Raw genomic sequence first — 102,238 nt, 5'->3', positions numbered from 1 at the left:
AATGATTCTTCTAGGAATAGAATAGTAAAATAGTATATGTTATTTTCTTTGGTTCATAAGAATGAAATCAACAACAACAACAACAACAAATCGTAATAATTTTATTTTCCTGTTGTCAAAAAAGTTCTTGTAATATTGACCTAGTGGTTATTTGTTTTCGTGTTGTCAATAAACTTAGTGGCTAAATGGGAAGGGTGGGTGAATAGCTGTAAACTAAAATTAAGAGCCTTTATTGCGTTAATTGCATGATAAAATATAAAAGTAATAATAATAAACAAAGATAATTACTACTTCTTACAAAAAATGAAGATATTAAATAACAAGTATTGAACTGAAGTACGAAGTTTAAACTTTAAAGATAAAGACCTTCAATTTGAATATAAAATTAAAGAATAAAAAAAACAAGATAAGATAGATTTAGATGCTGAGATAGAGCACTTTTTGTCCCCAATTTTTTAGCATCCAAATTGGCTTCACTTAAACCTAAAAAAACTTCTTTGCATTATCCCAATCAATTCCTACTTTTTTTTAGTCAATTGAATCTGTCATTGCATTAGTCTTCTACTTGTCAATGGATACTTCAATTGACTCACTTAGATACCAATCGACTGAGCTACTGTATCATGTAAGTCGACTTCATCTTTCTTCTATCGGATCAATGATCTTCTATTTTCCTATTAGAGATTCAAAAGATTGTACAGTCAATTAAATTCACCCTAATCAACTGCTCATTTGATTCCACTTTGAATTAAATATTTTGTTTACAAGTAGTTCATCCTTAGTTGAATTCCCTAGTCGACTTAACACATTAGTGGACTGAAATCAACTGATTGATTGAATCATTGACTACAAACTAAATAAGATCATGTCATCACCTAAGTCAAGTTCGACCTAAATCTCAAAATACAAGTTCATTAAACTCTCACAACTCACTAGGAGTAACTACTAAAAGTTTCTACCTTTGAGATTTGTCATTTACCAAAAAACCTTACTTCTAGCAATTATATTCATTAAGTATCTGATCACTCTTAACCACCACTCAACCTACTTGGACTTTTTTGGTTGTCAAGTATTTGATCATTCTTGACTTATTTGGACTTCTTCCGTTGCACCTACAATAACAAGTGAATACCTTGCACTTACATTATAATCTTTATTAGAAAACAAAATATAGGTCTAACTTAAGCTCGGCCTAAACATCAAAAGCACTTAGTCAAACTTGATTACTTGAGATATTGAGTGCAGTATTTGCAATCTCTAACATTACTTGACCAATTGGAGCATGATTACAATAATAATCTCTCTTTCTAGTGTGTGTCAATCTATTTAAATTAGGGCGGTTAAAAGTTATAAAAATTGCATCTCTTCATTTTCTCACCTTTTTGATCATTTATAAATCTCTTCCTTTCTAGGTCATGTTTAGTAAAATGAATGGTTTCTAACCTAAACCCTCATATTTCTCCTCCTTTGGCACAACCAACAAAGGAAAATACCACTTGTACACATGGATATCAAAATTCAAAACTTGAATTTTCTTGATATCAAATGTAATGAATTAGGTTAATGTTCCACTTGTACACTTATGCATAATTATACCACTTGTATGATTGCTTATGCTACTGACAATAAAATCATTCATAAAACCAATTAGATCAAGTTACGGTATAGATCAAGTGGTGAAATACAAACAAAATTCAAACTTCAACTTTCCTCCTAAATCTTTAACCATATTGGAATCTTTATACCATGTGTAAAATGAAAGACCAAATATTGATGAAAGTCATCCCTTAAGATACCAAATGATTTTTAATCAGACTGAATTCAAAATTTGAATTTTCTTGATACCAACTATTGATGAAGATAAAAAAAAATTGAGATCTTGAGACCAAATGTTTTCGCCAAGTGTAATTCATCCATCAGGGTGAGTTATCTGATTCATACTTCTTAAAATAATTGTCTCCCTCTAAGGAAGTATTTCTCTTCCTTAAGGAAGTATTTCCCCCTTTCAAGATGGTTGCCCCCCTTTCAATGTGATTTTCTTCCTTGATAGATAATTCTAGCTCTCCCTTAGAAGTAGTTTTCCTCTTTAAAAAAGTTCTGAAATTTATAAATAATGAAGTTTAGTATTTTTGGAATCTTGTCCAAGTGTTAATTAGGGAAGTGAAACTATTAAAAAAATATTGAATCATATTGATTCAGTATTGCTAAATAATTTCAATTTGACTCAATCGATGGACTTTGTTGATACGTTTGTGCCTCAAGTGGTCGGACTCTATCTTAATTTTAATATTTGAGCAAAGAATTTAAATTATGACTTTCCTTGTGTTTTGATATGTTTAAGCGTGTATGAATTTATAGAAACACATATGGAGCTTAGAGAGCGTATGACTTAACAAAGTCGAGTGATGACGATTATGATGTGGCTAAGGCAACACGCTCAATGGCTTGGAGGTCCATGGAGATGTTCCCAGGGCGTAGCGCAAACGGTGGGCGCATGACATCTCTGACGTAATGGTCAAAGGTCGATTCTCAGGAATTGACGACTGGAGTTTATCCTACCATACGCCTATGGCCTGTGTACTTACATGTACCTTCCTCTATATCCGTGAGGCCGACACTAGGGGGTCAGTAAGATAACGGATCTATCTTTTTTGAAGGTCCATGGAGATTGGAGAAGATTACACCATGTAACAGAGGGACTGGAGGATGGAAACACTAAAGTGATGTTGGAGTATCTCTAGAGCATGACTTGGGTGTGACCATGTGGGCAGCTCAATGGATAAAGGTTCATAGGATATTTTAGGGACTGCAAGACAAGTAACATCAAGGGCAATGTTTATGACAACTTGTAGAAGCATACTCTATAGGTGAAACGTGAAGGATGACATATGGAACGAGCGGTAAACTCAATGCATTAAAGGGATGAGCAACCTGATGGGAGATCGACATATAGGGTTAAGTCAAGTTGAGAAGATAAGCTCCATTGAACTATGGGACTTGAGAGAACTACACACATAAGCAAGGGTAGAATCTTAACTTAGTTGCAAGACTCAATCATTAGGATAATCAAAATCGAATTCCAATCAACTAGAACTGAGTCTAGTCCACTAGAGTACTTAGTCATGAATTAAGGAGACAACTTAGGGTGAGTAGTTAACAAATAAAATATTTTCATTTGTGAATGAGTTGACCAAGCAATTAATTGGCATGTAGTCAGTCAATTGATACTAAGATCTAGTTGATTGATACTACACTATGACTATGAAAGGAGGAAGGAGCAATTGATCTGACAGAACTGCACTATAATAGTCAATGACCCATTTTTGTGTGGTGTGCAACCGAAGCATCATTGTTTTTTGTATGATGCTAAATCGATCAAAATGAAAGGAATAAATGAAACAATTTCAATCATACATTCGTAGAAGTAGCACAAAATTTGTCCAACATCTACTTTGCAATACAACTTTGAGATGTATCTCATCTTTACACGCATCTAATGAGAAAGATAACGAAAAGAAACACCAATGCTAACATAAGAGAGAGGACTAATGGTCAATCTAGTTGGGAGAGCAGAAATAAAAATTAAAGAAAAATTTTCATCATTTACTTAATTAAAATTTTCAGATGGAAGAAAAATATAATCCATCAACGGATAGTTTTGAAGTCAATATACCATATACCAAAAAAATGACGCATGTATCCTTTTTAACTCATAAAATTATACCATGTATCTAAAAAATGACGCATGTATTTTTTTTTATTTACAAAATTACGTTGCATGTATCCACCTTCTTCTATCAAGATAAGCAAATAGGAAGAGATTTCTTCACTCTTTCTCTTCTCTTCCTTCGAGAATAATTTTTCATCATAAATTCCTTTTCCTTCCTCATCCACACTTGAGAGTAAACAGAGCATAAGGATTGTCATATTAAATTTTAGGCAGTTCTTTGTCTCTAGACTTGAATTGATAATTCTTAACCAACTTGCCATATAAATGTTTGGTTTATATTTAACTTATAAATAGAGGTTAAATAAATTTAGGAAGTAATCCCTAATTTATTTCAACAAATAATTAATTATAAAATTAATTAATTTTTAAAATTATTCAAATTTTATAACTCTTTGAAATAATTTTCAAATTGAAATTAAAGTCTTAATTAAGTTGAACTTTTAATTAGACTCATAAATTAGTACCCTAGACTCATAAATTAGACTTAATAAGAATATGTCAGACTCATACAATAGTATAATGCAGAGACGACTCCAGCAGCAAGCTACTATAACGAACTCTCCCTTATAAAAAATTAATTTAATTTTTTATATCAAATATTAAAATGATGAAAATAACTATTACACTTGATCTAAAGGATCCATATTTGTAATTAAATTGAATGATGGTTAATTTTATAATTAATATTTTAAATTTAATAAAATAAATTAACCTTAATTTTTTTAATTAAATTCTATATTAGTTAATCAAAATAATTATATATATATATATAATTATTTTGATTAACTAATATAGAATGTACCCAAGTCACCAAAGTCACTCACTCACCTTCAAAAAGCTAGCAATATATACAACCTTTTAAGGGATATATATATATAGTTCCCGTCATGTGCATATGACTTTGTAGGCTCATTTAGCTAATGACAATGTACCCAAGTCACCAAGGTCACTCACCTTCAAAAAAGCTAGCAATATATGCAACCTTTTAATTAAGGGTACAATCAGCAAATCAATCATCTTATAAGATTATAATATTAATGTTAAGTTCAATGATCAATTATGCCCCTCTATATATCTATCTCATATAAACTAATTCTTCCGTATTGACGTAATTAGTATTTGTATAGATACTTGATCTAATAGATAATTTTAGGATCAATTTTTAACTTGTGTGAAAATATTTAGATGGATGTTTGAGCTTCTCTATACAAAGGATAAATATCCTCCGTGATTTATCATCTTTCAAAGTGTGTGGAGCTACCCTAAAAAGGACACTAAAATGACGGGTTCATCTTTTGATGCTATAAATAATATATTAATGCTCTCGGAGCTATAATGCAACGGTTAAATTCTCCAAGTGGTTAAATAAACATTTAAGATTTGAATTCTAACTATAGCACATTGTAGGGATTTCCTCTCGTGGGATAATAAATCTAAGAACGCTGATTGTTTGGATGAGAATCTATGATTACTTTTTGATTTATCTTGGTAGTCAAAAATTTCTATGAGTCGAGCCAGTTATGTCCATAATTAACAAATTTGAAAAGCGAATAATAAAAATAAATAAATAAATAACATATCAAATATGGACAAATTTGAAAAGCGAATAATAAAAATAAATAAATAAATAACATATCAAATAATTATGACAAAGGAGTCGTATCTCATAGATTATTCTTGAACTTTTTCATATCTCAGTGTGTGTTGATATTGTATTATTGACGATAGAATTCATACATATTATTAATGATAGCATATGGTATATATAAATATCATTACAAGTGAAAATAGGAAAATACATAAATTAGGAAAACAATAAGTATTTCCTAATAATAATTATTCTCTAATAACTAAGAAATAAATAACTATTTTCTAATAATAATTATTCTCTAATAACTAGGAAATAAATAACTATTTATTTATAATAATTATTTCCTAATACACCCTCTCAAGATGGTGTGACATCAATCTTGTTACAAATAGCAAATAGTCGAGGTCTAGAAAGCGACTTGGTAAGTGCATCAGCCAACTAATCCTCAGTAAAAATATGAGTAACTTGCAGTTTGGAGGGCCAAATTATCAGTGAAAAACACAGCATGCGTGGTAACTGGAAGAAACAGATCTGTCAAAAGTAACTTAATCCATTATATCTCAGATGCCGCAGAGGCAATAGCGCAATATTCAGTCTCAGTCGAAGAGCACGCAACCGTGCGTTATTTGGAAGATGAATCAAGAGTATTTGTGAGAGATAGCCGGCGAGTGATGTCGTTAGTGGCAACCATTGTAGAAGACGACCGATGGGTATTCTTTTAGAGCAAAATCTACCAATGCGATCAACGAAACGATGATTTGTTGAACTTTGCCTTTGATGAAAGAAGACAACAATTAGAAGGAGACGAGGTGTTGTTGTTTGAAGGCTGGAATCTGACTTGTCATTGGAATAAGAGCAGCAGAGAGAGAATGCTGCATTTTGGTGGTTGCATATGCTGGAGCAGATGTAGAAAATATGCTATTGAACAAAACTTGGAAGAAAAAAAATTTGCTATTTGGCCTATCAAAAGATGGCTAAAACAATACTCATGAAGGAAAAACCACTATAATGCGGTTGTTGCTTAAAAAAAACAAACAAACAAAGGAGAGGAGGAAGAGAATGATGAAATTTGATGTCTTTAGACTTAAGAAAAAAGATAATAATATTGCTCTTGCTATGAGAAAAAATAAGAAGAGAAAGAGAAAAGAGGATGAATTGAATCTCGCTATTAATGCACCTTTTGAAAGAAGAAAATAAAATTATTATAGAGATCACAGAAGTGGTCGGACAGAAAGAACTTTTTTTTTTTACGGCGATAAGGCCGATGGTGGGTTGCCTTTGGATGACGACACCTCCTTTGGCCACAGCAATAGTGGCAGAGAAAGGAGAATAAAACTAAGGTTTTGCTCTGATACCATAATGATGATAGAATTTACACATATTATTAATGATAGCATATGGTATATATAAATATCATTACAAGTCAAAATAGGAAAACACATAAATTAGAAAAATAATAAGTATTTTCTAAAAATAATTATTCTCTAATAATTAAAAAACAAATAACTATTTTTTAATAATAATTATTTTCTAATAATTAAAAAATAAATAACTATTTACTTATAATAATTATTTCTTAAAACATATAATAGAAATATAGCATATAGTGATGGGACAAAAAGTCAATTTTATATTTTAAAATCACTATAATTAAAAATATTTTGTAGTATCACCTCTCGTTTGGAATTATCTGACATCATAATTTATTTCACTAAAGTAATCGTATCATTATCACTTTTTATTATAATATATTAATTACATAAAAATAAAAAGATCTTAGATAAGAAAATATTTTTATTAATTAAACATGTAATTATAATAATAATTTTAGAATCTAATAATGATTATTATACATTTATAATTTTTATAGATTATTATTAATATAAATAATTAAATATATACATTTATAAATAGATTATAAATAAATGATTATAATTTACTTCTCATCATAAAGTAAACTAAACATTGTTCTCACGTATACCATTTAATTAGAGGATGAGGATGATAAATTTATTATAATATAATAGGGATCAATTAAAGGAGGATAAATTTATTATATTTACTATAATATAATAAGGATCAATGATTTACTTCCCTTAATAAGTATAATCATCTTGCTACCATAAATAAATTAACTATTAACCCCTAAACATAAAAATTGATAATCCCAATTAATCTCATTAACTATTTCTGAGGTGATCGGTCCGGTCCCATGAAAATTTCCCACCGGTCATCAGGTAAATTGGGAAGCACACACGGCGGTCAGTCCAGAAGCCCAATATCCTTTAACTACGTTCCTTATTTGGAAAAAAAAATTCTACAAATATATCATAACTGGAGTTTAAATCACGAGTACCTGAGTGACAATTTGAATATCACACCATGACCCAAAGATTTAACCCCTAAACACAAAGTAACGATAGGAGATGATTTCTCCAATTAACTGATGTTGGACCAAAGGCCAAATACCTTCTGAACAATCCTAAAATGGAGACTTGCCCAGTTAAAACATCAACGTGTTTCTTCTTTTGATCTATTGAAAGATAAAATAATTACGAAAAGATGTTTTTTTTTCCAAATTGAGTAAATATTAATTTATTTATTCAATTATTATCTTTGATGTAATTATATTTCTTAATTTACATTACTTAAAAATAATTACAACAGGCATGTATTGTTATTTTTTGGCATTAGAGGAATTACAAGAATGAGGCAACTATAAAAAAAATAATTCAAAACTAACCAGAACTTAGAAAAGTATAGGAAGAAAAACAACATAGAACTTTATAATAGACATTTATATCTGAACTAACATACCCTATATATGGGGAAACTATACATAGAACATGTAAAGGACTTATAACCAGGTTCAGGTTGCATGATTCTGACCTTTAAAGACAGGACCACAAAAACCAAGCTACTGCATTTGAAAGACAAAAAGACATGTACATGACAGCAACAAATGGATTGAATCATGCAGAATGGCCAAGAACTTGGAAGTTGGTGGCTCAGCGAAGCTTATTCTGGGCTACCGCCTGACAGAGCTCATCTTCATAAAACAGAACCCTTGTAGAAGATACAGGCTTGAGAACGGGCTTTGGCAAGCCTGGTGGCAACATGTTTGGTTGAGGTAATGCAGAATCTGGGAATAGAACAGCTGCAATCTGCTTTATGTCAAGCAAGTGAAGGCGAGAGCGAGGACCACCATGCTTTGGAGCCTTTGGTGTATGTGGGATAGATCCCCAAATACGTTTTCCTTCTGCCTTGCTGAAAATGTACAGGGTTGAAAATTATTGCAAGCAAGTCAAAGTATATCGCAAGATATGTGATCAAGAATATGCACTTTGCAAAAGGCCAATGTTCAGTTGGCACTGGAGTCTTGGTGTTAAGCATTTCCTGCCGTGATCTGTCTGGAGTTGTGTAATTGAAATGATAATGTCTGGCCGCGATAACCTGTTATATGGAGCAAAATAAAGGTGAAAGAGAATAATGAATAGAAATAGAATATTTTGGTTGATGACCTTGGATCCAATTTTGAGATCAGAACAATAAGACAATGAAGGTAAATCTTTAGATATTGAGAATTTTGATGTTGAACAAAGGCGGGTAACTCATTACTAGATTCTTTTTCTAAGACACATGCTAATATTGGTCAATTTAAGGGAATTTTCTACTCAGAGCACAATATAGATGTGCATCTAAAGTACATATTCAAAAAAGACAAGTTATATGCATAAACACAAAAGTCAAGACACAAAGGAAAATAATAACCAGGTTATGTGTTAGTAAGAGAACCTTTATTACTAGATAATTGTTTTTATTAGATAATAATTTATAGCTATTTTTACTTCTATATGCATGAGAATTATTACATAATTGTTTTTTAAAATGTAAAATAAAAACTGAAGTAATGATTAACCCATGTGCATTGAAGATCAAAATGTTATTGCTAATTTGGGATCACTAAAGACATGTGAACATGGCAAGTGCCTACTTCCAAAGTTAGAAGCATGCTTATTTATTAATATGACACAACTATATTGTGGTGAAATCAGTAATCACCTAGAAATCAGGGCTTGTGGTTCAGAATTGAATTCTCCAAAAAAAAAAAAAAAAGTCATGAGGTCCTTGCCAACTTCAGATCAAAAATAGATAAATAAATGTCATATATTACTTGTAACAAGGGTCAAGGATATGCAACTTCACAAAACATGAGTGAACCATTATTACCAAAATTAAAACAGCTCCTACGTCAAAATGAGACATTTAAATCTTGCCATGCCATTAAACTCGTTGAAAAAAATGAATTCTTAACATCAATTGTTATTGCAACAGCATATTTAAACAGTTATACAAAAAACAATAATACACTTACAGCTGCTCGAATTCGCTGGGAAACATGGAAAACAGCTCTTAGCTGATCATGATGCAAGTGGCAGAGAATTTTGATCTTTATACAGAAAATAAGAAAAATGTGATTATTTATGAAATAAAAACCATAAACCTTTGGACCAAAGTATAGCAGGTGATAGGAAAAACTCCCACACTGGTGACATACCAGGATATCCATGGGAAGAGATTCAAGTCTTGATTGGCTGTCAAATTCAACACTTAGTGGTGTTTTAGGTGTTGCTGGAAGTTTCTGCCGTTTAACCTCATCTACAATTGGCTGAGGTGGAACTCTGTTAGGAGAGATCATTGATGTATCACCTTGTGTAACATCAGCCTGATTCAGCAGACTAATTTTTGCCATCTCAGTCTCCAATATTATCCTTTTCTTTCCTATAACAGTGCACAATTTGTTTGACATCCTTCTGTGACGCATTTGTGCAAGTGCGCCGGGTTTTAGGTACTTGTTTTTCTTCACTTTCTGCTTTTGCTTGAAAGTCATAGGTTCCAAACTCATAGACCTAACTTAAAAATGTAAATGCTTCACCTGCTACTAACTTCTGTGATTCCTAAAGATCTGAAAGGGGATAGTATTCAAACACAAACACAAAACACATAGTAGCAGATAGAATGGTCAAAGAATGATAAGCAAAGAGTTCTATAATGAATTTATGATATAGTAGAACATCATAAGAATTTGGAATATGTAGGAAAGTAACATAAAACCAATGGATGATATCATGTTTCTTCATAGCAGCAAACCAAATCTACAGTGGCTAAAACTAAAATCAAGCAGCATAACTGAACAAAATAATAATAATAATAATAATAATAATTAAAAAAAAAAAAACTACATCACCAAAATGAAGACAAGGCAGTGGGCTTGAGTTTCCTACATAACCAATTGTTCAACACTGGTTGCTTCCTTACAATCAACAGGTGCATTTATTTAAAATACAGTTCAATACTAGTCCCTTTATCAAAAGATTAATCTAATTATTAAAATCATTGTTTCTAAAAGATTTCTGTGAAACTGCATTTGCATCCTCGTACTTATACGATGTGAATCACCACATCACAGATAACCTATTGAATTAATCTACAATTAACTTACAAATAAAGCAAGTTACTAATACAACTCAACTTAATGTAGTCTAAGTATAGAGTAGACGAAAAAAACACTGCCAAATCCGGTTCATCTTTATTGAATCCATATATCACTAACGAACATATTTTTTGACTTAACTATACAATAAATAAAAAAGAAATAACTATTTCATACTAGAACAAATATTGGCAAAAGTATCACGCATGCCGTTTTTATTGGTATGCATTAGAAATTGTATACAACTCTTTCAATCATTATCTTTGCATGAATATTAGTTAATACTGACTATTTTGTAAATAATAACACCGTATGCAACTACGCATCTGGGATCTGAATATTATGATCAAACCAATACGCATGAAACTGCGTCGAAAATTTTCATGCAGAAAATATAATAGATTTAAATAAAACCAATAACCATTCCCCTATTTGGAAACAAGTATTCCATATTAAAATCCCTCCTGTATCTGGATCTACCAAATAAACTTTCTAAACCACGAAACGTTTGAATCAAAAAATAAAAAACAAGACAGGTAATACCAGAACGACTGCTTAAGATGCGATCTTGAACAGAGAAATCAACGAAATGGCTTACAATAAGAAATAGCTTTAGCACAAATCCAGCATCCTTCACCTGAAACCAAAAAAAAAAAAAATCAAGAGCTGGCGACTCCTGTTAAAGCTGACAAATATCAACATCAATATCAACAAAGAAATCGAAAGAAAAAATTGGGAGAAAGAGAAGCAACACAGCCGAAATGCCACACAACCTTACTCTCAGAGAAATCAAATCCCGAGATCCTAAAATCCAAACCAACACGGCAAGGCAGGAGCAAGCCAAAGGCAGTCGGCTGCCACGGAGGAGGCAAAACAAAGATCCGAGAGCGATAACTTTTTATCCTTCCTTTTTCGAATTCGTCGAGGATACGCGCCAATATTTTGGTGTACAGCGAGCCGCGCGGATTGAATGGCGAGATTGGGAACGACGCGATATCAGAAACAGAACCCTAACGGACTCGACGCCCCCGATGGTGGAATTGGACGTGGCAAGAGCCCATTGACGGGGACCAGCTTAGTCGATGTCGTGGAAGTTACGCCGTTAAGCACCGCGCCAGGTCGGACGCCCGGAACCCAAAACGTTGCTTTTTTTGGCATTTTATAGAGCGGGAAAAAAAATGGAGGGTGGGCTGGTTAAAACTAAGTTGTGGAGGGAGAATCCGGTATTAGGATATTATCAACATGGATTTTAAAACTGAAAAGTAAGGGCCAGATGAGGCTAGGATGGGATGGGATGGGATGGAGATGAGGATGGGAGCGGGAGAAGGATATTGGTGGCGAAGCGGTGGAAATGTTCTTGCAGCAGATCCGTAACTCCACGCGGCTAGGGACTTGAGAAATGTAATCTTCATTTTTTATTTCAAATTGTAATTTTACTGCTAAGCAACTAAATAACATATTGATTGATTAGTAGCATACTTATTATCTAAAACAATAAAAATTATAAACAATGTAGAATATGGTACCCTGAAGAGTGATCGATCGAGAAATCAAATGTCCTTGAATACCTCAATCGGCCAAGCTCAATTCTTGATCATTAAGGTTTGGCATCCCCGAGTACTAAGGTTTGACGTCTCGAGCACTAAGGTTTGGCATCTTTGAGAGCTAAGATCGATCACCCCCAAGCACTAAGGTTTGACATCTCCAAACACTAAGTCAAGGAGATTTCATTGGTTAGATCGGGTTCTCTAATCGCCTTCTAATGAATATGTGGCATCTTATGAGAGGAGAAACTTATAGTAGCCGCTAGATTTGGTCCTTGAGATTTCCTACAAATATGTGACATTTGATATTTGAAGAAACAACTAACGATTGTCGGATTTGATTTCCATACCAACCTTTACTAGTTGGGTAGAGAAACACGCAACATTTAACGTGATAATACTTTTCTGTCAGTTATATAAGTATCACCAAGGGTAAGACAAAAATATAATTTTCTTCTCATGCACAGAGACATCTCTTCTCCACAAAGTTTTTTTTTTCTTCTTCTCTCCTTTTAGCAAGCTTTCGATTTATTTTATTTGATAGCGTTAAATTGATTGTACCGATAAAGCAAGCCAAACCTAACATTGTTTGCCTCTCAGATCGCCGAATCTTAGATCATGGACAGACGAATCTAGCTTTTGAAGAGGAGGAGCCCAAACAAGAAACAAACACCATCAATAATTAATAATCAAATACATGGTAAACTATTAAAGTTGATAGATTTAAGAACATCAGATAGGATTTTTTAATAGTTCACTTGGTTCCCAAGCTTCTAGCAAAGTTAAACATTGTCCTCAGGGTGTAGTGCAGACGGTGGGCGCATAACATTTCTGACATAATGGTTAGGGGTCGATTCTCAGGAACTGACAATCTCGGGTTTACCCCACCATGCACCTATGACATGTGTACCTGCATGTACTTCCTTCCATATTCGTAGGACCGACACTAGGAGGCCGCTAAGATAGCGGATTTAACTTTCTAGCAAACTTAAACATTGAAAAATTTGGATATTAAAATAGCCCACATTAATCACAAACTTCAATTAAGTATCACCTTTGCTCCAATCCATTTTCTTGTACAAATTTAAGCTTGCCACCATCGCTCTAGAGGTGAGGGAACTACAAAATGAATCAAGTATATGACCCCCAATATTCAACATTGAGTTAATGTAAAAGTGAAAGTAGACAAAATAAACATCTTTAGTTATCGTTGAGAGAACTATAGATCTTCTGCCAATTGTGTATTAAAGGTTCTTCTTTAAAAATCTTTCTATTTCAAATTCTCCCTCATACCTTTTGTGTCATTTTTTTTTTACATTTTGTATGTTTAATAATTGTCCACTATCTTCTAAAAACAAATGCTTTGTCTTTTCTTTTATATTTGATTATTGTCCACTATTTCGAGAATAAGTGTCATTAAAACTAGAGATAACATTGTTAGTGTAATTGTGCTTTAAGTGTTTTTGTTTGACTAATGTGCTTGACATAAAGTGAAAATTAGGTTTGAATATATTATGACTGTATGCATAAATTTTACAAGGACTCAGAAGAATACATATGAAGCTTGTCGAACTTGACTTAGCGCAATCAAGAGAATTTCGGCTTGATAGCTCAAAAGCCCTCTCAAAATGAGAGTTTTGTAATCAAGTTGAAACTAGCGTTGACAAACCAAGATTTGTGTTAGGTTTCTTAACCAATACTTGACAACAGATGAAATCCAAATGGGTAGCGGTCAATAAAATATTTGATATTAAAAAGTCTAATAGGGAGTTGACATTAGAGAAGTCTAATAAGGTATTGGCAAGTTGAAGTTCAGACAAGTCAAAGAGGATTAAATGCCTAGTAGTGAATGAATTTTCAGTAGGTCAAGGGACTAGATGTCAAGCAAGGTTGAATCTTAGAAGAGTGAACTCTAGGAATATGGTAGTCCAAGGTAGATCAAGGTAGACTAAATACTTGACAAGTAACAAAGTTTCAGATGAGTGAATTCTAAGTAGAAGTTCATATAAGTCTAACTCAATTAGATGCTTAGTAAGTGATGAAGTCCCGTAGGAGTGAACTTTAAGCATTGAAAATCTTAGCAAGTCAAAGTTGACATGAGAATGGACAAGTGAAACTCTTGATAGGTCAAAGTCAATTAAACACTAGGTAATGGATGAAGCCTCAAAGGAAAGGAGTTTCTAGACAAGAGAAGTCCTTATATGTTGAGGTTAATTAGATGTTAGGTAAAGAAAAAGTCTTGATAAGTTGAGGTTAACTTGTACTAGATAGATTAGGAAGTTCCATAGACATGAGGTCTCTTGGCACCACATAGATTCAACCTTAAGAGTGACAGAAATCAAAGTTCTACTCAAGTGAAAAAGTAGAGTAATTGACTCATAAACTTGAAACTAAGAAATTATGATTTGGTCATATTTAAGGATTGGAGAAGTCAACTAACGAGGATAGCAATCGGCTTAGGTTGAAATGTCAACAAATAGAATATTTCCATTTAGAATTAGTTGACTAGTGCATTGGCAGTTAACCAGTAATGGTAAGAAGTTAACTAATGGTACAAGTGGAAGTCTAGAAAGAGTCGTTATTATTGTCAAGACTCTAATTCTCAATTGTTATAGTGGTCCAATCGACCAATGGTTTAGGGTTTAGGGTTTAGGATACCAATGGTGCACAATAGTTGACTACTTAGTGAAATACAACATTAATAGGAAACTTATAAATGGAGGAAGGCTTGGGGATTTTTGGCTAATGTTTGTGTTTTTTGGAGTACTACTGCATTCTTGAGCCTCCTTGAGTAATTCAAAGCAAAAGAAAGTAAGCAAAGCAAATATTTCATTGTTGCAACTTCCATTTCTTGTATTATTTTTGTTATTACTTATATTTTTGTATTCCCTCTTGTATTGGAGCAATAGAGGTTGTATTTGGTTTCTCTGTCTCTAAAAGATATGTGAAAAGGAGAAAGTATGGAGGGTTTGTGGGAGTAATCCATCCTAAGGATCATAGTCATGGAGTAGGGGTCCAAGGGAAGATGACCAAAGCACATTATAATAGTTTGTGTTGTATTTGTGTTTTGAGTTGGTTTTGTAGTTGTTGTTCTGCTGCGCACTAAATCTTACATGAATGAAAGTGAGCATCTATTCAATCCCTCTAGCAAAATCATCAATCCTAACATCTTCTCCATGAAATGAAGTCTTCATCATATGATGGAGCTTTGCACACCGCTCTATCCATCACCTTGATGCTCTCGTGGTGGTTAGTTTGTAGAAGAGTGAACCCACTTTAATATCAGTTGTAAGGATTGTGAGGTGATGAATATGCTAGATGTGGGGGGGTGAATAGCATATGGAACCTATAATTGCGATTTACAACAACTCTTGCTATTGATCTAGCGCAATGTTACAAACATTACCATAACAAAAGCAAACTTAAACAATTACTAAAATATTTCTTAATATAGATAGTTCTCCAAACTCCTACTTCACGGTCCATGGTTTGTCCGTAAATCACTCTCAAAAAGTGCTGCTAATTGTCTCCTTCTTAGTCAATTACCAAAGGTGGAAAACCCTCTTACAAGAACAAGATTACAAGATGAGAAAGCACAAAGGCTTGTAATATGGTTTTTTCAACTATATATCACCAACCTTGAAGCATCCCTGAAGCCTTTGTTGTCGATCAATCAGCTAGTTTATACCATTACTTGATTACTTTGCTTGATCCTACTATTGTTGAGCTCGAACGACTCTTTTCTATTTTCCATCCTTGGCATCGGTTGATTGGAACCTTGCCATCAGTTGGCTAATGTGCCGCTAATCAATTGTTAACTCAACTAGTCACCCGAATAGAATATTTTGTTTATGGCCTCCTTATCCATAGTTGATTGTGAAATTGATTGTTACACTAGTTGACAGGTCCTAAACCTTGAACCTTTGGAATTTTGGATTTTTCAGTTCAACTACTGTTGGCCATTACCAATCACAACTCACCTTGAAATCTTACCATTCATGACTTTTTTCCCCTTAGCTACCTTTGAGCTAATTACTTGGTCCCTTGGATGTACATGAGCCCTTAGTTCCTCCACATGTCATTCTTCATGTCTTTTCCTATATAATCCGCCTTCATTGGTTGTCTTCATGACTTTTCTTTGATATCTTTGAACCTTGAACCACTGAGCTCCAATTTGGTTGTGCCAAGTTATTGCTCTAGAGTTGATTCAATCACCACCTTAGTGCCTTTCATTATGTGATCCTTCGAATGTTCTACACCATCCTTTAATCTTTATGGACCTCTAAGACACTCTAAGTCATGAGTTCTCCAAGCTCTATGTGTGTTCTTGCAAATCCCTACACAATCAAACACATATATCAACTCATAAGATAAAGAACTAATTTAAACCATTTACCTAAGCATTAAAACCAAAGGTTGCACCAAATTGTTTGAGGCACAATTACGGCAACAATCGTAAGCTTATCCATCAATGACTTTTAGCTTTAGTTGACTCAACCATGTTTACTCGTTCGGTACCTATAATAGTTAACTCAACTAGCTGATACAATAAGCTTATCTTGCCCAAAGGTTACATGAGTTGACTCAATTGACATTACAATCAAATTAGATAGAGATCAAGTCTAAGCTTGAGCAAAGGATTCTAGTTAACCATGAAATTGACTACGCATTCTAGTTCAATCTTTGATTTTTTTTTTTATTTACACCTTCTAATCCCTCACCACCATCCAAAATCAAGCTCATGCTTAGACTAATATACCAAAACTCATGTTCTCTTGTTGAAAGCTCTCGATCAAGCATATCTAACTTGAAATCATGAACCCAACAATTATAAGTCACACAACTCACTATCTTCCGATTGTTGCAACTTTCCATCATCTAGGTCCTCAATTCCTTAAGTGCACCAATTGTATGCTTGCTCCACATGTCATTTGTTAATTTCACTTATAAAGTCCATCTCTTACAATTCTTGTCAAAGCTATAAAATTACTAGCTCCAATCTCCCCATATTGCAATCTCTCATCTGAAAGTTGCATTTTTTGTCTTTTTTTTGCGACTTTCATTCAATCATCAAATAATTCTTGTGCTTTCAAAGAGTAAGGCGGCAAAGTAGATTGCCTTTTATCTAATATATTACCTCTAAAACTAAACGTCTATTCTACAACAACGATTGACAATAGACAAGCTAGAATTTCTTTAGCTATGATGGAGAGGATGAGAAAATTTTGAATCTTCTATGTCCAATACCGTAAAATATCAAAATCTAACTTGTTATTTGTTTCACTAAAATCAAAATAAGTTATAAAATAATTTTGAGGATCCTCATGGATGTTTCGTCTGCTTTCTTAATAAAAGTTGTACTTTTATAAATTTGAATTACCGCTACTAATATATTTTGGATATATTAGCTTCTAATCTATATTATAAACTATAATATTTATAAGTATTAAATAAATTATTTTTAGTATTTTTTATAATATTAGCATGATACTGAAGAGAAGAATCTTTAAATAGAATTAACGTATCATAATACATAATTAACATTTTATGTAAAGCATCTAATATAACTCAGGGTCTAAAGTAAATGCAACTAAATAAATATTAGAAATATAATAAAAATATTTTTTCTATTTTACTTTCATTGCTAATACGCAAAGATATAGAAATCCATTCAAAACATATTCGTTTAAAATTAAAATTATATTGCAAAAATTTATCAAAACTAAATGAGAAGTAGAATAATAAATATTGAAAAAATATTTAATTACATCATTAAATATTTTTAAAATTTCACAAATATTACTACATATATTTCATTGGTGTAAAAATAATTATGCATTAATATTGTTAGTATTTTATGTAAAAAATAAACATAATAATTTTTTATATTGAAATAAATTTTATAATAATTGATATGTTAAATTTAATGTGCTAGTACATCACATAGGAAATTTTTATATCTCATTCTATTAATTTTACAAAATATATCCTATTATTTCATTATACTAGGTTGGAACCATAAATAAAAAATAATAATTTTAATTGACTTAGTTGATTTTATAAAAAATTAAATCCAGCTTGAACACATGTAGAAAGATAAATTTGTGTTAACATATAAATTTAGGTTTCTGGCAGGTATTAGAATTAACATTATTAAATGATATTAAAAATATTTAGAAGTAATATGTATTTTTCTAAAATTAAGTATAATAATTGAGAAATATTATGAGCAATTTGTGCTTTTTCAAAAACTAGATATTCTAATAAATATTTTTGAATTGTCTAGAACTTATCGATCCAATAACGAGTTACGTCCATCCAAAATCAAAATATAAAAAATTTTATTATTTAATTTATTAAATTTTTTTCCTTACCTTTTCTATTTTTTTTTATTGTATGAATAAGTATAGTTCGGGAAATACGTTTAACAGATGTGTTAACTGATTCTTGATAAAAAAAAACTTAAAATATACATTTAGACCCAAATATAAAAGAAAGATATTCTATATAAATAAATTTAACTAATGATTATTTTACTTTATTATCATAATATTTAAATAAATTTGAATTGGTACTTTTAAACAATTACATTTAAGAATGTTTGATTCCAAATTCCATAACGTGCTTCATTTCGACATATCACTTTAATGACCTATAACCATTGAAATTTACGGGAGACTTTACAATACTTATATTTTGCACATAATTCTCTTAATGAAAAAATGATTTTCTCAAAATACTTAGTATAAATAGATGATTTTAAAGATTGAGATCCAAATTTGAATTGATTATTTTCTTACCCTTTCGAGATTGAGATGAAGCTCCTACAATTATAATTGGAAAATTAAAGTTGAAAGTGATAGAAATTTAAGAATTAAGAAACTAGAGTAGAGAATTTGGTGTAAAAATAATGAAATGAGTTGCCTATTTATAGAGTTTGGAGAATAATAGACATTAAATCATGATCACTTTGACCTGCTTCGGGTCTCCCTACGAGCATTCGATCATCCTGACATACTCGCCTCCCCACAAGTATTTAGTTATCTTGACTTGCTTCAGACCTCCCCATGAATATCCGATGATCCTGACCTGCTTCGGGGTCTTTCCCACAAGCATCCAGTAAACCTGACTTACCCCAGGCCCACCCTGAAACCATTTGTTGTGCCCAAAGGATGCCCACATATTTCTACAATGACATCATATTGTCCACTTTGAGCCTAAACCCTCATGACTTTTCTCTTGGACTCTCCCCAAAAGGGTTTATGTCAATGGAGATCTCATGTATCCTTTTAAACCCATGATTTTCCTTAAATCTTTCCAATATGAGATTTTGATTGAATCCCAACATATGATTAAAAAATAGTTAAATAATCTCAAATATTTAAAAGAAATAATTTCCAATGATTGACGGTCAAAACTATCAAGTAAAGTTTAAAAAAAAATCAACTATTAGAACTGTCAATTTGAATTGGCGGTTCAAACCACAAGTTCATGATTAATTTTGGCTTAGAATTGTAATCGGTCAACTCCCAAATGAGCTCGTTTTGATTTTGCGTGTAATAGGGGTTAACTGGTAATCATCCTTTTAACCTAGTTACAGAGTAGATAGAGCTCCTAACCTTTGCGCCTAGGTGGGTCTGTTACTTGCATGCTAACATCAATCATCGAGGGCCCAATATGGTTAGATTAACCCGTCCGATGACCAAGTTATTGCAAAGATGAAAGAGAATATGTTGCCTTCTTAAGAGAGAAGGGCTTAAAGAATGAAGAGTTCAACTGCTGCTTAGTAACCGAGAACCTCCTTTTATAGCTGTGGAGTAGGTTGTCCACACAAGTTGCCATGTACACTTGCGAGTTGTTGGAGGCATGGGCTAGTGTGAGGTTGCCACCACCATCTATTAGAAGTATGAAATAGCATGGGGGGTGTTGCTGATAGAGTTGACTTCACACACTTGCCACTGTATAACGTCAGGTTTCCTAACATTGACCTCCTCCTTGATGATAATACTATCAAGGATAATTAGATTTAGAAATTGGAAGGGTCTCGCCCTAGAGGGATATTCCTACATGAGGATGTTCTCGTGACCTGAGCCAATAGATAGAAGATATTCATGGTCGGAGATGCTCCTGTGCACTAATTGGTAGTGAGGTTGCAAGATAGTAAGTTTGCAATGTCTTTTTGGGAATGTTTTTGAGTGAGAATGTCCTCAAGCCGTAATGTCTTTCCGGGGATGTTCCCAATCTATAATGTCTTTTCAGGGATGTTCTCAATTAGCATGTTCCCAAACTGCAATGTCTTTTTGGGGATGCTCCTTAGTAGAGATATTCCCAAAACACAATGACTTTCTAAGGATATTTCTAAGAAAGGATGTTCTTAAGCCACAGTGCCTTTCCGCCAGCCCCGGTCCTAACAATCAGGAGGCCTGGGACGAAACAATCAAAATAGACCCTTAATTTTTTTTTCATAAAGTAAAAATTATTTATAATGACTTCTTCTAACTTTTCTAGATGCAAAATCATCTGTATAATATTATTAATTTCAAGATTTTCTAAAATCTCTTTTTCAATAGATAAAATTGCAAAGATGAGTAGATGACAATCCGCAACCACCGCAACTCGCAAACCTCCGCACCGTAAGTTCAAAAACTTCAGGTGCAGCGTGCCGGAGGTGCTGGTGCAGCCGTGTAGAGAAGTGGCAAAGGCGCAACCTCGCTCACTCGCTGTGATGCCGTCGCGGTCTCGCGGAGTCTCCGGTAGAAAGGAGAGCAAACAAAAAATCCAAGAGAAAACTGAGAAGTAGAGAGAATACGAAAGAGGAGATCGTCGGTAGAAATTGAAAGAGCTTGAGCTTTGTGCGGCGACAGAAGAACAGATGCAACATAGAACATACAACAATGCAAGGTTTATAAAACCTAATTCTTAAAACAATTTATATATATATATCATTTAAAAGATATGGGCCCCTCCAAAAACTTGAGCCTTGAGCTTGTGTGGCGCGGAAGAGCAGGTGCAACAATAAAGATTTATAAAACTTAATTCTTAAAATAATTTATATATATATATATTATATAAATATTTAACAGTTGTGGGCCCCTCCAAACTTGGGGCCCTAGGCAATCGCCCAGGACGGCCCGACCTCTGGGTCGGGGTTGTTTTCCGGGGATATTCTTGAGCAGGAATGTTCATGAGTCGCAACATCTTTCCGGGGATGTTCTTGAGCAAGGATGTTCCCAAACAACAACACCTTTTTCCAAGGATGTTCATGAGCTGCAACATCTTTCCGGAGATGTTCCCGAGTAGGGATGTTCCCAAGCAACAAAACCTTTTCCAAGGATGTGCTTTGTCATCTGTCTCCTTGCTCACCTACGCTTGATTAGATTGTGTGGTCTCCACACTTCACCAATGTCCAGGGGGGCACTAACTTTGGCTTTGACTTAAGTAAAATAGCCTACATACACAATCTTGCTTGGTCACTTCTATGGTTGGCATGCATGAACCCGTTAGGTAAATATACAGGGAGGGGATTGCAAAACCCACAGGTAGATTGATAGATGATGGAACAATACATCAACTTTTTTTTTTTAATAATCTAGGTATCCAGTTTTTCGAAACAACTAATCTTGGAAGTGATCGGTCCGACCCCATGAAAGTTTTCCACTAAACATCAAGGTGAATCGGGAAGCGCTCATAGAGGCCCATCCAACAACCAACATTTTAGGGTTATCGTCCCACTGGAAGAATCTCATATTCGACCCTTAGATGCTTGGTTAACCACTTGGAGAACTTAATTGTTGCAACATTACCTCAGGATCAGAGAAACAACACATCCACTTTTTTATAGCTTTGAAAGTATTATCTTACATGGTTATCACTAACCTAAATCTTTCATACATATATGATACAGTGCATATTTCGTGTGGGGTCGATTAGATGATATGGCTTGAAGTCAAGCCAACGTGGCTGGTCAATAATCCGGCTGACAAAGAAGTCAAAAAGGTCAGAAGTCAAGACAGCGTGGCCGGTCAACAGTCCAGCTGACGTGGGTGTCCAGGGTAGGTCGGATAGCAGACCCAGCGTGCAGGTCAGGACATTCATGCCTTGGAGAGCCAACAGATGCGGGTCGGGAAGCAGACCCAGCGTGCAGGTCAGGACATTCATGCCTTGGAGAGCCAACAGATGCGGGTCGGGAAGCTAACCCAGCTTGCAGGTCAGGACATTCATGCCTTGGAGAGTCAACATATGCGGGCCGGGAAGCAGACCCAGCGTGTAGGTCGAGACATTCATGCCTTGAATAAAGAGCCAACAGATGCGGGTCGGGAAGCAGACCCAGCGTGTAGGTCAGGACATTTATGCCATGGAGAGCCAACAGATGCGGGTCGGGAAGCAGACCCAGCGTGCAGGTCAGGACATTCATGTCTTGGATAAGAGCGAATAAATGTGGGTCGGAAAGCAGACCCAGCGTGCAGGTCAGCACATTCATGCCTTGGTTAAGAACGAATAAATACAGGTCGGAAAGCAGACCCAGCGTGCAGGCTTTGAGTAATACAGACAAAGGTGGGTCAGAGGGTTGGACACTACATGACAAATGGACCTGCAAGGAATCGTAACCGCTTGTTAGAGAAGAATCATCACATGTCAGGGAATATGCCAACAGGGGGAAAGCTCATACTCTTCTTGATTCCTCCGCCCGCCTATAAGGGAAAGACACGTATTAATCGCTGCCATACAAAGCCCGCCGTCTGACATTTCCTGACATTTACTAGGTTCCAGAGGCCTCAACTACAGTATAAAAGGGAAGCTTTGTCCCTTACGCAGGTACGCTCACTCGTCATTTCTGACTAATCTCTTACTTTTCTTTCCGTCCTTTCTCTGTGTTTTCTGGGGGAAAAGTACCTGACTTGAGCGTCGGAGGGCCTGACCTAGGGACTTTTTCCCTGGTTTTTGGGTCTCTAATGACCGGTGGACTTGTCTGAGTGTGCGCAGAGCAATAGCGTCGTCATCCTGATCACTTCTCTGCGTAGACCCGCCCGCACAAATCTTTTCAGGGGGATACCTCGCTGACTCAGCCTCTCAACGACTCTCCTGCAACTTCTAGCACAACAAGGCCCGCCTTCATCTGACTCAGCTTCCGGACGGGATCAAATTTGGCGTCGTCTATGGGAAACACAACAACCTGATCCGGAACGTGACGATGGAGGAGTCTGGTCGAATTCACGTCACCATGACCGCTGGGGAGTATGAGCTCTTCAAGGAGGCCAAAAGATTGGCGACCTCTGAGAGACAAGTGACTGTCTCACGACCCAAACAAATTCCGGCTGAGGCTTCCAAGGAGCCCCTATCTTTTTCAGATCGGGGTTCCAAAAGAAAACAACCTGAAGTATTTCCTCAACACCCTTATCGTGAGCCTGGTATAGGATATTACCAGCCAGAGCCCCAAGCACATAGCCTCAAGAAGGAGCAGCCTCAAGCATCTGTAGCTGAGAGCTTACAGCCGCGGGATTCAAAAAAGGGAAAAGCCCTTGTCTTACCTGAGGTGTTCCCTGAAGATCCAGACGAGAAAGTGCCCTTCTCAGCTAGGATTCTAAACGAAAGGCTACCTAAGGGTTATAGAGCTCCATCGATTGGAGAATATGATGGGAGCAAGGATCCGGAGGATCATCTGTGAAATTCAAAAACGCAGCCCTACTGCACCAATATAGCGATGCTATTAAATGCAGAGCTTTCCTAAATACTTTATTTGGTTCAGCCCTAAAATGGTTTTATGGGTTGCCTCAAGGGTCCCTCACATGTTTCCTGGATTTCAAAGCGGCTTTTCTGCGCCGATTTACCAGCAGTAAGAAGTATCAAAAGACAGATCATTGCCTTTTCGCTCTAAAGCAGGGGCCGACTGAGCCCCTAAGAAAATATATCAACCGCTTCAATCAAGTGACTCAAGATGTTCCCACTGCCACTTCAGAGATTCTGATGAGCGCCTTTTCCCATGATTGGGGGAAGGTGAGTTCTTCAGAGATCTCATCAAGAATCCCGCTCGGAATTTTGATGAGATGGTGGAAAAAGCTGCTTCTTAAATCAAGGTAGAAGAAGCACAAGCCGCTCGCAGGACGGCCGAAAAACCACTTCCTCCCACCAACTGGCAGGAAAGAAGAGCGCCTCAACCACCCCCTAAACCTCTGCCGCGAGCCCGGGAAGTCCGACCTGCCTTTCCTTCCGGGCCCGAAATTCGACCTGCTCCTCGAGTAGCTGCTGTGCATATTCCCCGACCTGGGCCAAGGAGTACTCGGTATTGCACCTATCACAGATCTCGTACACATGCTACTAACCATTGTTTTCAGTTTGCTAGAGACTCCAAGCGAGCTGCTGAGATGAGTTTGCCCCCACCTGAGCTAGCTCCTCAGTTGATCAAAATGATGGAAGAACAAAGGGCGGCGGGACCAGCAGGACCATCTCGCTCTGATCTCGCAGGACCTAGCAGTCATCAACCTAGCGGGGGAAAAGAGCCAGAAGGATCACGAGAAGTCGAGAACAGAGGCAATACGGCCGTCAGAAAGATCGGCATGATCTCTGGGGAGCCGACCGACGGGGACTCAGGGAGAGCGCGCAAGTCTCATGTGCGGCGATTGGAGGTTCATGCTGTCGGATGTAGTCAAGAGCAGGCTGCTGACCCTGTCATTAGCTTTGGACCAGCAGACTTGGAGGGTTTGGAATTGCCTCATGACGATGCGCTCATCATCAAGGCTATCATTGCTAACAACCGAGTAGCTAGAGTTTTTGTTGACACCGGGAGTTCGGTCAACATTCTATTCAGGACCGCATTTGAAGAAATGCAGATTGACGCCGTTGAGCTTCAACCAGTAGCTACCTCTTTATATGGATTCACGGGCAACGAAGTGAAGCCCATGGGTCAGATTAAGCTGGCCATATCTCTAGGCACTGAGCCACTGGTACGCACAAGGAGGAGCACGTTTATAGTGGTGGACTCCCCTTCTTCCTATAATGTCATCCTAGGGAGGCCCGCCCTGCATGAATTTAAAGCCGCTGTTTCCACCTTTCACTAAAAAATCGAGTTTCCAGTGGGCGAGCAGGTCAGGGAAGTTAGGGGAGAACAAAAGGTCTCTCAGCGATGTTATATCGATATGGTCCGAGTTGAGGCTCGGAAACATCAAAGGACGCAGGACGGAGGTGTTTATGTCGTTCAAGAGGAGCTTCTTCCCATCTCTGAGGAGCCCATCCCCTGGGAAGAAGTGCAGTTGCATGCTGGGCGACCTGCGAGTCTGACCAGGGTTGCAAGCGATTTACCTTCTTCCCTCAAAGAAGAATTGATTCAGTGCTTAATCCGCAATAGGGATGTCTTTGCCTGGTCTACGGAGGAACTTCCTGGGGTTAAGCCAGAGGTGGCTGAGCACAAGTTGCATTTGCTACCTGAGTCCCGGCCTGTGAAGCAGAAGAAAAGGAATTTTTCAGCTGACCAGAATAAAATAATAAGAGCAGAGGTGGACCAGCTCAAGAAGACAGGACATGTTCGAGAAGTGCAATTTCCTTCATGGCTTTCCAATGTGGACTTGGTAAAAAAGTCTAACAACAAGTGGAGAGTATGTATAGATTTCCGAGACCTCAACCGGGCCAGCCCTAAAGATTGCTACCCTTTGCCCCGGATTGATCAAATGGTGGACTCCACAGCTGGATGCGAGAGAATTTGTATGCTGGACGCTTATCAGGGATATCATCAGATACCTCTAGCCCGGGAAGATAAAGAGAATGTTAGTTTTATTACGGCTGATGGTACTTTCTGTTATACTGTCATGCCCTTTGGCCTCAAGAACGCTGGAGCTACATACCAGCGAATGATGGATAAAATCTTCCGGGAGCAGATCGGGCGAAATGTGGAAGTCTATGTTGACGACATACTTATGAAGTCCCCACTGGCCGAAAACTTGGTCAAAGATGTGGAGGAAACGTGCAGAACTCTCCGACAGTATGGGTTGAAACTCAATCCTTTGAAATGTCTATTCGGGGCTAAAGGGGGGAAATTCTTGGGTTACTTAGTGACCGAGCGAGGAATAGAGGTCAATCCTGAAAAAGTACAGGTGCTCAAAGATATGCAACCGCCTCAAAATTTGAAGGAGACCCAGAAGCTGGTCGGAAGAATAACAACCCTGTCTAGATTCATTTCCAGATCTGCAGATCGAGCTGCTCCTTTCTTCAAAGTGCTAAGAAAAGCGTCCAAGTTCCAGTGGGACGAAGAATGCACTAAAGCTTTTGAGGAATTGAAGAAATATCTGGAGACTCTGCCTTCTCTTTTTAAGCCAATTGTAGGGGAACCCTTATGGGTTTATTTGTCAGCCACCCCTGAGGCTGTAGGGGCAGTGCTAGTCAAAGAACATGATCATGTACAACGACCCGTGTATTTCTTCAGCCATTTATTGAAGGGAGCCGAGGCCAGATACACGGCACTCGAGAAGTTGGTTTACGGATTGGTTCTTATGGTTCTGCGGCTACGACCTTACTTTTTATCGCATCCAATCACAGTATTGACCAATAGCACCATGGGAAGAGCATTGACCAATGTTGAAGTTGCGGGCCGACTTATTAAATGGGTCACTGAGTTGGGAGAATATGATATACAATATCAGCCCCGCACCACTATTAAAGCACAAGCCCTGACAGATTTCTTAACAGAGGTACATCAAAACAGCTCTGAAGAAACATGGAAGATCTATGTAGATGGGTCTGTCAATCATCAAGGAAGCGGAGTCGGGGTCCTAGTAATATCTCCGCAAGGAGATATACTCCAGGTGGCAGTACGGCTGAATTTTTGGGCCACTAATAATGAAGCAGAGTACGAGGCTTTGTTGGCTGGGTTGCAAGCAGCCCGACATGTCGGGGCAGCCCGGGTAATCATCTATTCAGATTCTCAGTTAGTGACTCAACAGATTACTGGCAACTTCGTTATAAATTGTGATAAATTACAAATATATCGAGAAGCTTACGAAAAGATGAAAGTAGAATTTGCAGAAGTCACTGTAACAAAGATACCCAGGTCGGAGAATGAGCGGGCGGATGAGCTAGCAAAGATGGCCAGTTCCTTAACTACTTGGGTATTAGATCGATCAATAGCACAAACCTTCCTGATAGCCCAGATAGATTTGCAAAACAACGCGGGGGTAACTATTGACTGGCGGACACCCGTGATAAGTTATCTCAGGCAAGGGGTCTTACCTACAGATCCAGAAGAGTCTCGATTAATAAGAAGGCAGGCTCATGCTTATGTCATGATTGGGGACCAGCTCTACAAAAGATCCTTCTCTCAACCTTTACTTAAATGCTTGGGCATGGAGGAAGCCGACCAAGCCTTGCAGGAAATACACTTGGGATGTTGTAGAAACCATGTAGGAGGTCGGACGTTATCTCGCAAGGTGCTCTTGGCCGGATATTTTTGGCCTACTTTACAAAGGGATGCGCAGAGGTTGGTGAACACCTGCTTGTCCTGCCAGAAACATCAGAACTTGACACATCAACCTACAGCTCTGTTGAGAACGTCCATCGTATCCTGTCCTTTCGATCAGTGGGGTATGGATATTGTAGGACCATTTCTGATGGCACCAGGTCAAAGGCGTTTCTTATTGGTGGTCGTGGATTATTTTTCTAAGTGGATAGAAGCAGAGGCCTTGGCCCGGATTACAGAGGGTGCGGTTATTCAATTCTTGTGGAAGAACATCCTCTGCCGATTTGGTATCCCTCATAAGCTGGTGTCTGACAATGGAAGGCAGTTTCAAGGGCAGAGAATACAGGCCTGGTGAAAGGGATTTGATATAACACAAGTTTTCACTTCAGTAGCCTATCCTCAAAGCAATGACCAGACTGAAGTAGTTAACAGAGAAATAGTCCGGGGTTTGAAGGTTAAGCTAGATCATGTAGGAGACAATTGGGTGGAAGAGCTACCAAGCATTTTATGGGCTTATCGTACAACACCTTGGGAAAGCACAGGTCTGACGTCATTTCACCTGGTTTATGGTAATGAGGCAGTGGTACCCATAGAAATTGGTATACCGTCAGTTAGAAGGATACTCTATGATGAAGGAAATACGGAGCGACGGCTAGCGGAGCTAGATCTTATTAGCGAAACTCGAGATCGAACGATGGCTCGGCTAGAAGCTTATCGGCAAAGAATGAGACAAAATTACAACCGAAGAGTAGTTCCCCGATTCTTTCGGGAGGGAGATCTGGTCTGGAAGCAAATCAAGCCAGTAGGGGATGTGACTAAGTTGGCACCACAATGGGATGGACCGTATAAGGTCATTAAGAAGTTGGTCTCTGGAGCTTATTATTTGCAAGATGAACGAGGCAAGAAGCTGGATCGGCCCTGGAGCGCTAATTATCTGCGACCTTATAGAGTCTGAAAAGACAGGCTGGAAAGCGCAGACCAAAGGATGAGCCTAACAGAGACTCATCTCATAAGTCAGGTTAGTATACCTGAAAGGGCGGATCGGGAAAAGCGGGAAATGTAAAAACAGATTGTATGAAAAACTTTATCACAAAGTAAGCGAAGAAACAGTCAAGAAGTTTACAAGCCATTTTCAGGTCATTGTATATCAAAAGGATCGAATATATCGTCGGGTATCTCTTTAAGGATTCGGTCATGGTCCAGAAATTCGGGAGGAGGAAGGGATTTTAAATAGTATTGCTCGTGAAGTTGTCGCAAAGCTCCGCCTGCCCCATAAATAACAGACGTGGAAAAACGATGTCCCATTTGAGCGCAAAACTCTGGAGAGCGCAGATACGCAGCACGGCTCTGCAAACAGCGGTCGTTCTCTCCTTCTTTATAAATTGTCAGAGCTGTTGACACGCCTTCTGCTGTGGCTCTAGCCTGAGCTAGTTCATTTCTAGCAGTGGCCAGATTTGTTGCTTGGGAACTCAGACGGGCCTCCTGAGATTGTAAAAGGACCTCCTGCGATTTTAACCTTTGATCCTGATCCCGCACCAGAGTTTCAGCCGCACGTAGTTTTTGAGCCAACTGGTCCATAGTTCTTTGCTGCTCTAAAGCCTGCTGATCCATATTCTGTTGGTGTACAGTATCGGCATGACTTAGCTTCTTTTGGAGATCTTTAAGTTCGTGGTTGGATAGAGCTAGAGACACCTCCAAACTATTTTTTCTCCTGGTTAACTCTTTTATCTGCGTGTGCAAAGCATAGCTGGCCTGAGCAGGATCGTTCAGCTGCGTTTCCAGTTCAGCAACACGATCTTGCAGCATCTTATTCTGATAATGAGTGGCGTGGAAAGAATGAGTCATGCTCAGTGATTCCGCGCAGGCCTGTGACGCATAAGAAATATTAGATAAGAGCGAGAAAAATAATAGTTGAGGAATCTTCAAGGGTAACCTTAATGTATAATTCCGCAAATTGATCCATCTGGGCCGGGGAAGGCAAGGAATCCATATGCCGCAGACTTTCTTCCCATATAGTGGCCAGACGACCTTTCATTGTTAAAGAGCTGGTGGGAATATATGTCTGGGTACATAAGTGGGCCTCAGAAGGAAGAGTAGTGCGATAATGTCGATAAATAAGAGGAGAAGGGCCTGAGGGACCCGCAACAAAATTTGGAGGAGCTGAAGGCTCGGCGGTTGCATCAGAAGGAGCTGAGGAAGGTCCTTGAGGAGGTACTGTAGGTGGGATATGGAAGGGTCGCTCCGAAGGACCTATTTCATCTCTCCGAGCATGTTGCGAGGAGCCGACCTCATCGGCCGGGGCATGTTGCGAGGGGGCGGAAGGAATAGAGGGGGGCTCGGGCCGATTAATAGATGAAGTAGGAGGATCAGCCGCCTGGCTCGGGAAGGAAGGTGGAGTCACATGAGGGTGAGTAGGAGAAGCCGCTGCAGGCGGAGGAGGAGAAGGGACAGATGACGGGCCAAAGTCAGATGTCGGGCGAGGAGCTTAGTGCCGGCGTCTCTGAGATAGCGGCCGATCGTCAGAGCCAGAATCATCGGAGGATGGTCGAGTCCGGTGTCTAGAAGGAGAAGGAACATTATGACTCGTGTGTTCATTCGTGGCATGAGCCCGGCGAGCCGCCTGCGAGGCTTCTCTGAAATCCGGATCAGCGAAGAAGACGTTGCCCGTTCTTCCGCCAAGGCCCATAAGCATTGCACTACGATCCTGACCAGGGGTGAAAGAGGCTCGGGGAAGATTCTCCAATGAGGATGTTGTAGCAGTAGGCCGAGCCGTATGTGGAGCTCGGGGGCGAGCGGGAGCCCGGGGGGAGCGCGGGCAGCCAATCGAGGCGCACGAGCAGTCCGAGGGCGAGTAGGACGAGCCAAAAAAGCAGGTCGAGCGGTAGGGGGTCTTCGTCGAACAGGTCTGGGCGGCGGATTCGCCAAGGAAGCCCTACCGGTCAGGGTTGAAGATGAAAAGGGGAGGGCCCTTCTTTCCAGGATAACTCACCCTCGCCTCATTATCTCCATGTCGCTTAGAGGAAGGGGGTGAACTGCTGAGGCCTGGGTTAAGACTTCCGCTGCACCAGGCAAAGTGTGAAACAACTCGCCACTGAAGAAGAATAAAGTACCCAAGAAATGAGGACAGAACAAAAAGAAAGACTCACCCAATGAGCGAGGCGCCTCCTGGGTCAGATTGCTTAGGCGGAAGTAGGACAACATTTCCTCTGATAATAGGCGCATTAAGTTAATGCGCCAGCCTGCCAAGCGAGATGAAGCTTCCAAATAGGAAGTGTCGAGGTGAAAGTCACCTAGTTCAGGAGAAGAGGGGAGTGATGGTTGCCATCGTAGAGGCCACTCTACATCGTGAGGAAAGGCGATAAAGAAAAATTGGTTCCTCCAGTTAGGGGTCAGAAGGCGGTATGGAGGAGAAAAGATTAGTGCGAAGACGAGGTTGAAAGTGAAATACGCCTTCTTGGTGCCTTAAGGTGAAGAAGCAATGAAATAAGTAGGCGGACCAGGATATTTCGCATACTTCGCACAGAATCACAAAGCCACAGAGGATCCTTATGGAGTTAGGAGTCAGTTGCCCCAGAGGAATGCGGAAATGGCGTCCGATATCAGTAAAGAAGGGATGAATAGGAAGACGAAAGCCAGCCACAAATTGTTCTCGGAAAAAGGTACTGGAGCTAATAGGGGGCTCAGAAAATCGATGTACTCCAGTCGGGATGATAACTTGCACGTCGTCCTCGATCCCATAAGTGTAGCGTAGATCATCTCGAGCACACTCATCAAAGGAGGAAGAGCCAGGGTAAAAAATTGATACCAAAGAAGAAAGAAAAGAAGGGGACGCCATGATCAAAGGAGAAAAAGGATCAAATAGAAAGGAACAGAAGCGAGAAGGACGCGGGTACCAAATAGAAGCGAAAAGGACCAAATGTTGCAAAGCGAGAGAAAGGAGTATATTTATAGGCGTCTAACAAAGGGGTATTTTCGGCAGATTATCATCTAGTGGCGTAAAATAATGGGCGGGAACAACGAGAGCGGTAGGATCAGCTTCGGGAATAACGTCTAGGGGCATGATGGGAATAGTGCTGGCACAAAGTACGAGTGTTGGCACAAAGTACGAAGAGGCGGATATGGGAAAAGGACAGCTGGATCTCAAAAAAACAGTGGCGCTTTCCCGAGCTGTCTTATCTCCTAAATAACAGTGGACGTGCAAGTAGACCTGAAGAAAGAGTGGTTCAGATCGTTGATTGTCTAATCATTCTCCTCAACACAGATCGGGATCTGAATGAATCCTGGCCTGTGTAGACGAATCCTGACCTGGATGGACTTTAGACTTTGACTGACCCGTAAAGGAGAACGAGGATCGAGAGGTAAGAATAAAGCAAAGTTAGTAGAAGGAAGCAGGTCAGGAAATTAAAGCGATCCCTGATCAGGCGTAAGTAAGATCTAAAACAAAAGTCCGAAGCGGGAACAGAAGAAGGATTGATTGTTAACAACAATTGATCAATACAATATCAGGCGAGTACCACGATAAGTGTCGACATCAAAGGTACACTACTATGGCATATCAAAAGAAGCGCAGGTATGTCAAAGAAAAAAGTTGGAAATAAAGGTTGTTCAAGTACAGTTTCACATCAAGGCATATAAGGTGCAATGCCAGTCTATAGAGGGTTATTTGCAGGAGTTGAGGTATCAGCAACGAGGTCTGCGAGGGGTTCATGCGAGTCTGGAGCAGAGGCAGCCGGAGGTTCGAGTAGAAGAAAGGAGTCGTCGTCATCCTTGAAGGAGGGGAAGGACTCATCAGGAATCTCGTCCATGATGCGGTCTATGTCTACAAAATCCTCCGAAGGGACAGATAAAATCATATTCTGCTCTAGCATTTGACGAGCTCCTCCACCCACGCCGCAGCATACCATAAAATGCATCGCATCACCCATTTTCTTTATGAAGAAGGGGGAGGTGACATATGCTCGTCTGTAGGCCCTTAGCCGACCCACCTCGCCTGCTTGATACTCGGCCAATTGTGTCTGGGCTCTCTCCGTGGCCGCACGAGCTTGCGTTAGGGCCCCTTGACTTTGGGAAGCCTCCTCTTGAGCTTGCAGAAGATTGACTTGCTCAGCCTTGAGAGTTGCTTGGTTGGCCTCCCACTGGGCTTGGAGAGTCTTCTCCCGGTCGGCGCTAGAAGCAAGCTGACTTTGGACTTCCGCCAAGGTCTTTTGAAGACTCTCTCGGGTTCCTTGTAAGCTGACTAGCTGAGCATCCTTCTTTGCCAGCTCGGCCGCTAGCTCTTGGCGCTTTTCCACCTCGGAGGCCAAAGTCGACTTACCGGCCTGCACCTCTGCTTCCAGGGCTTTTATTTTGTCAAAAGCTGCATGGGAAATATTGCGAGCCATGTCAGCAGATTCTCCAAGAAAGCGAAGATATTGTGCTAAGTCTCTAGGAGTGGGGTTAAGCGGGTCACGAGGTGTCAAGGGCAGCTCCACTTCCTCTAGCCGAGCTTTCAGCCTTTCATTCTCTCTGAGCAAGTCACAGGCGTACTTAACGGTACTTAGATTGGCAGCGCAGGCCTGTGTTAGATAGCAGAAGAAAAGTCATAAAAAGTAACAGTCAAGGGACATAAAAATAATGAGACTTACGGCAGACATCAGACAAGCCGCTTGATCCAGCCCTTCCAGAGGAGCATTTTTGCAAAACTTGCGACTGCCAGATCGCCAGGAGGCTGCTAGGTCTCCCTCTAATTCGATTGAAGCAGTAAGGGGAGGGGCCCCATCAATAGTTTTGGCGGTTACTTCTGAGCCTGTGGAGGAAGGCACGCGCCAAAAATCAGTAAAAGAGTATCTTTTGCGAGTCTTTCGCCGGGATCTAGAAGAAACGGGAACATCTAAGGGAAGGGGGGCAAGTGGAGTTGCGGAGCTCCCGGGCTGTTCCGTTGAGAGTAAAGATGGCTGACCAGGAACGGAGGTGGGCGCTTGAACAAAAGCTGGTTCGGGAATATCTGAACTAGGAGCCGAAGTCGATATTTGAGGTGAAGCAACAGGAACTTTAAGCTCCACAGTATTTAGACGCTCGGCCGGTTGGGGGAGTATTACAGGCCTGTCCTCAAATTTGCTCTACAGTGGCTTCATCGACCTGCTCTATAGTAGCTTCCCCAGCCTGCTTTGCAGTAACCTCTCCGGCCTGCTCTATAGAAGCCTCTTCAGCTTGCTGTGTTAGGGGGGGACTAGTGTGTTCTACCGTGACCTGGCCTTCAGTTGGTGCCTCTTCCACAGGTGAAACGGAGGAAGTTCCTTCCCGGGCCACCGTAGGCGGGATCATGGAGGAAGCCGAATGTGGTAATTGTGAAGCAGAGGGACCAGACCGGGAAGAAGCTGTTATTCCCCTCTTAAGTTCTTGCCTAGATTTTTCAAATAAGCGGCAGATCGGTGCTTAGCATCAGAGGTGTGAGCTCGGTACATGACGACCTCTGCAATAAGAAAGAAAGATATCTCAGTTAGTGAATAGTAGAAGAAAGGAAAACAGGGTCTTACCAAACGGAGCCCCGAGGTCCTCCTGAACAGGGCTAAGCCCAAATAAGTACAGAAAGCCTTCCAGTAACAACATAGAGAGGTTAACAAGTACTCCTTGAAGTGCTTCGGAAGCGGGGACACAAGAGGGCTGGTGATGATGTACGGGGAGGTTAGTTGGAAGGTCAGATCGTCATTGTGTGGGCCCGACCAGTGGCTTAGGAAGTCTGACAAAGAAAAAGCGAGATTTCCACCCCTTGTTGGAAGAAGACAGATCGGAGAAAAACTTGTAGCCAGACCTAGCCTGTACCATAAACACTCCTGGCTCTGACCGCTTGAAGGAATAAAAGTGGTGAAAAAGATGAACAGTCAAAGGAAACTCATACATACGACAGAGAATAAGGGTGCCACAGATTGCTCGAAAGAAGTTAGGAGCAAACTGAGAAATACAAACGCCAAAATATTCGCTCAAAGAAGAGACGAATGGATGGATGGGAAAACGAAGACCTCCTAAAATCTGGTCTTTAAAAATGGTTACAAAGCCTTCTGGAGGATTAGCGAGGTGCTCTTGCGGTGTGGGAACTCGGAGTTCGTAGGCATCACTTAGGTGCAGGTCTGAGCAAATCACGGAGAGGTCGTGGTCGTCTATATCCGAAATGAAGTAAGAATATCAAAGAGTGGTCTTATCATCAGCCATTATCAGGATCCAAGGGGGTTGAGGATGAGATTAGTCAGAGAAGAGAAGAACGTTAAATGGAGGAGCTTAAAAGAGGAAGAGGGAAGACGCCTGAGAAGTCGAAGCAGCAAGAAGCAAGCGGGCAATGTGTGCAAGGCAATGGCTGCGGACAACCTTTAGGGTTTATAAAGGGAGTTTCCCTAGGAAATATCAAATGAGTATCTTTTTGGGGAAAGAGCTTATGGCCGTCTGATCGTCAAAGAACATACCCGCATCTAGAAGTGTGTACAAAAGGGAGTGGCGTGTGCGGCGTCATTCTGCATAGGCAATAAAGGCAGAAAACAGGTGTCAACCTCCTAGGAGCCGCATTAATGATGGATGTGATATGGAAATCATGATATGCAGCAAGCGTACGTAAACGCTAACCCCGCGTTGTTTGGGAAACCGAGGAAGAAAGTTAGCGGGAAATAAGTTCAAATTTAGCGAGGCCAAGGCTTAGTGATGTATTACTATGGTTATCTTCATAGTACCAGTAACATTATTTTTTGATGACAGACGAAGGCAAAGCCCTGTAAATGATTTGGGATCGAGAGTTCGACCCCCGATCGACAGCCTATGTACGGATCGGAAGCCGAGCTGCTCGGTCGGCTATTCCAAACTCTTGCCTCAGTGCAAGTTATAAGTGAGCTCTACTCTCACGCCCAACGACCGAGCTGCTCGGTCGGCTATTCCAGACTCTTGCATCGGTGCAAGTTATAAGTGAGCTCTGCTCTCACGCCCAATGACCGAGCTGCTTGGTCGGCTATTCCAGACTCTTGCCTCAGTGCAAGTTATAAGTGAGCTCTGCTCTCACGCCGAACGACCGAGCTGCTTGGTCGGCTATTCCAGACTCTTGCCTCAGTGCAAGTTATAAGTGAGCTATGCTCTCACGCCCAACGACCGAGCTGCTTGGTCAGCTATTCCAGACTCTTGCCTCAGTGCAAGTTATAAGTGAGCTCTACTCTCACGCCCAACGACCGAGCTGCTCGGTCGGCTATTCCAGACTCTTGCCTCAGTGCAAGTTATAAGTGAGCTCTGCTCTCACGCCCAACGACCGAGCTGCTCGGTCGGCTGTTCCAGACTCTTGCCTCAGTGCAAGTTATAAGTGAGCTCTGCTCTCACGCCCAACGACCGAGCTGCTCGGTCGGCTATTCCAGACTCTTGCCTCAGTGCAAGTTATAAGTGAGCTCTGCTCTCACGCCCAACGACCGAGCTGCTCGGTCGGCTATTCCAGACTCTTGCCTCAGTGCAAGTTATAAGTGAGCTCTGCTCTCACGCCCAACGACCGAGCTGCTTGGTCGGCTATTCCAGACTCTTGCCTCAGTGCAAGTTATAAGTGAGCTCTGCTCTCACGCCCAACAACCGAGCTGCTCGGTCAGCTATTCCAGACTCTTGCCTCAGCGCAAGTTACAAGTGAGCTCTGCTCTCACGGCCAACAACCATCCCAACTAGTACAAGCGCATTTTCGGTCAACATTCTTGGTTCGAAGTGCAACACGATTTACCTATATAGCTGCTCATTACTATAGTGTTAAGAGGTAAGAAAAGAGCAAGGTACGCAAAGTGCTTTCGTTATATTTTTTAGAAGTGTTAAAAGAAATGCAGGTGTTCCCCAGCAATATAGACATATACACTAGAATGATGAGAAAGAGGGATACAGATATAGTGCAGAAAACAAGCTTTATTTTATAAAGAGTGATTCATAAAAAGGAACATTCAATCGGGTTCTTAATTGCTGTCAGATTAAGACCCTTCAGGTCTTTCCTCTAAGTGAGCCCGCGCCTGAGCCAACTCCCTCTGGACATGAGTAAGGGTGTCCCACAGTTGGTCAATGGTGGCATTTTGTAATTGATTTTCCTCTTTCAAAGAGGTCACCTCGTCCTCATGCTTCAGCTTCAGATAGAGAATATGATGGAGTTAAGCGTGAAAGTCTGCTTGCGCTTTCATCTTCAAAGCTGTTTCGGCCCTAGTCCTGCATTTGGCAGCTCGCCATAGTTCTTCTAACTCCCTACAAAGAGAGGTCTGTAGATCCCGGCTTAAGGTCATATCATGTAAAGCTTTCTCAGTACAAGCTAGTCGGCGACGCAAAGCAGATGGCTCAGGGGATTCCAGGAGCCAGATTGAAAGGCAAATATGGAGGGAAAAGGCGGATAAGGAAGGTGAGATGCTTCCAATCTTTTATATCGAAGAAGAAGATGAAAAGACTCTCTCGAAACTGGAAAAGATGTTTGGGAACCAGCGTAGCCAGAGTAGCAGTAAAGGCAGGTTAGGCTCAGAAGTCGAAAAGTCGGGTTGCTGCATAAGGCTGGTGGGCGCCAAACGGAGGTTATGGGAAATGGGCAGCCCAGGGGGATAAGTCTCTCTCTCTAACCAGTGCTTAAGGACCCCGAGCAAGTATAACAGCATAGCTCAGGGAGCGCGTCAAACATTCGTGGCAAAGTCATCGCCCATTATACGAGCTCAGTAACTGAATCACTGTTTATAAAATGGGTTTATAGATTACATAAGGCAAGTAAAGGATACAGGTGTTGCCATAAGAAGGAACTACAAGACAAGAGCCACTGAGACAATTAAAGCTCGGACAAGAGCCACTGAGACAATTAAAGCTCGGACAAGAGCCACTGAGACAACTAAAGCCAGGGCAGGAGTCACTGAGACAATCAAAGCCCATACAGGGGCCACAAGTGTTAGTTAAGGTCTGTGGGCACTGCCCTGGGAAGGAACATCTTGAGGGTCAAGAGCCGCTGGGATGTTATAAGCTCAGGATAACTCTGCTTGAAGGGAGCCAATGACGGTTTGTTGTCTAGCAATAATATCTTGCTTATCATTGAGGCATGCACGTAGGAGGGATAGCTCAGCCTCATGCTCTCGCTGCAGACGCTCCTGGAGGCTAAGCTGACGTTGTAGGTCAGACTGGTATTTGTCTTTCACCGCCTTTTCAGCATGAACCCGCGATTTAGCCAGGCGATACAAGGCGCCTGTGTCATGCAAGGCAGCAAGTTGACGGTCTCGCTCCGCGGTCATGTTTTTCAACTCGCATTCCTTCTCGGCCAGCTGTTGGATAAGCTGATGTATCTGCATTTGAGGGGTGGGTTGATCGACTTCCTCGGAAGAGGGCGAATGCATGGTGCTTAGGGGAAGTCGGGAGAAGGTAGAATAACAAAAAGCAAGGGAAAAAGAAGGATAAGCAGTGAAAAAGCAGGATGTGAGAAACGATCATCTGGGGGGCCTTTTTAAAGAGGAGATAGAGTATTCTAGACAAAATAATTACTCAGGCACGGTATTCCAAGCAACCACTAAAGTAATTGCATAGATGTCGTACCACAGGCGACCACTGGAGCAATTACTCAGGCACGGTACTCCACGCAACCACTAAAGTAAATTGTATAGACGTCATACCACAGGCGATCACTGGAGCAAGTACTCAAGCACAATACTCAAAGCAACCACTGACGTAGTTACGCCAGCACCGTACCGCTAGTAAAGCGAGAGGTGGAGAGCACTGAGATGTGTATGGGTCTAGTCAGTCAGACTTGGGTCTTCCTTCAACTAGACTTGAGGGGGAGACTTGTGATACAATGCATATTTCGTGTGAGGTCGATTAGATGATATGGCTTGAAGTCAAGCCAACGTGGCTGGTCAATAATCCGGCTGACAAAGAAGTCAAAAAGGTCAGAAGTCAAGACAGCGTGGCCGGTCAACAGTCCAGCTGACGTGGGTGTCCAGGGTAGGTCAGAAAGCAGACCCAGCGTGCAGGTCAGGACATTCATGCCTTGGAGAGCCAACAGATGCGGGTCGGGAAGCAGACCCAGCGTGCAGGTCAGGACATTCATGCCTTGGAGAGCCAACAGATACGGGTCGGGAAGCTGACCCAGCTTGCAGGTCAGGACATTCATGCCTTGGAGAGTCAACATATGCGGGTCGGGAAGCAGACCCAGCGTGTAGGTCGAGACATTCATGCCTTGAATAAAGAGCCAACAGATGCGGGTCGGGAAGCAGACCCAGCGTGCAGGTCAGGACATTCATGCCTTGGAGAGCCAACAGATGCGGGTCGGGAAGCAGACCCAGCGTGCAGGTCAGGATATTCATGCCTTGGATAAGAGCGAATAAATGTGGGTCGGAAAGCAGACCCAGCGTGCAGGTCAGCACATTCATGCCTTGGTTAAGAACGAATAAATACAGGTCGGAAAGCAGACCCAGTGTGCAGACTTTGAGTAATACAGACAAAGGTGGGTCAGAGGGCCGGACACTACATGACAAATGAACCTGCAAGGAATCGTAACCGCTTGTCAGAGAAGAATCATCACATGTCAGGGAATATGCCAACAGGGGAAAAGCTCATACTCTTCTTGATTCCTCCGCCCGCCTATAAGGGAAAGACACGTATTAATTGCTGCCATACAAAGCCCGCCATCTGACATTTCCTGACATTTACCAGGTTCCAGAGGCCTCAACTACAGTATAAAAAGGGAAGCTTTGTCCCTTACGCAGGTACGCTCACTCGTCATTTCTGACTAATCTCTTACTTTTCTTTTCGTCCTTTCTCTGTGTTTTCTGGGAGAAAAGTACCTGACTTGAGCGTCGGAGGGCCTGACCCAGGGACTTTTTCCCTGGTTTTTGGGTCTCTAACGACCGGTGGGCTTGTCTGAGTGTGCGCAGAGCAATAGCGTCGTCATCCTGATCACTTCTCTGCGTAGACCCGCCCGCACGAATCTTTTCAGGGGGATACCTCGCTGACTCAGCCTCTCAACGACTCTCCTGCAACTTCTAGCACAACAAGGCCCGCCTTCATCTGACTCAGCTTCCGGACGGGATCAATATACAATATAGGAAGAAGGTAAATCTAAAAAAAAAAATACTAATCCTCATGAATCATATTTGATCATTATATATAAATAAAATGATAAGTACAAGATTGGCTTCAATCTTTGCTATCTAGGACCTTTATCTTTCTGTCTTCACGAGTTGACATGGTTGATATATGTATGAGTGGTTACTTCAATAGGTTTTGGGATCAATTCCCAGTAGATGTAAAATATCTCGTTGGGTGTCTGATCTCTCCTATACAATGGGCCACTAGCTAAGACAAAATGCCCCTGTGATTTACATGTCTGTATTTTACTATAGGATTATTGGGATTTAATTAAAGTCTCACATTGAAAAGATTGGGTAAAAATTATAGATTTTAAAATATATAGGATATCTCCATTGGCATGAGGTCTTTTGGGGGCTTAGACCCAAAGTGGACAATATCATGTCATTATGGAGATATGTGAACATCCTTTGGGCACATCAAATGATATCAGAATCATAATCCATATCAGATATTATGTGGGATGACCTTGAACGAAGTTGAGGATGGACTCGGGTAGGTCAGGTTGACCGAATGCTTGCGGGAATACCTCGAAGCAAGTTAGGGTGGTTGAATACTCGGGGAGGCCTGGAGTAAGTCAGAGTGATCGAATACTTATGTGGAAGCCCGAAGTAGGTTAAAGTGGCCGAATGCTCGTGGGGAGACTCAGAGTAGGTAAAGGTGATCGGATGCGGATGCTTGCGGAGAGGTCCAGAGCAAGTCAGGGTGATTGGATGCTCGCGGGGAGGCTCGGACGATAAGAATAATTGTGGTCCTTCGTTTGAGGGGAGGATTGTTGAGATTCAATCAAAGTCCTACATTGAAAAGATTTAGTAAAGATCATGAATTTAAAATGATGTAGGATATTTCATTGGCATGAGGCCTTACCTAAATTAGATAATATCATATATATGTAAATATTTTTCGAGTATAATAGGAATCGATGATATTAAACCATTTAAAATGAGCACTGCCAATTTTTTTTTTTTACTCCAATGACCAATATGACCTGATAAAACTATTAATTTCATCCTACTTGTTAAATAAATTATTCATTTTCATGAAACAACTTTTTAGATATCTACGTGTAAATCCTAATTGCTAAGGTATGTGAGTCAGTTATCATATCTTGTAAACTAAAATATTAGTTAAGAGTTTGAATTCGAGCTTATTTAGCTAATTGATTTTTGAATATGTATATAGTAAATGATGATTACATTCATTTTAGATATTTCTTTCATCCTTATGTTATTTGAAGGGATCTTATATTATATCAAGGAAGTTAAATTATAAGATCAACTTATAACCGATCGTTAAATTGACTAAAGGATAAGAGAAATTGTTTTTCTTATAGACAAATTTTTGAATATGTATACTAGGATATTTTCTTGCTATTTGGAACAATACCCAAATGAGTTTTTCTTAATCATTTTAAAACATTCAACTAGGACTCATTTCTTCAATATTTTACTTCAAATACTAAATTTTATGAACTCCTAAAATAACAATCACAACTAATATTTTTATATAATATTATTTTGATCAAACTATCATTTCAATCCTAAATTTAGGATGATGTATTTATGAATATCTATATTAAATTTTAAGGATAAAAAATATTTCCTAGTAGTAGAAAGCAAGAGAAGATCTGTTTTTATTCAGCTAATAACACACTGTCAAAATCAAAATAATAAAGCCAAAAAAAAAAAATCGAAAGAAAAAAAGGAAAAAAGAAAAGTTGAAAAATAAAAGGAAAGAAACAAAGAGAATAAAGATGAAAAAGCCAAAGAAGAAGAAACGGCTTGCGAAGGAAGACTCAAAATCCAACTCCCAAGTGCATATCGCCATTTCTCATGGAACCAGAAAGCTTCGACCATTTTTTTCTCCTTCTTGCCCGAAATGGCGCTCTTTGCTTCTCTAGCGGACAAGATCGGAGGGGTCGTGAAGGGCATCTTCCCTCCCAAAGGCGCACATTCATCTAGGCACAACCCGGTAATCACAGCTTCTTCCTCACATTGTTTTGTACTCACACCAGCCGAAGAATGCCTTGGTTTCTGTAGGGTATTTGATTCGACTTGGTGGAATCTTTCTTGGTTCCTGATTTTAATGGGCACACGATGTTTTTGGTTTCTCGATTTGCCAAGTGTTTAGTTGTGCAATTGGTTGTATGAATTAAATTAGCTGACTAACATGAATAAGCAATCTCAAACTAAATCCAGTTTAAACTAATAATTGGTCACTTTATCTTTATTGAAGAAAAAAAGGAGCAAACTTGCTATTGAAGGCTTTCTATTCAGACCACCTACTGCTAATAGCCCGATAATATATATGACAATGTAGCCAACTTTTTGATAAACAATCAACTTCATTTTCATGATTTCATGTTTGCATGTCCTTTGTTCATTTTATAATTTTGAAAGCACATGTTACTGTACTTTTTTTTTTCCAATTAAAGTTAACAATAACATTAGACAATTGGCCACCTAAATTGATTACTTCTTTTATATTCGATTGTTGAAATTTGTATGAGTTTGTTAATCTGATTCATACCTTTGTAATATAAAAAAAACCTTTCAGTATTTAAATAACCTTATTTATACCATTTATTTTACCATTAATTTTAAATGATTCATCTAATCTAATTAGTATATATGTATGTTTGACCCTTTTGACATTCATTACATCCTGATTTGTTTTATTTTTATATTATGGTTACATCTAATTGTTTGTGAATGACAACATATAACATGATAATACTCTTCTAGCGCATATTGCATGAGGATCAACCTAGTTGTATTGTGCATACAAACTTTGGTGCTAATTTTGTTATGTTTTTGGTTTTTTTTTTGCTTGTCTAACCAGATCGTTTTATGTCTTTCTAATATATGTTATACATAAAGAACGAAATTGTGTTAGGATCAAAGTAGCAGTTGTAAAATAAGCTAGGAGCCGTTGGGGGGGGGGGGGGTTTGAATAACAAAGGTTCCTACAATTTTCACTTAAGATCTTACTAATATCTTAGCATTAACATAGTAAATTTAATACAAAATAAGCATTATAAATGAACTAAACAATGATGCCATGATGTAACCTGGTTTAGAGCTTTGGTACTACTCCACAATCTATGACTCGTCAACAAATCACTTCTGAAAGTACTAGTAGATTTTATCCTTCCCAAACTTCTTTTGAAGGTGGAGAAACCACTTACAAACTCTTTATAAGATTATAATTTGAGTTTAAAAGATGAAGAAGAGTATACAAGAAAGCCTAAATGATTAGAATAATATCTCAGGAACATTAGTCTTTAAATGCTCCCCTTGGTCCCCTTCATAGCCTTTATTCCTTTTCAACTTTGCTTTCTTGTTTAGTTGTGCTAATGCTGATAAGTTGACTTGATCCACCCTCAATTGATGTTTTTCTTGATTACTTTATTGTGTACTTTGCCAATGACTACCTTAGTCACTAAAATCAATCATCAGTGGAATAGACTGATGCATTGTAGACTTTAGGTCATTTTGCCTTGTTAGATAAATGTCTCTCTATAGCTTTTCTATTATATTATTAGTTGACGTATGTTAGATTAGTCAATTGTCTAATCGACTTAGACATGAACAAAAATATTCTATTCATTGACTTATTAACTTGCAACCTAGGCAATTCTATCACCATCAGTCAATTGAAATTCTTCATCAGTCAATTGAAATATCCTATTAGCGCATTCTAATGCACTAAAGTCGACTACTTGGTCGACTCAACCATAAGGTGACTGAAGAGAACCTTCATTGGCTAGATTATTGATTATGACCATCCTAATGGTCAAGTGTTCACCTAAGTTAAAGACTACTCTCTCAGGTTCAAGTCTCTAAGTTAAAGAATTTTGCCACTTCTTTTGCTACAAGGCTCTCTTATCAAGATACTTGTCCCTTGGATGCATCAAACCCTCAACTTGTTCCGCGTGCCATCTTTCACGCTTCACCTACGTAGTTTGCCTCTTTTGTCTCAGCTACAATCTGATGCTTCTCGTCCTGTAGTCCTTCAAATGTCTTGTACCATCTTTTCTTGAATCTCCAACGGACCCTAAACCATCAAGTCATCAACAACCTTGGGTACACCAAGTCTTTATGTGTATCTCAATTAAGTCTTGTACGACTTCATATACATATTAGATAAGGTAAGATACATATTTTATCCTAATTTAAATTTTTTGCACAAACATCAAAACCAACAATTGAACTTGATCACCAAGGGCATGATTGCACTAATAATTTCTTTTTTTATGTTTGACAATATATTTAAGGTAGGTTAACCATAAATAAAGCTTCCCCTTGAGTTAGGAATTTTTGAAAACCACTAGAGGAGAATAAGTTTTAAAATATAATTTAAGCCCATTTGCTCGTCTTCCTCTTGACATATATTAAAAAGATTATATTAATTACAATCTAAACTTATAAATTAATAACTAATTAGTACTTCTAATCCCCATATTAGATCTAAATGTAATACACATCATCACATGATCAAAATCATGTTGAATGTTTTATATCTGAACATTCTACTCGTCAACATACATCAATTGACTAAATACAATGCCAATCAACTTGTTATCTGTACAATGGCAATCAACTAGTTACCTATCATAGTTGATTGAGATCTAAATTGAAAAACTTTGCTAAATTCAAAAATGTATTTAAAAATACACAAACTTCTAAAAACAGCAATTTACCAAAAGGTGTATTTAGGTTTTTGAATTTACCAAAAAGCGTATGCTATTTTGTTATTTACCAAAGGGTGCACCTTTTTATAGTGCTCTTCCCATTCTACCCTCCTAACAAATTTGACTACTTTTCTTTTTATTTTCTCTGCCATTTCTCTCTCTCTTCTCTTTCCTCCTATGCATGGAACATCTCTTCCTTGTCCTCTCCTTTTTTTCCTCTCTTTTGCACGCCGATTCTTCTAAAGATATTTTAACACCCTTGAGAAGCCAAAATAAGCAATGGATAGTACCGTTTAACTCCTTACAACCTTAGAAATCCACAAGAACTGAAATGGGTGCAATCGAAGCTCTTAGGTCAATCAGTGGATTTTGGTAAAAATCCAATGTTTATTTTTAAATATGCTATCCATTGTTTATTTTGACTTCTCAGATGTGTTAAAATGTAATAAGAAAGAATCGTTAAAATTCTCCACGTTGGGCCTGATATGGAATCATATCAGACCCAACGTGGAGATTTTTGCTGATTCTTCCTTATTACATTTTAACACCTTTTAACACCCCTAGAAGTCAAAATCCACTAATGAACCTAGAAAGCTCCGATTGTACCCATTTTAGTTTCTGTGGATTTCTGGGGTTGCAAAGAGTTCAAATATATTATCCATTGTTTATTTTGACTTCTCAGGGATGTTAAAATGTAATAAGGAAGAATCACGAAAAATCTCCATGTTGGGTCTGATATGGAATCATATTAGGCCTAACGTGGAGAATTTTGGCGATTCTTTCTTATTATATTTTAACACCTCTGAGAACTCAGAATAAATAATGGATAGCATATTTGAACTCCTTGCAATCCCAAAAAACCACAGAAATTGAAATGGGTGCAATCGGACCAAAATCCACTGATGGACCTAGAGAGCTCTGATTGAACTCATTTTAGTTCCTGTGGATTTGTCGGGTTGCAAAGAGTTAAATGGTGTTATCCATTGCTTATTTTTGCTTCTCAGGGATGTTAAAATATCTTTAGAAGAATCGGCTAAAGAATCAGCTTCTCAGGAGGCTTTTTAAGTTCACGTTATCATGCATGCATAGGAAGAGCACTATAAAGAGAGGAAAGAAAAAAGAGGAGCGGAAAGAGAAGAGATATTGCATGCATAGGAGGAAAGAGAAGAGAGAGAGAAATGACAGAGAAAATAAAAAGAAAAGCAGTCAAATTTGTTAGGAGGGTAGAATGGGAGAAGCACTGTATAAAGGTGCGCCCTTTGGTACATAACAAAGTAGCATGCGCGTTTTGGTAAATTCGAAAACCTAAATATGCCTTTTGGTAAATTGCCGTTCTAAAAATTATAAAATTTTGCATATGGGTTTATCTAATGTACTTTTTGTAGGACGGATTTCACACTAGAGGGGAGGAGGTGAATAGTGTTCATTTTTTATTGTTGTTGTTCTTATCTACACGATTAGTATGCAACGGAAATATAAATAGATAACGAAAGAGACAAGAAAAATACCTTGTTACTTGGTTCACTACCCTTAGGGTTGCTATGTCTAAGGCTATGCACAAAACACTGTCCACTATTGTTTTCCCTTTTCCGGACACCTTCCGACAGTGGAGAAATTTATTACAAACTTGTCAAAAATACAAGCACAATGAACATTTAAAATAGCAATGCCACAATAATAAATAGTCACAAACAAAGTGTAGATCTAGTCTGGAAGCCCTCAATGCGGTGACACTCTTCTCGGTGCTTCTTGGATCTTACTAGAAGAATTTTTAAGGACTTTTGAACACAGAATGAGAGTATCTTGGAATTGATTGATTATGAAATAGGTGCCTCAACCCTCCTTTTATAGAGCCCTGTTGACACTTGTTTGGTTGGGAAGCTCTGGTCCTTCGCTGACTCGGAGGCAAATTCGATCCACTTCAACTTGGATTAGGTTGATTTGGCAACTTCCGGTCACTTGAAGCTTGGTCAAACCTGATCCGTTGACCGCCTCTCTTGGGCTCAATTAGATCTTACTTTTTTCGGTCGATCAGACATGTTCTGATTACTCGAACTAGTTCAGGCCGTCCAGACATGGTTCGGTGGCCCAGAGCAGTTCTGGTTTCCCGGACATGGTCCGATTGACAGGTTCTGGTCAGCCAGACATGGTTCAATCAACTGGACTAGTTCAGGTTGGCCGGACATTGTCCTATAGACCGGATCTGTTTGGGTCGCTTGGACTTGTTCTGGACTCCAGACATGCTTTGGTCATCTTGAACCTTCCCGGACATGCTCAGATCACCTTGAACCTTCCCGGATTCTTAAGTCTTCATCTAGCTCCAACTTCTTACAAGACAGTCACAATGCATACAACATACAAGCCTAGTACTTAGTTTACCTGACCTACTGGGCTTATTTGCTTGGAATTCACTCCTTCAAGACTTTTCACTTACTTAGAGTTTACTTCTTCAATACTTATCACTACCTAGGATTCACTCCCTTAGGGTTTTCTCTTTGCTCAGAGTTCACTTCTCTAAGTCTTTCTATTACCTAAGGCTTAGTCTTCTAGGATTTTCCCTTTGCAAAGCATCCGGTCACCCTTGATATGTTTGGGCTTTTCACTTGCCAGACATCTAGTCTTGACCTGTCTAAACTTTCCCTTTCTCTCTTGCCTAGGTAACCTTGAACTTCTCACTCTTTTTCACTTACTTCCAAGCATTCAATCAATCTTGACTAGCTTGGATCAACCATTGGTCAATCTTGACCACACACAAACAAACATAATTTGCTCACAGGTTCTAAAACATGCAATTATATTTTCAAAATGAAATTTCCAACTATAATCTATAAGTCAAATGTATACTAATGAATATACCTTTCCCATAGTTGATCAATGATTACTATAAACCTATAGTACAACTCAATGCATCATAATAAATATTATGAACCATGTGGTATCATCTTATACATCTCATTTGATATCTTAGTTTCTCAATACAAAATTTCAAGTTCAATCTAAATTTGTGTGAGATATTAAATGAGGCAATCCTACTTTGCTATGTGATTATGTTATTATAATCCAAACAAAATATTAAGTCAATCATACAAAATAGGTTTTTAGGAAAATCCATTAGGGTTGACTTCTCAACGGTGGATAGGTTCTAGCATTGAGTGCATTGTGAAGGAGATCCAGATTTGAAACTTCTCTAGTGCTAATACGCCATGTACAAGCTCTTTGTATCAAGCATGCATTTGAGCTAACTTTTCTTCCTTTTGCATCTTGAAGGTGCTCAATTGTGTTAGTAGGATATCTCTCCTTAGAATCCTAGCTTCAGATGTCCTTCATGCATTGCTATCACTTTTCCCTAGAATTCCTTAGCATTTGTAACTTTCTGATCTTATTCATCTCTTGATAGGAAAGTGTGTTTGCAAGAGCCAATTTGACTTTTGTATCCAAGACAAGCTCTTCCTTTTGCTTCTTTGACAATAATTTTCCAAAAATATCTAGTGAGAAACTAATCCTTTTTCTACGACTATTGCCATGCCAATGTCAAGTCAAAAGAGGAGAGCCATCTTCCTCTTCTATGAGCTGAAATTTCCCTCAAGCTTCAAAAAATTTCTCAACAGTTAGTCCTTCAATAGTGTCCTTGTTTTGATGTCACTTTGTTAGAGTGGTAATGGGAGGGTATTCTTCTATCCAATGATCCATTAAGGACTAGTCCAATTAAGTTACCTCGCTCTATTACCACTTGCCAATTGTTAGAATTGGCATAATGCTGGACAAGCCAGAGGAGAGTGAATAATGGACATTACAATAATTTATGCTTAAGAACTTGTTAATGACTTATTAAGGTTAATTCAATATACAATATTCTATAAAGTATGCAATGGAAATTAAATAAATAATGACACAAATGCTAACTCCTTGAAGTAATGTGTATTTCAGGATTCATCTTCGGGGAAGATAATGGGCAATTTTGAAGAACAAGAAGGCCTCTACTATCTCACTAGTTCTTCCTTAAAACCAAAGCCACCAGCTACTCTCTCTATATCTAGTTCAATAAATTCAGAGGTACTCTTATTGCATAGACGTTTAGGACATCCAAGTTTTCAATATTTGAAATACTTGTTTCCAAAATTATTCATTAATAATGATCCATCTTTTTTTAAGAATCAATGAAATCAGAAAAAATTATGAAGAAATCTGTATTTCCATTGAAAAATAATACAAATATATATAATATATACAACTCTATGATCTTTCTCTTATCTCTAACTTAGGAAAAAATTCTTAAAATTAAGCCTAAGAATTAGGCCTAATTTACATCATGATTAATTATATGTTTTTTATCCAAATCTTCAGTGATCCTTATCCATATCTCCAATGATCCTAATCATGATCTTTATTCCTTATTTTCAGTGATCCTTATCATCCTTTTCCAACACTCCTCAAGTTGGTGAATAGATATTGATCATTCCCAATTTGGATACATTTTCTTCAGTAATGGTTTAGTAAGAAGCTTAGCATCTTGTGATTCTGAAGGAACATAACAAAGATGGATCTTCCCTTGTTCGATCTCAGATTTTATAAAGTTCCCGTTGATACAAACATGATTCATTCGGTCATGTTGAATAAGATTGTGAACCATTGCTATAGCTGCCTTACTGTCACTATATAACTTCATTTTGTCTTTAATTGCAACATATGGGTTAGACAATAGACATTTAATTATGGGTCTTGCGTCGTCGGAGGCGTCCTACGACCGCTTTCGGCGACATCGGAGGCGCTGCGGGAAGCCTCCGTAGCACCAGGAGGGGTTTCGGGACGCCTCTGGTGGCCTCGGAGATGCCTTCGGTGTCCTGGTCGTGAGCTGCAGAATCGCGATTTTTTTATTTTTAAACTTTGCATTTAATTAATTCAATCAGCTCCCAATTTAAATGGGTAGTTCAAACAACCTTTCAGAAAGCCTAATTTATTTATCCCAATAAAATATATAAAAACATATTTAAAATAAAAAATATAATAAATTTATTAATTCATGAAAATCAAATTTAAATATATTTAAAATAATTCTTAATAGATTTTATTAAATCACGAAAATCAAATTTAAATATATAAAAAATTAAAAATGTAAAATATTTATAAATTTTATTAATTCATATAAATTTAATTTAAAGATATAAAAAATAGATTAAAAATTAAAAAAATCTAATAAAGTTTATTAATTTATATAAATCAGATTTAAATATATAAAAAAATATTTAAAATAAAACAATCTAATAAATTTTATTAATTCTAAATCAGATTTAATTATTTAATTTTTAAATATATAAAAGATATTTAATAAATCTAATAAATTTTATTAATTCTAAACCAGATTTAATTATTTAAAATTTAAATATATAAAAAAATATTTTAAAAAAATCTAATAAATTTATTAATGCTAAATCAGATTTAATTATTTAAATTTTAAATATATAAAAAATATATTTAAAATAAAAAAATCTAAGAAATTTTATTAATACATATAAATCAGATTTAAATATATAAAAATATATATTTAAAATTAAAAATTCTAATTAATTTAATTAATTCATACAAATCAGATTTATATTTTGATAATTTTTTTTATTATATTTTTTTTTTACTTATTGATTGTTTATTATTGATTGCAACGGTCTTGACTCTTGATTCTTAACCATGTCAAATATAACAATTCCATCTACTCGAAAAGATATTGCTTGGAATTATGCAACATGTTCGGATCCTAAAAATTCAAATATTGTTAGTTATATTTTTTGTGATAAAATAACAAATGGGGGAATTTATCAACACAAGCTACATTTAGTTGGGGCAATGAAATGTGAAAGCTTGTCCGAAATGTCCTGAGCATGTTAAAGAAGAAATTAGAGAGTTTATGCCAAAAAAAAAAAAGAGAGTAATTTGAAGAATCAAATGGATGATATTCCTCATTCTGATGATATTGATGATTTGAAAAATTTGGAAGAACATGAGGATGATCATCAAACTAAAGTGAAAGGAAAACGACCAATATCTGATCCAAGCATCCATCCTACGATCCAAGGTAAAAGGTGTAAACAAACTGGACCTATTAATCTTTATTTTATGAAAGATGTCAATGAAATTGTCAAGCAAAGACGTGCAAAAAATAAAGGACAATTTGATAAAAATAAAAAGAAGCTAAGAGATAATGGGGTTGAGAAATTTGTAAGATGGATGTATGATGCTGGAATTCCTTTCAATGCTGTTAAATATGATTCTTTTGAGCCTTGTATTGAAGCTATTGGACAGTTTGGATCAAGGATAAAACCTCCATCATATCATGAAGTGAGAGTTGAGTATTTGAAGGAGTTGGCAAATATGAACTTGCTTCTCAAATCCCGTGAAGAAGATCATGCTAAGTTTGGGTGCACAATCATGGCAGATGGATGGACGGATAAAAAGGGTAGGACTCCTATAAATTTTTTGGTGAATGGTCCCAAAGGAAGTGTATTTGTTGAATCAGTTGATGCTTCAGGGTATTCCCACACAGCTTTTGAGTTACTTTCTAAATTTGTGTATTGTATTGGAGAAAAAAACATGGTTTAGATTGTAACAGATAATGCAAGCTGCAATGTCAGTGCAGGTAATATTTTAAATTTTGGTTACTTCCAATTAATAATTGGATCATATTTTTAATTTTTTTGTCTAAATTTATTTTTTTCAGGTCATCTTTTGGAAAACCAATTTATACACTTGTACTGGACTCCCTGTGCAACTCATTATTTAGATTTGTTGCTTGAGGATATATTCAAAATTCCTCATCTTAGAAAATTGCATGAACGGACATTGATGGTGAATAGTTATATTTACAATAGACTACAAGTATTGAGTAGGATGAGAGAGTTTACCGGACAGAGAGACATGGTAAGAACCTCAAAGACACATTTCGCAATCGCTTTTTTGACTTTAAAGCGGTTTCATGTACAACAAGCAAATCTAAAAAAGATGTTTACATCTGAAAAGTGGAGAAATAGTCGATTTTCTAAAGAGACGGTTAGAAAACGTGAAGCAGAAGTGATGTTGATGCCTTCTTTTTAGAAAAATATGGTTTTTGCATTAAAAGTTGGCGGCCTATTGGTGAAAGTATTGCGGCTGGTAAACGGTGAAAAAAAGTTTTCTATGAGTTATATTTATGAGTCAATGGATAGGGCCAAAGAAGCTATTGCTGCGTCATTTAACAATAATGAAGAAAAATATCGTAGCGTTTTTGAATTCATTGACAAAAGATGGAATGTTTAACTCCATCGACCTTTGCACATAGCCGGATATTTCTTGAATCCAGAGTATTTTTACTCAAACCTTGACATAGAACATGATACAGAAATGATGGAGGGTTTGTATAAGTGCATATCTAGATCAGTGAGAGGTGAGGATTTACAAGATAAGATCACAAACCAATTAGAAAAATACAAGAAAGCAGAAGGACTTTTTGGTTTGTCAATGACTACTTGACAAAGAACTTCAAAATCACCAGGTAAATTTGTACACTATCAATATTGGATGGTAATAAAGTTAATCTTATAATTTATATGTTTTTGTATTTCAAGCTGATTGGTGGTCTTCTTATAGTGTATCAACGCTTGAATTAAAAACATTTGCAATGAAGATTTTAAACCTCACATGCTCTTCTTCATGATGTGAATGTAATTAAAGTGTTTTTGAACATGTAAGTTGGAGTTTTTTTAATACATATTAAAATTTATATTATGGACTTAACCTTTTACTTTTTATTTATTTTTAGATACATTCTAAGAAAAGAAATAGGTTGTCTCAACAACGATTGAATGATTTAGTATATATCAAGTACAATAGAACATTGAGGCGAAGATATGACATGCGTGATAAGATTGATCCTATTACTTTGTCAAAGATAGATGATAGTAATGAATGGTTGTTAGGAAAATTGGATGACAGTGGTAAAGAAAATGATAATGATTTTGTCTATGAATGTGAAGATTTGCGTTGGAGTGATGTAGCACGAGCATCTAGGGTTGGTGAAAGTGCATATGACTTTCGATCTCGAAATGCGTCTTCTTCAAAAGGAGCATCATCACCTACTTCAGTAAAAAGAAAGTAATTTTCAGCTCAAACTAGTCTTGTAGATGAAGAAGAGATTAACCTTAATGATGAAACTGAAGAAGAAGATACCGATGGATACAAATCAAGCGATGGAGCTGATGATGACGTAGATTTGAACAATGAAGATGAAGAAGATGATCATTTTGATATTTGATATTTCATCTATCACATTTTCAAAGACTTTTGATTTATTTTATTTTTTAAATAATTTATAGCTTTATCAAAGAATATTTTGTTTATGGTTATTTGGATTTTTTAAGACATTTTCAAAGACTTTTAATAGATATAATAGTCCTTTTGTTTATTAGGTTTTTTTCCGTAAAGCTCGCGCTTTGCCTACCGCTTTTCACTTTAATTCCTAAGACCCTTGAGCGTTTTTTTGCGCCTTGTGCTTTGACAACTATGATTAGAAGTGAAAGGTTTTAGGCTTAGCAGAGTAAAAATAGAATATATGGAATTTAAATTTTGCAATATTAGATGTAATGAGACGATTGTTAAGATAAGAGATAACGAGTTATCTGGAACTGAGAGCTTTTAAGTATTTAGGATTATTTTTGCAACATGATGGAGGGATTGAGAGAAATGTCTTATATAGAATACAAGTAGGATGGTTAAAATGAAGGAGAGCGTCGGGTGTTTTATACGATCGTAAAGTATCTCTAAAATTTTAAGAGAAGTTCTATAAAATGGCGGTTAGACCAGTTATGTTATATGACGCTGAATGTTGGACTATGACTGGAGCACGTGAGCAGAAAATGCGGGTTATAGACATGAGGATGCTAAGGTGGATGTGTGAACATACGAGGATAGATAAAATAAGAAATAAAAGTATTAGAAAGAAAGTTGAAGTTGTATCTATTGAGAAAAAATTCTGAGAGACACGTTTAAGGTGGTACGAATATGTACTTAGGCGACCAATAAATGCTTCAATTAGACGATGTGAAATTATGATAAATATTCACATTAAATGAGGAAGTGGAAGACAAAAAAATACTGGTTTAGCAATGATGCGAACCTCGACGAACAATGCCGCGAGACCCAACAACAATAAGATTTGAAACTCAGTTCGAGATCGTCCAAAGGAGGCTTCGAAGGGATGAAATATTGACCCGTTGATTATAGAGAATCAAGAACCAATATTATGAGAAAATGGAGAATATCGACCCAATGGTTATAATAGAACCAAAAACCAATATTATAAGAGTGTTGAGAATTACAAGTGCTCACCTGTAATCCTTGTAGAGTTGCTGAAGAACAACAAGGAGAAAAACTCTCTCAAGATATAATGTTGGTTGCCTCCTTTGATATCTACTCAAGACATTATATAGAACTGAAAATGGTACTTTCCAAGGCATGGAAAGAGAAGATAATGAATGCAAGTCTTCATGCACACTCCCTCTAGCTGTCCTCCAACTTGGGAATTCGTCCAAAATGTAGGTGACATTAAATGACACACTAATTCCAACCAGAATGGTGTGTTTTCCCACCTAACAATATGCATTCTAGTATGGTATTTGACTAGGAATATGTTGCATCATGATATTCCACTATTCCGCAGCTGATTGACCCATTTTAGGGTCGACTTGTATGAAGTTGATCATTTGGCATGACATCGACTGTGACTCCATTACCTGCCCTTCCAAGATACGAGATGTCAATGCTTGTACAACACGTTGAACTTGCTTGACCTCTGCTTTCGTTATCGGCTCAGCTGGCACATGCAAGTCCTCTTCATGCTCCTCTTGGTTCGGGATGTATATCTCGACTTGCAGTCCTGTCTCATTGGCTTGGAGCTGATCCGGAGTTGTATCATCCCCCTCTTCCTCAAAAGGATTCACCCTCGAATCTGAAACAACAACAAAAGGGGAAAGATCAAAAACATTAAAGGTTGAACTCACTTGGTACTCACCTGGAAGATCCAACTTGTATGCATTATCATTGATTTTTCTCCCGAACTTGAAATGGTCCATCACCACGTGGGTTCAACTTGGATTGCCTTCGTTTCGGAAATCGCTCCTTTCGAAAATGAACCCAGACCTAGTCTCCAAGTTGAAAAGTAATCGGCTTTCGTCCCTTGTTGGCACGGGTTGCAATCTGCTCATTCCTCCTCAGCATGTGTTGCCTTGACTTGTCATGGATCCTTTTTACCAAATCAGCTTTCGCTTGACCTCAAGGCTAGCAATCTCATCCACAGGTAATGGGATTAAATCCAATGGAGTTAATGGATTAAAACCATAGACAATCTCAAAAGGTGAATACTTAGTAGAAGAATGCGTAACCCTATTGTATGCAAATTCAATGAATGGTATGAAATCTTCCCAAGCTTTCAAATTCTTCCCAATGGTAGAACGCAACAAATTTCCCAAGGTTCGATCAACGACCTCGGTTTGCCCATCAGTCTGTGGGTGACAAGTGGTAGAGAATAACAACTTTGTCCCAAGTTTTCCCCACAAGACTCGCCAAAAATGGCTGAGGAACTTCGCATCCCGATCACTAACAATTGTCCTAGGGACCCCATGCAAACGGACCACCTCCCTAAAGAATAAATTTGCCACATGTGTAGCATCATCAGTTTTATGGCAAGGGATAAAGTGTGTCATTTTCGAAAATCGGTCCACAACCACAAGAATATTATCTTGGCCATTCCTAGTCCTAGGCAAACCTAACACAAAATCCATTGACACATCAACCCAAGGGTGGCTAGGCACAGGCAAAGGCATATAAAGTCCATGTGGTTGCACCTTAGACTTGGCTTTCTTACATGCAATGCACCTAATGCAAATCCTTTCAACATCTCTTTTCATATGAGGTCAGAAGAAATGTTCTTTCAAAATGTCCAAGGTTTTCACAGCTCCAAAATACCCCATTAATCCACCCCCATGTGACTCCCTAACAAGCAACTCACGCATAGAACTTTGGGGAATGCAAAGTCTATTTTTTCGAAACAAGTAACCACCAAGCATATAGAACTTATCAAATGCACCCTTTTCGCATGCTTTAAAGATATCAGCAAAGTCAGCATCATTCACATACAATTCCTTCAGGTGCTCAAATCTAAGAAACTTTGACCCTAAGGTAGAGATAAGGGTGTACCTGGGTGACAAAGCATCTGCTACCACATTCTCTTTTCCTTGCTTGTATTGGATCACATAAGGAAACATTTCAATAAATTTAATCCAACGAGCATGTCTACGATTCAATTTACCTTGGCCTTTCAAATGCTTCAGTGACTCATGGTCCGTGTGAATGATGAACTCCTTGGACCACAAGTAATGTTGCCATGTCTCCAAAGCTCGCACCAATGCATAGAGCTCCTTGTTATATGTTGAGTAGTTCAACGCTGCACCATTGAGCTTCTCACTGAAGTAGGCAATTAGCCTCTTTTCTTGCATAAGAACAACACCTATACCAATACCAGAAGTATCACATTCGATTTCAAAAGCCTTAGAAAAATCTGATAGAAGTAGTAAAGGAGCAGAGCTTAGCTTTTCTTTTAATGTGTTGAAGACTTTCTCTTGTGCCTCTACCCACTTAAATCTAACATTCTTCTTGATGATTTCCGTCAAAGGGGCAGCGATGGTGCTGAAATTTGACACAAACCTCCTATAGAACCCGGCTAAACCATGAAAACTCCTTACTTCAGTGATGGTGCTAGGGGTAGGCCATTCCATGATAGCTTTCACCTTCTCCTCATCAACTTCCACGCCTCTGGAACTGACAACAAATCCAAGAAAAACAACCCTATCTACGCAAAAGTTGCATTTCTTAAGGTCGGCAAACAATTTTTCATGCCTCAAACCTTCCATCACACATTTCAAATGATCAATATGGTCATGCAAACTCTTGCTATAGATCAGAATGTCATCAAAATAAACAACAACAAATTTTTCAATAAATGCACGCAACACATGATTCATGAGACACATAAATGTGCTAGGAGCATTCGTCAATCCAAATGGCATCACTAACCATTCATACAACCCCTGTTTTGTCTTAAAAGCTGTTTTCCACTCATCCCCTTTCTTAATTCGAATTTGATGATACCCACTCTTCAAATCAATCTTAGAAAACATAGTGGATCCATGCAATTCATCAAGCATATCATCTAAGCGAGGAATAGGATGACGATACTTTACCGTTATCTTGTTTACAGCTCGACAATCCACGCACATCCTCCAAGTCTCGTCTTTCTTTGGAACCAGTAGTACAGGCACATCACAGGGACTCATGCTTTCACGAACATGTCCTTTGGTCAAAAGTTCTTCAACTTGCCTTTGAAGCTCTTTGGTCTCTTCTGGACTACTTCGATAAGCTGGTCGGTTTGGAATGGAAGCTCCCGGAATGAAATCAATCTGATGCTCGATTCCTCTTTTGGGTGGTAACCCAGGTGGCATATCCTCGGAAAAGACATCCTTGAAATCCTGCAAAAGAGACATCACAGCACTAGGCAAAGAAACATTATGGTCAGCCAAAGAAAGATAGGCCTCCTTGTATAGAAACAAGATCATCGGTCTATCAGAGTTAAAGAGACTTTTGATCTCTCTTTTGCATAGAAGCTCATTTTTCTTTTTTCACGGATGAACTCTCAATCTTTTCTTTTTTCCACTCTTTTTTCTCATTTTTACTCTCATTTTCTTTTTCTATCTCAGCCACACTTTTTCCTCTTGTTGCAACGGACTTTTTGATCTGGAGCTGTTCCTCAAATACTTGACGAGGTGTCAAAGGTGCAAGTGTAATGTTCCTACCATCCTTGCTGAAGCTGTAACGGTTCTTGTACCCATCATGTGTGGTCCGTCTATCAAATTGCCACGACCTTCCAAGAAGCAAATGGCTAGCTTGCATGGGTACAACATCACACAAAACCTCATCCGTGTACCTTCCAATCATAAATGAAACAAGGACCTGCTTGGTTACCTTCATCTCACCACTGTCATTGAGCCATTGGAGTCTATACGACTTTGGATGCTTCAAGGTAGGTAGGCCAAGCTTGTCCACCATTAACTTGCTTGCCACATTAACACAGCTGCCACTATCAATAATCAAACCGCATACCCGATCTTTCACATGGCAGCGGGTGTAGAAGATGTTCTCCCTTTGTAGCCTGTCATCATCTCCTTTGGCTTGCATATGAAGAGCTCTCAGCACAACAAGAGCTTGGCCATCAACAGCAAGCTCAACATCACTAGTATCTTCAACTGATGGAGTGGACTTATTTCCTTCAACTTCCTCTTCAGTTTCGATCTCCCCATTATCCAACATGATCATTGCTCGTTTGTTCGGGCATTGAGAAGCAATATGACCTGATCCTAAACAACGAAAACATTTGATGTCACGATTTCTTTAAGGTTGGGAAGATGAATTACCCTTATCCTTGTTGCTAGATTGGGTCTTGGCCACATTCGTTTCTCCCTTTGATTTTTGAAATTGCTTTCTCAGTTGGTTTTGATGATCCCCACTTCTGCTTCTAAGGAGATGAACTCGCAACCTCATACTTGGAAGATGATCGCACTCCTTTCTTGAGTTGTCTTTCAACTTTTATTGCCATGTGCACCACATCGTCAAGCTCCACATAGTGATGCAGCTCAACAATATTGGCAATCTCACGGTTTATGCCACAAATGAACCGAGCCATGGTCGCCTCTCGGTCCTCTTCAATGTTAGCCCGAATCAAGGCTATCTCCATCTCCTTGTGTTAGTCTTCCACAGTCATGGATCCCTGCTTTAGACTTTGCAATTTCAAATGTAAGTCCCGATAATAGTGAGATGGAACAAACCTTCTTCTCATAACGGCTTTCATGTCCTCCCAATTGTCGATGGGAAGCTCACGGTTCCGACGTCTACTCAGGGTCAGCTGATCCCACCATACAATGACATAGTCGGTGAAAGCCACCGCAGCAAGCTTCACTTTCTTCTCCTCCGAGTAATTGTGGCAATCGAATACTAGCTCAACTTTCATCTCCCATTCAATATAAACATCAGGGTCATTTTTACTTTGAAATGGAGGAATAGACAACTTGATGGTGACCATGTTACGATCTACGACTTCCCTTTCTCAGTGTTGCCTTTGAACATGCCTTGGCCTTTCGGGTCTGATAGCCCTAGCCTGTCTCCAAGTAGCATTGGAGACCACTTCATTGCTCGCCCCATCATCATAGTCATCATCTGGGACATTTGGAGCAAAATGTGGCCGCTGGTCGGGTCTCCGATGCCTAGGTAATGGCTCTTGCTGAAGTTGTTCGAGCCAATCCTCATGCCTATCCAGCCGATCTCGAATCTCATTGAACACGACATTCATGCGCTCAAATTGTTGCTGCATAGCCCGCATGATCGTAGTCTGATCAGCCCCTCCTCCATCACTCGGATCAACCCTGCCACCGTGCTCTCGAGACATAGTGAGCTGCAACTGAAATATTACGAACAAAGGAGAATCCTCACTCACTCCCTTACGTGTTTGTACTCAGTTGGATGTCACACAAACACTCGTGTTTCACTCAGAAAATTGAGTTCTCTCTGCTCACTTGTTTTCCTCCAAAAAGTTCTAGAGAAACTAAGCAAGTCAAAACAAGCAATCACTTATTCAGCCCAACAAACTCAGAACACCGATTTCTACTCTCAGTTGGATCGAGGTTACGATGTCAATCACAGAATGATGGAAGAAGATATGAAGCAAGCAAAATAGAATTGATGATAAGATAAAGCAAATCAGTTTAAAGCAGCACAATGGAGATGGTAAACGGTGTCGAGAAGCAAAAAAATGCAAATGGAATCATGACAGCCTCAGATGGTATTGGATGTATATCACGAGATGCAATCAAAACAAATCAAACGATCTTTGTTCTTCCTTGTCTTTTCTGCTCCTTTTTTTTGTGTGTGTTTTTTTTTCTTTTCTGTTCTTCCTTTTGTTCTTCCCTTTTTTTTTCCTTCTTTTTTGCAACAAAACTAGAAAGTAGATGAAGATAACAAGATGAGTATGGACTGATTGTGATGATAAAAAAAAAATATAGACACTAGGAAAGATAGATAAACCTTATTTGGAGCGAAGCTCTGATACCAAAGATGATGCGAACCTTGACAAACAATGCCACGAGACCTAGCAACAATAAGATTTGGAACTCAGTTCCGGGATCGTCCAAAGGAGGCTTCGAAGGGATGGAATATTGACCCGTTGATTATAGAGAATCAAGAACCAATATTATGAGAAAATGGAGAATATCGACCCAATGGTTATAACAGAACCAAGAACCAATATTATAAGAGTGTTGAGAATTACAAGTGCTCACCCGTAATCCTTGCAGAGTTGCTGAAGAACAGCAAGGAGAAAAACTCTCTCAAGATATAATGTTGGCTGCCCCCTTTGATATCTACTCAAGACATTATATAGAACTGAAAATGGTAGTTTTCAAGGCATGGAAAGAGAAGATAATGAATGCAAGTCTTCATGCACACTCCCTCTAGCTGTCCTCCAACTTGGGAATTCGTCCAAAATGTAGGTGGCATTAAATGACACACCAATTCCAACCAGAATGGTGTGTTTTCCCACCTAACAATATGCATTCTAGTATGGTATTTGACTAGGAATATGTTGCATCATGATATTCCACTATTCCGCAGCTGATTGACCCATTTTAGGGTCGACTTGTATGAAGTTGATCATTTGGCATGACATCGACTGTGACTCCATAGCCTGCTCTTCCAAGATACGAGATGCCAATGCTTGTACAATACGTTGAACTTGCTTGACCTCTGCTTTCGTTATCGGCTCAGCTGGCACGTGTAAGTCCCCTTCATGCTCCTCTTGGTTCGGGACGTACATCTCGACTTGCAGTTCTGTCTCATTGGCTTGGAGCTGATCCAGAGTTATATCAAGCAATAATAAAATAAGATAAAATTTATTTAAGTATAGCTCAATGACGTAAAAGGATCCATATATCCGACCCCACTTAGTGGGATAAGGCTTGATTGTTGTTGGAGTATTTGCTAGACGATAGTCTTTTAGTAGATAACTAGTATATTTCTTTAAAAAAAATAAAAATCCCAGTTTTGTTTTCGAGCTATTTCTATTACAAGGAAATATCGAAGTATTCCAAGGTCTTTTACCTTGAATTTAGATTGTAACAACCCTTTAAGGTTTACAATCTCATTATTATTATCACCCATGATCACTATATCATCAACATACTCAATAAATATAAATTTTTTCCCATTCTTGGATGGTTTGACAAAGAGAGAATGATCTGATTGACTTTGTGTGTACCCAAAGCTTTTCATGATAGTACTGAATAGAGTGAACCATGCCCTAGGAGATTATTTTGATCCATACAGGGACTTCTTAAATTTTCCTTGTCCTCGAACTTAGCAGGTATCTTCATATAGGCTTCTTTATTAAGAGTCCCATTAAGAATGCATTTGAAACATCCAATTGATGCAATTCCCAATCTAAGTTTGCTGCAATGGAAATAAGCACCCTTATAGAATTTAACTTTGTAACAGGTGCAAATGCTTCCTCATAGTCAAGTTCATATGTTTGTGTACACTCCTGAGCCACCAAACGTGCTTTGTATCTTTCTATCTTGCCTTCGAGCCCAATTTTGATAGAAAAAATCATTTACAACCTACTACCTTCTTTCCTTTGGGCAAGTTTACTATTTTCTATGTGCCATTATCATTTATCAAAAACAGCAACCCTCCATTTTGAATTGTTTAAGGCATCGTATATGTTTGTACTAATCTCCACATGATCAAGTTGAGTAACAAATGCCTTATGATTGTTAGACAACTGTGCTGGTGCAAGGTGCACCAGATAATCGAACTTGAGTTTTGATATTGGTAAACGTTCAAAGTTAAGCTGTGTTGTTGTTCTAACAAGATCTACTAAGTGTGCAGGAAAGTCCTAAGTGATTTTAGGCAAGGTGAAAGCCCTAGGAGGCTAGGCAGGTGGAAAGTCCTAGTTGTGATTAGGCAACAAAGTCCTGGTCCGTGGGATTGGGTAAAGTCTTGGCAAGTCGAGAACGTCGAGCGAAATCCTAGGGTTGAGGATACTGGGTGAAAGTCTGGGGTTGCGGACACTAGGTGGGATGGGAAATCCTAGGGTCGAGAACACTAGGTGAAAGTCCTGAAGTCTCGGATGCTGAGCAAAAGTCCAAATGGTCTGAGGACCGGTTTGGCAAAAGATAATCTCTCCTGATAGGAGTAGGCAAGGATGCGTTCTCCGAAGAGGGAACAGTAGGCGTCAGTCTGACCTAGAGTTTCAGTGAAATTAAAAGTCAAGACCAGACAGTCCGGAGATTGCTAAATACTATCTTGCTTTACATATTATTGCTTGTTTTTAACTCTGTGGTGCAGGGATTAAGATTGCAATGTGGCTGGAAAATAGGGCTTCAGGTGCTCGGACGTCCGAGCGCCCAGGGAGGGAACCAGGCACCCGGGACAGTTTGGCCACCCTTCGTCACCGTGGGCACTCGGACGGTTCATGCGCCTGGAGTTGCTCCAGGCGTCCGGACCAGCAAAATTCATGTTCGCGCTGCGGTGTCATGCGTCGACTGGCCCACCCACTTTAACGGTCCGGGCGCTCGGACATGAATAAACTTCTAGGATGAAGTTTTGATGAGGTGTAGCCATGTCAGCCCAGTGGGGGTGCCCGGAGGTGGATCCAGGCACCCGGAGTGGACTATAAAAAGAGGGTTCGACCAACAACTTCAAGACAACAATTCGAACGACTTTCGCTCTTGTGCGTTGCTCCGGAAACGGCTTGACTATGCCCAAACGCTACAACTGAAGTCAAAAATATTTGTATCGATATTGTATTTCAAATATTCTTGTAATATTCAAACTGATAGTGGATTGTTCAACGAAAGCGATCGACGATCGCAGACTTTGAAGTATGAGTTATCAAAGACTCCGAACCAAATAAAAACAAACCTGTTAGCGTACTTCTGTTCTTTATTTATTTCGCTGCATTTTACTCTGAATTTTAAACGAACATGAAAAGCCATGAGCGCTATTCACTCTCCTGGCGCATCGTTCCAACAAACCGGTCGTAAGATTAATACCTTTCAATTGGATGTGGGTACACGTCCTTGTCCCTTTCCTTAGAGCAATGGGAACATCAGATCATCTATAGGAATATTTCCTTGTGGATCTTGTGGTGGATCCGTCATCAGTTATGATGATTGGACCTGGCGAGTAACTCGTGCCTCCTTAAGTAAAGAATTGGTTCATTTGGTTGTTGTAAAAGCCGCAAAGGTTCTAAAGGTTCTCCCCCTTGACTAATTTATGTGAGTACATCATATGATGAAGAAGGTGGGGGAGTCCCAATGAGTAAGGGTGACAGAGGTAAAGAGATTGAAGGGTCCAATGATTAGCTTCCCTTAAATTCTCCTAATGAAAAGAATCATTGGAATAGAAGGACTCATTCTCCAAGAATGTACATAGACTTTTCTTGTGATAGGATTGTAGCACTTGTATCCTTTTTGAGTGGGTGAGTAGCCAATGAAGATGCATTTGAGGCCTTTTAGGTTAAGTTTCCCATGTTTAGGACTGTTGTCATGTACAAACATGTCATGTACAAACATTGGACACCCAAATGCTTTTGGTGGGAGAGAGTTAAAAATACGAATATGAGGGAAATTTTTTTTGGAGATAATTGATTGATGTGCTGAATTTAAAAACTTTTGATGGAAGCCTATTAATGAGATAGGCTGCTTTTAAGATGGAATCACCTCAAAAGCGATGAGGGACAAAATTTGTGAGCATGAGAGATCTTGCCACTTCTAATAGATGGCGATTTTTTCGTTATGCAATCTCATTTTGTTGAGGTGTAGATGGACATCAGCTTTGATGAAAAATGCCATTTTGAAGAAGGTAATCCCTAAGGTTGTTAGCAAAGTACTCTCCTCCATTATCTGTGAGGTATATGTGGATGTTACATTGGAATAAATTCCTTATCATTATATGAAATTACAGAAACACATACTCAACTTCAAATTTATGTTTAAGGAGATAGACCCAGCAAGCACAAGTATGGTCATCTATGACTGTGATGAACCATCTCTTGCCTACTAAATCCTTCACCCTTGCTGGCTCCCAAATATCGCTATGAACAAGGTGAAATGATTTAGAAGATTGATAATTGTGCATTGGATAATTTTTTTTTGGTTTGCTTAGCATGGATACATAACTCACCGTGAAAAAGATGAATCATTATTAATGAATAATTTTGGATACAAGTTGTTCAAATATTGAAAACTTGGATGTCCTAAACGTCTAGGTAGTAAGAGCACCTCTAAGTTTATTGAACTAGATATAGAGAGAGTAATTGGTGGCTTTGGTTTCAAGGAAGAACTAGTGAGATAGTAGAGACCTCTTCATTCTTCAACATTGCCAATCATCTTTCTCAAAGATTAATCCTGAAATACACAACAATCATTAAGAAATGTTACTTTCAAGTCTTGATCCTTGATTATTTTGCTAACAGATAAGATGAATTTTAAACTTGGAATATGTAAGACAGATTTTAATTGATGTCCTTGAACAAGAATATCTCCAATCCCTGCCATTGTAATTGTAGTTCCATTTGCCACTAAAACTTTCACTTCATCAGTGCATATTTTGTAATTCAAAAAAGCTATGCATTGCCCCGTCATGTGGTCAGATGCACCCGTATCAATAATCCATTTATCTTTATCATTTCTTTGTGATAACAAGGTTGATGAGATATTACGTCGTTGGGTGATTGCAGCGTTAGGAGTGGAGTCCAAAATTTCAGAATCTTTATAGAATATGGACTTCAAAATCTCCATTTGTCCCAGAGTAAAAGGTGCTGGAGGAGTTTTCTTTAGCTCACTAGATTATGCTATGTGGGTTGATGGTTTGCCTTTCCTTTGATTCCGTGGCTTCCAATTTAGGGGATTTCCATGAATGTCCCAATAGGTCTTTTTGGTGTGATTTGGCTTCTCACAATGCTTACACCATAATTGGTTTTCCCTTTGTTTATGGAATTGTGGTCGAGTGGCTGCTAACACAGATCCTTGTGCTTGCTCTTCTGCGACATTGACAGTGGAAGGCTTCAACATAACTTTCTTCCTACTTTCTTCTAGTGGAACTTCAGAAAATGCTTCACTGAGTGAAGGAAGAGGTTTGACTCCTGGAATGTGACCTCGTACTTCATCTAAGTTTTTGTTGAGGCCTTGAAGAAAGTCAAATATACCATCTTTTTCAAAGGCCTTGTTATACAACACTCCATCCTCAACCCATTTCCATGGAATTATGTAAAACAGATCCAATTCTTGCCATAGATCAATTAGCCAATCGTAATACTCAATCACGGACGTTGATCCTTGCTTCATGTTTTGTGGAATTGATCAGATTTCAAAACATTGAGATGTGTTTTGAAAATCCGAATACATCTCTTGGACCACATTCAAGATTTCTTGGCCATTTTTGTAGAATAGGTAAGTCCTTCCAATTTGAAGCTCCATTGAATTAAATCCATGACAATGTAATTTTCAGCTTCCCATACGTTGTACATTGCATTACTGGTTTTTGGTATTGACGTCTCACTAGTTAGATAACCCACTTTTCCTTTTCCTCAAATCACCAAAAGAATGGACTGAAATCATTCTTTGAAATTTAACCCATTTCGTATGTGTTGGATAATCTGTAGAGAATGATTCATATTCTATGTTGCAATGATGGTTCCAAGGAACTTTGACGAAACCATGATCGAACTCTTGGTATGATCGGTACCTTGCTCTAATACCATAAAATCCATGAAATCAGAAAAGAATTATGAAGAAATTTGTATTTCCATTGAAAAATAATACAAATATATATACAACTCTATGATCTTTATCTTATCTCTAACTTTAGGAAAAAATCCCTAAAATTAAGTCTAAGAATTAGGCCTAATTTACATCATGGTTAATTAGATGATTTTTATCCTTATCTTCAGTGATCCTTACCTTTATTTCCAATGGTCCTTATCATGATCTTTATTCCTTATTTTCAGTGATCTTTATCATCTTTTTCCAACAAATTCAATATGCTATAAAGTATGCAATGGAAATTACATAAATAATGACACAAATGCTAACACCTTGAAATAATATTGTTTGAAACCTTTCTTACTGCATAGCCTATTACTCTGTCAGCATGTCGCTCCCGAAAGAAACACTAAATTTTCTCCTTCTCCGACTTCTTCCAAAGGTGGAGAAATTTCTTAAAGCTCTTTGCAAAATTACAATTTGAATCTTAAAAGATTAAGAGAAAGAATATATAAAAAAGCTTAAATAATTAGAATAATATCTCAAGAATCGTATCTTAGGAACATTAACCTTTAAATGCTCCCCTTGGTCCCTTTTATAGGCTTCAATCCTTTTCAGCTTCACTTTCCTGTACACTAGTGTGCTGATGCTGATTAATCGATTAGATCCACCATCACTATACTTTTTTTCAATCACTTTAGCTTGTAATCTGCTTCTGACTACTTTAGCCAACTGAGATCCACCTTTGGTTGACTCATACACTATAACCTTTCGGTTATGAAATCGTTGATGTTTTGCCTTGTCAGATCTACTGCTTATTGTAGTTGTTCTACTATGTCATTAGTCGTTTGGAATTCATTATTAGTTGTCTGATGCTAGATCAATCAACCAACCATGAATAGAAATATTTTGTTGACTAATCAACTTGAACTACTTTATCACCATCAGTCAAGTGGAATTATTGACTGATGGTAATAACAGATCAGTCGATTATCTAGTTAACTCAACCACTAATAAAAATATTTTATTCAATGCACTTGAGTTAACTACTGGTTGACTCAATCGCCAATTGAATTGAAGACAACCTTTAGTCGGCTGGATCGTCAACTATGACCATCTTAAAGTCAAGTCGTCGCCTAAATTGAATACTACCCTCTCCTATCCTCTCCTTGGTATAAGTCTCTCAACTCACAACTTATATAAGAGAATGAGCCATCTCCCATTAGGCTACCCATCCTTCGAATGCACCGAGCCCTCAACTTGCTTCTCGTATTATCCTTCATGCTTCACTTGTAGTTTGCCTCCTCCAACTCAGTCGCTCTTTGATTCTCCTCATCTTAAGGCCCCTTGAATGTCCCTATACCATCCTTTTCCTATCTCCAATGGACCTCGAGTCATTTAGTTATAAACAACTTTGGCCACATCAAATCTCCATGTGCATCTCAATCAAATTCTGCACGATTTCATACACATATTAGATGCAAATATGATTTTAACTTAAAACTCTTTGTCCAAACATTAAACTCATGATCGGTCCTAATCACTAAGGGCATGATTACACTAACAAATATTGCTTAGTGCTTGTACAAATATGTTAAACCATCCTTACAATGAAGCAAGATATTTACAATCAATGGCCATAAAAGTGGTGTTCTTTTGTTTTTTGAGCTTGCTTATGAGGTGTCCCTATGTCACATTGATGTGTGACTTTCTCATTCTCCACTAGAGTGAAAGGTTAAACATTTGCCAATGTTGTTATGGATTTAAACCCCCAACATTGGCAAAAAGCCACCATATCTAGCATGATTATCACTAGACCAAACTATTCTAGCCTCTTTAATGATCAGAGATTTGAGCAGGTCCTCTTATTTCTCCCATGCAATATTAACATATTTTAGTTCTATATTATATAACTACTGAGTTGCCTTATACTTATGCCAGTAAAATAACTCCATTTTTTCACGAATGAAACTTTTGTAGATAAAGGAAGTAAAGAATTTACATCAAGAAGCAATTTCTGAAATAATGAAGTTAGCCGACAAGCAGGGCAACATTGAAGACATGCTTCCCTTTAAATTTGGCAAAGGATGGCCTTCCCCAAAACGAACTACACAAGTGAAAGGAATAATTGATGTGGTTGGATTTTTGATGTTTGGGGAAAATGATGTCCAACAATCATCTGAGGTTCTTCATAGAGCTGGAATAAAGACAGGCATTAATACAAGGTTAATATTTGAGACATTTGTCCGGCATAAAGATTCTCTAATTGCAGAGTTTGTGACTGGGCATGGTCATGCTCTGGCGTTGGAAAATCTGATGTACTCAACGCATCTTAGAAAATTAGCATCTTCAATCTTCATCGCGTTAGGCGCACAAGGTGGTCACTTTGCCACCAGCCATCAAAATCATAAGCAGGTGACATCTAAAATGTGAAGGATATTGAGAAAAAAAGGTTGTCAGAACACTCTTAATGACATCTGTGCTAACACTACAGTGTATGCTTTGTGCAGGTTCATTGTCGTAGTGGTTTTGCTCCATCTTGGCCACCTTTATTTGACCAACATCATGATGGTGCTATTGGTATATCATTTAAAAGATCAAAGATAAAAGCTTCTTTTACTGAATTGTTTTCTGGCATTGGAATGCCACATGATTCTTCTAGTGAAAGGACTTTCTTGAGCACATTTGCAAGAGTTTCTTATCAACCATCTGAGGAGGTGAGAGTAAACATTTCCGGTCTTTGGCAAAGTCCAGCAACTGGCTTTATGAAGTTTGGCACACTTGCCGTGCCACTCAACAATGTGAGACAACAAACTGGATCTAGTGGTGCTGCTCAAGCATCTAAGATTAAAAAAGAATCAGTTGACACTCCATTAACAAAGTCACCAGGAGCAATTGCAATAATGCTAGATTCAGAGGTCGACGACGGCACCAAACTAGGGGTTTGGTTGGAGGTGCAGAAGTCAAATTCAGGCATCCTGAAATGGGGGATGTTTTTATCTGATATCCCTTACGAAGAGGTAGGATGGGGTTTGAAAGTGAGAGGAATGGCCAAAGGTCAACTTGATCTCCAGATGGAAGCCTTTCTACACTTTAGTCTTGGCAGCAACTTTATGTTGCAACCGGGCGTTGTATATGTGACGGAAGGGCGTACCAGAATTCCTGCATTCATATTTCAGTCCAGTTGGTGTATGTAATCATTTGAAATCTTATGGAGATGTACTGGTCCTGTATATTTAGCAAAGCATCCATTTCACTAGCACAGGGCAGTCTTCATTTTCTTCAATTCACAGGTCCTGCTATTGTTTTATTCAGTTATTCTCTAGTTGAGGAAATACTTGACGATTAAAGGGAATGAGAGATTTAATTTGAGACAGTTGTTGCTTTCTGAGTTTGGTTTGTAAAGCATCAGTCTTAAATTACCGTCTACTTTGTAGTCATATGCATAGTCTGTGGCAGTGTAAAAACCCTATTTTCTAATCAGTTTTTGATTTTTTTTTGCCCTTTCTTTTCTGCTTATGCGGTGACAAGGATCAAAGAGTTGTTTTTTTTTTTTTTTAAAAATAAATTACGATGACTTATGAACTAGGGGGCTGCTCATTTGAACATATTAATGGAAGGTTTTTACTGTTTTTTTAAATGCCCCTGATAAATTTAGGAGACATTTGATTTAGGGGAATAAGAGTAAGGAATGAGAATAACAATCATTGATTACTTGATGTTTGGATTATAAGAATGGAAATACAAATAAGGGAATGAATCCTTATTATTGGATAATAATTCATTCTCATGTCTCCCCCTTTCAATGAGTCATTACTCTATTTTCAACAATCAAAATATTCCCTTATTCCAAAAATACTCTTGACCCAAAACTAAATTTTTCCCCTTAATATCAAATATCAAAATTTATTTATTTATTTATTTTTTCATATCACCTTCTCACTCATTGTTCTCTCTCGTCATATTTTCTCTATACTCATTTTATCACTCACTTTCTCTCTCCTTAATCTCTCTCATCACATTTTTTTTCCTCTTTTTTTTCTCATTACACTTTCTCTTTCCTTAATATCTTCCATCACACTCTCTTGCCTTTTTTTTTCTCATCACACTTTCTCTCTCATCGTACTTTCTATCTTCTCAATCTCTCACATCACACTCTCTTTACTCTTTCTTCTCATCACACTTTCTCTCTCATCATGCTTTCTATCTCATCACATTTTCTCTCTCCTCAATCTCCGATCACACTCTCTCCCTTTTTTCTCAACACACTTTCTTTCTCATCATATTTTCTCTCTCCTCAATCTCTCCCATCACATTCGCTTTCCTATTTTTTCTCATCACACTTTCTCTTTTATCATACTTTCTCTCTCCTCAATCTCTCCCATCATACTCTCTCTCCTCATTTTTTCTCATTACACTTTCTCTCTCTTCATCCCCTCTCTTCATATTTTTTCTCTCATCATATTTTCTCTCTCATCTTCTATCATCATGGTCTCTCCCATCATACTCTCTTTCCTCATTTTCTCTCATCACACTTTCTCTCTTTTCATTCTTTTTCCATCACACTTTCTCTCTCATCATTCTCTCTCTCTCATCATATTTTTCTCTCACATTCAACTTTCTCTCCCATCTAATTTTTCTCTTATTTTCTTTTAAGGGTAAAAAAGAAAATTTTAATTTATTCCGATAGAAAATATTCAACTAGCCAAACATTATTTTTAAGAGTAATATCCATGCTCGTATCTATTCTCATTCCATAATACTATGATTCTCATTTCGATTCCTATTCCTAGAAAAAAATCAAACGACCTCTTACTACTATTGTTTTGTTTCCCGTTTTGTTGAAATATGGGAGTGTGGTAAAATGATAATACAGAGGACCTTTCAACAACACTTTATAAAGTGTAGGGGTAAAATTACACTAAAGAAACTACATAAGAATTTCAATAAAAAAATAAAAAAAATAACACGAAGGGTCATGAATTGTTGATAGATAGATGAGTAGAATAATAAAAGTCTCTCTCTCAAATTTATGATGCGGACGGTCCACTGCATACTGCATTTGCGATATCATATTTTTAAATTTTTTTTATTTTTTTTAACTTACATAATGTCATTTAAGATTTTAATTTTAGAATTTAGAGATTAAGTTATAATATTAAAGAAAAAAATTAAATAAAAAAAATTATGGTGCTCACGGGGTGTGCAACATAAAATCTTTAAAGTATCATTTCTATTTCTGGTGTAATAACCAAAGGTCGAATCTCGCAAGAACTCACGACCTAAAATTCATCTGATCATGCATCTCCCACTTGTGTACCTGAATTACTTCTCTCCATACCCTTGGAGTCGACTGTAGGGGGCGCTGAGGTGGTAGATCCACTAAGTATATATATATAGGAGTGATTTGCTGCGTGATTGCTCATCCGCGTATGTGTGTGACATGTGATTGAGGCATCTGGAATTGATCCAGGCGCTTTAAGTTTTAGTTTAGAGTATTTTTTTTAAAAAAATCCTAAATTCCTTAAATCCTACCACCCGAAGGCTTTGTTTGGTTGAGTGTAATATAATCGAGCTTGTAATGTAATCAAATTTATAATGTAATGTAATGTAATCTTGATTACATTACTACGTTTGATAATGTAATGTATGTAATATTTGATTACAAAGGTGATTACATTCTTTTATCTGGTGTTTATTATTTTTTATAAGAAATGTAATTCGTATTATTATAAAATGATAAAAATATCCTGTGATTTCTACTGGTGATTGTTGCACCTCTGTTGGAGCTTGCGACTGCCATAGTCAACTAGCGGTCGCCGCCATCGGCAACCGTCGGCCGTCGCCGTCAACAACCTTCGGCCGTCGCCAGCGGGCGACGATAGTGGCCAACGGCGGCTATAGGGGCGCCGACGGTCGGCAGGCAGTGGTGGCGACGAGCGGGCGGCAGTCGGACGACGGCTGATGGGTGACGACCAACGGACGGTGGACTAGGGATATATTCAACATTCAAATTTTGGTTAAACGATGACCTCGTAATGTAATCGGATTACATAGTATTTACTTTATAATCTAGATTACAAAACTTCATTACCTTTTATAATTGAGATTACATTACATTACAAGTTTAAAGTAAACTAAACAAAATAATCAGCCTTATAATGTAATTCTGATTACATTATAAGATACATTACACCCTACCAAACGTCACCTAAATATTATACCCGAAATTTAAAATTCAAAATCTTAAATCCTAAAAAAGATATTAGACACTCTAAATACTATATTTTAAATACTAAATCCTAGATCCCAAATCCTAAATCTAAAACCCAAAATCTTAGAAAAAATAAAAAAAATTACATATTCTAAAAAAAACTATATACTATATTGGTGCGGGAAGCATTCGACGATCGAACTCAAGTTTTGATAATGGCAAAGGGATTCAAAGTTAAGTTTAATTGTTATCTAATGTGTATGATTGAGTGTTTCAGGAAAGTCCTAGCTGTGGTTAGGCAAGGAGAAAACCCTAGGGGATGGTAACCCTAGGTCATAGGGGGTGGTAACCCTATGCGGAAAGTCTTGGCGGGTCGGAGCTTCAGGCAAAAATCCTAGGGGGTGATAACCCTACGTTAAAATCCTGGTGTCGCGAACCGGGTAGAAGTCTGGATGAGTCGAGAACTGGACATCCAACATGAAGACCGGAAGCATCGGACGCTGAGCAAAAGTCCAGTCGATCTAGAGGATCGCACTGGCAATAGGTAAATCTCCTGAGAGGAGTAGGTGAGGACGCACTCCCCGTAGAGGGAACAGTAGGCGTCGGGTCGACCTAGGATTTCCGGTAGGAAATCCGAAGTCAGACCCGGACAGTCCGGTGACTATCAAACTCTTAATTTATCATGTTTATATCAGTTCTAACTTTGTCTTGCAAGGTACCGTATTGTTTTGGGACTAACATATCTTGCAGGTACAAAAGGAACAAGTTAAGCTTCGGATGAACCGTGTCCGAGACGCCTCTATGGAGCTTGGAGGCGCCTCGGGTGCAAGCCAAAGCCAGCTGTCCAGAGGAGCTGGAGGCGCCTTCATTGGGACTGAAGGCGCCTTGAAGAGGCTTGAAGACGCCTTAAACCAGATAAGGTGCGACCAAGTCTGTGCTGATCCACGCGTGCGACTCGGCGGCCTGGAGGCGCCTCCAGCACTGTATAAAAGAGGGATTCGAGCAGAAGCCAAGAACAACAATTAAAAAGCGATCCATCTCCAACGTGCTGCTAACGAAAGCTTCTGGTCAAGCTACGACAAGTTCCCGACAACCCGGCGCTCCGCTTTCTATAATGTAGTTGTCGGTATTACTTTAAATTTCTCGTGTACTCATTCTATACTTGTACTGAATTTTACGAGATTATAGTTGTTGCCCAATGTAAACGCTCAACGAGCGTGGACCTTGGAGTAGGAGTCGCCCTAGGCTCCGAACCAAGTAAATCCTTGGGTCGTTCTGTGTGATTGTTCTTCTGTTATTATTTCCGCTGCTTAAACTTTCGATTGTTTTACGAATCCGAAACGAGTGAAAGCCACGAGCGCTATTCACCCCCCCCTCTAGCGCTTCTCGATCCAACAATTAGTATCAGAGCGGGGTTGCTCTGAATTGGTACAACTACCGCTCGAGCATTTTTTTTCGTCGCTTTCTCGTTCTTATAGGGTAAAAATAAACCTTACGCCTTTCATTTTTTCCCCTCCAAAATTAATTTTGAAAATTTCATTGCCATCTTTTCACCATTGGTCCATATTAGCAAAATATCACAATTTCAAAAATTTGAAATAATATTTTTTTAATATTTTATTATTATTTTTCCCCAAAATTAGTTACTTGTTATCTTTATCCCTCTCTCGCACTAGTAATCCAGGATCAAGTCCTGGGACCAGTTGTTTTTTTTTCTTTTTTTTTTGTGCAGGATTTTCAAATGGCCCTCCAAGAAGACTTTAGCACAGTCCACCCGCCACTTTTTTCCAGCGAGGACTTTGCCTATTGGAAGAACCGGATGGAATACCACCTCAAGACGCAAGTTGAGATGTGGATCATTATCCAAACCGGTCTCGAGCTTCCACGCGACGACACCGGAGAACTCGTCTCATGCATCAACTGGGATGCTAGCATAAAGAAGAAGGTGGAAGCTGATACCAAAGCAACTTGCATGCTACAATACGACCTTTCAAAAGAAGAACTCAATAGAGTTGGACCATTCTCAAGTGTAAAAGAGTTGTGGAACAAACTAATCGAGCTGCACAAGGGCACCTCCGATGCTAAAGTAAGTAAGCGCGACTTAATTCTCAATAAATTATACAATATTAAAATGCAGGAATGTGAGATGGCCAGCCAGCTCCATGCACGCATCTAGGACCTACTCAATGGGCTTCATGCGATGGACCAAAAGGTGGAGAATAGGGACGTCATAAGGTATGCCTTAAACGCCTTTCCAAGGAATACCTTGTGGGCATCCATGGTAGATGCTTACAAGGTTTCCAAGGATCTTTCTTCTATTAAATTAGACAAAATGTTTTTTGAATTCAAGTTGCATGAGTAGATTAATGCATGCCCGGTCGAAAAGGGTATAACTTTTGTTGCAGGTACTAGCAGAGCGCACGAACCGACATGAAGGTGCAAAACCAAACCAGAGTCCAAAGATGAATTAGACATAGAGGACGAAGACGAAGTTACTTCCGAACTGATAAAGTTCGTACGGAAGATATGCAAGTCGAAAAAGGCGACTTAAACGAACACAAAGGACAAGACTAGAGTCACATGCTACGGCTGTAACCAGAAGGGGCACTACAAGCCAGACTGTCCAAATCGAAAGCAACGAAGGAAGAAGGCGTTGCAGGCAACTTGGTCCGAGTCATCAGATGAATCCGGGTGCGACGAAGAAGAACCGACAAACTTCCTCGCGTTGCCAGTACAACTAAACCTTGACGAAACCGAGAGTGAGTCAGAAACCGAGTCCAAGCGAAGTCACAGATATGCATCTGTTTCCGAAGGACCGAACCTCACTGTAAGTGCCCTACTTGTCGAAACTGATTTAGATGAATTGCAAGAATTAATATCTTACTTGTTAAAAAAATTGGCAAAATCCAACATCCGGGTCAAGTCGCTCCAAAAGGAGGTAACAACCCTTAAGGAAGCGACTGACTCGAGTTCTTTAATTAAGCAAGTTTAAATTGGAAGTTCAACTCAAGTCCAACAACTTGAGGAAGAAAATTTCAATTTGAAAACTCAAATTAAAGAACTCAAGGACACGTTGGAACGGCTCACCATGGGTTCCAAGAATCTGGATCTGATTTTTGGAAAACAGTGAGCCGTTTACAACAAGTCCGGACTTGGATTCAAAACCAAAAGTAAGTATAAATCATATCTATCTCTAGTAAATAGAAATAATAGAAACATAATTCAAGCATGGGTCCCCAAGTCAAACTTGGTTAATCAAGTTGGACCTGGTCACTATTGGGTCCCCAAGGATCAGATCTATTTCCTTGATAGACCATATCGATGTTATGATCCAGGAGGAGCTAATAGAAAAACTATCTCAATAAATAGATAAAATTGATTGATGCTTGTTTATTTATTTTCCTTGCAATATACATGCTTAGACTAGGATATCTTAAGGATCTAGGCGTAATTTACACTTGCTAGTTAAATCTAGGAGTTTCAAAATGAAAATTAAATATATATTTCTTTGAGCGATTCTGTCTAGGAAGGGGTGGATGATCCCATACCCAAGAAGGCCTAGAGTCTCGCCCTGACCTGGGAATCAATCATGGAAAGACATATTTAATTGACTAATTGGAAAACCTAAGTTTAATTCTAAGTTTAACTCAGATGTAAATTAATCCTTAGAAATAACCTAAATTAAAGATAACCATCTTACAAAATTATTTAAGATTACCTGATTGATAATTTAGAATCGGGTGAGATGGATCTAGGTTCAAATGAGTTCAAATTGTTCAAAATATAAACAAATTTAATTAAAATCAACTAAACCCAAACCTTTATCCTAAAAATTCTTTCTTTAAATATCATTTTAAAAATTCTTTAAAAAACTATTTGAAAAATCTTTAAAAATCTTTTAAAAATCATTTTAAAAATTCTTTCAAAATCATTTTAAAAATTCTTTAAAAATTATTTTAAAAATCATTTAAAAATCATTTTAAAAATTCTTTAAAAATCATTTCAAAAATTCTTTAAAAATCATTTTAAAAATCATTTTAAAAATCATTTTAAAAATAATTTAAAAATCATTTTAAAAATTCTTTAAAAATCATTTTAAAAATTCTTTAAAAATCATTTTTAAAATTCTTTAAAAAACTAAATGAAAAATCTTTAAAAAATCATTTAAAAAATTCTTTAAAAATCATTTTAAAAATCTTTTAAAAATCATTTAAAAAATTCTTTAAAAATCATTTTAAAATTCTTTAAAACACATTTTAAAATTCTTTTAAAATCATTTTAAAAATTCTTTAAAAATCATTTTAAAATTTTTTTAAAAAATCATTTTAAAAATTCTTTAAAAAACTATTTGAAAAATCTTTAAAAATCATTTTAAAAATTCTTTAAAAATCATTTTAAAAATTCTTTAAAAAAATATTTGAAAAATCTTTAAAAATTATTTTAAAAATTCCTTAAAAATCATTTTAAAAATTCTTTAAAAATCAATTTAAAACTTCTTTAAAAAACTATTTGAAAAAAAATCATTTTAAAAATCTTTTAAAAATCATTTTAAAAATTCTATAAAAATCATTTTAAAAATTCTTTAAAAATCATTTTAAAAATCTTTTAAAAATCATTTTAAAAATTATTTAAAAATTATTTTAAAAATTCCTTAAAAATTATTTTAAAAATTATTTGAAAATCATTTTAAAAATCTTATAAAAATCGTTTTAAAAATTCTTTAAAAATCATTTTAAAAATTCCTTAAAAATCATTTTAAAAATTCCTAAAAAATCATTTTAAAAATTCTTTAAAAATCATTTAAAAAATTCTTTAAAAATCCTTTTAAAAATATTTTCAAAATCATTTTAAAAATTCTATAAAAATCATTTTAAAAATCTTTTAAAAAATCTTTAAAAATTATTTAAAAATCTTTTAAAAATCATTTTAAAAATCTTTTAAAAATCATTTCAAAAATCATTTTAAAAATCTTTTAAAAATCATTTGAAAAATTCTTTAAAAAATATTTGAAAGATTCTTTAAAAATCATTTTAAAAATTCTTTAAAAATTATTTTAAAAATTCTTTAAAAATCATTTTTAAAAATCTTTAAAAATCATTTTAAAACTCTTTTCAAAATTATTTTAAAAATCATTTTGAAAATTATTTAAAAAACCATTTTAAAAATCTTTTAAAAATTATTTTAAAAATACTTTATAAATCAATTTAAAAATGCTTTAAAAATCATTTTAAAATTCTTTTAAAATGATTTTGAAAATTCTTTAAAAATCATTTTAAAAATTCTTTAAAATTCATTTTAAAAATCTTTTAAAAATCATTTTTAAAATTCTTTAAAAATCATTTTAAAAATTATTTAAAAATCATTTTAAAAGTTCTTTAAAAAACTATTTAAAAAATCTTAAAAATATCATTTTAAAAATTGTATAAAAATTGTTTTAAAAATCTTTTAAAATTCATTTTAAAAATTCTTTAAAAATCATTTAAAAATTATTTGAAAAATCTTTTAAAAATCAGTTGAAAAATCTTTTAATACATAATTTCAAAACTATATGAAAAATATTTTAAAATTCATTTTAAAAATTCTTTAAAAATCATTTTGAAAATTCTTTAAAAATCATTTTAAAAATTCTTTTATAATCATTTTAAAATTTTTTTAAAGAATTATTTAATTTTTTTTTAAAATCCTTTGAAAAATTATTTCAAAAACCTTTTTTAAAATTTTTTGAAAAATTATTTCAAAAACTTATTTTCAACCCCTTTGAAAATTATTTCTAAAACTTATTTAAAAATCCTTTGAAAAATTAATTCTAAAAATTGTTTAAAAAATTTCACTTAAATATTTCAAAATGCTTTGAAAAATTATTTGAAAAATCTTTTAAATGCATACTTTGGTAATTATTAAAAAATTTAAAAATTACTTCTCAAACTTAAAATTTAAAATCCTTGAAACAATTGTGGTTCCAAACTTATGGCAAATTTTCTAACTTAGCTAAACATTTACAAGAAAACTTATTTTAAAAGTGCTAAGTGTTTATTCTTGGTGCAATATTCCCTAGGTCAAGGTTGACCTGATTAACTGAGCTTGAATTGGTTCAAGCTCGAGTCTTGATGTTTGGGTTTCGATGTTTGACAATACATGTAAACAACACATGGAGATTGCAGGTGCAATTGTTCATGTGGGGAGATTGTGAAGAAGAGTCAAGTAGGTCAAGGTTGACTGGATACTTGACTGGAAAGTCCTGGTGAGTGAAGCCAGACAGATTGGAAAGTCTTGGTGAGTGAAGCCAGGCAGAAAGTCATGGTGAGTGAAGCCAGGCAGATTGAAAGTCCTGGTGAGTGAAGCCAGACAGATTGGAAAGTCCTGGTGAGTGAAGCCAGGTAGATTGAAAGTCCTGGTGAGTGAAGCCAGGCAGAAGGAAAGTCCTGGTGAGTGAAGCCAGGCAGAAGGAAAGTCCTCGTGAGTGAAGCCAGGCAGATTGGAAGTCCTGGTGAGTGAAGCCAGGCAGATTGAAAGTCCTGGTGAGTGAACCCAGATAATTGAGGAAAAGTCCAAGTAGGTCAAAGTTTTGACCGGATACTTGGCACGAGGAAAAGTCCAAGTGGGTCAAAGGAATTGATCGGACACTTGGTGAGCGAGTTCTAGCAGGTCAAGGATGACCGGATGCTAGGCATGATATACCAACAGGTCATAGGTGACTGGATGTTGGTTTAGGGGGCTTTGGACTTGATTTTGGGTGAAATCAAGGAGCTGGATCGATCGCTCGATCGATTGGGAGGTGCGATTCTGCGCAATAAGCCCTGGATCGATCGGTGAATCCATCCAGGCGTTTCCCGAGAGCACAGAGGCGCTCTGGATCGATCGACCGATCGATCCAAAGCCTCCCTGATCGATTGGGAGCAATCCAATCGATCGGGATCCGACCGTTGGCGCTGGATAAAGCCGTTGGCGTGCGATTCCTTCGCTATTGCTCGCACTGTTCATCTCAGATCATCTCAGCGCTTCCATAGTATCTCCACAAAGTTCTCACCGCCAGTTCTTGAAGGATCTTGGAGGCACATCCAAGTCAAGAGGCGAAGAAGAAAGCTAGGGTTAGGGTTTTTCTTGTGCAAACTTGTAAGATTTTGCTTGTATTTTGTTCCCTTTCCCTTTCTTCTTATAGTGTGAACTTGTAGGGCTTCTCCATCTTTGGTAGTTACCATAAAGGAGTGTTTTTATTAGTGGAGGGTGTATGAGTGTGTGGATCCTTGGATTAGTCACCTCTTCTTGAGGTGGATACCAAGTAAATCCTTAGTGTTAGCGTTGTATTTGTTTTCTTTGTATTTTCTGCTGCATATCTTTGAAGAAACAAGCAACGAAGAGCACGACGAGCGCACCGAGCTATTCACCCCCCTCTAGCTACATATTTGGTCCCAACATTTATGTCTATACTTATTTTACTCTCTTATTTATTTTGATATATGGCAAAGGGGGAGAGTATAAGGAAATTCAAAAGAAATTAAAGAAAATTTAAAATAAAAAGAAATTATTTAAGGGGGAGCTTCTATTAAGGGGGAGCTTTAATGTGCTTATGTTTTATTTATGCGTGTGCTAATTTATGCTTATCTTTATTGCATTTTTTTTCTTAACTTTGAATTTTGGTTGCCATAATCAAAAAGGAGGAGATTGTTGGTGCAGGAAGCATCCGACGATCGAACTCAAGTTTTGATAATGGCAAAGGGATTCAAAGTTAAGTTTAATTGTTATCTAATGTGTATGATTGAGTGTTTCAGGAAAGTCCTAGCTATGGTTAGGTAAGGGGAAAACCCTAGGGGATGGTAACCCTAGGTCATAGGGGGTGGTAACCCTATGCGGAAAGTCTTGGCGGGTCGGAGCTTCAGGCAAAAATCCTAGGGGGTGGTAACCCTATGTTAAAATCCTGGTGTCGCGAACCGGGTAGAAGTCTGGATGAGTCGAGGACCGGACATCCAACATGAAGACCGGAAGCATCGGACGCTGAGCAAAAGTCCAGTCGATCTGGAGGATCGCACTGGCAACAGGTAAATCTCCTGAGAGGAGTAGGTGAGGACGCGTTCCCCGTAGAGGGAACAGTAGGTGTCGGGTCGACCTAGGGTTTCCGGTAGAAAATCCGAAGTCAGACCCGGGCAGTCTGGTGACTGTCAAACTCTTAATTTATCATGTTTATATCAGTTCTAACGTTGTCTTGCAAGGTACCGTATTGTTTTGGGACTAACATATCTTGCAGGTACAAAAGGAACAAGTTAAGCCTCGGATGAACAGTGTCCGAGGCACCTCTGTTGGTTGCTACTCGGAAAACCTAGAGGTTCCACTGTACAAAAATTTTGTACAAAGGTCTGAACCTTTTCCTAGCTACCATGTGTTCTTTTAAATTAAATTTTGGATCGCCTGCGGAACTTAACACGTTTGATCCAAAACTTAATCTATTTGTTCTTTTAGGTTTTGACTTGGATCTCCTGCGGAACTTAACACGTTCGACCCAAATCACCTTAAGTTATTAATTCCATTAAATATTAATTTCCATAATTGGTTCCCAGTACTGACGTGGCGAGGCACATGACCTTCTTGGATATGGGAGCAACCACCACCGACTAGACAAAACCTTTTATGGAAAGCTAATATTTAATTTCCTAAAATAACTTTAGGTTAACCGAAAAGAACAATCAAATCACAAGGAAAAATAAAACAAAAGAACACATCATCGAAAAACATATTCGAAATACTAGAATCGTTAGCCTCTTGTATTTGGTATTATTTCCATAAATAACTAGCATGATGCGGAAAGGAAAAATTACTAGTTATACCTTCTAGAAAGACCTCTTGATCTTCTACCGTATTCCTCTTCTAACCTCGGACGTTGTGTGGGCAACGTTCTTCCGAGATGAGAAACCACCAATCACCTTCTTCTTCCTTGCAAGTTTCGGCCATCAAAACATCTTCTAGGATGAAGAGGTTCGGCCACCACCACCATGCTCCAAGGGATGCTAGAAACGAGGCTTGCTTTCTCTCCTTCTTCTCCTTCCTTGATCCGGCCACTAACAAAAGCTCCACCAAGAGATAAGTTTCGGCCAACAAGAGGAGAGGAGAGAAATAGGGCCGGCCACACCACCAAGGAAAAGAGGGAGAAAAATAGAATAGAGTCGTTAGCCTTGAAGCCTCCTCTACCCCCTCTTTTATAATCCTTGATCTCGACAAATAAGGAAAATTTAATAAAAATTTCCTTAATTCTTTTCCATTGAAAAGGAAAAATTATTTAATTAAAATAATTTTCTTTCTCAATTTTATTTGGCCGGCCACATAAAAGCTACAAATAAGGAGAGTTTTAATTAATTAAAACTTCCTAATTTGTCTCCAGAAATTTATAAAATTTCTCCAATAATTTAATCCCTTCATGATTAGTTTATAAAAAGAAAATTTAATAAATTAAAATCTTTCTTTTAAACATGTGGATAAAAAGAAAGTTATCTCTAAAAATTAAAATCTCTTTTAATCTACAAATAAGGAAAGATATCAAATCTTTTCTCAATCTTTTGTAGAAACTAATAAAAGAGAATTATTAATTTTTAAACTTTCTTTTAAATCATGAACATGGTTAAAAAGGAAAGTTTTCTTAAAATTTAAAATCCTCCTTTAATCAACAAATAAGGAAAGATTTCAAATTTTAAACTCTCTTTTAAACATGTAGATGATTTACAAATAAGGAAAGTTTTTACCAAAAATTAAAACCATCCTTTTAAACTACAAATAAGGAAAGAGATTAATCTCTTCTCTTAATCTTTTGTAGAAAACTATAAAAGAAAATTTTTAATTTTTAAACTCTCTTTTAAAATCATGATATCCACATAAGAAATAATTTTAATAAAAATCCTTTTTAATATTCTAGTGGCTGGCCACCTAAGCTTGGGACCCAAGCTTTGGCTGGCCACCTACATGGCTCATCCACTTGGTCTTGGCCGACCCTAGCTTGGGTTCCAAGCTAGCTTGGCCGACCCCATTGGATGGGTAAGAAGGTGGGTATGCGGTGGGTATAAATTTCTATATACTAGAGGCTACGATAGGGACCGAGAGGAGAAATTGGTTTTGGTCTCCCGATGAAATTAAGCATCCCGTGTTCGCCCCGAACACACAACTTAATTTCATCAATAATAATTCATTCCACTAAAGAACTATTATTGAACTACCGCACCAATCCCAAATTACATTTTGGGCTCTTTCTTATTATGAGTGTGTTAGTCTCCCTGTGTTTAAGATAACAAATGTCCACTAATTAAGTAAGTTACTGACAACTCGCTTAATTAATATCTAGCTCCAAGAGTAGTGCCACTCAACTTCATCGTCATGTCGGACTAAGTCCACCTGCAGGGTTTAACATGACAATCCTTATGAGCTCCTCTTGGGGACATTCTCAACCTAGATCACTAGGACACAGTTTCCTTCTATAATCAACAACACACAGTATAAGTGATATCATTTCCTAACTTATCGGGCTTATTGATTTATCGAACTAAATCTCACCCATTGATAAATTAAAGAAATAAATATCAAATATATGTGCTTGTTATTATATTAGGATTAAGAGCACACACTTCCATAATAACTGAGGTTTTTGTTCCTTTATAAAGTCAGTATAAAAGGAACGACCTCAAATGGTCCTACTCAATACACTCTAAGTGTACTAGTGTAATTATATAGTTAAGATAAACTAATACCTAATTACACTACGACCTTCCAATGGTTTGTTCCTTTCCATCTTGGTCGTGAGCTACTGTTTATAATTTATAAGGAACCGATAACATGATCTTCTGTATGTGACACCACACACCATGTTATCTACAATATAAATTAATTGAGCAACTACATTTATCATAAATATAGACATTTGACCAATGTGATTCTTATTTTTAGATAAATGTTTATACCAAAAGCTAGGCTTTTAGTATACACTCTAACAATCTCCCACTTATACTAAAAGACTAAGCTGCCATATCTGCTGCCATACATCTGATTCCCAACCCTTCAACTTGCCCATCAAAAGCTCTTGCCTTAAGGACCTTAGTGAAAGGATCTATAGGTCATCACCTGATGCAATCTAGGCAGCAACAACTTCTCCTCGTTTATACGATTTCTCGTATTGGGTGGTACTTGTGCTCTATTGTGTTTACTTGCCTTATAGACTTATGGTTTCTTCGAGTTTGCTACTGCACCAACATTATTACAATAAATTGTAACAATCTTTGGACAAACCAGAAATCATATCTAAGTCTATCTTGAGGTTATTGAGTCATTCAGCTTTTATGGCTACCTCAGAGGCTTGCCATATACTAAGCTTCTATGGTGGAGTCCAGAAAAATACCTATGCTTATCACTCTTCCATAGTTATGACTTTACCTCCTAAAGTAAACACAAAACCCCGAGGTTGACTTATTATTATCCTTATCCGATTGGAAGCCAAAATCCATGCAACCCACTAGGACCAAATTAACTGCCTTGTAAGCTAGCATATAATCTCTAGTGCCTCTAAGGTACTTTAATATATGCTTTACCACTGTCCTTGTCCAGGGTTACTTTGATATCTGCTAACTATGCCCTTGGCAAAACAGATTTCTGATCTCGTGCATAGCATATATTAGGCTTCCGATAGCCGAAGCATAAAGAACTGCCTTTATTTCCTTTATCTCCTTTGATGTCTACAGAGACATATCTTTAGATAAAGTTACTCCATCCTAAAAAAGTAAGAAACCTTTCTTGGAGTTTTGCATGCTTAAAACGAGCAAGGATTTTTCCGATGTATGAAGCTTGGAATAAGTAAAATATTCTTTTCTTGCGATCCCTTATTACTTTGATCTCAAGAATATATACATTCTCCCAAGTCCTTTATATCGAATTGTTTGGACAACCATACCCTTACTTCTGACAACATTTTGATATTGTTTCCAACTACCAAAAATGTTATCTACGTATAGTACAAGAAATACCACCACGCTTCCATCACACCTTTTGTATACACAAGACTTATCCAGTTACTAAATGAATCCAAAGGTCTAGATTACTTTGATAAACTGGATGTTCCAAGACCTTGAAGCTTTGTATCAGTCCATAGACTGATTGAGATTGCACACAAGATGCTCTTAGCCCTTTGCAATGAACTCTTCTGGTTGCTTTATATGGATGCTTTCTTCAAGACTTCCATTAAGGAATGCTGTCTTGACATCCACTTACCAAATAGATAAAAGAATCCGGATAGACTTAAGCATGGCTACCAGTGAAAAAGTTTCCTTTTTCATCTAGCCTTGCTTTGAAAGTTTCTACCTTCTATCCCTCTTTTCCTATTATAGACCTTTTTATACCCAAAGGCTTTTACACCATTTGGTGGTTCTACAAGCTTCCAGATTTTATTAGAATACATATATTCTAATTCTGTTATTCATTACTCTTTGCCAAGATATTGCATCTTTATCTTGGAGTGCTTCGTCATGTAATGACCCAATTTTCCCTATTTTGAGTTCTGAATATCTTTAAAAATATTTAAAAATGCTTTTGAAATATTCTAGAGATTTTTAGGAATTTTTAGAGTATTTTTATGCAATTTTTGGAGTCCGTTTGGTATTTTTACCGAGTGGAGAAAGTTTAAAAAAAAAATTTCAAGAGCTAGGATTCGAACCCAGTCTCTCGGCCCAAGCAGTATTCGACCCAACCAACCGAGCTGAGCTCGTTTTGTTAACTAAGTGTGGGAACAAATATATTTAAGTAATAGATGGAACCGAAATAACCCAGGTTATTTAAGGAGATTAATTTCCTTCCCAAAACCTAAAACCTAATCTCTCCTTTTCTCCTCACGCACGCGACGCCGTTTTCTTCCCTCGGGCGAAATCGCAGCCAAGGCTAGGGTTTCCTCCTTACGACGTCGGCGAGGTGTTTTCCGGCCGGTCTCCACTCGTGGGTGACTATTCCGGCAAGGAGAGCTCGTGAAATACAAGGAAAAAGGTGGAATCGAAGCTCCACCGAAACCCTAGGGCGCTTCTCTTCGGTTGTAAGTCCAAGAATCCGATGTAAGTGCTTCTCACCTGCGGTAGGAGTAGCTCTCGGGGTTTTGTTTTGCATTTTGGTTGTAAAATGAACAATAGTAGCCTTTTCATTCTATAATATGGAATTTATTTCAACCCTTGTTTTTAACAATCCGGGTTAAGATTTGGGATAAGTCCTTTTGGTTATTTTGATGCACGACAGAGCCTTGATGTTTCCCTTGTTGGTCACAGCATATTGTTGAAGTGTTTTTAGTGCTCGGATGGAAATTCTTGAGGGTTTTTCCTTGATTACCACAGCATGCTATTTAGATGTATTTACCTTACACTTTAAGCATGATTAAGTAGTTAAACTTCCTTCAAGTTACAGCATGATCAAGGGACTGTTAAGATTTGAAATAAGGTATTTTTTACAAGCTTATTGTGGGGAAAACTATCACTGCCGTGAGCCTAACTAAGGATACCATCTATGACCAGGTAGTTTTTGGTTATTGGCTGTTGAAATTCAGTTTGAACATATCATGTTACATTCCAGTGGTATAGTTGTTCTTTTTAAATTACTGTGGAATTTAGTTTGAGTAGGTACTGGTTTATATTTTTATATCAGTGACATATGGTTTAGAATCTCTTGTATACTGAATAAATGAGAGAAGTGCAAGTAAAGTGAGATAAAGTCACAATCTGATCCTAAATTTCAGAATTTAGAATCAAAGCACACTAAATGCTTAAATCAATGCCAAGGCATTTTATTACAAAAAGTATTTAAAGAAGGATATAAAGAAAAGTATTTTACTTTTAAAAGGGCATGTACCGGACACAAGGTCCAAGGGATGGGCTCCAAGTTGCCCCTAGACATAAGGTCTAGAAGTGTCTTAATGGTTTTGGGATTAGCTACCTCAATTCTCATTAAGAAAGGCGCGCAAAGTGGTACAATGCCGGGCCCAAGTAAAGTTGAATATTATTTTAAAGTATAAAAGTATTAATTTGGAAACAAACAGAACAAGTTCTTTTATCTAAGTTGCAAATTCTAGCAAGTTAAATGGTTGTTTCCTTTAGAGATGCATGATGTAGTTCTATATTGCTATTTTTATGTTGAGCATGTACTCCCTGCTTTCTTTAATGCTTATGCATTCCTTATCGGATTTTGTGAGTAGAAAGCACTTACTAAGATTTTAGCTTATAGATACTACTTTTTCCTCCTACTGCAGATATAGATAAAAATAAAGGAAAAGCTAAAGTGGTGTAGAAGAAGGCGACAAGGAGTCGTTGATGGTGTGTGTGTGGTGGCTATTATGGAAGTTTGGGATTCTTGCTGAATGTTATACCTGCTGGTTTCTTTAATTTATGCAAAAAGGAAATTGTTTTGAAATACTAAGATGTGTTTAAATTGCTTCATTTATGTGTTAGAATCAATAAGATGGTAAATTTATATACTCAGTATTTTTCTTATCACTGCTGGAATGTTAAATCTGTTGGAATGTTAAATCTGCTGGGTTAAATTCGGATTGTTAATACTCAGAAATTTTATATGTTTGCTGGTATGTTATATGTGCTTTACTCTATGGAGGAAATTGGCATGGGAAGTTCGGTTTGCTAGATACTCAGTATCCCTATGTACATGCTAATTTTTGGTTACTGCTAGCTTGGAGTTATTCACTTGGAAACTATTTTGCATGCTAGTGTTTTATATTTTGTAGAAGTAACTGTTTAATGGTAGGGGAAATATATACTGATCGGTTTGTTAGAAATGCATGGGCAGTAGGAGTTTTGGTGTATGAAAGAAAATCATGTGGTTCGGCTTGTTAGGAAATGAATGAGTAGTAGTTTATTTCACTTTCTTTTAATTACGGTTTGGTTGTAGAATGAATAACTACATTCTGTAACAAGGGATGTTAGGTAGGATTTCATGAATGCAAGTTAATTAAGGAAGTAGCAAACAGTAGAGATACTTAAGCTTCATTGCCTATATGTTACACTTGCTTGTGTTACACTTATTTGCATGTTTAAATAAGTAAGAAAGAAAAAAAAAATCAGAGCAGTTTAAAGTTTTAGTTGATATGTGATATGTTTTAAACAAATAAATTAAAGCATTTCTAGTGTTAAAGTAGGTAGTACCAGTTATGTGTAGATAGTAGATTCAGTAGCGGTCACCCTTAGAGGAGTAGTAAGGAGGGTGGTCGTTACACGTCATATGTCCGGAGATCAGGTTCATGTCCTCCAGGGATCGAGTCCAAAAACTCTCCCAAAACATGAATCTTTTTAGGTTGCCTAACAACCCTCCCACTACGACAAGACACTTTCTGCAATTGTGTATCATTTGTGATACGTGTTACAGTTTCCTTGTGGTATCTCATCTTGTACAATTGGTACTAGATTAGACATGTCTTTTATTATTTCCTTAAGAACAAGTTTTCTTATTGGCACATGGTTTATTACATAGTCTTTTTTCTAAAATTGGTCATTGATGCTAACAATGACCTTCTGATTTTTAAGACTATAAACCTACTTTCATTTCTCTAGGATAACCCACAAACAAGTGAATTCCTGTCCAACTTATCATTGTCTCTCTTCAGCATATGAGCTGGACTACCCGAATCCAAATATGCTTCAAAATAAGCTTACGCCTATTCAGCAATTCTATATGAGTAGAGAGTTCTGACTTTGGAAGGTACTATGTTCACTTCCATTTCCAGAGTATATCCTTAAAATGAATTTGGTAAAATAACTCATCATCAATCTACTTATTTCCATAAGAGTCCTATACCTTCTTTCTACTACACCATTCTGTAGAGGTGTACCAGGTGCAGTTAGTTTGGATTGAATCCCTACTTCTGATAAGTGACTCCTAAATTCTCCCAAGAGGTACTTGCCACTATGATTTCACCATAGTGTCTTTTTACTTTGTCGTTTCTCCACATCAGCCTAGTACTCTTTGAACTAATCAAAGTACTTAGTCTTGCGATACATTAAGTAAATTTATTTGTATCTTGAATAGTTGTCTATAAAATAGACGAAATATTCAATACTAACTCTTGTCTGGATAGTCATAGGATCACACAAATCAGAATGAACCAATTTCAACATATCTTTGACTCCATACCCCTTAGACTTGAAAGCTTCTTGGTTATTTTTCCTTCCAAGTAAGACTCGCAGGTTGGAAAGATTTCCACTACTAATGAACCCAAAAGTTCATCAGCTACCAATGAATCATACTCAAGTTAATATAACCTAGCCTTAGATGCCAAATATATAATTGGTTCATTTCCGAAGGTTACTTTCTCTTAAAGTTAGAAGATGTGTTACTAATTTCCATTTGTTGCATCGTGAGAGTTATTGGATTTATAAATTGCCAACCAACGTACCAGAACAGATAACTTCCCTCTTTTTCTTAATAACAACTTTGTTATTAAAAGAGACAGAATATCAAGTTCTTTGAATAGTTTAGAAACTGAAAACTAGTTCTTTCTAAACTTGGTGCGTAAAAATAATTACTCAAAAATCCATGTTTTATTCTTATCAAAAGATAAACATCTCCCACTGCAACAGCTACCATTTTTACAGTAGTGCCCATGTGGACGGTGTTTTAATTTTCATTTAGTTGCCGGGTTTCTTGGAACCCTGCAATGAATTACGGACATGATTAATGACATCTGTATCTACACTCCAAGTTCTGGTAGATAACACCACTAAACATGTTTCAACTAATGAATTAAATACACCTATGTTGTTCTTAGTTTTAAGAAGACAGTCTACCTTAATGTCCAAGTCCTATTTCCAATCATTACAATTGGGACTACTAAACCTTTTCTATAGTATGACTACTAGGGGATTGACAAATATTTAAATCCAAAGAATCACAAAAATATTTGGTCAAGATCAACTCCTTAAAAATCCCCATGAATTTTGTATGCCACGATAGTGTGGACGTATACAAAATTGAAGAGGAGATTTTATTTTATTATCTCGTCAACTTTACTTTATGACGAATAAAATTAATAGTTGATCTGTCTTTGATCAAATATTTGGTCAAAAACTTTTGAATTTAAAAAAAATATTGATTCCTCAAACAATATTATTTAAATTCACCAACACCTCAAACACCGTGAATTTTGCATGCTACGTTAGTGTGGACGTATACAAATTTAACATTTGTAAAAGGAGGGTTTTAACCCATTAATTTTATTATCTTGTCAACCTAACTTTTTGACAAATAAAATTAATAGTTGGTATCATTTGGTCACACAAATAATAGCAGTGACTCTGATGGGGAGGATACTATTAGATGTATCTAAGTGTATACCATTACTTGACACTAAGTCCATTAATAAGATTATGCCCCTTCCGTTGGGGAAGATCACACGCACTTAATTAACTTCCTATAGTCATCCAAAAATGAAAGTTTGTTCTAGTGATCCACAAACAAGCTCATCCGTTATGGAGGAAGGCACTTAGAGCCAACGCGCAAGCTTGTACAAACCAGTAATGGAGACCATGGGATTTACTTAAAAATCCCTCTCCCACTTAGTTATTTATAAATGAGGAATTTCAACTATGCTAGCCTACTAAATATGTAAACTAACATGCACACACAGCACAATATAAAAACAATAAATAGAAAATCTAATTTTCAACTATTATGGCTTTTATCTCTAGTTGTCCTCCGTGTGTTGTCATCCCAAGCTGCTGCCATATTTGGCCACTGCCACCGGGTCTAGCTGTCTAGTTCTGTTGCGCCTCTGGTCCTTAAAAGGTTCTACGCTTTGCAAGATTCGATCCACGACATAAATAGAATTTTACAATTTTGATCCTATATTCCATAAAAGGAATGTACATGGATCTAGATCAAAAATAAAATCCTAATAAAACTAAATACAGCTCCTGTTGTATTTTATAATACAATCATGCACACACAATAAAATGCCCTTGACATGTCCAAGGGTCCAATCACACACATAATAACTATAAGCCATAATAGTTGGATCCTGCATCCACAAAGTTAGCACATCTTACTATTATCCTGCCTAAATTATGTATGACATGTGCATAATTAAACTAATACCAAATACACAGAGGCAAAACCCTAGCTCTGATACCAATTGTTGGTTGCTACTCGGAAAACCTAGAGGTTCCATGCAAAAATTTTGTACAAAGGTCTGAACCTTTTCCTAGCTACCATGTGTTCTTTTAAATTAAATTTTGGATCGCCTGCGGAACTTAACACGTTTGATCCAAAACTTAATCTATTTGTTCTTTTAGGTTTTGACTTGGATCTCCTGCGGAACTTAACACGTTCGACCCAAATCACCTTAAGTTATTAATTCCATTAAATATTAATTTCCATAATTGGTTCCCAGTACTGACGTGGCGAGGCACATGACCTTCTTGGATATGGGAGCAACCACCACCGACTAGACAAAACCTTTTATGGAAAGCTAATATTTAATTTCCTAAAATAACTTTAGGTTAACCGAAAAGAACAATCAAATCACAAGGAAAAATAAAACAAAAGAACACATCATCGAAAAACATATTCGAAATACTAGAATCGTTAGCCTCTTGTATTTGGTATTATTTCCATAAATAACTAGCATGATGCGGAAAGGAAAAATTACTAGTTATACCTTCTAGAAAGACCTCTTGATCTTCTACCGTATTCCTCTTCTAACCTCGGACGTTGTGTGGGCAACGTTCTTCCGAGATGAGAAACCACCAATCACCTTCTTCTTCCTTGCAAGTTTCGGCCATCAAAACATCTTCTAGGATGAAGAGGTTCGGCCACCACCACCATGCTCCAAGGGATGCTAGAAACGAGGCTTGCTTTCTCTCCTTCTTCTCCTTCCTTGATCCGGCCACTAACAAAAGCTCCACCAAGAGATAAGTTTCGGCCAACAAGAGGAGAGGAGAGAAATAGGGTCGGCCACACCACCAAGGAAAAGAGGGCGAAAAATAGAATAGAGTCGTTAGCCTTGAAGCCTCCTCTACCCCCTCTTTTATAATCCTTGATCCTGGCAAATAAGGAAAATTTAATAAAAATTTCCTTAATTCTTTTTCCATTGAAAAGGAAAAATTATTTAATTAAAATAATTTTCTTTCTCAATTTTATTTGGCCGGCCACATAAAAGCTACAAATAAGGAGAGTTTTAATTAATTAAAACTTCCTAATTTGTCTCCAGAAATTTATAAAATTTCTCTAATAATTTAATCCCTTCATGATTAGTTTATAAAAAGAAAATTTAATAAATTAAAATCTTTCTTTTAAACATGTGGATAAAAAGAAAGTTATCTCTAAAAATTAAAATCTCTTTTAATCTACAAATAAGGAAAGATATCAAATCTTTTCTCAATCTTTTGTAGAAACTAATAAAAGAGAATTATTAATTTTTAAACTTTCTTTTAAATCATGAACATGGTTAAAAAGGAAAGTTTTCTTAAAATTTAAAATCCTCCTTTAATCAACAAATAAGGAAAGATTTCAAATTTTAAACTCTCTTTTAAACATGTAGATGATTTACAAATAAGGAAAGTTTTACCAAAATTAAAACCATCCTTTTAAACTACAAATAAGGAAAGAGATTAATCTCTTCTCTTAATCTTTTGTAGAAAACTATAAAAGAAAATTTTTAATTTTTAAACTCTCTTTTAAAATCATGATATCCACATAAGAAATAATTTTAATAAAAATCCTTTTTAATATTCTAGTGGCCGACCACCTAAGCTTGGGACCCAAGCTTTGGCCGGCCACCTACATGGCTCATCCACTTGGTCTTGGCCGGCCCTAGCTTGGGTTCCAAGCTAGCTTGGCCGGCCCCATTGGATGGGTAAGAAGGTGGGTATGCGGTGGGTATAAATCTCTATATACTAGATACTACGATAGGGACCGAGAGGAGGAATTGGTTTTGGTCTCCCGATGAAATTAAGCATCCCGTGTTCGCCCCGAACACACAACTTAATTTCATCAATAATAATTCATTCCACTAAAGAACTATTATTGAACTACCGCACCAATCACAAATTATATTTTGGGCTCCTTCTTATTATGAGTGTGTTAGTCTCCCTGTGTTTAAGATAACAAATGTCCACTAATTAAGTAAGTTATTGACAACTCGCTTAATTAATATCTAGCTCCATGAGTAGTACCACTCAACTTCATCGTCATGTCGGACTAAGTCCACCTGTAGGGTTTAACATGACATTCCTTATGAGCTCCTCTTGGGGACATTCTCAACCTAGATCACTAGGACACTGTTTCCTTCTATAATCAACAACACACACTATAAGTGATATCATTTCCCAACTTATCAGGCTTATTGATTTATCGAACTAAATCTCACCCATTGATAAATTAAAGAAATAAATATCAAATATATGTGCTTGTTATTATATTAGGATTAAGAGCACACACTTCCATAATAACTGATGTCTTTGTTCCTTTATAAAGTCAGTATAAAAGGAACGACCTCAAATGGTCCTACTCAATACACTCTAAGTGTACTAGTGTAATTATATAGTTAAGATAAATTAATACCTAATTACACTACGACCTTCCAATGGTTTGTTCCTTTCCATCTTGGTCGTGAGCTACCGTTTATAATTTATAAGGAACCGATAACATGATCTTCTGTATGTGACACCACACACCATGTTATCTACAATATAAATTAATTGAGCAACTACATTTATCATAAATGTAGACATTTGACCAATGTGATTCTTATTTCTAGATAAATGTTTATATCAAAAGCTAGGCTTTTAGTATACACTCTAACAGCCTCCATGGAGCTTGGAGGCGCCTTGGGTGCAAGCTGAAGCCAACTGTCCAGAGGAGCTGGAGGCGCCTTCATTGGGACTGAAGGCGCCTTGAAGAGGCTTGAAGGCGCCTTAAACCAGATAAGGTGCGACCAGGTCTATGCTGATCCACGCGTGCGACTCGGCAGCCTAGAGGCGCCTTGGACAGGCTCGGAGGCTCCTCCAGCACTGTATAAAAGAGGGATTCAAGAAGAAGCCAAGAACAACAATTAAAAAGCGACCCATCTCCAACGTGCTGCTAACGAAAGCTTCCAGTCAAGCTACGACAAGTTCCCGACAACCCGGAGCTCCGCTTTCTATAATATAGTTGTCCATATGACTTTAAATTGTTGGTTGCTACTCGAAAAACCTAGAGGTTCCACTGTACAAAAATTTTGTACAAAGGTCTGAACCTTTTCCTAGCTACCATGTGTTCTTTTAAATTAAATTTTAGATCGCCTGTGGAACTTAACACGTTTGATCCAAAACTTAATCTATTCGTTCTTTTAGGTTTTGACTTGGGTCTCCTGCGGAACTTAACACGTTCGACCCAAATCACCTTAAGTTATTTATTCCATTAAATATTAATTTCCATAATTGGTTCCCAGTACTGACGTGGCGAGGCACACGACCTTCTTGGATATGGGAGCAACCACCACCGACTAGACAAAACCTTTTATGGAAAGCTAATATTTAATTTCCTAAAATAACTTTAGGTTAACCAAAAAGAACAATCAAATCACAAGGAAAAATAAAACAAAACAACACAACATCGAAAAACATATTCGAAATACTAGAATCGTAAGCCTCTTGTATTTGGTATTATTTCCATAAATAACTAGTATGATGCGGAAAGGAAAAATTACTAGTTATACCTTCTAGAAAGACCTCTTGATCTTCTACCGTATTCCTCTTCTAACCTCGGACGTTGTGTGGGCAACGATCTTCCGAGATGAGAAACCACCAACCACCTTCTTCTCCTCCTAGCTAGGTTCGGCCACAACAAGGAAGCTTTACCAAGGATGAAGAACAAATCACCAACCAAGCTCCAAGGGATGCAAGCTTTCTCTCTTTCTTCTTCTTCTTCTCCAAGTAGTATCCGGCCTCCACAAGATCTCCAAGCAATAGGGATGATTCGGCCACCACAAAGAGGAAGAGAAGAAAAGAGGTTGGCCGACCACAACACCAAGGAAAAGAGGAAGAGAAATAATAGAAGTTGTGTCTCATGAAGGCACCCCCTCCCCTTCTTTTATATTCCTTGGCCTTGGTAATTTAGGAAATTTAATTACAATAAAATTTCCTTAATTTTCCTTGACATGAATCAATTAAGAAAAATTAAACAAAATTTCTTAAAACAACATGTCTTGGCCGACCACATTAAAGAGAAGCAATTTAGACAAGTTTCAATCAACAAATTAAAACTTCCTAATTTGTTTCCGGAAATTTTAAAAATAAAATTTCTCTTCAATAATCCCTTCATAGTTAATAAAAAGAAATTTCTATAATTTTAATTTTTCAACATGTGAATAATTTTTAAAGAGAAAATAAAATATTTCTCCAATCTACAAATAAGGAAAGAGATTTAATCTTTTTCTTTAATCTTTTGTAGATCCTTTTCAAGAGAGATATTTTAATTTTAATTCTCTTTAATAAATTATATCTTCCACATAATAAAAATAAAAATTAAAATTCTTTTTAATTTAATTATGGCCGGCCCCTCTAGCTTGGGTTCAAGCTAGGGCCGGCCACCCTAAACCATGCTTAGGCCGGCCTTAGCTTGATTCCAAGCTAGCTTGGCCGACCCCCTTTAGGTGGGTATAGAAGGTGGGTATAGAAGGTGAGTATAGTACTTTATAAATAAGAGGCTACGATAGGGACCGAGAGGAGGAATTAGTTTTGGTCTCCTAATAAAATTAAACATCCCGTGTTCGCCCCGAACACACAACTTAATTTTATCAATAATAATTCATTTAACTAGAGAACTATTATTGAACTACCGCACCAATCCCAAATTACATTTTTGGGCTCCTTCTTATTATGAGTGTGTTAGTCTCCCTGTGTTTAAGATATCGAATGCCCACTAATTAAGTGAGTTACTGACAACTCATTTAATTAATATCTTAGTCCAAGAGTAGTACCACTCAACCTTATCGTAATGTCGGAATAAGTCCACCTGCAGGGTTTAACATGACAATCCTTATGAGCTCCTCTTGGGGACATTATCAACCTAGTATCTCTAGGACACAGTTTCCTTCTATAATCAACAACACACACTATAAGTGATATCATTTCCCAACTTATCGGGTTTATTGATTCATCGAACTAAATCTCACCCATTGATAAATTAAAGAAATAAATATCAAATATATGCGCTTGTTATTATATTAGGATTAAGAGCACACACTTCCATAATAACCGAGGTTTTTGTTCCTTTATAAAGTCAGTATAAAAGAAATGACCTCAAATGGTCCTACTCAATACACTCTGAGTGTACTAGTGTAATTATATAGTCAAGATAAACTAATACCTAATTACACTACGACCTTCTAACGGTTTGTTCCTTTCTATTTTGGTCGTGAGCTACTGTTTATAATTTATAAGGTACTGATAACATCATCTTCTGCATGTGACACCACATACTATGTTATCTACAATATAAATTAATTGAACAACTACAAACAAATGTAGATAATTTGACCAAATGTGATTCTTTATTCCAAATAAATGTTTACAAAAGCTTAGGCTTTCAGTATACACTCCAACAATCTCCCGCTTATACTAATGACTAAGCTGCCATATCTTCTACCATACATCTGATTCCCATTCCCTCCATATGCCGATCGAAAGCTTTCGCTGGAAGGGCCTTAGTGAAAGGATTTGCCAGGTTATCCGCTGATGCAATCTTGGCGATGACAACTTCTCCTCGCTTCACGATATCTCGTATCAGGTGGTACTCGCGCTCTATATGTTTACTTGCCTTATAGGCTCGTGGTTCCTTCGAGTTTGCGACTGCACCGCTATTATCACAATAAATTGTGATGATTTTGGGCAAACCAGGAATCACATCTAAGTTCATTAGAAAGTTCCTGAGCCATACTGCTTCTTTAGCTGCCTCAGAGGCTGCTACATACTCAGCTTCCATGGTTGAGTCCGAAACGCATTTCTGCTTAACACTCCTCCATGAAATGACTCCACCTCCTAAAGTAAACACATAGCCTGATGTAAACTTACTGTTATCCCTATCTGATTGGAATCGAATCCGTGTAACCCACGAGGAGCAAATCGTCTGCTTGGTAAACTAGCATATAATCTCTAGTCCTTCTCGGTACTTTAATATATGCTTTACCGCATCCAATGTCCTTGTCGTTACTCTGATATCTGCTGACCATGCCCACGGCAAAACAAATATCGGGCCTCGTACATAGCATTACATACATAAGGCTTCCTACGGTAGAGGCATAAACTGCTTTCATGTCTTCTATCTCCTTTGATGTCTTAGGAGACATCTCTTTAGATAGAGATATTCCATGCCTAAAAGGTAAGAAACCTTTCTTGGAATCCTGCATGCTAAAACGAGCAAGGATTGTATCTATATATGAATCTTGGGACAGACACAACATTCTTTTCTTGTGATCCCTTATTACTTTGATCCCAAGAATGTGTGCACACTCTCCTAAGTCCTTCATATCAAATTGTTTGGACAACCATACCCTTACATCTGATAATACCTTCACATTGTTGCCAATTTAACAAAATATCATCTACGTATAGTACAAGAAATACCACCACGTTTCCGTTACACTTCTTATATACACAAGACTCATCCGAACTTTGAATAAATCCATATGACTGGATTACTTCATTAAACCAGATGTTCCAAGATCTTGAAGCTTGCTTCAGTCCATAAATGGACCGATTGAGCTTGCACACTAGATGCTCTTTGCCTTTTTCAATGAACCCTTCTGGTTGCTTCATATGGATGCTCTCTTCAAGACTTCCATTAAGGAAAGCTGTCTTGACATCCATTTGCCAAATCTCATAATCCATATGAGCAGCAATGGATAAGAGTATCCGAATAGACTTAAGCATGACTACCGGTGAAAAGGTTTCCTCATAATCGATTCCCTCTTTCTGAGTGTACCCTTTCGCAACAAGCCTAGCTTTGAAGGTTTCTACCTTCCCGTCTGTCCCTCTTTTCCTTTTGTAGATCCACTTGCATCCAACGGCTTTTACACCATCAGGTGGTTCTACAAGCTCCCAGACCTTATTAGAGTACATAGACTCTATTTCAGAATTCATCGCCTTTTGCCAAGATGCTGCATCTATATCTTGGAGTGCTTCGTCATATGTCCAGGGATCAGGTTCATGTTTACCCGGGATCAAGTCCGAAGACTCTCCTAAAAACATGAATCTCTCAGGCTACCTTACAACCCTCCCACTATGACGAGACACTGTCTGTGGTTGTGTATCATGTGTGACACGTGTTGCAGTTTCTTGTGGTACTTCATCTTGTACTGTTGGTACTAAAGTAGACGTGTCCTCTCTTAGTTCTTCTAAAACAACTTTACTACTGGGCTTGTGATCCATTATATAGTATTCTTCTAAAAACTGGGCATTGGTGCTAACAATGACCTTCTGGTCTTTAGAACTATAAAATAAACCTCCTTTCGTTCCTTTGGGATATCCCACAAACACTTGAACTTCTATACGAGATTCTAACTTATCAGCATCTGGTTTCAGCACATGTGCTAGACTACCCCAAATCCGAATATGTCTTAGACTGGGTTTTCGCCCATTCCACAATTCTGTGGGAGTAGAAGAAACTGATTTAGAAGGTACTAAGTTCAGAACGTATACTGCTGTTTCCAGAGCATATCCCCAAAACGAATTTGGTAATTCTGAATAACTCATCATCGATCTAACCATCTCCATAAGAGTCCTATTCCTTCATTCTGCTACACCATTCTGTTGGGGTGTTCCAGGTGCAGACAATTGGGATTGAATCCCGGCCTCTGATAAGTAATTCCTAAACTCTCCTAAGAGGTATTCGCTACCACGATCAGATCGTAGTGTCTTGATACTTTTACCTAGTCGTTTCTCCACATCAGTCTTGTATTCTTTGAACTTATCAAAGCACTCGGACTTACGGCGCATTAGGTAAATGTATCCGTATCTTGAATAATCATCTATAAAAGAGACAAAATATTCAAAACCACCTCTTGCCTGGACAGACATAGGACCACACAAATCAGAATGAAACAATTCTAACACTTCTTTGGCTCTATACCCCTTGGCCTTGAACGACCTCTTGGTCATTTTACCTTCCAAGCAAGATTCACAAGTTGAAAAATTTTCCAACTCTAATGAACCCAAAAGTCCATCGGCTATTAGCCTCTAAATCCTACTTAAGTTAATATGACCAAGCCTTAGATGCCAAAGATATGCTTGGTTCATTTCCGAAGGTTCTTTTCTCTTATTTGAGTTAGAAGATGAGTTATAAATTTCCATGTTTTGCTTTGTGGGAGAAATTGGATTTAAAATATATAAATTGCCAACTAACGTACCAGAACAGATAATCACTTTATTTCTCTTAATAACTACATCGTTACTAAAGGAAACTGAATATCCATCTAAAAACAGTTTAGAAACTGAAATTAAATTCTTTCTAAAACTGGGTACATAAAGACAATTTCTTAAAACCAAATTTTTATTTCTACTAAAAGATAAGTAGACGTCTCCCACTGCAACAGCTGCCACCTTAGTAGCATTGCCCATGTAGACGGTAATCTCTCCTTCAGATAGTCGTCGGGTTTCCTGGAACCCCTGCAAGGAATTGCAGACATGATCAGTGGCTCCCGTATCTACACACCAGGTGCTGGTAGATAACACCGCTAAACATGTTTCAACAACTAGAGCATGAGATATACCTTTGTTGTTCTGATTCCTACGAGGACAGTCCGCCTTCCAATGCCCTGACTGCTTGCAGATGAAGCACTTGCCCTTCGGCTTCTTCATTCCAGCTTTAGGTCCTGTACTCTGAGATTTATTCACTTTCTTTGCTGAACCAACTGGTTTCTTCTTCTTCTTTCCTTTCGGCTTAGAAGTAGAACCATTTTCAACATAGTGAATATGAGAGTTGTGACGAAACAATCCTTCTGCTGCCTGAAGTTCTGTCAGTAGTTCCGCCAATGAATATACCCTTTTGTTCATATTGTAATTCAGGCGGAATTGCTCAAAACTTCTAAGTAGTGTTTGGAGGATCATATCGATCTGGGTTTCCCCATCAATTTCTCCTCCAAGGATCTGTATCTCGTTCAGATAAACCATCATCTTTAGGATATGATCCCTCACAGGAGTACCCTCTTGCATGGTGGTTGTCATTATCTTTCTCATGGCTTCTTGTCTAGAAGCCCTATCCTGATGACCAAAGAGTTCCTTGAAATTGTTCATAATATCATAGGCTGTTGGTAAAATCTTGATGTTGCAATACATTTGACATTGAAGCCAAATGTAACACCGCGCCATCTCATCGCTTTTACCCATTTCCTATGATATTCAATCTCCTCTTGGGTAGATTCACCAGTGGGTGCTTCAGGACAAGGCTCAGTCGATAAATTTATAGCTTTGATGAAGGACAATGTCCGGTTCCTTTTCAATCTATGTAATTAGGTCCAGTAAGGCTATTTTGTTGAAGTATGATGGACAGTGGGTTGAAAGTCATCCTAAGAATCACAAATAACTTTTGGTCAGAACTCTAAATTTAGAATAATATTGATTCCTCAAACAATACTATTTTAAATTAACCAACACCTCAAACCACCGTGAATTTTGTATGCCACGATAGTGTGGACGTATACAAATTCAACATTTGTAAAAGAAGGGTTTTAACCCATTAATTTTATTATCTTGTCAACCTAACTTTTTGACAAATAAAATTAATAGTTGGTATCCTTTGGTCACACAAATAATAGCAGTGACTCCGATGGGGAGGATACTATTAGTTGTGCCTAAGTGTATACCATTACTTGACACTAAGTCCATTAATAAGATTGTGCCCCTTCCGATGGGGAAGATCACACGCTCTTGATTAACTTCCTATAGTTATCCCAAATGGAAGTTTGTTCTAGTGATCCACAAACAAGCTCATCCGATATAGAGGAAGGCACTCAGAGCCAACGTGCAAGCTTGTTTGCATCACTTATAAACCAGTAATGAAGACCATGGGTTTTACTTAAAAATCCCTCTCTCACTTAGTTATTTATAAATGAGGAATTTTAACTATGCTAGCCTACTAAACATGTATACTAACATACACACACAACACAATATAAAAGCAATAAATAGAAAATCTAATTTTCAACTATTATGGCTTTTATCTATGGTTGCCCTCCGTGTGTTGTCATCCCAAGCTGCTGCTATATTTGGCCACCGCCACCGGGTCTAGCTGTCGCATCCATCTTGCTCCTTGTTCCACTGCGCCTCTGGTCCTCAGAAGGTTCCACGCTTTGCAAGATTCGATCCGCGACATAAATAGAATTTTACAATTTTGATCCTATATTCCATAAAAGGAATGTACATGTATCTAGATCAAAAATAAAATCCTAATAAAACTAAATACAGCTCCTGCTGTATTTTATAATACAATCATGCACACACATATAAATGCCCTTGACATGTCCAAGGGTCCAATCACACACATAAAACTATAAGCCATAATAGTTAGATCCTGCATCCACAAAGTTAGCACATCCTACTATTATCCTGCCTAAATTATGTATGACATGTGCATAATTAAACTAATACCAAATACACAGAGGCAAAACCCTAGCTCTGATACCAATTGTTGGTTGCTACTCGGAAAACCTAGAGGTTCCACTGTATAAAAATTTTGTACAAAGGTCTGAACCTTTTCCTAGCTACCATGTGTTCTTTTAAATTAAATTTTGGATCGTCTGCGGAACTTAACACGTTTGATCCAAAACTTAATCTATTTGTTCTTTTAGGTTTTGACTTGGGTCTCCTGCAGAACTTAACACGTTCGACCCAAATCACCTTAAGTTATTAATTCCATTAAATATTAATTTCCATAATTGGTTCCCAGTACTGACGTGGCGAGGCACACGGCCTTCTTGGATATGGGAGCAACCACCACCGATTAGACAAAACCTTTTATGGAAAGCTAATATTTAATTTCCTAAAATAACTTTAGGTTAACCAAAAAGAACAATCAAATCACAAGGAAAAATAAAACAAAAGAACACAACATCAAAAAACATATTCGAAATACTAGAATCGTAAGCCTCTTGTATTTGGTATTATTTCCATAAATAACTAGTATGATGCGGAAAGGAAGAATTACTAGTTATACCTTCTAGAAAGACCTCTTGATCTTCTACCGTATTCCTCTTCTAACCTCGGACGTTGTGTGGGCAACGATCTTCCGAGATGAGAAACCACCAACCACCTTCTTCTCCTCCTAGCTAGGTTCGGCCACAACAAGGAAGCTTTACCAAGGATGAAGAACAAATCACCAACCAAGCTCTAAGGGATGCAAGCTTTCTCTCTTTCTTCTTCTTCTTCTCCAAGTAGTATCCGGCCTCCACAAGATCTCCAAGCAATAGGGATGATTCGGCCACCACAAAGAGGAAGAGAAGAAAAGAGGTTGGCCGGCCACAACACCAAGGAAAAGAGGAAGAGAAATAATAGAAGTTGTGTCTCATGAAGGCACCCCCTCTCCTTCTTTTATATTCCTTGGCCTTGGTAATTTAGGAAATTTAATTACAATAAAATTTCCTTAATTTTCCTTGACATGAATCAATTAAGAAAAATTAAACAAAATTTCTTAAAACAACATGTCTTGGCCGGCCACATCAAAGAGAAGCAATTTAGACAAGTTTCAATCAACAAATTAAAACTTCCTAATTTGTTTCCGGAAATTTTAAAAATAAAATTTCTCTTCAATAATCCCTTCATAGTTAATAAAAAGAAATTTCTATAATTTTAATTTTTCAACATGTGAATAATTTTTAAAGAGAAAATAAAATATTTCTCCAATCTACAAATAAGGAAAGAGATTTAATCTTTTTCTTTAATCTTTTGTACATCCTTTTCAAGAGAGATATTTTAATTTTAATTCTCTTTAATAAATTATATCTTCCACATAATAAAAATTAAAATTAAAAATTTTTTTAATTTAATTATGGCCGGCCCCTCTAGCTTGGGTTCAAGCTAGGGCCGGCCACCCTAAACCATGCTTAGGCCGGCCCTTGCTTGATTCCAAGCTAGCTTGGCCGGCCCCCTTTAGGTGGGTATAGAAGGTGGGTATAGGTGGGTATAGTACTTTATAAATAAGAGGCTACGATAGGGACCGAAAGGAGGAATTAGTTTTGGTCTCCTGATAAAATTAAGCATCCCGTGTTCGCCCCGAACACACAACTTAATTTTATCAATAATAATTCATTCCACTAGAGAACTATTATTGAACTACCGCACCAATCCCAAATTACATTTTTGGGCTCCTTCTTATTATGAGTGTGTTAGTCTCCCTGTGTTTAAGATATCGAATGTTCACTAATTAAGTGAGTTACTGACAACTCATTTAATTAATATCTTAGTCCAAGAGTAGTACCACTCAACCTTATCGTCATGTCGGACTAAGTCCACCTGCAGGGTTTAACATGATAATCCTTATGAGCTCCTCTTGGGGACATTATCAACCTAGTATCTCTAGGACACAGTTTCCTTC

The 102,238-nt window shown here is 37.6% G+C and overlaps 3 protein-coding genes across 6 annotated transcripts; 2 read left to right on the top strand and 1 right to left on the bottom strand.

Annotated features, from left to right (window-relative positions):
* Window positions 1–8,079: 8,079 nt before the first annotated feature.
* LOC122038458 (F-box protein At4g35930-like) lies at window positions 8,080–11,844 on the bottom strand. 3 transcript variants are annotated; one of them, XM_042598216.1, is made up of 6 exons: window positions 11,589–11,844; window positions 11,359–11,452; window positions 9,880–10,287; window positions 9,697–9,771; window positions 8,665–8,774; window positions 8,080–8,588 (listed from the first exon to the last, which is right to left on the bottom strand). In XM_042598216.1, the coding sequence occupies exons 3-6, from the start codon at window positions 10,225–10,227 to the stop codon at window positions 8,330–8,332; spliced, it is 792 nt and encodes a 263-aa protein (XP_042454150.1). In that variant the 5' UTR covers window positions 10,228–10,287; window positions 11,359–11,452; window positions 11,589–11,844; the 3' UTR covers window positions 8,080–8,329. The 3 variants fall into 3 exon arrangements, with proteins under 3 accessions (XP_042454150.1, XP_042454151.1, XP_042454152.1); XM_042598217.1 differs by having other exon boundaries at window positions 11,414–11,452; XM_042598218.1 differs by having other exon boundaries at window positions 11,594–11,844.
* A 12,276-nt stretch (window positions 11,845–24,120) lies between these two features.
* LOC122007118 lies at window positions 24,121–28,756 on the top strand. The gene is made up of 6 exons (XM_042562899.1): window positions 24,121–24,192; window positions 24,240–24,353; window positions 24,692–25,238; window positions 25,431–26,116; window positions 26,273–28,152; window positions 28,207–28,756. The coding sequence occupies exons 1-6, from the start codon at window positions 24,121–24,123 to the stop codon at window positions 28,754–28,756; spliced, it is 3,849 nt and encodes a 1,282-aa protein (XP_042418833.1).
* A 12,884-nt stretch (window positions 28,757–41,640) lies between these two features.
* On the top strand, window positions 41,641–68,928 carry LOC122038457. 2 transcript variants are annotated; one of them, XM_042598214.1, is made up of 4 exons: window positions 41,641–41,850; window positions 48,500–48,625; window positions 67,438–67,872; window positions 67,968–68,928. In XM_042598214.1, exons 1-4 carry the CDS (start codon window positions 41,758–41,760, stop codon window positions 68,652–68,654), a joined length of 1,341 nt encoding a protein of 446 aa, XP_042454148.1. In that variant the 5' UTR covers window positions 41,641–41,757; the 3' UTR covers window positions 68,655–68,928. The 2 variants fall into 2 exon arrangements, with proteins under 2 accessions (XP_042454148.1, XP_042454149.1); XM_042598215.1 differs by lacking the exon at window positions 48,500–48,625.
* Window positions 68,929–102,238: the final 33,310 nt, after the last annotated feature.

Source organism: Zingiber officinale, chromosome 1A (assembly GCF_018446385.1).
Source record: "Zingiber officinale cultivar Zhangliang chromosome 1A, Zo_v1.1, whole genome shotgun sequence".
In the NCBI taxonomy this organism is placed as follows: Eukaryota; Viridiplantae; Streptophyta; class Magnoliopsida; order Zingiberales; family Zingiberaceae; genus Zingiber; species Zingiber officinale.
Note: the sequence above shows the minus strand (reverse complement) of the source record. Positions and strands in the feature narration are given on the sequence as shown.

What these genes read in the sequence shown, in the direction of transcription:
- LOC122038457 (XM_042598214.1), top strand. Translation starts at nt 41,758, where the DNA reads ATGGCGCTCTTTGCTTCTCTAGCGGACAAGATCGGAGGGGTCGTGAAG. An exon ending in CTAGTTCAATAAATTCAGAG is followed by an intron (nt 48,626 to 67,437) that starts GTACTCTTATTG and finishes AAACTTTTGTAG; the next exon opens with ATAAAGGAAGTAAAGAATTT. An exon ending in GCCATCAAAATCATAAGCAG is followed by an intron (nt 67,873 to 67,967) that starts GTGACATCTAAA and finishes TGCTTTGTGCAG; the next exon opens with GTTCATTGTCGTAGTGGTTT.
- LOC122007118 (XM_042562899.1), top strand. Translation starts at nt 24,121, where the DNA reads ATGGGTTGCCTCAAGGGTCCCTCACATGTTTCCTGGATTTCAAAGCGG. An exon ending in TCTGCGCCGATTTACCAGCA is followed by an intron (nt 24,193 to 24,239) that starts GTAAGAAGTATC and finishes GCTCTAAAGCAG; the next exon opens with GGGCCGACTGAGCCCCTAAG. An exon ending in GGGCAGAGAATACAGGCCTG is followed by an intron (nt 28,153 to 28,206) that starts GTGAAAGGGATT and finishes CTATCCTCAAAG; the next exon opens with CAATGACCAGACTGAAGTAG.
- LOC122038458 (XM_042598216.1), bottom strand. Translation starts at nt 10,227, where the DNA reads ATGAGTTTGGAACCTATGACTTTCAAGCAAAAGCAGAAAGTGAAGAAA. An exon ending in CTCTTCCCATGGATATCCTG is followed by an intron (nt 9,772 to 9,879) that starts GTATGTCACCAG and finishes TTCTGTATAAAG; the next exon opens with ATCAAAATTCTCTGCCACTT. An exon ending in GAACATTGGCCTTTTGCAAA is followed by an intron (nt 8,589 to 8,664) that starts GTGCATATTCTT and finishes GTACATTTTCAG; the next exon opens with CAAGGCAGAAGGAAAACGTA.